We start from the raw sequence: 144179 nt of genomic DNA on the forward strand, positions 1-144179 counted from the left end.
GAGTCATTGTCTAGTTTAAGTGACTCCCTGTGTCCTCACAAAGCCAGGTTCTGAGTCACAAGGAATTTTAAGCAGTGAAGGATTCTTGTCAAGATATCATGCCACTTCCGCTTTTCCTTCTCAATCTGTGACTGAAATACTGCATCAATAACTCTTCTGTTACCAGTTAAATTTCTTTCCGTTTCTTTCCACCGTGTGAAGCATTCCCAATGATTCTTGGTATTTTCATGAACACTAATCCTTTCAGGTGCTTTCCACTGGTTGATTCCACTTTCCTGCTCTAATGAGGAATAGACCAGGAATGAGGAATCTGATTAGGAATAGAGAAGACAACAGATACAAAATGCAGACTTTTTAGAAGGGGAATAGACCAGCCACTTACTCACCACGACTATTTCCCAATTTCCTCTTGAACCAAGTTTTGTTGATTGAGCAGCTATTTGTTGGTAGGAAAGGCCCCTCACTATTCTGGAAGTACTTCGAACCCAGCTTTATTATTTCTGTTCTCAACGCATCAGGTAGAATTGCTTTTCCAGTATCCTTGTTGAACTTCAGAAGTCCAATGTCATGCTGTTCAATCAGTTTGGTATGACAGTTTGAGGCTCTTTGACAACATCCAGTTCACTAGGTTCAGTGTTGTCAGGGTCAATCTCGTCAGGTAAAATCTCTTCAATAAACTCAACATCACCACCACCACCATCGTCTTCCCCTCCTGTCATGTCCACGTTCTCTGTGGCAAACTCATTCTTAATCTCATCGTACTCGGGTTGATCTGACTTGACTTCCTCCTCGGCTTGTGACACACTTGTACTTGATCCACCTTCGGATTCTAACAAACTTGTAGCAGGTTGAACTACTTGTTTCAGGCTTTTCAAAGAAGGACATGAAGAACTTGCTCGACTTCTTGGCTTCCTCCACCTCCAACTTTTGTCTCTTCTGTCCTTTAGCTCCACTTTCCTTCTTTTTTTGTGAAGAAACGTTTCAGGGTCTTCTTGCACAATGCTCTGAAATGGAGCCACCCTAGCCCTTCTCACCCATGGTCATCAAAGACAGATCATACATCTGAAGAAAATTCTTTTTTCCTTATTTGAGGATGGCTTGTCTGACTTTAATAGAAACTGCTCAGTGGCGCCCAGTGCCGTACCTGCCATACCTTAGACATGCCACTGATGGTGGGAGGGGAAAGAGGCTAGTTGGATGGTGATGGGTGAAGCCAGGTGGTTGGGCAAAGTCAAGGGCTGGAGAAGAAAGAATCTGATAGGAGAGGAGAGTGGACCATTGGAAAAAGGGGAGAAGAAGGGGACCCGGGGGAAGTATTAGGCAGGTGAGAAGAAGTGAAAGGTCAGAGTGGGGAACAGAGGAAGGAGGGAGTGGGGAATTTGCTCATTGGAAGGAGAAATCGATATTCATGCCGTCGGTCTTGAGGGTACCCAGACGGAATTTAAGGTGGTTGCTTCTCCACCGTTATCTCAGTATCTCATTCTAAATCTAGATCTCATTCTAAATCTAGACCTCAATCCTGCACTGGCAAACCAGCGAAACACACACGAAATATGGAGGTATGCAGCCTTCCCCCAGCTGGTTTTCACCGGCATTTTGTGTGTGCATCGCTGAAGATCTCCAGTGTCAGCAGAAACTCTTGTGTTGATAAAACCAGTGAAATGGGGTGTTGGGTGGGCTTGACATAGAGGGGCATTAGGGAGTGAGCAATTGGCCTGTCAATCAGGTGTGGCAATGGGATGACAATGCAGCAGCCACAGATACAGGAGGGCATCAGACACGGGCATGGATGCTCCAAGGACAGCTATTTTACATGGTGGTTGTAAGTGAAGAATAGCAGATAGTGGAATTATCAGACACATCCATGAACTCTGGGGAAATGTAACTCCATAAAAAGCAGCCCTTTAAAGTGACAAAGTAATAAAGTCAGGAGAAAACGTGGAAGAAAAGAATTATAATCATTCTATTAATGAGGTTCAATGTAGCATGCTTGCCTGTTACAAGAACCCAGAGCTCTTGCTAAGTGAATTAGCGGCAATAGAGAAGGTGTACAGGAGTGAGATAGATCAGCTTGTTGAGTGCTGTTGCAGCACTCAGTGTCGGTAAGACCAAAGAACTGATTGTGGACTTCAGAAAGGGTGAGACCAGGGAGAACACACCAGTCCTCATCGAGGGATCAGAGGTGGAAAGAGTGAGCAATTTCAAGTTTCTGGCTGTCAACATTTCTAAGGATCTGTCTTGGGCCCAACCAGTGGAGAGCATTCTAACGGGCTGTATCACTGTCTGGTATGGGGGCACTACACAGTATCGTAATAAGCTACAGAAAGCTGTAAACTCAGTCAGCTCCATCACGGGCACTAGCCTCCCGGCAACCGCCTTCAAAGAGCGATGCCTCAAAGAGGCAGCATCCATCACTAGGGACCCCCGTCACACAGGCCATGCCCTCTTCTCAATGTTACCATCAGGGAGGAGGGACAGAAGCCTGAAGGCCCACACTCAATGTTTCAGGAACAGCTTCTTCCCCTCTGCCATTAGATTTCTGAACGTACAATGAACCCATGAACACTACCTCTGCATTTTTTTCTCTTTTTGCACTATTTATTGAATTTAACATTAGTTTTCTATAGATATATATATATATATATATATATATATATATATATATAAATGTTAAATTCAATTCATATATATATATATATATTACTTCTTACTATAATTTACAGTTTTTATCATAATGTATATAATGTGTTACATTGTACTGCTGCCATGTAACAACAAATTTCATGACATATGCCAGTGATGTTAAACCTGATTCTGATTCTGACTTCAATTCATTAAAACTGTTTACAAGATCTAGTATGAATTGGTTAACTGCACCTCAAAATGCAATTGTATACCAACATGCATCCCTTCCCCCTCATGGTATACTACACGCAGAGCCTCAAGGAAGAAAAATACACTCTACTTCTTTGTTTTGTCCAGTTTATGTTTTACTAATGTATGATCATGACAAATGAAGAAAGTCTAAATTTGAATCCGTAATGTGTGCTGAGTTAGCCATTCTCAATCAGGGCAGCAAAAAGGGGCTCCAATTTCCTACGGCCAGAGAGGAAAAAATAATGTCTGGGTTCCTGCTGCTGATCACTGTGCGGTGACCTTTGTCAGGAAGTGTATGTTTGTGAACATCTTCTGTTCCCTGGAGTCAAAAGGCAAACTGACACCTGTTGTTCAAGTTTAGCATGAAAAATGGAAAATAAACCTGTATCCCCAGGTTACAGAATAACACTGAGGTAGAAAACTAGTTGTTTGAAGTGAGATACTTCGTGAAAGTCAAAAACACACACCGACATTGACATGAAATAAGTGCTGACGTCCAGAGAAACGAATCCCACACACTTTGTGCACTTCATTGAAAAGTATTACCACAGGATATTGTAATTAATGTTGAATGCCTGTTTATGATAGATACTGGCTGGAGAGCACCTTATAGACACAATATACACAACCCTGGCGACGCTGTGACTGAAGCTCAGTTATGAGCCTACTGATGTTTTGCAAATGCTGAATCCTTTAGGCCATTTGATGCCAAGATTTTGCTCTTTCTCCCTCACGTAGAAGCTGCTGGCGGGTACCAATGGCCTCCTTCCTGATGAGGCAATTCCTTCTGTTTGCCCCTGGGCAGTAACAACTACATGTTATTTTGATGGACAAAGTTAATCCCATCTGAGGGCGGTATGGTAGTGTAGCAGTTAGTGGAATTATTTACCGATTGGGGTCTGATTCCTGCCGCTGAGGGTATGGAGTTTGTATTTACCCCCCCCCCCCCCCCGTGTGGGTTTCCTCCGGATGCTCTGGCTTCCTGCCACGTTCCAAAAGCGTAGAGTTGGGTTTAGGGTTAGTGAATTGTAGACATGCTCTGTTGGCACTGAAAGCGTGGCAGGCTGCTCAGCGCAATACTCGGACTCTGTTGGTCGTTGGCACTCGCTGTTATGTTTCAATCTGCCTCATTTCGATTGTTACCCTCTTTGCTACAAGATCTTCTTAAATCACTGCAGCAGACTGCTGGAAAGTCTGCCAACTTGCTCCTCCACAAAACAGCTGCAACAAAATAATTTCATTTACTTTCATTTTTTAAAGAAATTTTTTTATTTCTTTAACGAAAAATAGAATCTCAGCACTCACCTAAGCATCTCTAGGCTGGGGAAAAATGCAGCCATTTGATGTACTTCTGCTGCAAAGTACAAATCGAGAAGGCACTTTTGATTTTCCAAGCCTTTTCATGTGAGCAGGCAGCTGTTGACTGAACTCACACACTATTAACTGCTCTCCTTGACAGTGCTGTGAGAGGGATAGTGTTAAACTGCAGCAGTATCTAAACAGGCTGAGAGGAAAGGGCATGCACCTGGCTGAAGAAGGTTTTGAAAAAGTGCGAGTTGGTGCATCTTGGCAGGTAGGATGGGGAGTGGCATAGCATATTGTTCTAAATGGAGCACCCAGGGATTTGGGTATAAAGTAACACTATTACAGTGGCAGTGACCTGGGTTCAATTCCCACCACTAACTGTGAGGAGTTTGTATGTTCTCCCTGTAACCACGTGGGTTTCCTCCGGGTGCTCCGGTTTGCTTCCACATCCCAAAGGTGTACGAGCTAGTAGGTTGATTGGTTACGTGGGTGCAGTTGGGTGGCTGGTTGAGTTGGAATGGCCTGCTACGGTGTAGTATTTCTAAATGAATTATCGCATCATCATTATGTGCCATGTTATATGACATGGGTGATCATGTAAGTGACCTTGTGATCTGCACCAGCTGCTCATCCAACCATACATCACCTGCTCCCATGGCTTCACGTGACCCTGATCAGGAGGCGGGGACAGGGTGGAGGGGGTTGCTAAGCAGGGGCTACACCTTGCCCAAATGTGACTTGCCGGCTAGTGAAGGAAAGGAGCACCTTACATCCCCCTTTGGTAGAGATGTATCTCCACCCCACTATGTAAATAACTAACTAAATAAATAAACAGAGAAGTTACGCCGAATCTTTATGAACCTCCTCTGGAATTTTGTTTTCACCTCTAGTTAGAAAAGGAAGAATGTGGAGGCATCAGAGAGGGCCTGAGAAAGATTCATGAAAATACCCTGCAGCGACGAGCCAGAGTCACAAGGATATATTGGGGAGGCTGGGTTTGTCTTTCAGACAAGAGAAAGCTGGCAGGCAGATCTTACTGAACTGAGTGGATAGCATTGGGTGGAGAGATCAGGAATAGAGGCTATGAGTACAAAATAAAGGGGTGGACAATTAATTTATGGCATGAAAAGGTTTGGAAGGCTGCAGAGGAGGGTCCAGGTGACAGAACTAGTGAATTGTTCAGGCAATGAACCAGTGCAGATAACAAGACTGAATGGTCTCCTTCAGTGATGTAGCCTTTCTGTGATTCTATGATCCTATGACTTCAGAATAAACTTAGTCTTCGATGACTACTACGAAAATGGGCTAATGGGACACGATCGGACTTGCCTCTGATTGTGTCTATTTCTTGCACTAAGGACTTGCTTAAGCACAGGCGTTTTCCCCTCTCTTCTTCAATATCTTGCATAGATTGTGTATAATTTATATTCTGTGAGTTGTCTGTGCCTGTGATGTCACTGCAAAACAAGTTTCCATTGTACCCCTATCTCACTGTACTTGAAAATAAACTTGATTTGACAAACGGCCTGATCTGCTTCGTAAATAAAAACTCAGTTGTGTACTGGTTGTGTTTATTTTGATACTGCAACACAAGTGTGTAGCATCTCTTGCAGTTTGAAAGGCGACTGACATGTATTGGATTTAAAAATTTAATCGATGGACATTTATTTTCCATCCCACCTCTTAAGAGGCAGAACCAAAATGACATGGTGAGGTGGGTGCGAGCGAGCAGGGGACAGTGCAAGCACTGTTCTGTTGCAGCTGCACAAGTTGGAGATGCTACGCTGATCTGCATCACACTGTCAATGGATAAAAGAGCAAGGGCTTCATGTCAAATCAGATGGTTCTCCACTTTCCATTCAATCATCCTTATCAAAGGGCTTAGCTTTCACTCTGGAGTCTGTTTAATTCTGATAGGACACCACAAGAAGAAAGTACCTCCACTTTAGGGACATAGACTTCCTTAGCAAATTAACCCTTGTTTGGTTCTGAGACCTTTAGAAAGTATTTATTTCCTTGCCATTTTAAAAACAATGCAAGATATTTTCTTTTTCTGTTTGTTCACAGGATCATGGATATACTTAGACTTGCATTGTGGAACTAACGGAGGAAGGTGATTGTCTGTGTGAGGAAGACTGTGGCCCTGTGAGCTTTTATGACCTAACGAGACAACTTAGCATTTCAAGAAGTAACAGCACAGATCACACAGCTGAGGAGGGACGTGTATATAAAGCAGACAATCCTCTACTAAGATGTTAAACTGTGTTAAGTTTTTTAACAGTTTAAATTTTTCCTTACCTTTTGAAAAAATGTCATCACAACGATTGAATAAATTATTGATTACAAAATGTATTAAATAGTTTTCAACTCTCAAAAATCCAACGTGGTCAACTTTTCTTGTTGAATCATTCACTTGTTTTGTGCTGTGGTGTATGACACGGGCGATCATGGTCTTTCCATGACCAAAATTGTGGTCTCTCGGCAAGTTTTTCTACAGACATGGTTTGCCGTTGCTGCCTTCTGGGCAGTGTCTTTACAAGACGGGTGACTCCGGCCATTATCAATAATCTTCAGAGATTGTCTGCCTGGTGTCAGTGGTCACATAACCGGGACTTGTGATCTGCACCGGCTGATTGATCAACCATCCACCACCGGCTCCCGTGGCTTCATGTGACCCCTGATCGGGGGATGGGGGGGGGGAAGCGCCTTACACCTCCTTTGATGGAGACGTATCTCCACCCTGACACACTTGATGAATACTACAACTAAAATCACTGCAGTTGACTGTACAAGTTACAATTGCAAGGACAAAAGTTGTTTCAGGGGCTAATCTTGACCTTTTTTAACATGGGAATATTTTTTGAACTTCATGTTGAGACCAAGACATTGATGAGGTAATACTGTGACCATTCTCTCAATGAAAATCAACACCTGAGTAGGAACAAGTTAACTTAAAGCTGCAGATTCTTTCCACAGAAGATTCTGGAAATGACTGCTGAAGCTGAGGAAATGTTTTCTGAGCCTCAAGGGTGTGAACGCATCCCCGTACAAAAAGAACAAGCTTGTGTATGCTCCTGTCCAATGTAGCAATCAAATAACACAAAGATGTTTCTCCACTACCCTGTCCGGCTTAGCACCACCTTCTGTTTATAAATATGAATAGGCTTGTACTTTTATTTTTGTAAAGTCTATATCTTTGGGTGGCGGGTTGGAGATACGTCTCAACCCAAGGAGGTGTAAGGTGCTCCTTCCCTCCGCTAGCCTGCAGGTCACCCTTGGGCAAGGTGTAGCACCTGCTTAGCTTCCCCCCCTCCGGATCAGGGTCACGTGATACCATGGGTGCAGGTGGTGGGTGGCTGTATAAGCAGCCGGTGCATATCACGTCTTGGTTGTGCAACCACTGACACCAGGCAGAGAGTCTCTGAAGAGTATTGATAGCAGTCGGGGCCACGAGTCTTGTAAAAGACGCTGCCCAGGGGAAGGCAATGGCAAACTATTTCTGTAGAAGAATTTGCTGAGAACAATCATGATCATGGACAGATGGAAGACCATGATTGGCCACATCATACGACATGGCATATAATAATGATGTCATACAACATTGCACATAATGATGCTGATATAGCAGTAGCCATTTCCTGCAAACAAAGGACAGCTATCGCTTTTAGATTTAGGGGAAAAATCAGTGATGAAAGTTCAGAATTGGAAGATCTTGCCTCCTACATAATGGGAACATGATCCGTTCGCTTCCACGGAGTGAAAGTCAGAAGTGTGTGTAAAATAACAAGGTGTACAAGGAGCATCCCATCGGTGACTTCTGGGTTGTCCACTGCCACTGAAAATGAAAAGCAGGATTTCCCATCCCAATACGGAAACAAGATATGCTTAATTAATATGTCATAAATAAAGGAGATAGGTTGTTGGGATTCTAGCTTGACATGGAGACAAAGGCTGTTGCATGCAACATGAGGATTTAAAGTTACAACCCACAACTGATAAACATCACCTTTGAACTTAACGGCTTGATTCAGTCTCAAAAGACTTTGTTGTCTTTGAGTCTCGGTGCTATCTTGGTGATAGACTGGCTGTGCTGTTTATCTTTCAGTTACATTCCAAGGACAGAAAAAGGGAAGGGAAGATTTTGAATTACTGTATAACGTTTTAAATCTGTTTCATTGTTTTAGATACTTTATCATTCACAGTCGGCTGGTGGAAGTAGTGTATTATACCCTCACAGAAACGCAAGCCACAGAAATCTTACTTTCTTGATTCGCTCCTCGTGCTTTAGGAGCGGAATCAAACTGAACTTCCATATCTACATCCTGTAGTAAAGTACAGTTCTGTTTCAACTTCTTGCCATACTGAGCTATTCTCAAGATTATTTTATTTCAGGATGAATTATTACTTTCCTGTTTTTCTGTTTGCCACCCTCAGTGACTATATCATATCTGATAGTCATGGTCTGCAAAACACATTTGTTAATAACCAGCAAAAGGCAAATTTATAAATATTTTTAATGAACTTTAGGATACGGTACCAATGCAGATCCCTTGACACGAGGATCATCCACATGCAGGTTTGCTATTCCTCTTTCTATTTCTATATATATATTTATCTATTTACTACGTTGTAACTTAAAGTAATGCTATGCCTGCACTGTACTGCTGCCACAAATTTCCTGACTTATGTCAGTGACAGTAAATGTGATTAAGCTTATCTACAAATCATTAGAGTATCAATTATCCTTTTAATCTTTTTCATTGATTTAAAAGAATAAGGATAAATACAAATCAGAGGAGAGGTTACCTCAAATACAAGTATCAATTGTCAGAGGTTCTGTGAAAAGATAGGAAATGAATTGTTGGGGAATTTCAAGTGGGGTATTTAAAAATAACAGATTGGCATAAACTGGTAAGAAAAGAAAGTGTTCCTGAAGCGTCTCTTCTGCATCAGTGAGACTCGTTGTAAATTGGGCAATCGGTTCATCAAGCACCTCCTCTCCATCTGCCAAAAGCGGAACTTCCTAGTGGCCAAACATTTTAATTCCTATTCCCATTCCCATTCCGACATGTCAGTCCATGGCCTCCTCAGGGTGGAGGAGCAACACCTTATATTCCGTCTGGGTAGCCTCCAACCTGATGGCATGAATATCGATTTCTCCTTCCGGTTAAAAAAAACTCCCACCCTTCCTCTATTCCTCACTCTGATCTTTCACCTCTTCTGACCTGCCTATTACCTCCCCCAGGTCCTCCCTCCTTCCCCGTTTCCTATGCTCCACTCTCCCCTCCTATCAGATTCCTTCTTCTTCAAGCCATGACATTTCCACCCACCTTGCTTCACCTATCACCTTCCAGCTAACCTCCTTACCTACCCCTCACCTTTTTATTCTGGCATCACTCCCCTTCCTTCTCAGTCCTGAAGAAGGGTCTCAGCCCAAAACATCAACTGTTTATTAATTTCCTGCTGAGTTCCTCCAGCCATTTGTGTGTGTCGCTAAGAAAATACATTACTTGGTTTAGTCACTTGCTTCATGGCCTACCTCACTCTTATCTCTATTTTTACTGGTATTATGCACAAAAGCAACAGTTAGAATAAGTGGCCCAATAAGGCAGCTTGCCTAGGGGCCTAAGTGAGTATTAAACCCTCAGATCAGAAAGTATCCTTGTCAAAATTGAAATGAAGGGTTAGAGGTTTCTATATTTTGATGAAAGAAAACTTCCCATGTCCCTAATTTTACTCCCCTTCCCTCTAATCTTCTTACCCATTAAGTTAAACATGTAACTTCTGTTCTTAATCCCTCTTCCAGGGGAAATGATCCTTCTTGCTCATTCTTGGGATCCACAAAAAACACGAAGCTATCCAACCATACCTCATAGTGGAAGATTTCCAGTCAAGCTGCATCCTTATAAATCTCCTCTGAAACCTCTCCAGTGCAATCACATCTGCCCTGTGATAGATTGTCCAGAACTGTACAGCAGACTCAAGATGTGGCTCAGTCAGTGTAACCTCACTCCTCCAAACTGAATTCTACTCATCACTTTGCTGCCCAACCAACTCAACTGAAAGTATCCTCCTCCATGCCAACTCCAGGATCAAATTTTGTATTTTTGGCAAACTTCATCGTGCAACTTACATTAAAGTCCAAATTAGGGACTGGATACGAGATCAACCTGAAACAACTTCCAAACACTACAGATCCTGCCAAAGAGTGAATTTTGGATCCAATTTTCCATTCAGGTGTTCTGGTGAACTGAAACACTGAAACTGATTCTCTCTCTTGCTTACCTGTTGAGTATTTTCAATTTGTGCGGCTTTGTTTCACATTTCTAACATCTGGAATATTTTATTACAAATACCAGTCTCTCAGTCTCCCTTAGATCCAGCTTACTTTTGATTTTTGTGCCTATTTGCTTTGATTAAAACTACACAAATGAGAAGTGTATTGTTTATTTATTGAGATACGGCCCGGAATAGGCCCTTCGAGCCACGTCGCCCAGCAATCTCCCAACTTAACTCTAGCCTAATCACGGGACAACTTACAATGCCCAATGAACCTACCGACCATCACTTCTTTGGACTGTGGGAGGAAACTGGAGCACCCGGAGGAAACCCACACGGTCACAGGGAGAACGAACGAATTCCTTACAGGCAGCAACGGGAACGGAAGCCGGGTCGCTGGCACTGAAAGGCGTTGTGCTCACAGCTAAGCTTTGACGCTGGCCCAGCAACCCTCCTTGTTACTTCTCCCACAAAAATTCTCAGATACGTCCTTCCCTTAACAGAGATTCCGATTACTTATTGCTGTGGATTTCAGCATCTGCTGTCTCTTCTGCCTTCCCTTAACAAATTCCTGTGATCGTCCTTGAAAAATCCGTGCCTTTCTAATTGAAGTTTTATCTTATTATTAGAATAGATCCTAATAATTTGCTCACCATCTAAGTCAAACCAATTGGCTTATAATTAATTGTTTTACCCCTTTCTTTTTTAAAAATAACAGTCTAATGTTGCCATGTTCAAGTTTGCTGATGACACTACTGTCGTAGGCTGAATCACAGGTGGGGATGGATCAACATTTAGGAGGAAGATTGAAAGTCTGGCGGAGTGGTGTCAGAACAACAACTTCCTACTCAGTGTCAGGAAGATCAAGGAGCTGATTTTGGCTTCTGGAAGAGGGACCCAAAGGTCCATGATCCCCCTCGCTGGGGGATCAGAGGTGGAGAGGGTCAGCAACTTTAAATCCCTCAGTGTTATTATTTTGGAGGACCGGTCCTGGGCCCAGCAGATAAGCACAATTGTGAAGAAACATGGCAGCACCTGTACTTCCTTGGGAGTTTGCAAAGATTTGGCATGAGATCTAAAACTTTGACAAACTTCTATAGATGTGTTGTGGAGAGTACACTGACTGGCTGCATCACAACCTGGAATGGAAACACCAATGTCCTTGAATGGAAAATCCTACAAGAATAGTAGATACGGTCAATGTTTCCTTTAAATTGTAATGACTAGAGTGGGTAAAAATCTTGTGCTGTGCAAGTTTTTTGCCCAGTGACAACAATATATGTGCACTGAATTTTATATACAGAGGTATTCATATTAACAGGTAGCAAAACTGTCAATAAGAACATTGATCTCCTTTGGGTTTGATTGTTTTCACTGTTGTTCATCAGCACTCTCATAAAGCTTACCTAGCAGGCCTGTAGCGGGTAATGTAGGATTTCCTCTCCAGTGCTTTTGCACACCGTCCATATGTAATTTGTTTGCTAGCTGACATTTTAAAATGACAAGTTTCCAAATGTCACTTCACTTCTTCCCACTTGCAAACTCTCCAGCAACCTTTGCATGGCAACAATGCACGCAGCTAACACCAGTTTCTGTATTGTATGTAAATATTAACGTAGCTGCATGTTCCTGACCTCATGAGCTTTCAGTGCAGCAGTTTCTACTGTTTCATTAAGCCTTTGCTCTAAATAAGCTTCATGCCCTTTGCTTCCTTGGAATTTGATGTAGTGAATCAATAATTTCTTCAATAAAAATAGTATAAATAAACCAGTTCTAAAATCTGCAGACAAATTATCACAAACTCCACGTTGTCAACACAGTCCACATCATAAACCGGAAAAGGAAATGTGATTATGTACGAACATGAAATGGTAGAGGGTGACAACCTTTCGTGCGCAGTTTAAATTCCTTTGTGCGCCAGTGGCAAAGGATGTGTGTGTGTGCACACACACACACACACACCTTAGAGTGAACAGTGGATATGGCCCAGTCCATCATGGGTAAAGCCCTCCCCACCATTGAGCACATCTACATGAAACACTGTCATAAAAAAGCAGCATCCATTTTCAGGGACCCCCACCCAGGACACGCTCTCTTCTTGCTGCCACCATCCGGAAGAAGGTACTCACACCACCAGGTTCAGGAACAGTTACTACCCCTGATCCATCAGGCTGTTGAACCAAAGGGGATAACTTCACTTGCCTCATCATTGAAATGTTCCCAAAGCCAATTGGACTCACTTTCAAGGACTCTTCATCTCATGTTCTCAATATTCACGGCTTATTTATTTATTTATCTATCTATCTATCTATCTATCTATCTATCTATCTATCTATCTATTTATCTGTCTGTCCTTTCATTCATCCATCCATTTATCTATCTGTTTGTTTGTTTGTTTATTTATTTATTATTCCTTTCTTTTTGCATTTGCACTGTTTGTTGTCTTCTGCACACTGGTTGAATGCCCACATTCGTTGGCCTTTCATTGATTCTGTTATGGTTATCATTCTCTAGATTTGTTGAGTATACCTACAGGAAAATGAATCTCGGGGTTGTACATGATGACATAGATGTACTTCGATAATAAATTAACTTTGAACTTTAATGAATCCTTGTGACTGCCCTTGATTAATAAGATTGCTCTTATTAGAACAGTGTCCATATCAGAATTTCTCAACTGGGGTTCTGCGAGACATCATGATTTAAAAAAAAACATTGTTTTTTGAACTCTGCACATGTGCGATTCTAGAGCTGTTTTACAAGCATTTAATGGACTTGCCCAACTTGTGCTGTGACATTAGCCTCTCCTTCCTGAATTACCTCCCCTTGTGCACCGCCAACTGACTTATGGGAGCAAATAAACTAACAGTGTAGCAGAAAATTGGAGAGACAGTTTCATTCTAAAGTTGGTCCAGCGTGGTGATTTTTGAAGAGGAGGTGTGAGTTGGAAGAGGAGGATTCTAGCTCCAGGCCTATGGACAATTCTGATAAGGTTAATGAGAAGAATTACACTCTCCTGAGTCATTTCACTGCACTAGTGCAACAACGGACACAAAGGCCGTCTTTACAATGAAAGCTACTGTTCAATGGGCTTTACATGGACTGGTGATACAAGTGATCCTGTTCCATTGTGCCTCGTCTGTGGCAAGCAACTTACTAATGCAGCAATAGCTCCAATGGAATTGAAAAGACACTTAACTAGAAATCATAGGCATATGACACTTAAAAGAAGTGCTGATTATTTTAAATGACTGTTGGAAGCTGAAAACAAACAGATTAAATCTTTTGAAAATAAAGTCACAGTCAGTAAAAGGAATTAGGAAGCAAGTTATTTAATAGCTTTAAGACCAGTTCACTAGAGAATGTTTAAAAAAAACTGTATGAAACCTGGACAAAGAGCACACCAATCTCCTGCTACATACAGAAATCTGGTGGCTTAGCAGAGCAAGAATTGTTAACAGGCTGTTTGAGCTGAAAGGTGACTTACAGGAGTACTTTCAAGAAAATAGTAGCCCAGATTTTTCTGAATGCTTTGAAGATGAAGAATGGCTGCAGAAACTAGTTTACTTAGCAGACACTTTACATCATATGAACCAGTTGAACAAGACTCTGCAAGGCCCTGGAGAGAATGATTTGACTTCAAGTGACAAGATTCTTGGATTTAAAAGGAAACTGAATCTTTAGAAAAATCATGTTGTAAAAGGAAATCTTGAAATGTTTCCACTGCTGCTTGGCTTGAGAGTGAGGAAGGATATCAGAAAGTCTCTAGTCTTATTGAAAATCATCTGGAAGAACTGCAGAACAAAATCGATCAGTATTTTCCTGCCTTTCGACACAAGTGTATGACTTGGTGAGGGACCCTTTCTCTGAATCTTCTGCTCAGCCTGAGAAGAGGAGGAACTTTGTGAGCTGCAGACTGATCATGCACTCAAGTTGAGATTTACTGACCTGCGCCTGGGCAGATTGTGGATTTCTGTGAAAGAAGAGTATCCTGCCATTCATAGGAAAACAATAAACATTTCACTACAGTTTTCAACTTCTTACATGTGTGAGCAAGCTTTTTTTTGTTTAACAAGCATCAAGAGCAAGGATAGAAATCATCTAATTTTCGTTGAAGGTGAAATCTGTGTGTGCTTATCTCAAGTTTGACTCAGAATTGAGAAAGTTATTATGTTTGCTTTTTGAGTATTTAAAATTTATGAAAGGGAAAGAAAGGTTTATTTAAAAAAAGTTAAGCTAAGCTTAACTATCTGTGTTTTTTTCCAAGAAAGGTTGGCTAAAAGTTCATTCTCTACTCAAAAGAGCATTGACAATGATTTTGGATTATTACATCTACAACTTACTGATCTTGCATAATGTACTGTGAGCTGTAATATAATAATTTTTATGCAAGGGTTCTTTGTGACCTGAAAACTATTTGAAGAGCTCCTCCAGGACAAAAAGGTTGAGAAAGGCTGGTCTATATTAATAGAATTATCTTGAAATCAAACTAACTGGCTTATAATTATTTGTTACATCCCTTTCTCCTTTTTTTCAAGCAACAATCCAATGTTGCCAATGCCCAGTCGACTGTGTTTAGGGAGGATTGGAAAACGATATGTTTTTCTCAACAGCTTTAGTTTCCCACTTATTTACTCTGTAATCTTGCAGAATATGTTGCGGTCTGAAGTCTCACAGACACAGAGCACTGAAGAGGCAGCCAGGCAGCTGATGGGTTGTTTATCTGGGTATCCAATCTCACTTTGAAATGTTAAATGATGGTCTACATGCACACAGAAAGCCACTTTATCAGTTCTATGGAATTATTTATCACGGTTTTGTGTTACGTACTGTGATCAAAGACTTATTTGCTGTTGAAACAACTCCAGACAGTGATGCTGAGATACATCCTAGGATGTGCTGGGACACATCATCAGTGATGTAACCTGCGTCGTTAGGTGTTTCTGGTCTTTCAACATCAGACGTTCTTACCCAGGTGACCCAGCCAGGTTGACCGGGACCCGGCTTGTGTCCCAGTAGCATCAGTCCACGGGTCACACCACTTGATCCACAGCCATCTGGAGGCTCGCTCAGCAGTCCTGGTGGCTCTTTTCTTTCTATAATGCCAAGGAGAGAGTAGATTTTTAATCTATAAACCTATAAGGCTAATCAACAATACAAAAGGATAAATTTTCAGAATCAGAATCAGTTTTAATATTACTGGCACGTGTCATGATTTCTTTTTGTTTAGCAGTACACTGCAGTACATAATTATGTAGTGCAAAAAGAGAACAAAAAGTACTGAGGAAGTGTTCATTGTCCGTAATCTGATGGCAGAGGGGAAGAAGCTGTTCCTAAAACATTGAGTGTGTGTCTTCAGGCTCCTGTACCTCCTCCCTGATGGTCAAAGTGAGAAGAGAGCATGTTCTGGGTACTGGGTGATGGGGGGTCCTTAATGATGGGTGCCTCCTTTCCAAGGCACCACCTTTTGAAGGTCTCCTGAATGGTGGGAGGTTAGTGCCCATGATGGAGCTGGCTGTGTTTACAACTTTCAGCAGCTTTTCCCAATCCTGTGGAACACCCCCCCCCCCCCCCACCCCGTCCCCATTCCACAGCATGAAGCCACCGGTGAGAATGCACTGCACAGCACGCCTTTAGAAATTTGCCAGTGTCTTTGGTGACATACCAAATCTTCTCAAACTCCTAATGAAATATAGCCACTGTCATGCCTTCTTTGAATTTGTATCAAAATGTTGGAGTCAGGATAGATCTTCAGATGTTGACACTCAGTTGAAACTTGAAACTGCTCACCCTTTCCTCTGCTGATCCCTCGATGAGGACTGGTGCATGTTCCCTCATCTTCCCCTTCCTGAAGTCCACAATCAATTCCTTGGTCTTATTGATGTTGAGTGCAAGGTTTTTGCTACAACACCACTCAACCAGCTGATCTATCTCACCTCTGTATGCCTCTCATCATCATCTGAAATTCTGCCAATAATAGTTGTATCATCAGCAAAACTATAGATGGTGCTTGAGCTGTGTTTAGCCACACAGTCATGGGTGTAGAGAGAATAGAGCAGTGGGCTAAACACACATCCTTGAGGTGTGCAGCTGTTGTTTGTCAATGAGGGGGAGATGTTATTCCCAATCCACACAGACTGTTGTCTCCCGGTGAGGAAGTCAAGGATCTATTTTCAGATGGAGGTACAGAGGCCAGGTTATGGAGTTTTTTGATTAGAACTGAGGACATAATTGTGTTGAACACTGATCTGCGGTCAATAAGCAGCAGCCAGACATAATTATTACAATTGTCAGGGTATCCAGCCTGTGTGGAGAGCCAGTGAGATTGCATCTGCAGTAGACCTAGGCAAATTGCAGCGGGTCCTGGTCTTTGCTTAGACAAACCTCTCAAAGCACTTTGTCGCGGTAGATGTGAGTGCCACTAGGGGATAGTCATTGAGGCAGCTCACCCTGCTCTTCTTGGAAACTGCTATGATTGGTACCCTTTCAAAGCAGGTGGGAACTTCCAAATGCAAAAGTGAGAGATTGAAAATGCCTTTGAACACTCCCGACAGTTGGTTGACACAGGTTTTCAATGCCCTACCCTTGATGCTTGCAAGGGTTCACCCTCTTGAAGGATGTTTTGACGTTGACCTCTGAGACAGACATTACAGGGTCACGGATGCTGCAGGGATTTGCTCAGGTGTCATTTTAATCTCCCTTTCAAAAGGCATTGAGTTCACCTGAGAGTGAACCATCACGGCCATTCATGATGTTAGGTTTCGTCTTGTGGGAAGTAATGGCCTGTAAGCACTGCCAGAGTTAACATGCATCTGATTCTGTCTCTAACTTCAACCAAAATTGATCTTTTGCTCTCAAAATAGTCTTCCGTAAGTCACACCCAGACTTCTTGTATAGTTTTGAATCTCCGGTCTTGAGCACCACAGATCTAGGCTTCAGCAGACTATGAATGTCCTGATTCATCCACGGCTTTTAGTTTGGGTGTGTTCCCAAAGGCACACAGGGCTCGGTAAATCAGGGACAACTGTGGTGTACTCATTCAGGTTTGAAGATGAATCTTCGTTGGGCTGGAAGGGTCTGTTACTGTGCAGAATTTCTATCTGTGATGTCATATGACTTGAGCAATCATGGATTTCCTGACCATGATTGTTCTTGGCAAATTTGAGATCACATAACTCTTTACAGCAGCTTTTTTAGTTATGCTATTTGAGTTGCTTTGCAATATTGCCTTTTGCTGAAATGCATCAATTCTTTGGCTTCTTTTCTGCAAGGTACAAACTCTTGATAATCAGGAGGACACACCACAGACCCTTGTTACTCCAAACCATCAGAAGAAAGTAAATTAACATCACAGTGTACCTGATGTGTAACTGAATAATCATGCAAAGAGAACGTTAACATTCAGTAAGTGAAGGTTATTGCACATTTCATCAGGATCAGGTTTAATATCACCGGTGTATGTCATGAAATTTGTTGACTTCAAGGCAGCAGTATATTGCAGTGCATAATAATAGAGTGAAAAAAACTGTGAATTGCAGTGAGTACATATAGTTAAATTAAATACCTAGTGCAAAAATAGAAATAAAAAGTAGTAAGGGTTCAATGTCCATTCAGTAATCAGGTGGCAGAGGGGAAGAAGCTGTTCCTGAATGAATGAGTGTGTGCCCCCAGGCTCCTGTATCTCCTACCTGATGGTAACAATGAGAACAAGGCATGACCTGGGTGATGGAGTTTTTTAATGACGGATGCCGCCTTTTTAAGGCATTGCTCCTTGAAGATGTTCTGGATTCTATGAAGTCTTGCTCTCATGATGGAGTTGACAAAGTTTACAATTCTCAGCAGATTTCTTTGATCCTGCAGTAGACCCCCCCCCCACCACCATACTAGATGGTGGTGCAGCCAGTTGGAATGCTCTCCACAGTGTGTCTGTAGAAATTCTTGAATGCTTTTGGTGACATATCAAATCTGCTCAAACTCCTAATGAAATATAGCCCCTGATCTGCTCTCTTTGTAGCTTCATCACTATTTTGACCTAGATCCCAATTACAAATGAATGAGCTCTTTACTGCATTTTGAGGAAAGAATACTAGCTACTCTTGCTAACTATTGTGAAAGAAAATCTTCTTCAAACTATTAAAAACCAGCGAGTCTTCACATCATTCCTCATTTGTTTAAAGCTATGTGTAACATTTTCCAAAGAAAGTTAATGATGCAGAGGCTGCTGTCAGAACTATATGGTCCACATAAATCAAATGTATTCATTGTTGATTCTCTACAGGTTTCTTTGATTCTGCAGTAGACACCTCCCCCCCCCCATACTAGATGATGATGCAGCCAAGTCTGCAGTTTATCTGTAGAAATTTTCGAGTGTTTTTGGTGACATACCGAATCTTCTCAAACTCCTAGTGAAATATAGCTGCTGTCATGTTTTCTTTGTAGCTGCATCACAATTTTGACCTAAATCTTAATTACAAATGAATGAGCTCTCAGAGATATCATTGCTCTTTACTACATTTGGGGGAAAGAATACTGGTTACTCTTACTAACTATTGCAAAAAGAAATTCTTCTTCAAAATGTTACATCATTTCTCATTTGTATAAAGCTATGTGTAACACTTTCCAAAGAAAGGTAATGATGCAGAGGCTGCTGTCAGAAATATATGGTCCACATAAACAGATGCATTTATTCACAAACAAGAGAAAATCTGCAGATGCTGGAAATCCAAGCAATGCACACAAAATGCTGGAGAGCTCAGCCGGCCAGGCAGCATCTATGGAAAACAGTAAACAGTCAATGTTTCAGGCCGAGACCCTTCAGCAGGAATGGAGAAAAAAAAATGAGTAAATTTAAGAGGTGGGGTGAGGGGAGGGGAGAGAGAAACACAAGGTGGTCGGTGAAACCAGGAGGGAGGAGGGGTGAAGCAAAGAGCTGGAAGTTGATCAGTGAAAGAGATACAAAGCTGGGGAAGGGGAGTCTGATAGGAGAGGACAGAAAGCCATGGAAGAAAGAAAAGAAGGGAGGAGCACCAGAGGGAGGCGATAGGCAGGCCTTCTGCCTATACTGAGATAAGATGAGAGAGGGAAAGGGGATGGGGAATGGTGAAGGGGGGGGCATTACTGGAAGTTTGAGAAATCGATGTTCATGCCATCAGGTTGGAGGTTACCCAGATGAAATATAAGGTGTGGTTCCTTCAACCTGAGTGTGACCTCATCAAGACAGTAGAGAAGGCCATGTAATGACATATCGGAATGGGAATGGGAAGTGGAATTAAAATGGATGGCCACTGGGAGATCCCGCTATTACTGGCGGACAGAGTGTAAATGCTCGGTGAAGCGGTCTCCCAATCTGAGTTGTGTTTCACTGATATACAGGAAGCCACATTGCGAGCACCAGACACAGTTAATGACCCCAACAGACTCACAGGTGAAGTGTTGCCTCACCTGGAAGGACTGTTGGGGGCCCTGAATGGTAGTGAGGGAGGAGGTGTAGGGGCAGGTGTAGCACTTGTTTCACTTGCAAGGATAAGTGCCAGGAGGGAGATTCAGTGGGAAGGAACAATTGGACAAGGGAGTGATCCCTGTGGAAAGCAGAGTGGGAGGGAGGGGGAGGTAAAGATGAGCTTGGTGATGGGGTCCTGTTGGAGATGGCAAAAGTTGTGGAGAATTATGTGCTGGACACGGAGGATGGTGGGGTGGGAGATGAGCTGGATGCAGAAGATGGGGGGAGTGGTGAGCTAGGTGCAGAGAATGGAGGGGTGGTAAGTGATGCTGGACATGGAGGCTTGTGCATTTTCACCCATGTGATTATGTATCACCCTGGACGTACTAGGATATTTCCTCTGCCCATCTTACCAACTAATAAACATCATCCTGAGCCTATGACTATAGTCACTGTCAAAAACACCACCAGATTTGGTACCTCACAGAATATTTTATTTATTGATTGATTGATATATTTATTGGGGTGTCGGGGTGGAGATACGTTTGTACCAAAGGAGGTGTATAGCATTCCTTCTCTCTTCTTGTCTTGGGAAAGGTGTAGCATCTGCTTAGCCCCCTGATCAGGGTCACATGAAGCCATGGGAGCAGGTGGTGGATGGTCGTATGAGCAGCTGGTGCAGATCACAAGTCCTGGTTATGTGACCACTGACACCAGGCAGACAATCTCTGAAGAGTATTGATAATGACTGGGGTCACCCATCTTGTAAAGACACTGCCCAGAAGAAGGCAATGGCAAACCACTTCTGTAGAAAAATTTGCCAAGAACAATGATGGACATGGAAAGATCATGATTACCTACATCCATACAACACAGCACATAACAAATAACTCACAGTGCTTAAGACATTATTGTCCAATTAGGATAAATGCCGGACTTCATTTCTAGTTTACGCTAACGTAAGCTAACATTAACAAAACTCTTAATTTTGTTAATAATAGAGCAGTCAGGTGATTGCAGTTGGTGATGTGGAAGAAAACCTAGAGGAGGCACCTTACTAACAGCTTTCCTGTGACTGTATAATGAAATCTATAATGTATAATGAAGTTTATGATTGTAGAGACTAAGGGACTGAATATAAAAATAACCTGACAGATTAAGTGATTAGACTAACATGAAGGAGTGGAGAGTAGCAGCTACCTCTAAGAACAGAATATAAAAAGATAAACATGCATATTTTGGAAGATTTTGGGTAAAAATGTAAAAGGACATCAGATTCCGATTCAGTTTATTGTCATTTAGGAACCACAAATGCAATGCAGTTAAAAAAATGAGACAACGTTCCTCCAGAGTGATATCACAAAAACACGTGACAAAACAGACTACACCAGAAAATCCACATAACGTTTGGCAATCCCCAATCCAGAGTCCGGAGATGATGCTGCATATTAATATCACACTACCATTTTAGCATGTGCCCCGGAAAGGAGCTCCAATTCCACCAGACAAAACAAGACCAAGAACTAAAGCTACAAGACCTGCACGAAACCACATAATTACAACAGAGCAAACAATAACAAAATTGATAAAAAAAAACAGACCATGGGCACAGTAAAAATAGTCCAAAGATGTTAGAAGACCATAAGTTCAAAAGAAACCACCACGCAGTTTCCACAAGTCCTCAGGGTCCCCGACAGACTCGCCATCCCACGCCAGCGGCAGAAGGGAGTACCCCCGCTATGGACTTCCAAGGTGCCGCCCGACTCAGACTTGCAGACACAGCACACACTGAAAGCTCCATCTAACCCAGCTTCGCAGACACAGCACACACTGAAAGTGACCCGACCGCAGCGGACTCCGAGTCCATCGAACCTCCGAGCCTCCGACCATCCCCTCCGGCACAGCTTCTCCGAGCATCATCCTCTGCTGAGCGTATTAAGATGCCTCTGTCAATGGTCATCGGCAACGTGACCCCGAGGACTGGGGGCCTGTTCTTCCCAGCAGTGGCCCAGACCTCACAGTAGCAGTAGCAATGAAGCAGGTCTTCCTGAAGATTTCCACGGTTCCTCCGTGCTCCCACATCTGTTTTTCATCAGATTAGGATTGTGCACGGCACCCCACTTCACAAATAACAGATAATCAGCTCCGGAGTGGCCGCTGCAAGCTGCGTCGCGCCGCCATCTTGGAAAGGTAGATCAAAAACTTTTCATAAACTGCATTGATATTCATTAAATTCTAATCTGGGGTTACATTGTTAACACTTATTACTCACAGTCTTTACTTCAGTGTAGGCTGCTAATCTGTCCTCTCCAAGTTCCCGCCCAATGCCAGAAGCTTTGTATCCACCAAATGGAGCCTGAGCTCCAATCACATTATAGCAGTTTATCCTGTAGCAGGGAGACGTGGTTAATAGAGGTACAAATTAAGAAATCAGCTTTAAAACAAAAATATTTTATTGCCAATTGGTGCTTTTCTAATGAACAAAACTTCGTTGGCCTGTGTCAGAAGTACAAATATATTGAAATAGTTTCTGAGGAAACTTGGAATGAAAGTTTTAAATTGGTTAACACTTCATTGCTATGTGCCCGTCATTCCCTTTTACAAATTAAAGTGGTTCATAGGGCTCACATTTCTTTTATTCAGATATATCTCCTTTCTGTGATAGATGTAGTAATGGAGAAGCTTCATTAATTCACATGTTTTGGACATGTCCGAGCCTTGAAAGATACTGGAAGTAAGTATTCCAAACTTGCTCGGTACTTTTCAAGGTAAATTTTAAGCCTAACCCTTTGACCACATTATTTGGTATTGGAGGAAAAGACTTTATTTTGGAGACAGCTGATTTGCATATTTTGGCTTTTACTTCGCTTAAAGCTAGGAGGGCGCTCTTGCTTAAATGGAAGGATGCCGTTCCGCCTACTCGTGCTCAATGGTTACAGGATGTTATGTCATACTTAAATTTAGAGAAGATCCGATGTTTAGTTTTTGAGTCTAGCCAAGACTTTTATACATCATGAGGACCATTCGAGTTATTTTCAAAACCTTAGATTTGTTGAAAAAGTACAGATGGTGGCTAATAATATATTTTATTATATGAAAACTTTTTTTCCTTTTTTTCTTGCTTTTCCTAACAGCTCTGACTTTGGTAGTGGGTTTAGATTCTTTTTCTGTATAACAAAATTATTATATTTCAATATTACGATTTAATTTAATTTTTATGAATACAGGGTTTTGTGATTGTAACTAGTTTTAATACAATGTATTTGGTACTATTTTATTTTTTTCTTCTGACTTATATATCTTGTATTCCTCTATGCAGAAACTAATAAAAACATTGAAAGAAAAATAAACACGATTATTCATATTATGCGGATTTTCCCATACCAGATAATTAATTACTTATGTAATATTACTCCGTAGCAATTGCAGAAAAGTAGTGAATTTTCCAATACAAACAGCTGTACATAAAATTTTGGTAAGAGCAAATATATTCTCTCTTAAAAGAAAGCCAGACAGGTAACACAAAATTGATTGGTTTTCAAGAAGACTGCAAACTAAATAATACTTTGTTATAAGACAAGGAAATTGAGAGGTACTTAACTCAGTAGGAAGATTAGAAAGGTAGAGTATTTCATAAATGGTGTGAGGCTTACTTACAAGGCATACAGAGCAGGAAGTAAGTCTTCCTACAACCATACAGTGTTTGTTGAGATTGCAACCTAAAGTTTCATGCACAATTTGATTCACTGCCTCAAAGTCTGTGGGAAGGCTGTCTGGGGGAAGATGACTCCTAGGGCTGTATACTCCTTATATACTTCGATAATAAACGTACTTTGAACTTTCAAGGCAGATACATCTGCCTTTGAGGTGATGCACTGAAAATACACTGGACTGGTTCCTGGCATGACAACGTAATGATTGACTGGAATTGGCCATACTGTCTGAAAATTAGAAGGTCAGGTGATCTGATTGACACTCACAAGTTTAATAGAGTGGCGATGATGAGGATGTTTTCTGTTCTGGGAGCACCAAGTAGTAGACAACTTGCAAGATGAGGAAGAACAACTTCTCTGGAATTCTCTCTGCAGAAGACCGTGGGTCAGTAAGTATATTTAAAGCTATGGTAGACAGACTTTTATAAAACAGGAGTCCACAGGTATGGGTTAGAAAAATGAAACTGAGGTCATAGGTTAGACCAACAATGCTGTTACTGAATGGATTGGTGTGGTGAACTATGTGCCTGTCGGGACACGCCCCCTGCTGACTGCTCCTGTGGCTCCTCCCACAGGCCCCTGTATAAAGGCGATCTGAGGCCTGACGCTCGGCCTCAGTCTCCAGGACATAGTATGATAGACACTCACTCCTGGTTCCTTCTTCCAGTCAATAAAAGCCGATATCTCGCCTTATGTCTCAGTGTGAGTTATTGATGATGCACATGGTCACATGGTCTTATCCTGCACCATCATTCCCATAACCAACAAGAACTAGGCAATGGCACTTCTGTCTCACAGAATCCAAGTTGAAATGAGAAGCAGACACAGATATCAGAACAGACTCAGTCAATGTGTGTGTGTCTTTTGCTACTAGCACACAAAGGAATTTAAACTGCGAACAAAAGGTTGTCACCCTCTACCTCGTTGGCATGGTAACTGTATTTCACAATCGTACACAGTCACATTTCCTTTTCTGGTTTCTGATGAAGGGTTGACAACGTGACGTTTGTGATGATTTGTCTCCAGATTTCAGAATTGGCTTAATTATACTGTTTTTATTGAAGAAATTATTGTTGTCACATGTTGTCACTGAACAAAAAATTGAAAAGCACAAGATTTTTGTGCACACTGGTCATTACAAATTAGAGGGAACACTGAACTGTACTCAGTAGTCATGTACCTCAATAGCTTTTTAAAACTCATGGCCACAATTGAGTAAAATAGACACTAATCTAAGGAACAGCTGCTCTTGATGGTATTTTACAGTCAGCTGTTCTAGGTTACCTTGGCATTTAGGAAAATAATGTTTTTCTTCTGAATATTGTGTATCTAACTGTGCCCACAATGCTGCTGCAAGTATGTTTTTCATTGACCTGTGCATGCATGTACTGCTGCACATGACAATAAATTCAATTTGATTTTAGAAAAGGGAAAAAATCCAAAAGAAGTCAAGAGTGGGATGTCTCGGGCTTACGCAGGGAAACTCACCAGACAGTTCCTGCACGTAAACCATGAGAGACGTAATTGGCCTTATTGAGATCATTGGTGAAAACTGCTGCTGCAAGTCCATATTTGGTATCGTTTGCTCGTCAGTTACCTCCTTCAACGTCTTAAACTTCAGAATCTGCATCACTGGTCCAAATATCTTTAAGTAAACAAAAAAACTTACATTAATTGAATTAATAACTCACTTTTATAGATTTTATAATGTTTATTGCAAGGTGATGAACCGAGAGCTTGGATACATACATGGAATTATGATGTAGTGGCCATTACGGAGACTTGGCTGGCACCAGGGCAGGAATAGATTCTCAATATTCCTGGATTTCAGTGCTTTAAAAGGGACAGAGAGGGGGGGAAAGGGGAGGAGGGGTGGCATTACTGGTCAGGGATACTATTACAGCTACAGAAAGGGTGAGTAATGTAGCAGGATCCTCCTTTGAGTCAGTATGGGTGGAAGTCAGGAACAGAAAGGGAGCAGTTACTCTACTGGGGGTATTCTATAGGCCCCCTAGTAGCAGCAGAGATACCGAGGAGCAGATTGGGACGCAGATTTTGGAAAGGTGCAAAAATAACAGAGTTGTTATCATGCAAACACAAGGAAATCTGCAGATGCTGGAAATTCAAACAACAACACACACAAAATGCTGGTGGAACACAGCAGGCTAGGCAGCATCTATAGAGAGAAGCGCTGTCGATGTTTCTGGCCAAGTCCCTTCGTCACGACTAACCGAAAGGAAAGATAGTAAGAGATTTGAAAGCAGTGGGGGGAGGGGGAAATGCAAAATGATAGGAGAAGACCGGAGGGGGTGGGATGAAGCTAAGAGCTGGAAAGGTGATTGGCGAAAGTGATACAGAGCTGGAAAAGGGAAAGGATCATGGGACGAGAGGCCTCAGGAGAAAGAAAGGGGGGGAGCACCAGAGGGAGATGGAGAACAGGCAAACAACTAAATATGTCAGGGATGGGGTAAGAAGGGGAGGAGGGGCATTAAAGGAAGTTAGAGAAGTCAATGTTTATGCCATCAGGTTGGAGGCTACCCAGCCGGTATATAAGGTGTTGTTCCTCCAACCTGAGTTTGGATTCATTTTGACAATAGAGGAGGCCATGGATAGACATATCAGAATGGGAATGGGACGTGGAATTAAAATGAGTGGCCACTGGGAGATCCTGCTTTTTCTGGCGGACCGAGCGTAGGTGTTCAGCGAAACGGTCTCCCAGTCTGCATCGGGTCTCACCAATATATAAAAGGCCACACCGGGAGCACCGGACGCAGTATACCACACCAGCCGACTCACAGGTGAAGTGGCGCCTCACCTGGAAGGACTGTCTGGGGCCCTGAATGGTGGTGAGGGAGGAAGTGTAAGGGCAGGTGTAGCACTTGTTCCGTTTACAAGGATAAGTGCCAGGAGGGAGATCGGTGGGAAGGGATGGGGGGACACGAGTGGACAAGGGAGTCGCGTAGGGAGCGATCCCTGCGGAAAGCAGAAAGGGGGGGGAGGGAAAAATGTGTTTGGTAGTGGTGTCCCGTTGGAGGTGGCTGAAGTTACGGAGAATTATACGTTGGACCTGGAGGCTGGTGGGGTGGTAGGTAAGGTCAAGGGGGACCCTATCCCGAGTGGGATGGCAGGTGGATGGGGTGAGGGCAGATGTGTGAGAATTGGGAGAGATGCATTTGAGAGCAGAGTTGATGGTGGACGAAGGGAAGCCCCTTTGTTTAAAAGAGGAAGACATCTCCTTCGTCCTGGAATGAAAAGCCTCATCCTGAGAGCAGATGCAGTGGAGACGGAGGAATTGTGAGAAGGGGATAGCATTTTTGCAAGAGACAGGGTGGGAAGAGGAATAGTCCAGGTAGCTGTGAGAGTCTGTAGGCTTATAGTAGATATCAGTAGATAGGCTGTCTCCAGAGATGGAGACAGAAAGATCAAGAAAGGGAACCAGGAAATAGACCAGGTAAATTTGAGGGCAGGGTGAAAGTTGGAGGCAAAGTTAATGAAGTCAATGAGCTCAGCATGTGTGCAGGAGGCAGCGCCAAAGCAGTTGTCGATGTAGCAAAAGAAAAGAGGGGGACGGATACCCGTATAGACTTGGAACATGGACTGTTCCACAAAGCCAACAAAAAGGCAGGTATAACTGGGACCCATACGGGTGCCCATGGCTACACCCTTGGTTTGGAGGATGTGGGAGGAGCCAAAGGAGAAATTATTGAGAGTAAGAACCAATTCCGCTAGACGGAGGAGAGTGGTGGTAGAGGGAAATTGGTTAGGTCTGGAATCCAAAAAAAACCGAAGAGCTTCGAGACCATCTTGGTGGGGGAATGGAGGTATATAGAGACTGGACGTTCATGGTGAAAATAAGACGGTGGGGGCCAGGGAACTTAAAATCATTGAAAAAATTCAAAGCATGAGAAGTGTCACGAACATAGGTGGGAAGAAATTGAACAAGGGGTGTTAAGACAGTGTCAAGATATGCAGAAATGAGTTCAGTGGGGCAGGAGTGAGCTGAGACAATAAGCAAGCTGAGTTGTTATCATGGGTGACTTTAACTTCCCTAATACTGATTGGCACCTGATTAGTTCCAAGGGTTTGGATGGGGCAGAGTTTGTTAAGTGTGTCCAGGACAGATTCCTGTCCCAGTATGTTGACAGGCCGACTAGGGGGAATGCCATACTAGATCTAGTATTATGTAACGAACCGGGTCAGGTCACAGATCTGTCAGTTGGTGAGCATCTGGGGGACAGTGATCACTGCTCCCTGGCCTTTAGCATTATCCTGGAAAAGGATAGAATCAAAGAGGACAGGAAAATTTTTAATTGGGGAGGGGCAAATTATGAGGCTATAAGGCTAGAACTTGCGGGTGTGAATTGGGATGATGTTTTTGCAGGGAAACGTACTATGGACATGTGGTCGTTGTTTAAGGATCTCTTGCAGGATGTTAGGGATAAATTTGTCCCAGTGAGGAAGATAAAGAATGGTAGGGTGAAGGAACCATGGGTGACAACTGAGGTGGAAAATCTAGTCAGGTGGAAGAAGGCAGCATACATGAGGTTTAGGAAGCAAGGATCAGATGGGTCTATTGAGGAATATAGGGTAGCAAGAAAGGACCTTAAGAAGGGGCTGAGAAGAGCAAGAAGGGGTCATGAGAAGGCCTTGGCGAGTAGGGTAAAGGAAAACCCCAAGGCATTCTTCAATTATGTGAAGAACAAAAGGATGACAGGAGTGAAGCTAGGACCGATTAGAGATAAAGGTGGGAAGATGTGCCTGGAGGCTATGGAAGTGAGCGAGGTCCTCAATGAATACTTCTCTTCGGTATTCACCAATGAGAGGGAACTAGATGACGATGAGGACAATATGAGTGAGGTTGATGTTCTGGAGCATGTTGATATTAAGGGAGAGGAGGTGTTGGAATTGTTAAAATACATTAGGACGGATAAGTCCCCAGGGCCTGATGGAATATTCCCCAGGCTGCTCCACGAGGTGGGGGAAGAGATTGCTGAGCCTCTGGCTAGGATCTTCATGTCCTTGTCGTCCACAGGAATGGTACTGGAGGATTGGAGGGAGGTGAATATTGTGCCTTTGTTCAAAAAAGGTAGTAGGGATAGTCCAGGTAATTATAGACCGGTGAGCCGTACGTCTGTGGTGGGACAGCTGCTGGAAAAGATTCTTAGAGATAGAATCTATGGGAATTTAGAGAATCATGGTCTGATCAGGGACAGTCAGCATGGCTTTGTGAAGGGCAGATCATGTCTAACAAGCCTGATAGAGTTCTTTGAGGTGGTGACCAGGCATATAGATGAGGGTAGTGCAGTGGATGTGATCTACATGGATTTTAGTAAGGCATTTGACAAGGTTCCACACGGTAGGCTTATTCAGAAAGTCAGAAGGCATGGGATCCAGGGAAGTTTGGCCAGGTGGATTCAGAATTGGCTTGCCCGCAGAAGGCAGAGGGTCGTGGTGGAGGGAGTACATTCAGATTGGAGGGTTGTAACTAGTGGTGTCCCACAAGGTTCGGTTCTGGGACCTCTACTTTTCATGATTTTTATTAACGACCTAGATGTGGGTGTAGAAGGTTGGGTTGGCAAGTTTGCAGACGACACAAAGGTTGGTGGTGTTGTAGATAGTGTAGAGGATTGTCGATGATTGCAGAGAGACATTGATAGGATGTAGAAGTGGGCTGAGAAATGGCAGATGGAGTTCAGCCCGGAGAAGTGTGAGGTGGTACACTCTGGAAGGACAAACTCCAAGGCAGAGTACAAAGTGAATGGCAGGATACTTGGTAGTGTGGAGGAGCAGAGGGATCTGGGGGTACATGTCCACAGATTCCTGAAAGTTGCCTCACAGGTAGATAGGGTAGTTAAGAAAGCTTATGGGGTGTTAGCTTTCATAAGTTGAGGGATAGAGTTTAAGAGTCGCGATGTAATGATGCAGCTCTATAAAACTCTGGTTAGGCCACATTTGGAGTACTGGGTCCTGTTCTGGTCACCTCACTATAGGAAGGATGTGGAAGCATTGGAAAGGGTACAGAGGAGATTTACCAGGATGCTGCCTGGTTTAGAGAGTATGGATTATGAACAGAGATTAAAGGAGCTAGGACTTTACTCTCTGGAGAGAAGGAGGATGAGAGGAGACATGATAGAGGTGTACAAGATATTAAGAGGAATAGACAGAGTGGACAGCCAGCACCTCTTCCCCAGGGCACCACTGCTCAGTACAAGAGGACATGGCTTTAAGGTAAGGGGAGGAAAGTTCAAGGGGGATATTAGAGGAAGGTTTTTCACTCAGAGAGTGGTTGGTGCATGGAATGCACTGCCTGAGTCAGTGGTGGAAGCAGACACACTAGTGAAATTTAAGAGACGACTAGACAAGTATATGGAGGAATTTAAGGTGGGGGGGTTCTATGGGAGGCAGGGTTTGAAGGTCGGTACAACATTGTGGGCAAAAGGGCCTGTACTGTACTGTGCTGTACTATTCTATGTTCTATGTTCTTTGTTATCTGTTGTTCTTTTTTTGGGCTTCTTCTGTTTTTCATGGATGGCTGCAAAGACTAATTTTAGTTGTATACTGTATATGTTCTCTGATAGTAAAAGGAATCATTTTAACCATTCGAATAGATCCTTCTGCCCCTTCAAACTGCGCCACCCAGAAGTCCCCCGATTTAACCCTAGGCTAATCACAGGACAATTTACAATGACCAATTAACCTTTCTTTGGACTGTGGGAGGAAATCGCAGCATCCAGAGGAAACCCCCGTGGTCACAGGGAGAATGTAGAAATTCACTTGCAAATTCAGATGGCAAGAGGTAGCTGGTAATTCCAGCAATAAAGGTATCTCAGAATCAGAATGTGTGACATATGTGTGAACTTCGTTATTCTGTGGCAACGGTACAGTGCAAGACTTTAAATCTTAGTATAAGTTACAAGAAAGAATAAATAGTGCCAAGGAGGAGAGTGAGGTGTTGATCATGGACCGGTCAGAAATCAATGGCAGAGGAGAAGAAGCTGTTCCTAAAACCTGGGGGTCTTTTGACTCCTGTACCTTTCCTCTAATGGTAGTAATGAGAAGAGGGCTTGTCCTGGTTGATGAGGGTCCTTAATGATGGATCCTGCCTTCTTGAGGCATGAAGCTTTTAAATATTGTTTCTTTCAGATTAAGCATTCTGCCAATTTGCAAATGGATGACCTTCAAAGTTCAAAGTAAATTTTGAGTCTGTCCTGTGCACCTCCATCACTGTGTGGTTTGGAGCCGCCACCAAGCAGGATAGAACCAGACTACAGCGCACAGTGAGGACTGCCGAGCGCATCATTGGAGCCTCCCTGCCCTCTATTGTGGACCTGTACTCTTCCAGGTTGAAGAAGAGGGCGGGGAACATCATAAAGGACTCCTCCCATCCTGCGCACAGACTGTTTGAACTGCTTCCGTCTGGTAGGCGCTTCAGATCCCTCCAGACTAAGACTAATAGGCACTGGAGAAGTTTTTTCCTTACTGCGGTCTCTTTGCTGAACAGTTAACTGCCGGTTAACTATTACTTGGATTGCACTACCTGTATGTATAATCTATATTTTCATTTATATTTATCATCTGTTATGAGCAGAGAGACATCTGCCGGAAGTAAATTCCGTGTATGTGTACAGGTACTTGGCGATTAAAGTCTGATTCTGATTCTGATTCTGATTATCAAAATACATATATGTCACCATGCAGGCATACTCAGCAAATCTATAGAATAGTAACTATAACATGATCAATGAAAGATCAGGTGGAATGCAGTAGACAACAAGATGTGCAGATGCAAATATACATAGCAATAAATAACGAGAACGTGAGATAATGAGATCAAGTGTCCTTAAAGTGAGATCCTTGGCTGTGGGAACATCTCAATAATGGGGAAAGTGAGATGGCAGCAGTGAGAAAAGTCATATTTTGACACAAATTATTCCACTGATTTTCCTCCTCATTAATACCACACATCCCTCAATTATGGCTTCATCACTAACACACCTAAGGACAATGATTCACACGACAGCATGGCTGAGGTTGGTGTAAACACCTGTGTGAACTAGGTATGCAGGGCAGTGACTGGAGGTGGCCTATACTGAGGTATGAACTTCTTCGAGGTTTCAGAAGGGTTAACATCAGAAAGTTTACTGGTATATAATCTTTTCACAGCATAAAGCATTTTGTGGTCACACTCATTTTATAAAAAATGAAAATAAAGGACAACATAACATAAAGGAAAACAGTTGGATAATAGTGCTGAAGATGAGGGAGCTGGTTTACAAACAGAGGCAATGTGTAGTGAGGAGAGGCTGTCAATAGGGCAAAATTATAGTCATCAGGATGAGTTGTAATGTAAAAGGCAGATAAAATCGAAAAGGGTGAATACAGGACTGAAGGTGATATATTTGAATGCATGTAGGATATGTAATAAGGTTGGTGAACTTGCAGCACAGTTACAGACTGGCAGGTAGGTTGTTGTAGGCATCACGGAATCATGGCTGAAAGAAGCTTATAGCGGGGAGCTTCATGTCCAGGGATACCCATTGTATCAAAAGGACAGGTAGGAATGTAGAGGTAGTGGTGTTGCTTTGTTGGCAAAAACTGAAATCAACTCATTAGAAAGAGGTGACATAGGGTCAGAAGGTATTGAATCACTGTGGATAGAGCTAAGGAACTGCAAGGGTAAAAAGACCCTGATGGGAGCTATATACAGACCTCAAAACAGCAGTAAAGATGTGGTCTACCAATTATAATGGGAGCTAGAAAATGCATGCCAAAAGGGCAATGTTACAATAATAATGGGGGATTCAACTATACAGATAGATTGGGAAAATCAGGCTGGTGCTGCATTCCATGAGGGGGAATTTCGAGAGCGCCTACATGTTGGCTTTTTAGAGTAGCTTGTGTTTGAGTCCACTAGGGGATCAACTATTCTGGACTGGGTGTTGTGCAATGAACCAGAATTGATTAGTGAGCTTAAGGTAAAAGGTTGAATATTGTATACATTCTCTGATATTAAATGGAACCATTGAACCTTTAGGGCAAGTGATCATAATATGCTGAAATTCACCCTGAAATTTCAGAAGGAGAAGCTATGGTCAGGTGTAGTGTATTACAGTGGAGTAAATGGAATCACAGAGGCATGAGAGAGGAGCTGGCCAGAATTGTTTAGAAAAGAATATTTGGCAGGGATGATGGCAGAGCAGTAATGGCTGAAATTTCTGGAAGTAATTCAGAAGGCACAGGTATATCCCAAAGAGGAAGAAGTATTCTAACGGCAAGATGACACACCGTAGCTAACAACAGAAGTTAAAGGCAAAAAGAAGTCATATAATAGTGCAAACATTAGTGGGAAGATGGAGGATTGGGAAGCTTTTAAAATCCAACAGAAGGCAACTAAAAAGTCATGAAGAAGGTAAAGATGGAATACAAAAGGAAGCTAGCCAACAATATTAAAAAGGATACTAAAAGTTTCTTCAGGTATGTGAAGTGTAAAAGAAAGGCAAGAGTGGATATTGGAGAGGTAGTAATGGGGCACAAGGAAATAGTGGACAAACAGTCCTCACTGTAGAAGATATTAGCTATATGCTGGAAGTTCCAGGTGTCAGGGGGCATGAAGTCCATGAATTTACCATTACTAAAGAGAAGGTTTTTGGGAAACGGAAAGGTCTGAAGGTAGATAGGTCACTTGGACCAGATGGTGTACACTCCAAGGTTCTGAAAGAGGTGGCTGAAGAGATTGTGAGGCATTAGTAATGATCTTTCAAGAATCACTAGATTCTGGAATGGTTCCAGAAGACTGGAAAATTGCAAATGTCACTGCGCTCTTCAAGAAGGGAGAGGCAGAAGAAAGGAAACTATAGGCCAGTTAGTCTGACCTCAGTGGTTGGGAAGATGTTGGAGTCGCTTATTAAGGATGAGGCCTCAGTGTACTTGGAGGCACAATTGGCGTGGTTTCCTCAAGGAAAAATCTTTCCTGACAAATCTGTTGGAATTCTTTGAAGAAATAACAAGCAGGATAGACAAAAGAGAATTGGTGGATGTTGTGTACTTGGATTTTCAGAAGGCCTTTGACAAGGTGCCACACATGAGGCTGTTTAACAAACTATGAGCCCAAGGTATTATAGGAAAGATTCTAGCATGGATACAGCAGTGGCTGATTGGCAGGAGGCAAAGAGTGGGAATAAAGGGAGGCTTTTCTGGTTGGCTGCCAGTGGCTAGTGGTGTTCCACAGGGGTCTGTACTGGGAACACTTCTTTTTACTTAATATGTCAGTGATTTGGATGATGGAATTGATGGCTTTCTTGCAAAATTTGCAGACAAAATGAGGTTAGGTGGAGGGGAAGGTAGTTTTGAGGAAGTAGAGAGGCTTCAGATAGACTTAGATTATAGGAATGGGCAAAGAAATGGCAGATGAAGTACAGTATTGGGAAGTGTATGGTCATGCACTTTGGTAGAAGAAATAAAAGGCTTGACTGCAAAGGGACTTGGGAGTCCTTGCGCAGGATTCCCCAAAGGTTAATTTGCAGGTTGAGTGTTTGGTGAGGAAGGCAAATGCACTGTCAGCATTCATTTCAAGAGGACTTGAAAATAAAAGCAAGGACGTAATGTTGAGATTTTATAAAGCACTGGTGAAGCCTTACTTGGAGTATTGTGAGGAGTTTTGAAACTGGAGAGGGTTCAAAGGAACTTCACGGAAATAATTCTGGGTTTGAATGGCTCGTCTTATGAAGAACGTTTGATGGCTCTAGGCCTGTAATCACTAGAATTCAGAAGAATGAGGGGTGACCTCAGGGAACCCTATCAAATAGTGCAAGACCTTGACAGTTGGATGTGAGAGGAAGTTTCCTATGGTGAGAGAATCTAAGACCAGAGGACACAGTCTCAGAATAGAGGGACACTGTTTTGGAACAGAGATGAGAAGGAATTTCTTTAGCCAGAGAGTGTTGAATGTGTGGAATTCATCACCACAGGCAGCTTTATGTACATGTAAGGCAGAGGTTTATAGATTCATGGCATGAAGGGATTTAGGGAGAAGGCAGGAGATTGGGGCTGAGACAAAAAATGGATCAAACATGATGAAATGACAGAGCAGACTCGATGGGACAAATGGCCTAACTCTGCTCCTATATCTGATGGTGTTATGGTCTTATAACAAATTGTTGAAACTAGTTGATTTCCCTTTAAAAAAGAGTCTTTGCTGGAAACATCGACAGTCTATTCATTTCCATAGACGTTGCCTGACCTGCTGAGTTCCTCCAGCATGTTGTGTGAGTTACTTTGGATTTCCAGCATCTGCAGAATCCCTTGTGTTACCTGTGGTCCTTGCTCATTCCTGGCGTCAAATGGATTTCCCACAGTACGAAGTTTTGCTCTTTCCACACTCTTCTCTACAAATTCATCGTACACAGATTCTTGAACGTAAGTGCGTGATCCAGCACAGCAGCATTGCCCTTGGTTGAAGAACAGAGCTGCATGGGCCTCCTCAACTGCGTAGTTCACTGGAGAATGGACTAAAATCAGTTTGAATATTTTTAAATAAGCATTTGCTAGGAGGGAAGAAAACTGAAAACAATTGTCATTTTCCACTGAAAGAACGAAACATAGAACAAGTAAGATATTAGTTCTCAGAATCTAGCAAGACCTTTTCCAAGATCAATTACCTTCTAATTTTCCTTCACAATGCTAACACCTTACAAAAGTGGGGAATAAATACCGCTTTTTATAATAGATCTTTACTTAGGACCACTTTGAATTAATAATATTAGGAGCTCAGAAATTTTTAGAAGAGAAAGCAAAGAGAAATTTTCATCTTTATTTTTCATTTGAAAAATACAACATTAAATATTTTAAAATGTATTTGCACACAAAGTTTTGTTAACATGTCAGATTGATCACTTTTTATTTCAAAGGCCACGAAACACTGTTTCTGCCTTCACAGAAGCTGCTGGCCAGCTAAATATTGAGCATTTTTCCCTATATAACAGACTTACTGTTACAGCTTTTACCCTGACAAAGTTTATTGTAAACTTGCTTGGCTTTAACACTAAAAAAAAAGCAGAATGAGACTGAACGTGGATTTTTCTCCCTCCTTCCTACACACTGATCCAATGTAATCACTAATGTGAAATTGTTCAATTTGCAAGTTAAGTAGCAATTCTTACCATCAGCATCAGAAAATATAATGTTAGGACTTTTCCCTCCCAGCTCTAATGTCACCTTTTTCAAATTACTTTTTCCTGCAGCCTGTTGGATCAGATGGTCAACCTACAAGAGATCACAAAAAAAGATTTAAACTTCTGCCAAAAGGAGATTAAAAAAAAAGTATAATAATTGTTCAAGAAACTATTACATATTGAGCCATACAAGACTACAGTTATCGCTTTCTTTCCTTCTGTATTTATAAATGTTCTAAATTACCTCAGGATTGTATCAGCTTCTGAACTTGTGTAATACTTGAAATCTCTTAACATTAATATACAAAAAGCATTTGAATAGAAATACACAGACAGATTATATTGTATCAGTATATCATGTTATTTTGATAACAATGCATTCACTTGGTTGTCAACAGTTCAGTTTAAACCCTGTTAATTCTGGTGACTGAAGCAGCATACCAGCACGATGAGAGGATTAACCATAGTCAACCTGACGGCTACAATTCTAGAAACATTTTGTGTTTCTAGAGCTCACTGAAGTTACTGGAATCACCAGGAGATAGTTGGCAGGTGAAGAAACTATCTTGATTCAAGGCTTTGGCACAAACTGATTGTAATTTATCTGTTGTTGGTGCGTGTACTCCTTTAAAAAGTGTAGATGAGTTTCAAGTAGCACAGGCTAATTTTAAAGTGGTACTGGCTTTTGATATTTGAAGCTCCGAGATGAGATGGCAAGTACTAACAAATGTACTGTTCATGTTGGCTGCACAGATTAATGTTAATTAGCTTGTAGAGCAGAGGTACTACCAGCATGGCTTAACTCTGCATCAACACCCTGTGCCCATCTGGACAATTTCAGGATGTTTTGCATTTTCCTTTCAGTGTTTTACAGCATGGCTGGCTCAGAATCAGAATCAAGTTTAATATCACCAGCATATATTGTGAAGGTTATTGTTATGCAGTGGCAGTACAGTACATAATAATAAAAAAAACTAAATTACAGTACTGTATTTATGTACAGTACACACTTAAAAAAAGTTAAATTAAATCGTGCAAAAAGGTAATGAGGTAGTGTTCATGTGTTCAATGTCCATTCAGAATTCTGATAACAGAGAGGAAAAAGCTGTTCCTGAATCACTGAGTGTGTGCCTTCAGGCCTTTGTACCTCCTCCCTGATGCTAGCAATGAGAAGAGTGGGTGATGGGGGTCCTTAATGATGGATACCAACTTTTTGAGTCATTCCTCCTTGACGATGTCCTGGATATTATGGAGGCTAGTGTCGATGATGGAGCATACTGGGTTTACAACTTATTTACAGCTAAATTTCGATCCTGTGCGGTAGTACATAGCTTCCTACCCACCATACCAGACACTGATGCAGCCAGTTAGAATTCTCCCAGAGGTACATCTGTAGAAATTTGCAAGCATCTCATGTGACACAACAAATCTCCACAAACTCTTAATGAAATATAGCTACTGTCGTACCTTCTTTGTAATTGCTTCAATATGTTGGGCCCAAGGTAGACTCTCAGAGATGTTGACACTTGAAATTGCTCACCCTTTCTACTTCTGATCCCTTGATGAGGATTGTTTAAGCAGTTAATTATAAACCATTTATCTTTCTACAAGTATTGACTGCAGAAATTTGTTTGCTAAGAAAGGTGACAAGAATAAGAACTGAATTTTATGGAAACCAGCAAAAGATAAGTTTTGAGAGAAAATGTAAAGAGAATTTGAAAGAAATTTATGGAAGACTAAACAACTTTCAAGGGTATGTCAAAAAGAAAGTGGGTAAAAGTGCGCCTTAAGAATGAAGATAGGAGACATTACGGAGAAATAAGGAAATGGTCAAGATATTAAAAATATTCAGTCAGGATCTTAAAATGACAGTAAGATTCAAGCGGCATATTTCTTATCTGTTTCAAAATTTATTGCTTATTCGTTTATTATTATTGTTTCCTCTTTTTGTATTTGCACAATTTGCTGTCCTCTACACTCCGGTTGAATGCCTTAGTTGGGTGGTCTTTCTTTGATTCTGTTACTATTAGTTACTATTCTATGGATTTGTTGAGTATGTCCACAAGAAAATGAATCTCAGGGTTGTATATGGTGATATATATATACTTTGATGATAAAGTTTACTTTGAATCATTTCTAAAATTCTATGTTAATCTTATAGCGTTTCTAAACTGACCTCTGTGGATCCTGTACCAAAAATTCTGCAGGTTGCTCGGGATTGGAAAATGGACATGGGCTTGGAAAAAAAGATTGTGTTTCCCCCAGACATTGCAGCTACAACACTCTGGCCAGACATGGTCCTGTGGTCCACAACAGCCAAGCTGGCATATGTTGTGGAATAGACAGTACCATGGGAAGTGTGTTGGCACATGGCCAAGTGGTTATGGTGTTCGTCTAGTGATCTGAAGGTTGCTAGTTTGAGCCTTGGCTGAAGCTGCGTGTGTCCTTGAGCAAGGCACTTAACCACACATTGCTCTGCGACAACACCGGTGCCAAGCTGTATGGGTCCTAATGCCCTTCCCTTGGACAACATTGGTGGCGTGGAGAGGGGAGACTTGCAGCTTGGGCAACTGCCGGTCTTCCATACAACCCTGCCCAGGCTTGCGCCCTGGAAACTTTCCGAGATGCAAGTCCATGGTCTATCGAAACGAACGGAGGCCTACACATACATACACACACCATGAGAAGATGGTGTTGAGAAAGCTTATGAGAGGAAAAAGTCCAAGTACTCTGAACTGTCAACTGAAGCTGCCCAGAACAGCTGGAAGACCAAGATTTTCCCTGCAGAAGTGGGATGCAGGGGATTCGTGGCTACATCTATGACCAGTCTATTGAAGAAGATGGGCGTGAGGGGTTATTCACTCCAACAATCAATCAGGTATGGAACTGAGAGGGGTGTATCTGGGACACCAGTTAGCACCGTTGAGCCCTCTGGATATGTCATGGACTTATTAACGAAATGTCAAAGAAGGAGGGTGCCCACCTGATGACCCCAATGAGGTACCTACCTTCCTTGTCACCACTCCAAGTCCACTGCCAACAAACCAACGTCGAGAGTGCTGACTTATCAACGAGATTGAAACGTGAAGTCCTATTAGCTCTATTGTAAAAGCAACTTTATCTACATCCATATGGGAGGCAATAGCTGCTCCTGCAGTTGGTCGAAAACCAGGAATGATATTGACTACTCCTGGTGGACATCCAGCCTGTAATGAAGAGAAAAGGTGACACAGACATTAAGAGTAAATAACAATTATTTTATTAATGAACCAATCATAAATAACAGCAAACACTGATATCCCTTACTTTATTTGCTTCATTAAAATTCAGGAAACTCTGTAACTGTGGACTCACTTTGAATGGTTATGATCAATACTCAACAAGCCTCTGATGACCTTTCTGAATATTTCAAGGCAAGAGGGAAGACTTCCTGTAACACCGGTGTTGCGCTCGTGTGACTGGTCGCCACACTCTACATGAGAAAAATCAAATTACATAGCATGACACTAGGTGCTTTTAGGCCAATAGAAGCTCTAGATAGCGTAAGGAGGCAGGTAACAGAAAACACAAACTTCTGGAGACAAGTTTTATTTATATAAAAAAAAGATATAATAAGTCTTTACATGAGTAAGAACACTTCAAAATTCCAATATTCTGTTTAGATTCCAAATCTCAGATATCAACAAAAACCAAATTCCTGTTCAGTTAGAATCAGTGATGTTCATTAGAATAACCTTTGTTACTCCAAATTCTCTAACTAATGAGATCTAGTGTTATTCCCTAGTTGAAGGTTTGCAGACAAACCTTTCCCTTTTATTTATCCCAAATTAGAAAAGTAATTGAATTCCTATTCTTAAGTATTATGGTTAACTTCAGTTTCAGTTCAAGTCAGTATTTCTACAAATTCTACAATTATATATCTATACTACACGTATTTTCTCCTTTCACAACAATTCTCCAACATCACAACTGTTAAACAAAGTAAATCCCATTCGGTAACTTAGCAAAGTCTTTGTACAAATAATCAGTTCTTGCAGAAAATCAAATTCAGATCATTAGACCATAAGACATAGGAGCAGAATTAGACCATCTGGCCCACTGAGTTTTCTCTGCTGCTCAATCACGACTGATCCTTTTTCTTCTCCTCCTCAACCCCAGTTCCCGGCCTTCTCCCCGTAACCTTTGATGCCGTGTCCAATCAAGAACCTATCAATCTCTGCCTTAAATACACCCAACAACCTGGCAACAAATTCCACACATTCACCACTCTTTGGCTAAAGAAATTTCACCGCTTCTCTGTTTTGTAAGGGTGCCCCTCTATCCTGAGGCTGTGCCCTCTTGTCCTAGACTCCCCCACCATGGGAAACAACCTTTCCACATCTACTCTATCTAGGCCTTTCAACATTTGGAAGGTTTCAATGAGATCTCCCCCCTCATCCTTCTGAATTCCAATGAGTACAGACCCAGAGCCATCAAATGTTCTTCATATGATAACCCTTTCATTCCTGGAATCATCCTTGTGAACGTCCTCTGGACCCTCTCCAATGCCAGCACATCTTTTCTAAGATGAGGGGCTCAGAACTGTTCACAATATTCAAGGTGAGGCCTCACCAGTGCCTTATAAAGCCTCAGCATCACATCCCTGCTCTTGGATTCTAGACCTACTGTAATGAATACTAACATGGCTCTTGCCTTCCTCACCACTGACTCGACCTGAAAGTTAATCTTTAGGGCGTTCTGCACAAGGTCCTTGGCAGCCCTGATTTTTGGATTTTCTCCCTGTTTAGAAAATAGTCCGCACATTTATTTCTACTACCAAAGTGCATGACCGTGCATTTTCCAACAATGTATTTCATTTGCAACTTTCTTGCCCATTCTCCTAATCTGTCTTAGTCCTGCATCCTACCTGTTTCCTCAACACTACCTGCCCCTCCACCAATCTTCATATCATCTGCAAACTTGGCAACAAAGCCATCTATTCCATCATCTAAATCATTTATATACAGCATAAAAATAATTGGTCCCAACACTGACCCCTGCGGAACACGGCTAGTCACCGGCAGCCAATCAGAAAAGGATCCTTTTATTCCCACTCACTGCCTCCTACCAATCGGCCATTGCTCTAACCATGTTAGTAACTTCCCTGTAATATCATGGGCTCTGAACTTGGTAAGCAGCCTCATGTGTGGCACCTTGTCAAAGGCCTTCTGAAAGTCCAAATATACAACATCCACTGCATCTGCTTTATCTATCTTACTTGTAATCTCCTCAAAGAATTCCAACAGGTTCATCAGCCAGGGTTTTCCCTGAAGAAAACCATGCTAACTTTGTACTATCTTGTCCTGTGTCACCAAGTACTCCATCACCTCATCCTTAATGATTGACTCTAAGATTTTTCCAACCACTGAGGTCAGGCTAACTGATCTATAATTTCCTTTCTGCTGCCTTCCTCCTTTCTTAAAAAGTGGAGTGATATTTGCAATTTCCCAGTCCTCTGGCACCATGTCAGAGTCCAATGATTTTTGAAAGATCATTTCTAATGCCAACACAATCTCTAACGCTACCTCTTTCAGAATTTTTGCTTTGTTGTATGCCCTTTCTTTTGCTTTACTATAGCTTTGACTTCACTTGTCAGCCATAGTTACGCTCTTTTAATTTTGAGTATCTCTTCATTTTTGGAACACAAATGTCCTGCACCTTCCTCATTTTTCCCAGAAACTCACACTATTGCTGCTCTGCTGACATCCCTACCAGCAGCTCCTTCCAATTTACTTTGGCCGATTCCTCTCAAGTCAAGTCAAATCACTTTTTATTGTCATTTCAACCATAACTGCATGTACAGTACACAGTAAAAATGAGACGTTTTTCAGGACCATGGTGCTACATGAAACAATACAAAAACTACACCGAACTACGTAAAACAACACAAAAACTACACTACACTGCAGACCTACCCAGGACTGCATAAAGTGCACAGAACAGTGCAGGAATTACAATAAATAATAAACAAGACAATAGGTGCAGTAGAGGGCAGTAGGTTGGTGTCATACCACTGTAAATTCTCTTACTCCACTGAAATACTGTTACATCAGATTTTACTTTCTCCCTATCAAATTTCAAGTTGAATGCAATCATCCTATCCCTCCGATATAATGCGTAACCTTGGACATTCAGCTCCCAACTACAACCATCCTTCAGAGATGGCCACAACATGGGAGATCCTGCTTTCTCTGTCTCCCAATGGCCACACATTTTAATTCCACGTCCCATTCCCATTCTGATATGTCTATCCATGGTCTCCTCTACTGTCAAGATGAAGCCACACTCAGGTTAGAGGAACAACACCTTATATACCGGCTGGGTAGCCTCCAACCTGATGGCATGAAGATTGATTTCTCTAACTTCCGTTAATGCCCCTCCTCTCCTTCTTATCCCATCCCTGATTTATTTATTTCCCCCCTCACTTTTTCTCTCTCTGCCCATCACTGTGCCTGTTCTCCATCTCCCTCTGGTGCTCCCCTCCCCCTTTCTTTCTCCTTAGGCCTCCTGTCCCATGACCCTTTCCCTTCTCTAGCTTTGTATCCCTTTTGCCAATCACCTTTTCAACTTCGCTCCACCCCCTCCAGTCTTCTCCTATTATTTTGCATTTCCCCCTCCCCCTCCTACATTCAAATCTCTTACTATCTTTCCTTTCAGTTAGTCCTGATGAAGGGTCTCAGCCCAAAACGTTCACAGTGCTTCTTTGTTCACAGTTCACAGATGCTGCCTGGCCTGCTGTGTTCCACCAGCATTTTGTGTGTAAGTAAATAAATAAATAAATAAATAAGTAGTTTGCTGCGATTGTTATGAGTGATGGACATAGCTGATGGAAATGGGGTGCAGAGTTAACCATTCCCAACCCCCCTCCTGAGAACTACGAACTATTACTGTTGCTATGCTGCTCATGAGAGAGAGAGATAAAGTCCAGGCAAGAACATCTGCTACAGATAAGAGGGGGAGAGAGACTGTTGATTTACTGTATTTTGACTCTTCCTGGATTATTTACCTTCCACTACAAGGACTTTATGTTGCTCATTAACATTCCTCAGGAGATAGCAGGAGTGGCCTGATTTGATGGACACGGTCATTCAGAGTTGATGGATAGCTGAGGCCCTGTGAGTGGGGATAAAAGATAGGTCTGGAGAGACACCCTTCAGACACACCAGTGGACACTGACTGAGTGTTGGGAACCCACAGAAAGGTGGGGGCTTCGGAGACCGAACCAGGAGATCGGTCAGTAAAGCTCACAGTGTTACAGCAGGGCCGGTGGGGACTTGTGTGTGTGTCCACTCATGCCAGAGTGATGAGTCCACCACAGAAGAATGGTCTAGCTGAAGACCAGAGGGGTCATAACTGAATGGCCACAACAACACGACGGATTAAGAAAGTCGCAAAAGGTTTGCCTGCTGCAACTGTCACTGTTACATCTCGCTCGCTCTCTGTCTCCAACGATTTCAACACCACAACCATAACTACTTCAGCATTTATGAACTTAACTCTATACTTTCCTATGACAATTCATTTACCCCTAGACATCGATAGAGCTTGTTTATTATTGATTATTATTATTCCTACACTTTTAGGTTTATTACTGCTAACTTGTTTTATATGTATATTTGCATTTTTGATATTGTATTGTGTAGTTTACTGATAAACACCTTTAGTTTGGTACCACCAGACTCCAATGGATTCTTCTTTCTCTGCTAGTCAGACACCCGGTTACGGGATATGTAACAAATTGGGGGCTCATCCAGGATTTGATTACCTAATGGGGGGGGGGGCAGTGAAAAGGGATAAAAGTAAAAGTTCCTTATCTGATCTGGTTGTATGGATAACCAGACAGGAAATCAGCAGAGATGGAAATTGACAAATTTTTAAAAGACCCGACTTCGGGGGCATTAGAGGATGCCAGGAAGGCGGAATTGGTGAGCGTTGCAAAACGATTAAATCTGTCGGCGGTGAAATCGTCGATGAGCAAGTTGGATATACAAAGAGCAATAGCTGTGCATTACATCGGATGTATTGGACCTGTTCCCTGAGAAAAAACCAGTCGAGGGTGAGCTTCAGATACAGATAGAAAGATTAAGGTTGGCTGCGGAGAAGGAGGAAAAGGAGCATGAGCTCCAGATACTCCAGATAAAGGAGACAGAAGCTGCAAGGCAGGGGGAGGACAGAGAGAAAGAGAGGCAGTTTGCGCTGGAAATGGAGAGGTTAAAGGCATCGCAGGGAAGAGACCAGGTTGCAAACCCAAATGATTGGTTCAAGATTGGTCGGGAGATCCAGTTGGTACCTCCATTCGAGGAGATGGATGTCGATAAGTTCTTCCTTCATTTTGAGAAAGTGGCTGTGAATCAGAACTGACCTAAGGAGAAATGGGCTGTTCTGTTACAGAGCGTACTTAGGGGGAAGGCCCAGCAAGCGTATTTGGCATTGTCTATGGATGAGTCTAAGGATTACGAAGAAGTAAAAAGGGCTGTATTGAGGAGTTATGAGTTGGTGCCAGAGGCACACTGGCAGAAGTTCTGGAACTTGAGAAAGCCGTGGAAACACACGTATTTAGAGTTTGTCCGTGAGATGCAAATGTATTGTGAGTGTTGGTGCGCCTCAAAAGAGGTCATTGGAGATTATGATAAACTATTACAGTTAGTACTGATGGAGCAGTTCAAAGGTTGTATCCCTGAGAGTATGAAGACGTACTTGGATGAGAAGGAGACAGTGACTCTGTCTGCGACTGCCAAATTAGCAGACGAGTATGCCTTAGCCCACAAGACAAAGTTTTCCTTAAATAAGAGCTACCAGGGGGTCAGTAGGATTGGCAGAGGAAGCCCACCGGCCAAGGCAGAGAATAAGCCGGGAGCTAGTGGAAAAGGTAAGGAGGAGGAAGAACAGGCTAGCAGGAAGGTTCCCAACTGTACGTGTTATAATTGTGGGAAAGCTGGTCATATAGCATCTAAGTGCTTTGCTCTGAAGAAGGAGACAGGAAGAGGGAAAACGGCAGTCCCGACTGGTTGCATTGAGTCGGTCAACAGATTGATGAGGAAGGCAAAGTTAGATAGAACACAAGAGGGGCATGAGAAGTTTATCTTGGAAGGGACAGTGTCTATGAAGGAGGGAGAAACCCCAGTTCCAGTGCGGATCTGGAGAGATACTGGGGCTGATCAGTCATTGATTCTAAGGAAGGTGTTAGACTTTGGTCCTGAGACTGAGACTGGGGAGGTTGTGTTAAAAGGTAGCAGAAAAGGGACTGAGGCTGTAACCTTGCACAGGATATTTCTGAAATGTGACCTGGTATCTGGACCAGTCAAAATAGGGGTGCAGTCGAAACTACCGATGGATGGCATGGACATCCTACTTGGTAACGATCTGGCAGGTGGTGACATGTATTCAGCAATGAAATTAACAAGTAAGCCTGTAAGTGCTGAGGACCCGCCCATAGATTCCAAGATTTATCCTGCATGCGCAATCACTCTCAGCATGTCTAGAAAGGCGGCTGAGAAAGGAGACAGTTTAAATGAGTCCAGGGTTGATTTAGCGGAGGAATTTTTGCTGAGTTTGTATGAAAAGGGGTTACCGGGGGAGAAGGAAAAGGATAGTGGGGTTAAGTAAAGTAAGGGAGACAAAGCAGATTTAGTGTTGTCAAGGAACGAGATTTTGAACCTGCTTCATAAGATACCCTTAGGTGGACACTTAGGAGTGAGGAAGAAGGTTATGGAGGCACAGAGTAAAGATAAGAAACAGATAAGGCAGTTAGAAGGTCCAGGGTTGGACATGAATGATCTGTCTGGCTTGACAGAGCTGTTTTCAGTTGAAGAAGTTAAGTGTGTTCCCGATGATATGAGAGCAGTCTTAGATGAAAAGGATGCCGCTACCTTGAGGGAGTCTGCTGGGTTAGCAGATGAAGTTGTCTTAACCCACAAGGTTGAGTTTACTCCGAAGGGGAGTTGCCCAGAGAGTAACTGGGAGGATCAGGGGAACTTTGAAAAGGGCACTGGTATTGAAAGCCTAGAAGAGGCAGTTGTCCAGTTTGCTTGTGTTCAGGATGTGAAGGATGTGGAGTCACAGGGTACTGAACATAGTTTGGAAGCTCAGAAGAAGTCTGAGGTATCTGATTTAGTTGAAAAGGAATGCAGTTCTTTTGGGTCAGATGGACTTGGTTCAGTGAAGAAAGGGTTAACATTGGCATCGGTAGAAAGTGAGAATTCTCAGTCACTTGTGTTAAAAGTTAGTAATGAGATGAAAGCTGGTGATGTGAATATTATTGAAGGGAAAGGGAAAAGTATTGTTCCTAAACTTTTGAATAAAGAAAATTTAAAGTCGAGTTTGGTGTCAGAACTGTTGACAAAAGTGAAGGGACCATTAACTAAACAGTGGCTTGTTAACAAGGTGCCTGTGAATCAATTACAGTTTGTTTTGGAATTTAAGGATAAACAACTTGGTGATGTTGTTCAAAGATGTGATTTGGAGAGGCAGAACTTAAAGTGTTGTTTTGACCAAGAGGGATCGCCTGTAGATGTTAAACGAGAAACTAATAGAATTAAAGATCCTGAAGATGAAATTAATGACCTGCTTAAAATTAATGAGTGGTTTGGAAGTTCAGCAAATGGGCTTAGTTTGGAAAACATTGATGATAAGCTAACTCCTATGAAAGGAGTCTGTGAAGGCCTATTCCACACTGGTGAGCAAGCTAACCACGTGAGGGTTAAGTGGAAAAGAGGCAAGAGTTGACCAAATGCCACTTTGAATAACAGGATCTGGTTCTGCGGGCATTTGACTTTTTTTTTGAACAAAGCATGTGAATAATAAAGACAACATCATGGAAGATTGAATGTTAAGTTTAAAAGTAAAATAGAGATTAGTATTTGCACAAACTTCTGTAATGTACCACTGTATAATCACACATGTATTGGTTCACACTTTGTAATATACACCTAAGCTAAGAACACAACCCCCTTGGTATTTTTGGCTAACACGAAAAATAAAAATAGGAGGTTATTAAGATGGAGTCTATTGTTACAGGAATTCAATATTAAAATACAACATGTAAAGGGGAGTGACAATATAATTGCTGATTGTTTATCTAGATGTTAATTTGAAAGTGTATCTGTATTATTCTTGTAGTTAAGACCACTTCTGTATTTTGTTAAACTCTGTAATTCAGTAATATGCTTTATTAGTTAATTTTCACTCTGGTGAAAATTCCCAGAAGGATGGGAATGTTATGAGTGATGGACAGACCTGATGGAAATGGGGTGCAGAGTTAACCATTCCCAACCCCCCTCCTGAGAACTACGAACTATTACTGTTGCTATGCTGCTCATGAGAGAGAGAGATAAAGTCCAGGCAAGAACATCTGCTACAGATAAGAGGGGGAGAGAGACTGTTGATTTACTGTATTTTGACTCTTCCTGGATTATTTACCTTCCACTACAAGGACTTTTTTTTGCTCGTTAACATTCCTCATGAGATAGCAGGAGTGGCCTGATTTGATGGACACGGTCATTCAGACTTGATGGATAGATGAAACCCTGTGAGTGGGGATAAAAGACAGGTCTGGAGAGACACCCTTCAGACACACCAGTGGACACTGACTGAGTGTTGGGAACCCACAGAAAGGTGGGGGCTTCGGAGACCGAACCAGGAGATCGGTCAGTAAAGCTCACAGTGTTACAGCAGGGCCGGTGGGGACTTGTGTGTGTGTCCACTCATGCCAGAGTGACAAGTCCACCACAGAAGAACAGTCTAGCTGAAGACCAGAGGGGTCATAACTGAATGGCCACACCGACACGACGGATTAAGAAAGCCACAAAAGGTTTGCCTGCTGCAACTGTCACTGTTACATCTCGCTCGCTCTCTCTCTCCAACAATTTCAACACCACAACCATAACTACTTCAGCATTTATGAACTGAACTCTATACTTTCCTATGACAATTCATTTACTCCTAGACATCGATAGAGCTTGTTTATTATTATTATTATTATTCCTACACTTTTAGGTTTATTACTGATAACTTGTTTTATATGTATATTTGCATTTTTGATATTGTATTGTATAGTTTACTAATAAACACCTTTAGCTTGGTACCACAAGACGCTAATGGATTCTTCTTTCTCTGCTGGTCAGACATCCAGTTACGGGGTACGTAACAATATATATAGAATAGATTGAAAATAAGTAGCGTGAAAACAGAAATAATATATTTTAAAAAGTGAGTTAGTGTTTATGGGTTCAATGCCCATTTAGGAATTGTCTGGTAGAGGGGAAGAAGTTGTTACTGAATATGGAAACTAAAGCAAAGAACTTCATGAAAAGAGAAAGATAAGATGGCAATTTTTGGAACAGCCAGGCACTTTTATATTTAGGGTAAGGCAAATTTCTGAGATAAGCAAAGGGGCCAATTAAAAGATACATAGCCACAGCATGTGCTGTATCATGTGCTAATACCCAGCCAATGATAAACCTTTGCTATACCACTATTCCACCAATAGGTGGAGACAGACACCACATATCATGAAAATATACTGTTATGTATCCCGTAACTGGATAACTCACCAGCAAAGATAGAGAGGTCTGTTGGAGTCTGATAGCACTATTTTCGAACGTTTTATTCATAAAGGGGGCACGAAATTAAGGTTAAACCAAACATTCAGAACATATACATCGGCCAAACTCAATCTAAAGCGCGGGTATAGCAATAATCATCATTAAGAAATAATCTCGACTGTTGTCTAGGGGATAATATATGGTCCGTTGGAAATATAAAAGTCACTCAGAAGTCTGCAGCCTTCAGTCTTTTTGGGGAATCGCTGGGTTTCATGTGTTTCAGAGAGAGTGAGGAGAAAACGGGAAAATTTGCCCAGGTCTTTGACGAAGCAACACCATTGAATCAGGGGAGCGTTGTTTCCCTGTTATTAGTTCGAAGTCCTTCTCGGTATTATCAGCCACCTGCTCCCCAGGCAAAAGGAGATGCGGAACGCACGTGGCTTTGTATGGCTTCCCGCTAGCACGGGAGCGCTGAGCGATGGTGGCCTTCTGGTGCGTCGCTGGGGTACTGCCTCCTGCAGTCCCCTTTTATCTTGACTTGCAGAGTTGTAGATGTCCATCAAAGTAGGGTGATGCAATCCCCACCCCCACATTGCCCGAGGGTGTCCATATCCATGGTAGCTGTCACGTAGCAGGGACATGCACGTCACACAGGTGTCTCTAAGAGCAATGGCCAAAACCGTTGCATTGTCTCTCATTTCCTGGGTCTGAGACCCGAATTAATAGTGCTCTTGCAATTCTCCGGAAGGAGGGGGCTGCTCCCGCCCCTTCGGCCCCTCAGAGCTGTGGTACATTCATAACAATACGAGTTTAAAAAATTCAAATTGTATGTGAGTAAAAACAACCAATTTAGTCTTGTTATAAACCTTTTTAAAAACATAAAAATCAATTCCAACACACAGAAGAGAAAAGAAGTTAATTTGTTGTGACAGAGAAGGAGGGAGTGAAAGAAATGGATAGAACAAAGGAGATATCTGTGAAAGGGCAGCACTATGGTTGCCATCTTCAGTCTGATACACTTACTGCTTCTGAAGATACTGTCTGACTTGTTGAGTGTCTTGTTTCCAGCATTTGCTGTTTTGCTTTAAGCTTGCCAATGATAATGCTTTTGAAAGTCAAGAATAGATAGTCAGAGATTGCTGGGGATTCTCTTTGCCCAGTATTGTAGGTTGAAGATGGTAGTTTTCAGCTTTATTTCAAAGTTGCCTTGAACATAGTGCACTTTGCCATGGGTTACTTTATCTGCAAATGGAGTTTGGCAATCATCCCCACATCTATCCTTAAGTCAGGAGGAAATTTATTAATGAGCAGTAGAATATGGCTGGGCTGGGAGCAGGACCCTGAGAAACAGCTTTGCTAAAGCTTCTTGATTTGCCCCATTCTGAGAGTATATGTCACCTGCTACCCAAGATGCAAAGATGCTCCAAGCTACCTCACACAACATCCTTTTAATTCATTGTCAGCATTTTGGGAGAAACTGCTCATATTGGGTTTCTAGACCTGGATCTCTCTTCCAATGGAGTCATCCACTATTAAATAGCACTTACTGATGACAAGCTCAGTTCCGATTTCAGTTCAGAAGCACTCCAGATTTCATTCCAGCCTGTGACCAAAGATACAGATAATTTTTGAATTTGAGGCGAGGTGCACAAGGCATACACAGCACATTTATGACAGCAAGCAGAAAGAAGATATCAGTAAAATGCAATCACAGAAAACAATTATTATCCAAGTCCCTGAGTTCATGAATGTTGCAGCAGTCTGTCTTCTGATGGTTACCACTGAGGAGCAGAACCAACTCCAGCTTGGATGTCAAGGCACACCACCTCCTGTGGAGCATAATGACTTTGTTGCCTCTCCTGGTCGGCTGTAAACAGGCCTCACTGTGGCCTAAGGCCTCATTTTGTTACAGTCAAGGGCAACTAAAATAAAAACTGTTTGCTGTTCTCTGTCATACCTCCACCTCTCCATGCTCTTAAATGCTCTTCAAAGCCACTGTCCAACATTTGGTTTTCTGTAGTAATAATTTCCACAACTCAGTGTCAAACTTTCCAAATCTTTGTTTGATAAAAAGATCTGTTAAGGAACAATTCATAATGTTAGAGGTGCTAAATACACACAAGTTATTATTGACTGAAGTTGAGTTACTGATCTCACCAACTCTGTCACAAGGATCCACGTTCCCACCTCACTGAAAACTGATGGACTCTACTCATCTCAGTTCATTTATGATTTCATTGCTCCAATCACTCTTTAAATATCTGCATCTTTCAGGACTTCTCAAAACCACTGCTGCCCATGTTCTAAGTTGTACCAGCCCATTCTCCCATTGTGCAACTTGTTCTATTTTTTTCTTTCCCATGTTGGGTGCTTGATGTTTTCTTTGTACAGGTTCCTTTTTTTTCACTGCTGTCTGTGGGAAGACAAATCTCAGGGTTGTATACTGCATACACACTTTGATAAAAGATGTACTTTGAACTTTTGTTGATCCACATTAACTCCAAATTATGCAAAGGCTTAAATTTTTAAAACTCTCATGTCTTTGCAAATTCTTAAATAGCCTCAAAGCCCCACTCTCTGACCAAGACATGCTAAATTTTCCTTATGTGATGCAGCTACAAAATATTTTAGTGAACATTTATGTGTGAAAATGCAATATTGTTGAAGGTTTCAGTTATGTATTCAAGTAAAAAAACTGGTCTAATTCAATTCATAGCATTTCACACAAGGTGCTGGAGGAGCTCAGCAGACCAGGTTCTATGGATGGGAAGGAATAGTCGATGTTTCCGGCCAAGACCCTTCAACAGGACTTGCGTCTAATTCAATTCCCACTTGGGTAGTTTACACATATTAACAAAATGATTTCACTCTTCATGTCCGGGCTGAGAAATTTAATAGATTAAAGTAGAAAGAGCATGAGCTCACTGCAAATCCAACCTCTTTTGCAGTATATTTGATGATTAATGATTTAATCTATCTTTGATAAATCAGTAACAGTAGTCAAATTTTAAACTAAGCAGTTTAAAACTACAAGTGCTTTAAAATTGTTTTCCAGTTATAGTTTAGCTACTGCGAAGAGCATGTAATATTAATAAAGATGCAGAATGTGCTGTATGTAGTTGCCAGCATAGAGACATTTACAGGAAAGCTATGCAAATTCTTAAATATCAATTTATGGGACATGGCATCACAGGAAAGACGAGTGCCTCTTACCCATCCTTAACGTCTTTGAAAAGACTGTGGCAAGTTGCCTTCTTCAACAGCTGCTTCTCTTTAGGTGACGTCATTCCCGTGGAGTTTGGGGCAGGGTATTACAGGATTGAGGCCCACATGATAAAGAAATAGCAATATATCTCCAAGTCAGATGGTCTGGGATTTGGAGGAACCCACCAAGTGATGGTGTTTCAATATATCTGCAGCCAAGATTCTTCTTCGTGGTAGAGATGAAAGGTTAGGGGTTGTTGTTCAGAGTAACTAAGATTAGTAATTGGCAGCAGATTAGATCTGTAGAAAGTGACAGTAGAAGCAAAAGGTGAATTGATGAGCATGTAGGACAAAATAAGCTGCAGAGCTGCAGGGACATTATCCTGATGGGATTGTTCTGCCAGTACTAATATTGCCCTGTCAGTACTAGATAGTATCCTCACATCAACCATTACTGTCTAGTTTGGAGCAGCATCCTCTCACAATGAATGAAAACTACGGTGAACCGTCAGGTCAGCAGAAAAGGTCACTGGCTGCAGTGACCTTGTAGTTGTCCTTGTAGTTTCTCTCCCCCGATATAACCGTACCTATGTTTAAGTGTTAGAGTTTCCTTTTCTGTTGCAAGTTTTTAAGAAGTAATTATTACGTTAACACTTGATGTGCACCCTATCAAACCCCTGGCCCCCCTTTTTCCCACCCCTACCTTCAGTGAAAAGGTCCACTATCACTGCAGGAGTTGTATGTGTCCAGGATAAAGAAGCGAGCAGGAAAAAATAATAGCTGACACTACCCACTCGGAAAACCACTTTTTCCAAGAGCTCCTTTATGGAAAGCACTATAGGACTTTCAAACTGAAGACCTGGGTAAACCGAGTGGCTGGTGTGTTCACTGAGATCTTTAACCTCTCACTTTGACAGTGCTCCACTCCTGACTTCATTGTTCATGCTGGCATCAATAGTCATCATGGCAGTTCCATTGCAACCGCAAGGTTCCCTCAGACACTAATCACCTCTTTCTCACTGTCCACAAACCTGAACAGTCATCTGAGATAAAGCAGCAATTCACAAGCATTTAATTCAGTGCTGATTGTGCAGTCCTCCCTCATTATCAGCATCATGTTGTATGATGTGGGCGATCATGGTCTTTCTGTGACTATGACTGTTCTTGGCAAATTTTTCTACAGAAGTGGTTTGTCTTTGCCTTCTTCTGGGCAGTGTCCTTACAAGAGGGGTGACCCCAGCGTTATCAGTACTCTTCAGAGATTGTCTGCCTGGCGTCAGTGGTCACGTAACCAGGATTTCTGAGGTGCACCGGCTGCACAATCCTCTCTACATTGGGAAAATAATGTTTTGCAGAGCTCCTCCAGTCACCTTGCACTTTATTTTTGATTACACTTCAGCCTTCTCTCTTGCTCCAATACCGTCCTAGGCAAGGAAGTGGAATTGTACCTCATTACCCACCTGAGCACAGTGCAGTCCTCCAAACTTATTACCTAGGTAATCATCCTTGTAGTTTCTCTCCCCCGATGTAACCGTACCTATGTTTAAGTGTTAGAGTTTCCTTTCCTGTTGCAAGTTTTTAAGAAGTAATTATTACGTTAACAACTTGATGTGCACCCTATCAAACCCCTGGCCCCCCCCCCTTTTTCCCACCCCTACCTTCAGTGAAAAACATATTTCGTTTTATAGCTTTTCTGGTTCTGATGAAAAGTCCTTGACTCAAAACATTGACTGTTTCCTCATAGATTGCACTCATCTTGCGAATGCTTTAGGCATCCTGTGATTTAGCTTCATATTTCCAAGATTGGCATTTTTCTTTTTGCTTTTGGGATGTATTTGTGCATCCAGTGGAAAGAGAATTCTGGTCTGTGGATGAAGAGTAATCTGGTGACAGCAACGTCGATGCCAGTGGTGTTGGTTGTGCGGAGCTGAGATATCATTGCTAAATACCTGGCTTGATTATCTGACAGAGCGTTAATATTGTTACATGCTTGGTGCCACTCTTTTTATTGTTACATTCTTCTTCTCACGTGTTGGGTGTTCAGTCTTTTCTTTGTTTCATGGCTGCTTGCAGGAGGACAGATCTCGGAGCTGTATTTTAAATTGAATTTACTATATTGAGATACAGTGTGGAACAGGCCCTTCCGGAACTTAAGAGTCCCCCAATTTCCTCCTAGCCTAATCACGGGACAATTTTCAATGACCCATTATCAACCAAGCAGTAGCTCTTTGGACTGGGGGGGGAAACCGGAACATGTGGAGGAGACCCACACATTCACAGGTTTCTGTATGCATACTTGGATAATAAATGTACTTTGAATCTATCAGCATGGAGGACATTTATAATGGAACTAATGAGGAAGAAAGAAAAAGAAGATTATGCTGATGTTGTGGGTAAAACAAGCACCATGATGGATGAATCGTTCAAAAGGCCTCTTATTTGCTGTCCATTTATGCAATTATAATATTACTAAACAAATTCAGTTCTCTTGGTCTTCCTCTATATAGAGATATAAAGAAAACAAATAAAAAAATCATTCCCCACAAACGAAAGCTACTCTCAAAAATCAGATGGTATTGGTGAATTCAGGAAGCTACACAAAACCAAGACAGGTTAATGCACCTGAAGTGACATTAAAGTAGCATTAGATGTATGGACAAAGCTTTTAAACGTGACAGCATAAAGAATACAACGTGGGTCAACAAAATGTACAAGTTCCTATGCAAAGTACTTACAGCTAAGTATACTTTATCACGTTCAATGAGGTCAGCTAAGCGGTGTAAAAGCAGCCCTCTGTGTGACGCATCCATTAATCGCCACGGTGATCCAAATTTAAATGCATCTTTCGCTGCCTTCACTGCTTTATCCACGTCAGCCTGTGGGCAGATTAATCACAACGTCTGACAATATTCAATACAAGTACAGAGCATGGTAACGTAGTGGTTAGCTCAGCACTTTAGCGTACCAGTGACCTACCGCCGCCTGAACGGAGTTTGTATTTTCTCCCTATGATTGCATGGGTTTCCTCCGGGTGCTCTGGTTTCCTCCCATGCACCAAAGGCGTACCAGTTGTTAGGCTCATTGTTCGTTGTAAATTGTCCTGTGATTGGTATAAAGTTCCATCAGAGGGTTGCAGGATGGAGCAGCTCGAAGGCCAGAAGGGCCTATTCCACACTGTAGCTTAACAAAGACATTAATAAATAAATGGAAAATAATTTTCTAACAATAGAGGCACACACAGTTATGTTAATTCTGTTCTCGCCACTCCTAAGGCCTCTTAACACTGAGATCCATCAAGCCTCACCCACCGTATCACCGCTAATCCTTGGGGAAATTCCCTCCTCATCCTTTTCCTCAATTCTCTTAGAAACCAAGACTCATCATCACCCCTTTCTCAAAAGTTATTAGGGATGGACTGAGTCTGTTGGTTCTGCCTGCAGAACTCATATCATCAGCATCATCAGCATCAGCCTTATGTACCGTGTCGTATGATGTGGGTGATCATGGTCTTTCCATGATCATGATTGTTTTTGGCAAATTTTTCTACAGAAGTATTTTGCCATTGCCTTCTTCTGGGCAGATGATCTCAGCCGTTATCAATATTCTTCAGAGATTATCTGTCTGGCGTCAGTGGTCACATAACCAGGACTTGTGATCTGCACCAGCTGCTCATACAACCATCCGCCACCGGCTCCCATGGCTTCATGTGACCCTGATCGGGGGTGGGGGGGGTAAGCAGGTGCTACACCTTGCCTGAGGGTGATCTGTGGATTAGTGGATGGAAGGAGCGCCTTACACCTCCTTTGGTAAAGACGCATCTCCACCCCGCCACTCGAACACTCATATATAGCGCTTAAATAAATAAAAATGTTCAGACCTTTTTGCAGAATCTTTCATATAGATTGGGAATAGTTAAGGCAACATAAACCTAATATGTTAATATTGCCTAAAAAGGGACTTAGTATGATTATTTAATCATACTCTATTCAGATTCAGATTCAGATTGTTTATTGTCATTTAAGAACCACAAATGCAATGCAGTTAAAAAAATGAGACAACATGCCTCCAGAATGATATCAACAAAGCACATGACAAAATAGACTACACCAGAAAATCCACATAACATTTGGCAATTCCCAATCCAGAGTCCGGAGAGGCTGCAGCGTATTAATATTGCGTTACCGTCTTAGCGTGTTCCCCAGAAAGAAGCTCCAAATCCACCAGACAAACAAGACCAAAAACTAAAGCTACAAGACCTGCACAAAACCACATAGTTACAACAGTGCAAATGATACCATAATTTGATAAAACAAAGACCATGGGGATGGTAAAAATAGTCCAAAGATGTTAAAAAGACTATAAATTCGAAAGAAACCACCACACAGTTTCCACAAGTCCTCAGGGCCCTGATAGTCCCGTCATCCCACACGGGCAGCAGAAGGGAATACCCCCTGCTATGGACTTCCACGGCGCCGCCCAACTCAGCCTCGCAGACACAGCACACACTGAAAGCGCCCGACCGCAGCGGACTCCGAGTCCATCGAACCTCCGAGCCTCTGACCATCCCCTCCAGCACAGCTTCTCCAAGCATCATCCTCTGCCGAGCGTATTAAGACGCTCCCGCCAACGGCCACCGGCAATACAACCCCGAGGACTGGGGGCCTGTTCTTCCCAGCAGAGACCCGGACCTCACAGTAGCAGCAGCAATGAAGAGGGCCTTCCTGGAGATTTCCAAATCTTCCTCCATGCTCCGTGCTCCCATGTCCATTTTTCATTAGATTAGGATTGCGCACGGCACCCCTGCTTAACAAATAACATATCAGCTCTGGATTCAGCCTAGAATATGGACATCTTGCTAATATTATACAAGCCAACTTGGACAAGGACAAATTGAATTGGAATCAGTGCTGTGGAGTTTTTCCGGTGATTTCATCGTTGAGAATGGCAGCTTAAGTCACTAGCTCCTCTGGAAAAATGCGTATTAAACCCCATTAACCCATCAAATATAATATTTTATGAAAAATATTTGAACTGAAAAGAGGGGCAAGAATGGGGAAAAAGAACGGAAATAAAAAAAGCGACAGTGCGGAGCCTGGGTCCGAGAGGAGTGCAGCGAGCGGCTCTCCGACCCGACCGCGTGCGAGCGAGGCGGCCGCCGGGCCTCATTCAGTCGAAGCGACGAATGTCTTCGAAATCCTGAAAGAAATAATGGAGGACCAGAAAGATATAAAGCAGCAGCTCCGTGATATTAAGGCAGAGCTCGCCAGCGTTAATCAAAAAATAGCAGTGGCAGAGACTCGAATTGAGAAGGTGGAAGATCGCGTTCAAAACGTGGAATGGATACTGAGCAAGACAATAAAAATAGTACATCACCAAGAAGATAAACTGCTTGACCCGGAGGGAAGATTACGGCAGAAAAATATCAGAATCTACAACGTTCCCTAAGGAGCGGAGGGTTCGTCTATGATGGAGTTTGTCGGAAAGTTATGGAGCTGGAAATCGAGAGAAGTCGATTTCTAGTCCTAAAATCTACCCAGGATAGAAAGCCACGCTCAATAATAATAAAATTCCTTCGGTACAGCACCAAGGCGGAGATTCTACGAAGGGCCTGGGGTAAGAAGAGAGTGTTTTTAGATGATAAATTAATATATTTTGACCAAGATTACCCCCCCCCCGCAGTCCTCCAGAAATGCAAAGAATACTCTGAAGTAAAGCGAGTACTAGAGCAAAGTAAGATTAGATTTCAAACTCCGTACCCTGCTAAACTTCGAGTGTTTTATGACAACGGGACGCGGTTATACCAGACAGTGGAAGAGGCGACTACAGACATGAAGACCAGAGGGTTGCCCATCAGCATGACCAAAACGAAGGAAAGCCTGACTGAGGAATTGTCCTATTCCGCTGGGGAAATAGTGCGAGATTCGAGAAGGCAGGAGACGGGAGGAAGCCGAGAGAAGTATATCAGGAAGAGACTGGGAGTTTCCCGAAGACAGTCCTCAGACCCCTTCAGAAGAGCCATAAGGTTTGGCTAACTTTAAAAATGTTGAGAAACTAAACAGAAACAAAAGTACACAGTGATAAACCTATCTCAATTAACACTGATTATAATGTGGATTTTATATTACTTAGTTGTTATTCTTTATTCTCTCACTTACTCCTTTCTCCCCACCAAAATGAGAATATATTTGTGTGTATGTATGTAATGTGTGTGTGTGTGTGTGTGTGTGTGTGTGTATGTATATATTTGTGTGTGGGTGTATATATATATATTTTTTTGTGTGTGTATATATATATATATATATAGGAGGAGTACACACGGAAACCTTTTCTGTGTAATGGATATGTTCACTGACTTTTATGAATACTGCAATGGGGGCCCTGTGGTGAACTATGTGCCTGTCTGGACACGCCCCCTTCTGACTGCTCCTGTGGCTCCTCCCACAGGCCCCTGTATAAAGGCGATTCAGGTCTAATCCTCTGCCTCATTCTCCAGGATGTAATATGATGGTCACTCACTGCTGGTTACTTCTTCAGTCAATAAAAGCCGATATCTCACCTTACGTCTCAGAGTGAGTTATTGATGGTGCATCAATTTTATTGACTGAAAGTTTTAAAACATGGAAACCGTTTTGCGTCCGGACCGGTTGGAATTGGACCCTCAAGACCCTGACGCAGTTCTCGCTTTTGAACACTGGCTTGCATGCTTCCAATCACACTTGGCGGAGCTTCGTGTGACTGACCCTGCCGTTATGTACAGAATTCTCCTCTCGAGGGTCACCCCAAAAGTTTATTCCATTATCCGGGACCTGCCGACCTACGAAGGGGCACTGGACACCCTCAAAAGACAGTACCTGCGGCCGGTGAACACCGTCTACGCAAGACATCGTTTAGCTACCTGGCAACAGCGGCCTGGAGAATCGAGCGCTGAGTTTCTCCGAGCACTACAGACACTCGTCCGAGCTTGTGACTGCAAGACGCTCACGGCAGAACAACATGCAGAGCTGCTGGTGCAAGACGCCGTTGTGACGGGACTGAGGTCAGTGTACTTGCGCCAGCGACTGCTGGAACACTCAGATCTTACCTTACGCTCGGCGATCGAGACGGCCAACGCTCTGGAAGCTGCGCTGCACTACGCCAACGCTGTCCAGTCGCGCGATTCCCTGCCGGTTCCGTGGACGCCTCAGACCCCGCCACCACCGGCTCCCGCGAGCGAAATCGCCGCTGCCAGTCGCGATTCCACGAGCTCCCCGAACCCGACCACAGCGGCAGCCCGTCAGAAGCCTGTGCTTTGTTATTTCTGCGGCCATAAAAAACACTCCCGAAAACGCTGTCCAGCGCGAGGAGCGACCTGCTCCAGCTGCGGAAAGCGGGGCCATTTCGCCGAGGTCTGTAAGTCTAAACTGCGAGCGGAGTGCAGCGCTGTGGGTGAAACGTGGGGGCCGCCATCTTGCATGCCCGGATGTGGGCAGCCATCTTTGTCGGCGTCAGCACGCCCCGCCCCCGACCCTCCGATGCTTACCGGGTCTCTGGCCACTGTAACTCTCGACCAAAGCGCCCCACACCCGCTTGCAAGGTCCATGATGGACATCCGGGTGGAGGGGCACCGGACTAGATGCCTGTTTGACACGGGCAGCACTGGGAGTTTTATTCACCCGGACACAGTGCAACGCTGCGGACTCGCAACGCGGCCGGTAAGTCGGAGGTTCCATTTGGCTTCTGGGTCGCAGTCCACAGACATCCGGGCGGGTTGTGTAGCAACATTGGTGGTGCAAGGCACAGAATATCGGGACTTTGAGCTCCTGGTCATGCCTAATCTGTGCGCACCTGTGCTATTGGGGCTGGACTTCCAGAGCCATCTCGAAAGTGTGACTATGGCATATGACGGGCCCTTCCCACCACTCACTGTCCGGAATCCTCAGTTCTGTGGGACTTCATCACTACTGACCACACACACACAGCGACACACACATCCCATCCAACACGACAGCTGCGCTACCGACACCACTTGCAGTCTCTCCGCTCTCGAGGTCCCTCCCCCGCCGCTGTTCGCCAACCTGACCCCGACTGTATACCGGTGCAGTGGTTGCTCAGGGAGGGGATCATTGAGCCAAGCACAAGCCCTTGGAGAGCCCAGGTGGTCGGATGGTGGCCCCACCCCCCCCCCTCACGAACTCCTATTCTCTTTTCCCAGGAAGTCTGTCACTGGGACCGCTCTACCAGTTTGGCTGATGTCCCCGGGGCCAGTGCTGCTCCGGAAACATGTGAGGAGCAATAAATACTCGCCGCTGGTCGAGAGGGTTCACTTTCTGCATGCGAACCCCCAGTAGGCCTACGTGGTCTTACCTGATGGGCGGGAGGACACTGTCTCCATCCTCGACCTGGCGCCCGCAGGTGCAGCAGACCTCTACCCTGAACACTCTCCGGTCACTATGAACCCTGTACCCGAGGTGACACCGCGCTCACCAGGCCCTACATGGACTCCTCATGACACTTATATACCAGGTGCCTCGCACATGCATGTGCTGGAACCAGCACAACCTCCGTCTCCTGTGCAATCTCCAATGTTGCTGGCATCGGTGCAATCACAGTCGGTGCTACGTAGATCGCAGCGACAGATTCGACCACCTGATAGACTTGACCTGTAAGAAACCTCGCCACATGGGGACTCTTTCAAACAAAGGGGGGGTGAATGTGGTGAACTATGTGCCTGTTGGGACACGCCCCTGCTGACTGCTCCTGTGGCTCCTCCCACAGGCTCCTGTATAAAGGCGATTCAGGTCTAATCCTCTGCCTCATTCTCCAGGATGTAATATGATGGTCATTCACTGCTGGTTCCTTCTTCAGTCAATAAAAGCCAATATCTCGCCTTACGTCTCAGAGTGAGTTATTGATGGTGCATCAGGCCCTCAACTCACAAGTAGGAGGGGTTATCCCCCACAGCTAGACATTTCCTCTAGCTCAGCACAGGGTCATCTACTGGAGACCACAGCCTTGGAATCACACGTTCGTTGCCATTTTTGTTGTTATTTGCATTTCTTGGTTCTTACTTGTTCAGGGAGTAGATCGATTAAGTTTTATTCTAATTTCAATGGTACATTGACAGATAAATACAGATGGCTAAGGACAAGGTAAAATTCATTTCTTTTAATGTCAATGGGCTATTAAATCCAATCAAACGTAAGAGAATTTTATCCAAAATGAAAAAAGAACACGCCCATGTGGTATATTTACAGGAATCTCATTTAAGTGATAATGAGCATAAAAAACTAAAGCGAATGGGCTTCACTAATCTGTTTTTCTCCTCATATAAATCAGGACATAAGAGAGGAGTTGCTATTCTTATCTCAAGTAAGGTAAATTTTGGAAAAGTATTCAAAATGGGAGATAAAGAGGGCAGATATATTCTGGTAAGGGGGAATATAGATGGCAATTCAGTTACTCTATTGAATATATACGCACCCCTGGGAAGTGATATTGGTTTCTTCCAGAAAATTACTGATATTATGGTAACGGAAACAGAAGGTCTCCTGATATGTGGGGGAGACTTAAATTTACAATTACAACCAAACTTAGACTCTTCCAATAGAAAAACCTATGAAACAAAATTTTTACAATAGAAAGTTAATACACTTTTTGAGGATGTTGGTTTAATTGATATATGGAGGGACCTTTTCCCTGACAGAAGGGATTACACTCATTATTCTGCTCCACATTCTGTATATACAAGAATAGACTATTTCATGACATTTGGAAAAGACAAAGACAAAATAAACACCTGTGGAATTGGGACAATAGATGTAAGTGACCATGCACCTATATATTTATCTGTTGATTTTGACCTACAACCAAAGAATACTATTTGGAAACTAAATTCAAGTCTACTCAATGATCCATACTTTAAGGAACAAATTAAAAAAGAAATTGGTCTCTACTTAGAATTTAATGATAATGGAGAGGCTTCACCTCCCATTTTATGGGATACTCTGAAGGCGGTCTTAAGAGGGAAACTTATAGTGATATCTTCATATAAGAAAAAAATAAGGAATAAAACATTAGAGGAATTACAAAATAGGCTGAAGGAACTAGAGAAAAAACACAAATTGAATTTGGCACAGGATACATCAGGAAAAATTAAAAGAATTAGGGATGAAATAAATAATTTGTCTACGCAAGAAATCAAGAAAAACTTAATGTTTCTGAAACAGAGACATTATGAAAGTGGATCAAAATCTATGAAAATACTGGCGTGGAAACTGAAAAAAAAAATAGCAGAAAATACAATTCATAGAATTAGGGACCCAAGAACGAAAATGATAAAAAATAAGCTAAGTGAAATTCGAGAAGCTTTTGAAGTGTTTTACAAAACTCTATATTCCAAAGTTCCAGGGGGAAGCATAACCCAAATTGACACCTTCTTGAATTCTCTAGAGCTACCCACGTTAAGTGAAGAACAAAATAGAACGATGACTGCTGATATAACTGAAGTTGAATTAAAAGCTGCAATTAATAGGCTTAAATTAAGCAAGTCACCAGGATCAGATGGGTATATGGCAGAGTGGTACGAAGAATTTAAAAATGAGTTAATTCCTGTTTTTCTCCCCACACTGAACTGGGCTCTAAAAAAGGCACAAATGCCATCCAGTTGGAAGGAAGCGATAATCTCAGCTATACCGAAAGAAGGCAAGGATAAAATGGAATGCAGGTCATTTAGACCAATATCCGTTCTTAATGTAGATTATACATTATTTACCTCCATCATGGCCAAACGATTAGAGGAGTTTCTACCCTTACTGATATGTAATGATCAGACAGGTTTTATACGACAATGCCAGGCTCAAGACAATATACAAAGGACACTCCACATTATGGATCATATACAAAAAAATAAAATCGAAGCAATAGTGATAAGCGTGGATGCTGAAAAGGCATTTGATTCGGTTGATTGGAATTTCCTTTACAGAGTTTTACATAGATTTGGTTTCCAAGACACAATTATTAAAACTATACAGACATTATATGACAATCCTACTGCTAGGATTAAAATCAATGGATATTTATCAAATAGTCTTACCCTAGAAAGGGGCACGAGACAGGGTTGTGCATGGTCACCACTACTCTTCGCGCTGTATCTGGAACCATTAGCTCAATACATCAGACAGAATGAAGATATCAGGGGAATTACTATTAAAGGAACAGAGCATAAATTGGCTTGTTATGCAGATGACATCTTGATCTATCTAGGGCAACCAACATACTCTTTGCCTAAATTGATGCAATCCTTTGAACAATATGGTCAACTATCAGGATACAAGATCAACATAGATAAAACCCAATTACTTTCATATTACTATAGCCCACCAAGAGAAATTGAAAGTCGATACCCCTGGACATGGCACACAGAGTCTTTCAAATATTTGGGCATCATTATACCAAAGGATTTGGCAAAATTATCAGAATGTAATTATCAGCCTTTATATAAAAAAATTAAGGAAGATGTGGCAAGATGGAACCTGATCCCTTTTCTCAGTCTCAGTTCAAGGATTGAGTCTATTAAAATGAATATACTGCCCAGACTGTTCTATCTCTTTCAGACCCTACCAATAGAGATTAATCAAAATCAATTCAATGAATGGAACAAAATGCTATCAAGGTATATTTGGCAGGGTAAAAGGCCTAGAGTTCATCTCAAAACTTTGCAATTAGCAAAGGAAAAGTGGGGATGGGGCTTGCCTTCTCTTAGAGATTATTATTTTGCAGCACAGTTGAGAGCTGTGATATGTTGGTGCAACCCATCATATGACGCTCAATGGAAAAATATTGAGGAGCGGGTACTTCCCATCCCCATACAAGCAATTTTGGCTGATAACAATCTGCAAAGATACATAAATACTATTGATAACCCATGGGTGAAATTGACTCTTAAAATATGGAAAACTACTATAAAAGAATATAATCTAGAGGGGGATATTGCAATTCTTAAATGTTGTGCATTTGACTCGGATTTTACACCAAATAAATTGGATGCTGGATTTAAGGACTGGACAGCTAAAGGAATAACAGTTCTTTGCAACATAATGAAAGAAGGAACACTGTTCAGTTTTGAAATGCTTAAAGAGAAACACTTATTAGAAAAACAAGATTTTTATCGGTATTTACAGATGTGACAATATGTTAATAAGATGCTTAAAAATGTAACCAAGGCAAGTACATGCTTGATAGAGCTCTTTAGAAAAGCATATAATTCAGAAAATGGTAGCAGAATCATTTCAAGCATGTATAAGGGGTTGTCAACTCTTAAAACACATTCGACTTCATACATTAAAACAAAATGGGAGAAGGAACGAGGGATAATTATATCTGAGGAAGAATGGACAACAATATGGAGGTTTCAATGGAAGTATGCCAGTTCACAGAAATGGAGGGAGTTTGGATGGAAAAACTTGATAAGATATTTTATTACACCCTCTCAGAAATCCCATTATGATAGGAACCTCCCTGTTTGCTGGAGAAATTGTGGAAATCAAAATGCAAATCATTATCATATTTTTTGGGACTGCCCTGTTATCAAAAACTATTGGAGGGGGACACACAATGCCCTACAAGACACCTTTAAATGTGAAGTACCCTTAGAAAGTAAGACCATATATTTTGGATATATACCTCAAGAATGGTTGAAAAAAGATAAATATTTAATGAATATATTGTTGGTGGCTGATAAAAAGACTCTTACTAGGAAATGGTTATCACAGGAGAGCCCAACTTTAAATACATGGATGGAAACTACAATGGACATTTACAAAATGGAGAAGATAACAGCATCTGTTAACCATAAGCTGGAACAATTTGATTCATACTGGGAAAAATGGTTTAACTACGTAATGCCTCATAGGCCTGATTTTATTCTCACAAATCAATGAATCTGTTGTAAAAAAGATCACTCCCTACTTGTACATAGTTTTTTCCTTTTGCTTGTTTTTTCTTTCCACTCTTTTCTGTAAGTGTATACCTCAGATAAATACTTTGTGGAGATTTGTGATATATATGATTATATGATATATATGTACAATGTCTGAAATACATCTTATGGAAATGTTTGTTTGATGATGAACTTCAATAAAAAAATAAATTACATAGGAATCAGTGCTGTGAACCTTTTAGAAAACTGGTTCTTGGAGCATGGGAATTCTCCAATGAATAATGATTGGATAACTTAGCTTTTATCCACTTAAGTTTAAAAGAATGAGAGGCTAGATTAGATCTCTTCTCAGAGATTCTGGAAGGAATAAACAAAGCAGATGCCAAGAAGCTGTTTCCTCCATTTAGAAGGGCAGAACCTAGGGTAGAACATAAGGGATCGACATTTAGGATAGAAGACCCCTTCACCAGAGAGTTATACATCTTTGGAACTGTCAGCAACAGAGGAATGTCAATGACCACAATTGAGTTTGGTTGGGAATGACCAGAACTTTGGATAATTCCAGAATCAGAGACTGAGCAACAAGGGGGATATGAGACACAAGATCAACCGCCATTCTACCCAGTGTGGAATAGATTTGTAAGGACACAATGATCACGTGATCCTCACCTTCATACTTCTTTTTTTGAATGGGATCTTAATGACTTTTGATGATCCAAACACAACTATTTCACTGCTTGCTTGACTCTGCCTATGTTCCCAAAGTCCCATTGCCATTCAATAACGAATTCCAACAGTTACCCAATAACTGATGGCAAGCTTAGACCTGTAGTTTCCCCTCAGCAACTGTGGAGAGAGAAACAATTAACATTTTGACAGAACAAGGAGAAGTTAGAAAACAAGCATGCTTTTAAGTTGCAGAGAACAAAGGGAACTTCAGTGTTCAGCAGAACATCTGCAGATTTATCTCAATAATGGAACAGAGAGAGAATGATAATGGTTCCTTAATTGCATCTGGAGCCATAAATAGAAAATGAATGATGACCACAGATTAAAGTTCCTAATTCTCAACTAACAGCTTCACTGTACAGCCTGACTGTTTTGTAACCGACTTGGGTCTCCCAGTAACTTTATACACCGTATTGATGTGAGCAGCAAATCACCTGGCTCAGACTGGGTGACAAATGGCTGTGCTGATTTGTAGGGGCTGACATCTACAGCTCCTGCATGAACGTCGAGGTCAGTGGATACAACAAACAGTAGGAACCCCAGTCCAGGTGAACATTGTATTCATTCCTGTTCAAATCAACATCTCAATTCAATGCTGCCTCAAACTTCTAAATGACAGGAAGGGAAGAAAAGCAGTGTTCATAGCACTACCAGCTTCTAGATATTATCAGGGTATATTCCCAGCAAAGCTTCCCAAGTCGTTGCATTGTCAAATGATAAGCTATTGGTCGTTTGGGCTTGGTAATACCCCAAGCCGTCCTGCAGGTTCCCCTGTGTTTCTGATACTTTACTTATACAATGTAAGGTATCAGAGGGAATTTGTTGGATCCAACCTGTATTAATTATTTTTTCATAACTTTGTACTTTCTGAACAGAATTCAATATGCAGGAAGCATTCAGTTTAACTCAAGGGTTCCCAATCTGGGGTCCACATGTCCCTCTGTTAGGGTCCATAGCATGAAAATGGTTGGGAACCTCTGGTTTAAATGAAAATGTTAAATATGTATAAAAACAAATTACCTTATCTCCTTCAGCAACTTGACAGATGATTTCTCCTGTGGAGGGATTGATGGTTGGGAACGTTTTCTTACTGACTGCATCATGCCACTCATTGTTAATAAAGATCTGCAATAGAGGAAAGAAAGGATATAGACCTCTTGTTGAGCATGGGATACAGAAACCAAACAGCACAAAACTTGGAAGAGTTTCCTAAATTTATCATTTCTTTCTCCAGTATAGTCTATGGTAGATAAAGAACAAATTTGACATTTGGTATGCGATCAAACATTACTGTGAATGCCAAATTTATGACAGTTCAGTTGCTCCAAAACTACTTTTATAACTCACACAGTTTAAAATAAAGCATAGAATGCAGAGAAGAACTTCCTTGTGAATCTTTGAATATACTGAGAAACCTGTACTCAAAAATTTCTTCAGGACATTGAGATGCAGCCAATTGAAAAAGGTAGAGTTGGTGTTCGATTATTTTACACCTTTTTAACCTATACTAAACAAATTATGTAAGCATCAGCTGAATAATTAAATAACTCTTCAGAACCAGACAGATGCTACAACTTTTTAGTGTGTTCTTGTGCACTGAAGACACGTGTAGAAAAAGACAAAATTGTGCTGTTTCTCCAGTAAAGAGTTAAATATTCTAACCAAATGCATGTTTATATGGAGGTGACAGGCTTTGATTTATCTTCAAATTCCTTTAGCTAAGTTATACAAACTTCTTGGTGGAAACAAAATTCCAACAATGGATTTAGAATTATATTGTATCAGGTCATTGTTTTTTTTTAGTCAAAAATACACTTTTGACTCTTTGAACAACGAGCAAAAGCAAAGAGTTTGGCAATTTCAAAGTTCAAAAGTTCACAGTAAATTTATGCCTAAAGTACATATATGTCACCATATAGATTCCTGAGATTCATTTCCTTGTAGGCATATTCAATAAATCCATAGAATAATAACCATAACAGAATCGTTGAAAGACCGCACCAACTTGGGTGTTCAACCAGCATGCAAAAGACAATAAACTGTGCAAATACAAAAATGAAAAAAACAACAATAATAATAATAATAAATAAATAAGCAATAAATATTCAAATACAATTTTGGATGCCAAGATCAAGACTAGATGAGTTATGACCTTACCAAATTGAGTTTTATTTACATCTACTTCATTTATGCTGTAAAAAAACATTAATTTTCGTGGCATTTACATCCCCATGACAATAAACAAGAACTTGAATATATTAAAATTATCTAGAACTGAAGGGGTGTATGAACCACAATTTTGTTGTCTGGATGACAAGAAGAGCACTTCCAATGTTTCTCTCTCATGCACAATGCTAACCAATAAATCAAAGTGTTGTGTTTTTAATATTTCAGTAATATTTGAGTAATATTGTAAATATGTCTTCTTAAGCAGAGTACATAATTCATTATGGGTTTTCTGTAAAAAAATACTGTGAATGGAAAACATCAGCATGCCACAACATCGTAAGTAGAGTAAAAATGATTTATCCTCAGCTCTTCTGTCAATTAGTCTTTGGAGTTACAAATTGTAACAGTGGCGATAGGTGTTTTTAAAATTAGCCCAAGATGACTACCTTCCTGTTGAAGTGCAGCATGTTCTTTCTTCGCACAGGGAGGGAGGGAGAAAGAGAGAGAGAGAGAGAGAGAGAGAGAGAGAGAGAAAGAGATTTGAATCTTTTTAAAAGCGCACCACTTTTTTTTCTTATGAAGTGCAGCAAGACATTGGAGTTAAAAGGAAGGCTGATACTGGATGAGATTCTTGGGTTCAGAAACATTGAGTACCATGTGATAATAATAGTAAATTAAAATGCCTGGCTACATCTGAAATATAGATGTGTTGAATTGCACAACAGATAACTGGTTGTTATATACCAAGCAAGTTGCACAGTGTTTTGATGCAAATGAAATAGCCAATGAGAAACAAGTGCCAGTTTTGTTGACTGCAATAGCTGGAATATGGTTTGCTTAGAATGCACAAGAAAGAGAAAAAGATGAAAAGTCAGGTTGCAGTTTCAAAAAGCGCACTAATCTGAAGAACGTTGACGAAAAATTCAATTACGATGACAGGGCACATGAATGCTATCTTTTCTTTATCAGATTCACTCATTGGTATTTGATAATTAGATCCAACTCACTGAACCATTTGCTTCCACTTAAGCAGGCCGGAGCATCCTCAATCTGTTGAACTGTTATATGGTCTGGGATTGTGTATCTGTTCAATATTCTATAATCAACACACATTTATATTTTCCCATTCTTTTCCTCACAACTACTAAAGACAAAGCATAGGGACTCCTCAACTAAGTGATAATTCCAGTTTCCTTAAGTTTCAGCAGGATCTGCCAAATATCTTCAACCTCTGCTGGTGCTAACCCACGAGACTTCTCTCAGAAAGGTGTGTCTTCTGTCACTTTCATTATGTGATGAGTACTCTTGGAGCAACTAACATCAAACTCATCAGCATAAAAGACATCTTCTTGTTCCAATATCCTATCAGTTAGTCTCTTTTTCCATTCCTCTGGAATTAGAGTGTTATCAAAGTTGAATGACTTTGATGTCAACTTTCCCAATACAGGAGACAGTTTTTCTTTCTTTTACTCCACTGGAAAGCTAGAAACTACCACCACAGGAAAGAACTGCATGATCTGCCGCCTCATTTGAGGGTGGTATCTCCTTCTGAGATGTTCCTGACAATCACTTTTATCCTTTTAGAATAGACAGCTGATGATTTCTGCAGTTCAGGTAAGAGTGGCTCTTCTTCCTAATTGTCAGGAGCATCCACAAGAACGACTGGTGTGCTGGGCACTCCTGAAAATGTAGGTGTTCCAGTCACTCTAACTACTGCACCAGGACATAAAGTGACTGTTTTAGAGTGAGTATACCACACTGTTCCTCTTTCATTCTAAATGTCCTGCAAAGAAATTTACAGATTCTCAAAAGCACCTCTGAATGCAGGGTGAATAGACAAGGTTTTCAGAAAGTTCTCTCTCCTTCTCTCGTTACATGATCCCATGGGCCTTATCACAAGGATGGAAGCTTTACCTTTTTATGACCTGAACCAGGCAGACCAACACAAGTGTATCAATAGTCTCGGCTACTCCAACATCTGCTTCTGAAAACTCTAGTTTCAACACCAATAATCACCGTCACTAAGCCCCAAATTTCAAGAGCACTGATAGTAGTTAGTGGCAAGTGCATTAAATACCTGTTGTAAATGAGTCTGTAGAGTAAAGTAACTTGAGAATCTGTGTCAAGTACAGCTCTGGCATAAATGTCTTCAATTTGTATGGAGATATTGGAGCCTAGCCCTGCTGAGCCTTCAGGAATTGTGTTTTGCACTTTAGTACTTCTGTTGATACACTGATTGGAACGTACTGTATATGCTCCTGGACATCAGGCTGTTCCTTTACTGGGTCCCTCTGTAGTCTCCCATCCTCTCTCTCTGTTTGATTAACCACTGATTTACTTTTCAAAGATTTTCCCGTCCCTCACAATCTCACTTGAAATGTCCATCCTATCCACATTTGTGACAGAAAGTCTCACACCTATCCTCAGCCAAGAGAACCCCTTTGCAGTGGCGTTCCTCTGCTTTGTGATTTTCACAAGGTGGTCTGATTCTCCAATGAACGTGGCACACTCAGCTGTAACAATAGCAGACATCAGCTGAGTCATCTCAGCTCAAATGTTTTTCACCTCATTTCTCAAAAGCTCTACTTTTGTGGCATCAAGGGTCACTTTAGCAACAGATGCCACAACTGAAGACATTACTCAGCTTATGGAATAGTCTCGTCCTCTCAAGCAAATTTTCCTTTTCTCTAACTTCTCTTAGTAGCTCAGTAAAAGATAGTGAATCAGGCATCTTGTGGGCCATTCAAATATGTAGAGCAACCATGTCATGTGACAGTGCACCCTTCACAACTTGCCCCACTCTCAAGCGATTTATCTTGGACAGTTGAATGCCCCTTTTTGCAACACAAACAATGCAGCAGTTTGTCCAGCGTGAAAATGTAGGCAGAGAGCCTCTTGGATTGTGTCTGAACTTCACCATGAGATCAGCTGAACTTTAAGTACAGCCAAGAGTGTTTTCCAGAGCCTGCATAATTAACTGTCGAGGCTGAAGGATTTTCTGCCTTTAGGAACTTCTTTATATCAGTGGCAGGACCTGTTAAACTCTCTACAAGTCTGCTTCTTTATATTGTCCGAGTACTGCCATTCATCTAGTAAATGAGATGACTGCTCAACCCAGGCCTCATGTTCTTCTTCCCCATCAGGTTGGGCTTGACCCCAGAGAACATTCTCACCGTGGATCTCAAGTGATATGCTATGGCATTCATCGACCAGTGATGTGGTAGCAGACACCAGCTCAGAATCCAGATCAATAGATGAAGACTTGGTAGATTTTTAACATCAGTCAGAGTATTTGCTTCATTTCGCAGAAAAGAAAGCGACTTAAACTGCAAATCTTCACCCTCAGCAGCATCTGGAATTGTATTCTGTGCAACTCTAAAGACATGAACTGGCCACAACGCTGCCTCACCAAGTATTCCTATCACATCAGCCAGAGTAGGTTCAGTCATATCACCGAAAGTCTGAACAAGCACAAAATATTTGCTCAGTACACATACATTGTGAGTGGTTAACCCCTTTTTATTACACCAAACCTTAATCCCTAAGGCATCCATATCACCTTCACTGGTGTAACACCAGCTTGAAGATAAATAAATGGGCTATCCAATCACTATACAGTATACAGCATTCATACAGGGTTAATCACCCAATCCCAGATGAGCCCCCAATAATGTAACCCTCTCACTGTAAGCTCATAATGAGTTACCTATTATCATGAATACAAACTAACAGCAACATAACTCTACAATACATGGGAATAATGATGAAAAGACCATTACCAGTTAATAAATGAGTCTAGGATGAAAATAATTCAGGTAAACACATAAAATACATAAAATACAGAGTGAATCTGCAGATGCTGGAAATAAATGAAAACACAAAATGCTGGTAGAACTCAGCAGGCCAGACAGCATCTATGGGAGGAGGTAGTGATGATGTTTCGGGCCGAAACCCCACTCCTGATGAAGGGTTTTGGCCCGAAACGTCGTCACTACCTCCTCCCATAGATGCTGTTTGGCCTGCTGAGTTCTGCCAGAATTTTGTGTTTTTATTTTTTTTAGATAAAGTACATAAATGTTTGAATGTTCCTTTTAAGGGAAAAAAGACCCTGTATGAATACTGACAGACACCCATACAAATTTAGTGTTTTCTAGGAAGCAATAATTCAGCTCACACCAGTTTAAGCTTAGATTTAAATTGCATTGACAAGATATTTTAAACTATAACAAAGTAAAGGGCCCATTGTATGTGCGTGTAGATATATAAATAACACACACAAACTACTGGAGGAACTCAGAAGGCCAGGCAGCATCTGTGGAAAGGAGTGAGCAGTTGGTGTATTGGGCTGAGACCCTTTCACAGGATTCAGGAATGGTCTTGGCCTGAAACATCGACTATTTACTCTTTTTCATAGATTTTGCCTGGCTTGCTGAGTTCATCCAGCTGTTTATGTATGTTGCTTGGATTTCCAGCATCTACAGATTTTTTTTTTGCTTATAATTGGACCATCACATATACAGTATATCAGTTTACAGTACGCACAAAATTGTTGGAGATCATTGTCACATAATCAATCCAGTTTGCTTCAGTTTGTTTACTCATGCCACCAAAATGGCTCTGCACTGAAAAACCATATTCTTCTGCCATGTTGGTTGTCTATTTTGTAACTCTTTCTCAAAACTTCTTCGATCCTGTGCACTCTCAAATGGCTACCCCCATCATCCTTTTCTTTCTCCTGGGCATCTTATTGGCCAAAATGTTAGCAAGACAAATTCTATTGGCTGATACAACAAGCCTAACTTATTAATCTACGGAATTTTTATTTTAAAGAGCAAAATGAAATACTCACTTGAAACTATGAATTATTGAGTGCATAATGTAACTAAAGGAACAGTTTTTAATATAGATTTACATTTTGAAGAAATCTACAGAAAATAAAATGCCCAATAGCATAACTGAACTAATAAAATTAAGCATTGTCCTAAAGCAGGGTATTAGATGGGTGGAGCTAAAGATGGCAGCCAGTTCACCAGCAAAATAGTTAAATTCTTCCTTTTCTAATGTCCCAATTTTCCTTTTCAGTGTAGCTGGATCTTTGATCTACAGCAGCGCTCAAAACTGTGCTTCTGCACAACGGCATGTTCCTGTTCTTTGAGCTCATTAATCAGCCATGTTTCTGTATGTCTGGGTCTGGCCTAAAGTCTCACAGCGAGAGTGTCTGTCAGAAGGCTCTGCACCCAGTAATCAATCAATCTCTCTCGCTATCAATAGTGAGGGAGAGTTTGCTGCCGATTCTCGAGTCAGAGAACTCAAAATGAAAAGTCATGTTTCAGATTGACTGCAATAGCAAAGTAGCAACTGTGGTCTCCTCTGTCGCTGTGGAAGGAGTGGTGTGAGAGAGAGAGCCTGTGGGATGTCAAAAACGTTGGAGTGCGCATTTAGTTTCTGATGGTCTCTCTTTGAGTGCTTTAATGTTGCTTGCACGTTAAGTGGTGGGAATGCTGGTGGGAATGCTAGAATAATTGCAGGATGGGGAGGGAAGGGTTGATGATACCTACTGCTGCTTGTACATGGGGGAAGGGTAGGGGGCTTTGGGTTCTTACTTATTTCCGTCATTCGTTCTTTGGGGTTTTTCTTCTGTTTCTTGGATGTCGCAGAGAGTAAGAATTCCAGGTTGTATATTGTCCAGATTCTCTGATATTAAAAAGAGCTATTCAACTATTACAATTAGAGGAAAGTCTGAACAGCCCCAAGTGACATTTTAACTTGGTGTGAGCTTGCAGCATGTAAGGTGCCTGTACAAATTAAACACTGCAAGTTTGTTAAATGTTTGCTAATAGCAGCAGGATTCTTTCTTGGCCTCAAGGCACCAGTGGCATGAGAACGAAGAGCCTGTCTGCCTCTGTGAGTGTCACTATGCTTTTGGGTTGAACCCCTATTTATTGTGGCACCTTTCGCCTGGTTCTTGGGATTTCACCCAGATCGAGGAGTCATGATTACCAGTGCCCAGACCCAGGATGATTTCACGAGACAGAATTCGGAGTTCCCCTGACAAAAGCAATTAAGTGGAGACTATGAATTGTGAGCCCTGAAATTTTTGTGGAAATCTTTGTAACTTACTAAATAGTATTCTGTGTAGTTTGGTTGTGCTTTCAGGTTTATGATAATAAATTAGGCTCAAATTCCTTGGTTGTGCTTGTAAACTTATCACCACCCCTCCTAGGCACTCGAATCATTTGGGTCTTATCAACCCAGCGCATTACATTTTGGCACTGTGCGCAGGGTCCAGGAAAAAATGGTGGTGGACAAGCAAGTTGAGAGATACTGTAGCCGAGACTTTTTAGGTCCTTCGACGGATGGATAATTCTGAGGGTTTTGGATCACTGGCTAATGCTCTGTGTAAATGGGGTCTTCCCAGATGATGAGAGAAGGTGATGTTAAGCTTCTGTGTGCGATATCACAATGCCTTAAGCACATAGGTAGCTTTTCCCTCTAAGAGGGACTATTTTTCTCAAGTAGGGTGGATTTTTATGACTGCGTTGTGACAGATAAATACTGAGAAAGCCCAGCTGTCTGAGGAAACTTCATGACCACAGCGCGAGTTAGCTTATTTGAGTTCTCAGAACACTATTTTAAACAAAATGCCATGCGCAGCACAAGAACACACGGAGCACTCTGAAGTTAAACAAGTTGCCATGGCTATGGCATCAGATACCAGGGACAGGGGTTTCTGCTATGATAATGCCTTGGATGGGGGCTGGACCCAATTTAATTGAGGCGTGCCCCCTCAGACACGTAAATGATAAAAGAGGAACTCTGGAATGCTGATGAACAAAATCAAGCTGTGGTGGCTGTCCCTATCACCACTGAGGCCACTATTGGTAACTACACCATCAGTGAATTACAGTTAAATCAGTTTGCCCCTCCACTGGCCACAGATGTTCCAGATGTGGTGACCCAAACAGAGGACTTTTCTAATGGGACTGGCAGTTATCATGCCACCATTGATTTGGCTAATGCTTTCTTCATTCCTATTGCTAAGCATTCCCCAGATCAGTTTGCATTTACATGAAAGGGCCTTTAGTGCACCTTTACAACACACACAAAATGCTGGAGGAACTCAGCAGGTCAGGCAGCATCCAGGAAAAGAAGCCCTTTTCCATAGATCCTGCCTGGCCTGCTGAGTACCTCCACCATTTTGTGTGTGTTGCTTGGATTTCCAGCAGCTGTACATTTTCTCGTTTGTGATTAGATCAGTACACCTTTATGTGGTTTCCACAGGAATATGTATAAGGTCTTTGCCACGGTGTATTGGCACGGGATCTGCATGAGTGAGTCTTATCCCACAGCATTAAAGTAGGTCACTGTATAGATGATGAGTCATTGTGGGGATCCTCTGAACAAGAAGTTTCTGAAACCCTTAGTACTTTGATTGATCACATGCAATCGAAGGAATGCGGAATTACCCCAGATAAAATACAGGGCCCAGCTACCACCGTTCGTTTTCTGGAAATACAATAGATTAAGGGTGATAGTATAATTCTGGATAATGTCAGAAATTGGATCTTAGACATAGCACTCCCATGACAAAACAAGGTGCCCAACACTTTGTTGGCCTGTTGGGATCTAGTGACATCATATATACCATTTGACTCTGCTCCTTCGACCCTTGTACACTGCGACCAGAAAGAAATTTAGTTTTGTTTGGATCCCCGAGCAACAATCAGCTTTTGAGGATGCAAAGGAGGCTGTCAGTGTGGCCTTACCCCTGTCTCCTCATCGAGAAGGCCTCCCATTTGAACTATAAGTTTCTGTTGAAGATTATGTGGCAGAGTATGCAGAAAGGAAAATGTCTCTGGGTTTCTCATCCTGATGCTGCCACCGGATTCACTGTGTTTGAGAAGCAGCTTCTTGCCTGCTTCTGGTCTTTAGAAGACACCGAACCACAGGCGGCGACTTCTCTCATCTCCCTCCAGCCCAACTTTCCTATTATGGGATGGGTACTCTCTGACACACTCACCCATAAGGCGTGGCCTGCACAACGGAGTTCAGTTGTCCTGTGGAGGTGGTACATTTCTGAAGGAGCATCAAAGGGGCCGGACAGAATCAGTAAAATACATGCACTGACTGCTGAGTCCTCTCAGCCACACCTGAAGTTACTCGGGTTGAAGTCTCGACTGTTGCGTGTGGCGTTCCACACCTGGTTCACCGACAGCTCCGCAATATGGAAGAATGGTTGTCGTCGTTGGAAGGTTGCTGCCTCGAAGCCTCTCACCCAACAAGCTCTGAAGAAGGAAGGAAGGCTCTGATGGGTCGAGTCACTATGCAGGACTTGTAGCAGTGCATACTGTCATTATGCACGAAACCGAAAAAGCTCGTAATAATGCCGATTCTCTGGCGTTGTTAATGGACTTGCTGTCTGGTTGCTCTGATGAAACCAGCAGTCTTATACTGTTATGGGACATCCTCTATGGGGAACAAAGTCACTGAAGGACGTTTGGAACCGATCATTGCATGCTATCATTTCAGTTCACCATGTCAACGCCCATTTGAAAGACAATTTGCTAAAGACAAGATCAAAGAGCATTGCTGAAAAACTGGCTCGTGTTGACACAGTGACTTCTAACCCCCAGCCTCAAGTACTGCTATTGCCACTTGTTCAGTGGGTCCAAGAATATTCTCACCATGTGGAGCGGGCTAGGAAACAGGGATTATTCCTTCCCACTTCCCCCAGTGGCTCACACAGCGGCTGGGAATTGCAGTCTATGACTAGAAATTAAGGACTGACAGCTTTTAAAAAATCCACTAGCTGCTTTTAGAATTGGTTGTGCCCCTGCTCATGTTTGGCAAGTAGATTGTGCTGGTGCCCTTCCTTTACAGAAGTGATTCTAGTACCTCCCCACAATGATAGACATGCATTCTAGTCCTTTGATGCCATTCCCTACCGTTAAAGCTAATGCCATTCAGGATTAGAGCATCTCGTTTCTGTGTGTGACGACCTCCTTGAAATTCTATCTAAAAATCTTTCACACTTTATGGTTCCAGGGTACGAGAGTGGGTTGTCTCCCATGGTGTGAGTGAGTCTTTCATGTCCCTATTATCCCCAGGCCAGTGGTCTGATTGCACAAATGAATATACATTTTGGTCCAAGACCAATGGCATTCTTCTCTTCTACAAGAAGTAATTTCTTCAAGAAGATATAACGACTTGAAATTCAATCACACCAGCGCATATTCTGGATTCTTCAACATTAGCTTACAGCTTCACTGACATGTCAGTCTATGGCCTCCTCTATTACCACGATGAGGCCACGTCCAGGTTGGTGGAGCAACATCAGGGTAGTCCGACTGCATGAAAATCCATTTCTCAAACTTCTGGTAATGAACCCCACCTTCACCATTCCCCAATCCCCCCCTCTCTCCCACCATATTTCATCACCGCTCTCTGGTGCTCCTCCCACATTCCACTCTTCCATGGTCTTCTGTCCTCTCCAATCTGATTCCCACTCCTCCAGCCCTTTATCTCTTTCACCAATCAACTTCCCAACTCTTCACTTCATCCCTCCTCCTCTCCAGTTTCACCCATCACCTACCACCATGCACCTCTTCCTCCCCTCCCTCATATCTTCTTACTCTGACTTCTCCTCGTCCTTTCCAGTCCTGATGAATGATCTTGGCCTGAAGCATCGACTTTTCACTCTTTTTTATAGATGCTGCCTGGTCTGCCGCATTTGGCCAACATTTTGTGTGTTTGCTTTTAATTTATAGAGTTCAAAAAAAAGTTTGTCACAATATATTATCAGCACGTTGTATTCATTTCATAACATTTCACCCAAGTTTTAACTCGTCACACTGATTTTTAAACGAGTACAAACAATATTCCCTACTGCTATGCACAGGACTGCCCGCCATTACCTTGTTGAAGTGAATATCGGGGTGGGTAGTCGGAGCTGGAATCGCCGCAGCAGCGGAGTATCGCATCACTCGCGAGATCCTGAACAAGCGACTAACTACCGATTGCAGCATTCTCCGTGTTCGTCCAGAATCAACCTCCCAGGCAGAAAAAAACTCTTATTCAAATTCAATTAACTTGTCCTAAAAATTGTGCCCAGTTGTATCATTGCACAAATAGCACATTTTCTTAGAATAATTTCGTGTCAGAGCATTAATGGGTTTCTAGATGTGTTTACTCTGAATGGCTTCTATCCTGATTTACAAATAAAACCATGCAAAATGACACTATTGCTCAAACCAAGCCCACACGAATTGATGCTTTGAACTGCTTTTATTGAAAGATTGCAATGAAGTTTATATTGAATTGTCTTGGGAAAACAAGGCGTGTCCAGCCTTCTTTGGTTACTCTGAACTTCATCCACGCAGGCTTATTGACACAGATTGCCGAAGAAGAAATTTGCAAGGTTGGTTTGTACAATTGGTTGTTTGACAGAACATTAGGGCCTCCATTGCTGTGACATTTACAGTTTGGCTGTTGCAACACACATGATGCACCATCAATAACTCACACTGAGACGTAAGGCGAGATATCGGCTTTTATTGACTGGAAGAAGGAACCAGGAGTGAGTGTCCATCATACCATGTCCTGGAGACTGAGGCCGAGCGTCAGGCCTCAGATCGCCTTTATACAGGGGCCTGTGGGAGGAGCCACAGGAGCAGTCAGCAGTGGGCGTGTCCCGACAGGCACATAGTTCACCACATTCACCCCCCCTTTGTTTGAAAGAGTCCCCATGTGGCGACGTTTCTTACAAGTCAAGTCTAGCAGGTGGTCGAATCTGTCGCTGCGATCTCCGTAGCACCGGCTGTGATCGCATGGATGCAGGCGACATTGGTGATTGCACAGGGGACGGAGGTTGCACTTGTTCCTGCCCACTAGGCGCCGGTGATCCCTCACGCATGTGCGAGGCGCCTGGTATAAATGCGTACGAAACGCCCGGTATACAAGTGTCGTGAGGAGTCTGTGTAGGGCCTGGTGAGTACGGTGTCACCTCTGGTGCAGGGTTCATAGTTACCGGAGAGCCTTCTGGGTAGTGGTCTGCTGCACCTGCGGGTGCCAGGTCGCGGATGGAGACCGTGTCCTCCCGCCTATCAGGTAAGACCACGTAAGCATACTGGGGGTTCGCATGTAGAAGGTGAACCCTCTCTACCAGCGGGGAGTATTTATTGCTCCTCACATGTTTCCGGAGCAGCACTGGGCCTGGGTACGTCAGCCAAGCCGGTAGGGTGGTCCCAGTGGCAGACTTCCTGGGAAAAGAGAATAGGCGTTCGTGAGGGGTGGCATTGGTGGACGTACATAACAGAGAGCAGATAGAGTGCAGTGCCTCAGGGAGGACCTCCTGCCAGCGAGAGACCGACAACCCTTTTGACTTAAGGGCTAAAAGTGTGGCCTTCCACACTGTGGCATTCTCCCGCTCCACCTGGCCATTACCCCGGGGATTATAACTCGTGGTCCGACTGGTAGCAATGCCCCTAGCTAGCAAGTACTGGCGCAGCTCCTCACTCATAAAGGAGGACCCTCTATCGCTGTGGATATAGCAGGGATACCCGAACAGAGTGAAGAGCTGGCGCAGGGCTTTTATGACGGACGTGGCAGTGGTGTCGGGGCAGGGGATGGCAAAGGGGAACTGTGAGTACTCGTCGATAACACTGAGAAAATAGACATTGCGGTCAGTGGAGGGAAGGGGGCCCTTAAAGTCAACACTCAGTCGTTCAAAAGGGCGGGTGGCCTTGACAAGTTGTGCCGTGTCAGGACGGTAGAAGTGCGGTTTGCACTCAGCACAAATTTGGCAGTCCCTGGTCATCGTCCTGATGTCCTCCAGGGAGTATGGCAGGTTCCGAGCTTTCACAAAATGGTAAAATCGGGTGACCCCCGGATGGCAAAGTTGTGCATGAAGGGTGTTCAGCTGGTCGAGCTGTGTGCTAGCACATGTTCCCCGGGATAGGGCATCAGGGGGCTCATTGAGTCTGCCAGGCCGGTACAGGATATCATAGGTGTAGGTGGAGAGTTCTATTCTCCACCGCAAAATCTTATAATTTTTGATTTTGCCCCGCTGTTGGTTGCTGAACAGGAACGCAACCGAGCGCTGGTCGGTCAGCAAGGTGAACCTTTTGCCAACAAGATAGTGCCTCCAGTGTCTAACAGCCTCCACTATGGCCTGGGCTTCTTTCTCCACCGCGGAGTGCCGAATTTCGGAGCCTTGGAGGGTGCGAGAAAAGAATGCTACTGGCCTGCCTTCCTGATTGAGGGTAGCAGCCAGAGCAAAATCGGAGGCATCACACTCCACTTGGAAGGGAGCGGTCTCGTCCACGGCATGCATCGTAGCTTTGGCAATGTCCTCTTTAATGCAGCTGAAGGCCGCGCGGGCCTCAGTAGAGAGGGGAAACGAGGTAGACTTGACCAGGGGGCGTGCCTTGTCTGCGTAATGGGGGACCCATTGGGCGTAATAGGAAAAAAAACCCAGGCACCGTCTGAGGGCCTTGAGAGTGGTGGGAAGAGGGAATTCTAACAGGGGGCGCATACGTTCGGGATCAGGGCCAATAACCCCGTTTTCCACGACATACCCAAGTATAGCAAGGCAGGTGGTTCCAAACACACACTTGTCCCTGTTATAAGTAAGGTTCAGAGCTGCAGCCACTTGGAGAAATCGTTGGAGGTTGGCGTCGTGATCTGGCCTGTCGTGACCACAGATGGTGATGTTATCCAGATAGGGAAATGTGGCCTTCAGTTGGTACTGGTCCACCATCCGGTCCATTTCCCTCTGGAAGACAGAGACACCATTCGTGACACCGAAAGGGACGCGCAGGATAGAGCCTGCCACCCGCCTCGAAGGCGGTGTAGGGGCGGTCCTCTGGGCAGATGGGGAGCTGGTGATAAGCGGATTTCAGATCTATTGTCGAGTACACCTTGTTCTGAGCAATCTGGTTGACCATATCCGCGATGCAGGGTAGGGGGTACGCGTCAAGCTGCGTGAACCTATTGATGGTTTGACTATAGTCCACCACCATCCTATTTTTCTGCCCAGTCCGAACAACAACCACCTGGGCCCTCCAAGGGCTTGAGCTTGGCACAATGATCCCCTCCCTGAGCAGCCGCTGCACTTCCGACTGAATGAAGGCCCTGTCCCCCGCGCTGTACCGCCTGCTTTTAGTTGCCACAGGCTTACAGTCAGGGGTCAGGTTGGCGAACAGCGGTGGGGGAGGGACCTTGAGAGTGGAGAGGCTGCAAGTGGTGTCGGTAGCGCAGCTGTCGGCCTGGTTCTGGATGGGATGTGTGTGCCCGTGTGTGTGTGTGGTCAGTAGCGGGGTATGTGAAGAAGTCCCACAAAACTGAGGATTCCTGACAGTGAGTGGTGGGAGGGGCCCGTCATATACCATAGTCACACTTTCGAGATGGCTCTGGAAGTCCAGCCCCAATAGCACAGGTGCGCACAGATTAGGCATGACCAGGAGCTCAAAGTTCCGATATTCTGTGCCTTGCACCACCAATGTTGCTACACAACCCACCCGGATGTCTGTGGACTGCGACCCAGAAGCCAAATGGAACCTCCGACTTACCGGCCGCGTTGCGAGTCCGCAGCGTTGCACTGTGTCCGGGTGAATAAAACTCCCAGTGCTGCCCGTGTCAAACAGGCATCTAGTCCGGTGCCCCTCCACCCGGATGTCCATCATGGACCTTGCAAGCTGGTGTGGGGCGCTTTGGTCGAGAGTCACAGTGGCCAGAGACCCGGTAAGCATCGGAGGGCCGGGGGCGGGGCGTGCTGACGTCGACAAAGATGGCCGCCCACATCCGGGCATGCAAGATGGCGGCCCCCACGTTTCACCCGCAGCGCTGCACTCCACTCGAGGTTGAGACTTACAGACCTTGGCGAAGAGGCCCCGCTTTCCGCAGCTGGAGCAGGTCGCTTCTCGCGCTGGACAGCGTTGTCGAGGGTGTTTTTTCTGGCCGCAGAAATAACAAAGCATGGGCATCTGACGGGCCACAGCCGTGGTCAGGGTCGGGGAGCTCGTGGAATCGCGATTGGCGGCGGCGTTGGCAAATTCGCTCCCGGGAGCCGGCGGCAGCGGCGGGGCCTGAGGTGTCCACGGAACCAGCGGGGAATCGCGCGACTGGACAGCGTCAGCATTATGCAAAGCAGCTTCTAGAGCGTTGGCTGTCTCCATCGCCGAGCTTAAGGTAAGGTCGGCATTTTCCAGCAGCCGCTGGCGCATGTACACTGACCTCAGTCCCGTCACAAAGGCGTCTCGCACCAGCAGCTCCGCATGCTGTTCTGCCGTGAGCGTCTTGCAGTCGCAAGCTCGGACGAGTGTCTGTAGTGCTCGGAGAAACTCAGCGCATGATTCGCCAGGCCGCTGTTGCCGGGTAGCTAAATGATGTCTTGCGTAGACGGTGTTCACCGGCCGCAGGTACTGTCTTTTGAGGGCGTCCAGTGCCCCATCGTAGGTTGGCAGGTCCCGGATAATGGAGTAAACTTTGGGGGTGACCCTCGAGAGTAGGATTCTGTGCATAACGGCGGGTTCAGTTGCACGAACCTCCTCCAAGTACGATTGGAAGCATGCAAGCCAGTGTTCAAAAGCGAGAGCTGCGTCAGGGTCTTGAGGGTCCAAATCCAACCTTTCCGGACGCAAAACGGTTTCCATGTTGTAAAACTTCCAGTCAATAAAATTGATGCACCATCAATAACTCACACTGAGACGTAAGGCGAGATATCGGCTTTTATTGACTGGAAGAAGGAACCAGGAGTGAGTGTCCATCATACCATGTCCTGGAGACTGAGGCCGAGCGTCAGGCCTCAGATCGCCTTTATACAGGGGCCTGTGGGAGGAGCCACAGGAGCAGTCAGCAGGGGGCGTGTCCAGACAGGCACATAGTTCACCACAAACACAAATGAGTCATGTGGCAGTGGGATAAGGACAGATGATATCAGTGGTTTGTGCTGTGATCAGAGGGTCATGAGAGGGCTCTGGTATGGAGAAAGGCCATTCAGTTCATTGACCAGCATTTCACTAATCTTCAAAGTTCAAAGTGCAGTTCTTATCTAATTAATTAATCTTTCATCTAAATTAATCTTCTGATCTTATTCTACCCACATTCTCATCAACCACTCCTGGATTTTACCATTCCTTCATCATCATTATGTGCCCTGTCCTATGACATAGGTGATCGAAGTCCTGTGACCTTGATTGTTCTTGGCAAATTTTTCTTCAGTAGTGCTGAGTTTCTCCAATATTTTGTGTGTGGTGCTTGGATTTCATGCATATGGAGATTGTCTCATGTTTGTAAATGTTTGTACAGTATCTTCAGAAATGATATCAAAAAATTAATGTTATTGCTGTTAATTATTCAAGTAGCTATAAATATATATTGTAATAACATAAGGTATAGGAGCATAATTTGGCCATTTTGCCTATCGGGTCTGCTCCTCCATTTCACCATGCTGGTCCATTTCCCTCTCAACTCCAATCTCCTGCCTTCGTGCCCTGACTAGTAAAGAACCTACCAGCCTCTGTCTTAAATACACCCAGTGACTAGAGGTAATGAGTAAATTTATTCTTAAATAACGTAAACTCAACAATGACATTTTCTAATTTCAATTCTACTCTAGGTTCCCCATTATCAGTCTTCCTGTTCAATTTCAATGACTATCTTTCCTGAAGCTTTGATGACTTCACCTCCAAGCCTTCTCTCTCTGGATTGTGGATGTAACTCCTCTGTAATTGCTTCTGGCCTCTCTTATCATAATGCAGGTACAAAAATACAATGGTGGAGATTGCAGCATGATGGAGGAACCCAGCATTTTGTGCGTATTGCTTGGATTTCCAGAATCTGCAGGTTTATTAATCACCTGCCTGCACACTCACTAGGTTTCCCCCGTCGTCCATGAACTGTCAAAGAAGAGAAAAGGTAACACCTGGGAAAAGGAGCCTACATAGGCTAGGTGTTCCTTGTGGTCATGATGTGATCTCCACCTGACCGATGTGGGGTCCGCCACATCTGCAATGGTTGGTCTCTAGTGTTGTTGTTACTTGAACCCCCAGAATCATCCATTTTGATTCTTTTTCTTATCAGGTCAATCTATGATGTTTTAATTTCATTGGCTCGAGGTCATCTGACCAACGTGAGTCAGGTTCCCATTGGATGTAACCCAGGGCAACAAGCAGTGTTGTTCTATGACCTTCCCTTCAGCCTTGTGCCTGAGGTGACTTCTCTTGTTCTGTCCAACTGAGAATGTTCAGATCAGTCTAACCAGGTCACACAAAACCTGGACCTAGACAACCAGAACACAGGCTGTTCCTTCTTCAAACCTGCCAATATTCCAAGATTCAGAGTACATTTAAATCGTTGTTGTTACTGTAGAAATTAAAACACAAATTAACTTTTAGTAAAGCTTTTTAATACACAAAACAACAAATAAAATCAGAAGGCCTTCTGAGCGAGCTTGAACGAACCACTCGTACAGGGAGCCATCGAGGCTGACATCTTTGGCTGTCTTCAAGCTTTTGGCTTTTAGTCCTGCTTCTTCTTCAACTTTGCAAAGTGACGCCCCTAACTTTTTTCGGGAGGTTTCCAGCCACGAAGTGTTGATACTGGTATCCCAAGGTCTCATGCAACTTGAATTTAACTTTTAGTCTTGATCGCGTTAAGTGCGTGAAGCTTATCTTTCACAGAAAAAGAATTTCTTTTTCTAGCAGTTTGTTCCATTTTGAGCAAAACAAAGGTCCAATGACTCACACAAAATGCCGGTGGAATGAGCAGGCCAGGCAGCTCCTGGTTGAGACCCTTCATCAGGACTAACGGAAAAAAGAGATAGTAAGAGATTTGAAAGTGGGAGGGGGAGGGGGAGACTCAAAATGATAGGAGAAGACAAGAGGGGGAGGGATGAAGCCAAGAGCTGGGAAGTTGATTGGCAAAAGGGAAACAAGGCTGGAGAAGGAGGAATATGGATTGACATGGACATGGATGATCATGGAGTTCATTGACTCATCGCGTTATATGCGAATTTGCGTTAAATCTGAGCGCATAAAATCGGGGTTTCACTGTATGTATGCTTTGAACCCTGAGACTTGTTTTCCCCACAGACAGCCACAAAATAAAGGAAAATCTGGATGCCATTCAAAGAAAAACAACAAACCGTGCCACACACAATTTTAAAAAAATCATGCAAATGGCAACAAGAAAGAGCGAAAAACACAGAATATAAAACACATAATTGAAAGAATCCAGGCATATTCAGTTCAGCTCAGTGGTTATCTGCAGGCTGCCCGGATTCAAAATTGCCCAAATTTGCAACAAAAAAAGAGGTGACCAGAAACCAGAAACACATCATTATGTGAATACGGAGTCCAATCCACAATCCTCGTCAATTAAACTTTGCTCCAGGACCATCCTCCAACTTCATTGAGGGAGAGGGAGATCATTCAAATGCAAGGACCTTCCCTTGGGAGCAGTGAGCAAGAGGGAAAGTGAGACCACCACACACAGTCACCTTCCTCCAGCAGCAGCAGGCAAGAGGCTAGTAGACAGTGAGCACTTGTTCACCTTCTGCTCTTGCCTTGATCTTTGTCGGTGCTTTAGTTGGCAGATTGGTGAGAAATGGAGTCAATCGTGAGCTCAGGCCCTGTCTCCAGGCTTCTTGGCCTCCAGGTTGCCTGCTTCACATGGAATCCTCTTGGAGACAGCAAAGTCCTAGATCACTCAATTGGCCCAAAACACACCACCAGAATGTAGATCACAGGCACTGAACAGTGGCAGAACCACATTTGAAAGAACAAGAAGATGTGAAAGAAGTAGCTTTGTGAACCATCTGGAGGACATCGTCCTTGGTAGCATTGTTCACTGGTGCCATCTCCTTCTAGAAGCTTTACCTAGTATACAGCTTCTTATCTGAGAATAGCCTCTGTTTTAGCAGATCATTAACTGAAACTCCTTGTGACCACATTCAACTGCTCTGACATTTGGCCCATTGAATCAACATTATTTAATCATAGCTGATTCATTACCCCTCTCAACCCTATAACCCTGATATTTTTATTGCTCAAGAGCCTATCAAACTCCTACCTGGGTGTCATTGTACACCAGTCATTGAAGGTGGGCATGCAGGTACAGCAGGCGGTGAAGAAGGCAAATGGTATGTTGGCATTCATAGCAAAAGGATTTGAGTACAGGAGCAGGGAGGTTCTACTGCAGTTGTACAAGGCCTTGGTGAGACCGCACCTGGAATATTGTGTGCAGTTTTGGTCCCTAATCTGAGGAAAGACATTCTTGCCATAGAGGGAGTACAAAGAAGGTTCACCAGATTGATTCCTGGGATGGCAGAACTTTCATATGAAGAAAGACTGGATTGACTAGGCTTATACTCACTGGAATTTAGAAGATTGAGGGGGGATCTTATTGAAACGTATAAAATTCTAAAGAGATTGGACAGGCTAGATGCAGGAAGATTGTTTCCGATGTTGGGGAAGTCCAGAATGAGGGGTCACAGTTTAAGGATAAAGGAGAAGCCTTTTAGGACCGAGATGAGGAAAAACTTCCTCACACAGAAAGTGGAATTCTCTGCCACAGGAAACAGTTGAGGCCGGTTCATTGGCTATAGTTAAGAGGAAGTTGGATATGGCCCTTGTGGCTAAAGGAATCGGGGGTATGGAGAGAAAGCAGGTACAGGGTTCTGAGTTGGATGATCAGCCATGATCATACTGAATGGTGGTGCAGGCTCGAAGGGCCGAACGGCCTACTCCTGCACCTATATTCTATGTTTCTAAACTCAGCTCTAAATATACTCATTGACTGTGGCAATGAATTCCACAGGTTCCCACCCTCTGGTTAAAGAAATTCCTCCTAATATTCCTCCTCTCATGTCTAGTCTATCCAGGCCATTCAATATTCTGTAGGTTTCAATGAGATCCCCACTGATTCTTCTAAACTCCAGTGAGTACAGACCCAGAATCATCAAACACTCCTCATCTGTTAAATCTCCTCTGGACCATCTCCAATGCCAATGGGGGTTGGTAAAGGTACGTTTAGTGATAGGATCCTTTTGAAGATGGTGGAAGTTGCAGAGAATTGTGTTGGGTGCAGAGCCTCATGGATGGCAGGTGAGGACAAGAGGAACTTTATCCCTGTTAAGTCAGTGGGAAGATGAGGAGAGCACAGATATCTGGGAAATGGAGGAGATACAGATAAGGGCAGTATCTATGGTGAAGGAAGGAAAAACCATTCTTTGAAGAAGGGGGATATCTCTGATGTCCTGGAAAGAAAATCATCATCCTGGGAACAGATGCAGCAGAGATAAAGGAACTGAGAAAAGGGAAACGCATCTTTATAGGAGACAGGGTAGGAAGAGATATAGTTAAGATAGCCGTGGGAATCAGTAGGTTTATAAAAGGTATCGGTACACAGTTTGTCTCCTGACTTGGAGATAGAGAGATCAAGAAAGGGGAGAGAGGTGTCAGAAATGGGCAGTGAATTTAAGAGAAGGGTGAAAGCTGGAGGCAAAGTTGATGAAATTGACAAGCTCAGCATGGGTGCATGAAACAGCACCAATGGAGTCATCAATTAGCGCAGGAGGAGTTGGGGAGCATTTCCAGGGTTGGCTTGAAACATGGACTGCTCTACATAGCCAACGAAAAGACAGACATAGCTGGGGCCCATGTGGGTGACCATGCATACCCGTTGAGTTTGGAGAAAGCAGGAGAGGCCAAAGGAGAATTTGTTGAGTGTGAAGACAAGTTCAGCCAGATAGAGGAGGGTGGTGGTGGAGGGGAACTGGTTGGGTTTTTTGTTGAGAAAGGAGTGAAGAGCTTTAAAATCTTCTTGATGGGGAATAGAAGCGTTAAGTGATGTGGCATCTATGGTGAAAATGAAGTGGTCAGGGCCTGGAGATTAAAAGTTGTTGAAGAGATTGAGAGCATGTTAAGTGTTGTGGATGTAGGTGGGAAGGGACTGAACCGGGGGATAGAATGGAGTCAAGGTATGTGGACGTGAGGTCAGTGGGCAGAGACAATGAACCAACCTGTATAATCAGGTTTGTGGATCTTGGGTAGCAGGTGGAAATGAGTGTAAGAGAATTATGACATTGGTGTCATTGGATGGGTGATCCCAAGAGCTGATGCAGTTACTGATGGTGTGGGAGACAGTGGCAAGGAATAATAAGAAGTGCTGGCTGATAATTGCTGTCTGGCTTCAGCAAGGTAGAGGTCAGACCATCAGACTACAACAGCACCCACTTTGTCTGCGGGCTTGACGGTGAGACTGGGCTGGGTGCAAAGAGAGCGGACAGCAGTGCGTTCAGAAAGGATGAAGTTCGAGGAGTGCTGACATTGAACTGGTTGATGCCTCATGGGCAATTAGAGACTAAATGACCCACAGCAGGTAGAGGACCAGAGCAGGATGTCCAAGAAGGAAGTAGATGTCCAGAATCAGGTTTAACATGACCAGCATATGTCATGAAATTTGTTAACTACGGCAGCAGTACAATACAATACATGATAAATAGGTATAGAGAAAAAATGGTAGTTTTGTTGTAACATGGTATCCTGGCTAGTATCAGTGGTACTGAAATTCTGTGAAGATTCAACTAATCTATACAATAACCTTTAGACAGGCAAAATCACAGAGAAATTGTGCAAATACCTGTGTTTTAAATCAGTTCTCCTGGTCTTCTATTAAGATTTTGACAGAGTATCAGCAAGGCATCTTTGGAGTTGATTCAGGGAGGGTATTTTGTTAGACTCAGAATCAGAATCAGGTTTAATATCACCAGCAAATGTTGTGAAATTTATTGATTTTGCAGCAGCAGTATATTGCAATACATAATAAAAACTGTGAATTACAGTAAATATATACATACATATCTTAATAAAATAGTTAAATTAAATTAAAAAGCTAATGAGATAGTGTTGATGGTTTCAATGTCCACTCAGAAATCAGATGTAGAGGAGTTAAAGCTGTTCCTGAATCATCGAGTTTATGCCTTCAGGCTTCTGTACCTCCTCCCTGTTGGTAGCAATGAGAAGAGGGCATGTCCTGGGTGATGGGGGTCACCCAAGTGATAAGTTCAGAATAAAAAATGTAGCAGAAAGAAAACTTCTTGTCTTGTGTCTGTCCTGACATTTTAATTGTCTCCAGTGTTTATCAGCTGCCCTTGTCCTGCCTTTCAACAGGAAGCAACCTTTAACTTTGAACATAAAATCCTGTCCTTGAAAAAGAGTTCTTTCTCCTGATTTGTGTGATTCATTTCTGTTGTTTCCTAATGACCCCCTTATCTTTCCTTTCCATGTACTCCCTGTCAGTAAACTGTTTGTCATTGCTTTCATCTCTTAATGTGGCTGAATTTTCTTCACTGGTGTAGCAAATCTTCTGTGACTTCAAATTCTATCATTCTACTGATCACTGCTCATCCAGGCCAACAAATCATGTGAAGGACGTGCACTGGGGTGTAGACATTATTCAGCATAATCTTGATATCATCTGACTATAGGAGTACACTGGCTGTCGGAGTGGAGATACATTCTACCAAACGAGGTGTAATGGGCTCTTTCCCTCTGCTGTCCTGACGGTCAGCCTTGGATAATGTGTAGCACCTGCTTACCACCCCGATCAGGGTTACGTAAAGTCATGGGAGCCGGTGGTGGATGGTCATGTGAGTAGTCGGTGCAGATCACAAGTCCTGGTTATGTGACCACTGACACCAGGCAGACAATCTCCAAAGAGTATAGGAAATTTTTTTCCTTAATTTTATGCCATCATCCTTGGATGGTGCAGAGAAATTATTTCAAACATGGTCAGAGCCATATTGTATCCACTTTCAGATACAGTGTTTATGCCTGGAAAACAAATTCTTCCAGCCCCTTCAACTATGACAATATCATAATTGAGATAAATGACTAACGTGATTTTGTTGCATAATCTTTGGAAGTCAGTATCATGTAGAAGTTTTGCTTAAGAATTAACTTTATGGAATGGAGACTATGATATATGGAAAATGCATTATATTATGTACAGTAATATGTTTTCAAAGTTCAAAGTAAATTTATTATCAAAGTGCATATATGTCACCATATACAACCCTGAGATTCATTTTCTTGGGGGCATACTCCATAAATTTATAGAACAATAATCATAACAGAATCAATGAAAGACCGCATCAACTTGGGCATTCAACCAGTATGCAAAACACAACAAACTACAAATATAAAAACAAAAGCAATAGTAATAAGAAATAAATAAGCAATAAATATTGAGAACATGAGATGAAGGGTCCTTGAAAATTAGCCTGTTGGTTGTAGGAACATTTCAATGATGGGGCAAGTCAAGTTAAGTGAAGTTATTCCCTTTGGTTCAACAGCCTGATGGATCAGGGGTAGTAACTGTTCCTGATCCTGGTAGTGTGAGTCCTGAGGCCCTTGTACCTTCTTCCTTCTGGCATAAGTGAGAAGAGAGCATGATTTGGGTGGTGGGGGACCCTGATAATGGACTCTGTTTTTCAGCTACAGTGTTTCATGTAGATGTGCTCAGAGGTGGGGAGGGCTTTACCTATGATGGAGTGGGCCGTATCCACTACTTTCTGTAGGATTTTCTATTCAAGGGCATTGATGTTTCCATAGCAGGCTGTGATGCAGCCAGTCAATATACTCTTCACTATACAGCTATAGAAGTTTGTCAAAGTTTTACATGTCTTGACAAATCTCTGCAAATTCCTTTGTAAGTAGTGGCCCTGCTGTGCTTTGTTCATAATTTTAACAAAATGAAATAGAGTCTCTTTGGGTATTAATGAGAGTAACAGCCAAAGTCTGTATAATATGCTGCTCCGTCACCACAAAATTATTAGAATTTCACTGTATCAACATCACTGCCCACTACTACCTGTAAGTCACGTTTAAGCCCTTTATAAGTGCTTTTGCGTGGAAGAAGTGGTATCTGGGCTGCCCAAGCAGAGACCACCAGAGAAATAACATATGTTTGAAGTTAACTTATGTACATAAAGCTAAGTACAAAACTGCAATTTCCAGAGGCTACTGTTATACTCCCAACAGGCAGTAAAATGTAAAGTTGCATCTGCTAAATCTAAATGTATCTAAATCTCATCTAATCTCAAGTTGAAAAGATGCCTTTAGAATTATTTTTTGGCCTAATGTGCAGGTCGTCAGGTTACACAGTACACCCTTCTCAATGGTGAAGTTAGTGACTTTACCCAGTACCGGTTAGATTTTAGGAAATAGGTGAGGCTGTCAATACTCCTTGATGCCCAGCAAATCTTGCTGAAAGTGCACACATTGAGTAGCTCACAGACATTTTCTGTCTGGACTTGGCTGTGAAGGATGGCCACAGGAATGGGATACAGTTGAATGGTTGGTTCCCATGGAATTAAGCCTAATAACATTCAACAGCCTCAGCAGAAGGAAGAAACAAAAGATCTGTATTGTAATGGATCTCTCTAAAGGATTGTCTCTTAGTAAGATGTTCTGATTTTATTGGGCTTCTCTCCCTGCTGTGAGTTGCTGCATCTGCAATGCCAGACCCCAAAATCACAATAAATTCACCAGCTATAAGCGGCTCCTTCCTGTTCGGAGACTGTAATCAATTAGCCGTCTGGAAGGAAACTGCTGTTAGCCCTCCTTAGCGTCAGGTCAAAAGAGAGGGAAGCATGAATGGGATGTACTGAGATCTTATCTGATTCCTTTGTGTACACTTGTGAAGCAAGCTGAGAATATTTAATTAAGGCTCTTTGGTCCTGATATCTCTGAAAGTATAGCTGGAAAAGGCACACCCCATTATTCAAGTGATCCAGAACTGCAACAAATTGGTCATTTGGGCAAATTATTTCCAATTTTAAGCGATTTCTTGTCATGATTCTGGAACAAGCATTCTTGCATCCTGAGAGGAGTTATAAGGGCACCACTGTAGTGTAGCAGTTAGCGCAATTCTATTACATCCCAGGGCGTAGGGGTTCAGAGTTCAATTCCTGCGCTGTCTGTAAGAAGTCTCTGTATGTCTTCCTCCAGCAAACCCCCTCCCCCGGTGGAATGTGTGGGTTTCCCTGGGTGCTCCAGTTTTCTCCCACACTCCAAAGCTGTACTGGGTAGGTGAATTGGTCATTGTAAATTGTCCCGTGATTAGGTTCGGGTTAAATCAGGGTTGCTGAGGCAGTGTGGCTCAAAGGGTTCGAAGGGCCTAGTCTGTGCTGCATTACTAAATAAAGAAAGACTAAGCTTTTTTACAAATTATGTGCTCTCCATCCACTGTTCCATTCGTTATGTACGACCTTATATTCCGTTTGGGTAGCCTCCAACCTGACAGCATGAACATTGATTTCTCAAATGTCCAGTAATGCCCCCGCCCCCTCCCACCTTCACCATTTCCCACCCCCTTGTCCCTCTCTCTTGTTATCTCCTTGCCCGCCCATCGCCTCCTTCTGGTGTCCCTCCCCATTCCCCTTTTTTCTTTCTTCCATGACCTTCTGTCTCTTACACCAATCAACATCCCAGTCTTTACCTCATCCTTCCCCCTTCAAGTTTCATCCATCACCCGGTGTTTCTCTCTCCCCTCCCGCCCACCTTTTAAATCTACTCCTCAGTTTTTTTTCCAGTCCTGCTTCAGCTCCAATTCACGGACTGTACTTTTTTCCATAGATGCTGCCTGACTTGCAGAGTTCCTCCAGCATTTTGCGTGTGTGTGTATATATATATGTAAAAATTACTCAAACACAACTGAAATATTAAATACACAAAAAAACCTTCTGCTGATTTTCTCTATTTCCTGCTTAAGATGATAAAATCGATGTATTTTGTATTCTTAACCTACAATAAGATCCATCATTTTAGTGGCACATGGATGATAGAGTTAGATTGATCTTGAAGTAGCTTAAAGGGTCAGCAGAACATCATGGGGCTGAAGGGCCTTTGCTGTGCTGTGCTCAACTGTTGAATGATGGAATCACTTCCCCACCTACAGTAAACATATTGCCTGAGCAATTCCTATTAGACCAGGACCACGACATAAATGGGGTGGCATGGTAGCCTAGTGGTTAGCACAATTCTCACTGCGTCCTGTAAGGAATTTGTATGTTCACCCCGTGACTGCGTGGGTTTCCTCCATATGCTCTGGTTTCCTCCCACAGTCCAAAGACGTACTAGTTGGTTAGTTAATTTTGTCATTGTAAATTGTCCCATTATTAGGCTATCAGTAATTTGGGGGTTTCTGGGTGTTCCACTCTGCATTTCAATAAATAACAAAATTTAAATTTCCTTAGTTCACAGCGAAAGTAATGTCCTAATCAGATTTGGGAACTGGACCATGATAATGTCACAGAGCAGAAAAAAACTGTAATTTCCATCTACCCTTGATACACCTGAATTGTGGAGTGCTCAATGCTGACACTGAATAATTAAGTTTAAAAAGCATTTAATCTGGCAGTAATACAATTTGTCCTATTGCCTTTAATTAGAAAAAAATCAAATGTTGTTCAAGTCATTCAGGTCCAGAAATTTAATGCTGGCTATAAAATCATAATTGCTTTCAATGTCAGCAAGGTCAAGCAGCTGATTGCTGACCAGAGGTCCACGAGCCAGTCTTCGAAGGAGGATCAGATGTGCAGAGGGTCAGCGACTTTAAATTCCTTCAGTGTTATTATTTTGGAGGACCTGTCCTGGGCCCAGCTCATAAGTGCAATTACAGCGGAAGCATTTTGAGAAGATTCAGCAGGACATCTAAAACTTTAACAAAGTTCTATAGATGTGTTGTGGAGACTGCATTGACTGGCTGCATCATGGGCTGGAATGGAAATAGTAATGACCCTGAATAGAAAATCCTACAAAAAGTAATGAATACAGTCTAGTCCATCATGTGTAAAGCCCGACCACACTATTGTCCACATCTACATGGACTGTTGTCGCAGGAAAGCAGCATCCATCGTCAAGCACCCCCACAATCCAGGCCATGTTCTCTTCTTGCTGCTGCCACGGTAAAGAATATACAGGAGCCTTGGGACTCACACCGGTAGGTTCAGGAACAGTTATTACCCCTCAAATAGCATGCTTTTGAAACAAAGGGGATAACTTCACTCAACTTTACTTGCCCCATCATTGAAATGTTCCCATAACCTATGGACTCATTTTCAAGGACGCTTCATCTCATGCTCTCAATACTTGTTGCATATTCATTTATTATTATTATTATTATTATTTCTTTTTTTGTATTTGCATTTTGTTGCCTCTTTCCCACTGGTTGTACGCCCAAGTTGGTGCAGCGACCACACCATGGTTTTTATTCTATTATGGACTTATTGAGGATATCCACAAGAAAGTGAATCTCAGGGCTATATATAGTGATATATATGTACTTCGATAATAAATTTACTTCAAACTTTGAACCAGATGGACATTTGCCTTCTGCCAGTCCATACTATGGAAAACAAAATTGACATAGAAATTGTGCTTAGAGTGTTTCCTGGCGTCTGGGTTAACACTGCAGACCCAAATCATATGCTTCAACATATGGATGAAAACTCATTGCCAATTTCTGAAAAGTTCTCATTATTTTTTCATCGTTTGCCTCTAACATTCCTAATCCACTTTATTCTGTGATGATGCAATGGTGGATCTAGACCAGGGGTCCCCAACCTATTTTATGTCATGGACCTATGCCATTAAGTAAGGGGGTCTCTGGACCCCAGGTTTGGAAGCTCTGAGTAAGACTGGGACTTTGTACATTTCTACAATTTCTTGCAGTCATGTGGCAGGCTGTTAGTCACGGCAAAAAGAGAACTAATGTGATCAACCACCGACTCACCTGTTAAATATGGCCAAAGAAGAGGACATGGCCCTTCAGACACTGCCAGAGAACCATCAGTGCTTTCTCAGAGGTCAATGCCCCCGTGATTCAGGGTCTGATTATCTTCAGCCAGCTCCAGACTCCTGAAACACTTTATTTATTTAGAGGTAACAGGTCCTCTGGTTGGATTGTCACCTTGTCGTGGTGGAGAAGCTTGTGTGGTCCTGAGATCCCGAGGGTGATGCCGTCTGGAGCTATGCTCCTGGTAGGGTCACCCATCGTGGTAAGGTCAAGGGTGAGGTCCCTGACAAAGAACAATCCAAACAAGACCTCAACGGTGGAACAGGTGGACGAAGTTACTTTAAACTCAACGGCTGTGAAGGCTGCCGTTCAGCTCCAATCACCATGGTTTCCATGCCATTGGGATCATTTGGTTGATTTGTGAAGTATCGTGTGCTTCTTGGAGTGCAACATCAAGTACACGTTTAACAAATACATGCACAGGCATCTTTGCTCTGTGGAAACAGAACGAAAACCATCATCCTCGACCTCCAGGGCTCGGCACAATGACAAACAGATCCTTCCAGCCCAACAAGCCCAATTATACCCATGTGACCAATTAACCTATTAACCCAATGTGGGAGGAGACTGTCACACCAGGAGGAAGCTCAATGGTCAGGTGGAGAACGTACAAACTCCTTATAGACAGTGACGGAATTGAACCCGGGTCACTGGCAGCGTAACATTGTTACGCTAACCACTACCCTACCTTGCCACCTAAAAATCCATCACTGCAGGTTTACTGGAGAACAGAGAAACATTTTAGGAGTATTTTCCAATCTTCCTGGAGAAAATGTTACCTTCACACCAACTCATGGGATCTTGGATTTGTGAAGCATGAAACAGTTGCCAGAGCATCTGGGTTGGCACCGAGAGTTCAGGTTTTTATGATGGGAGAATATAGAGGCCTGATAGGACTTTTCAACTGACCGGAAATGAGTTACACTTGATCCCATAGAAATGAGTAAGAAAAAGACTCTCCAGCACAAAGCGAGGCAGAGGTGTATTGGTCAGCAAGACTATATCATCTGCATATTCCAGGTCAGTGAATACCTGGTGCCTAAGAATACTCCAGACTCCAGACTCATCTCTGAAATGTAACCTGTAAGGTTTGGTCTACTCAAGTACAGATGGTGATAGAAACTTGGGCTTCACGTTGAACCATCCTGAGGACTCGCCTGCCACTGTTGTGAAATTCAATCTAATTCACAGCCTTTTATAGTTGTGAGGAGCGGCCAAATGACCCCGACTGTCTTGGTACTCTAGGGATAACCAGACAGGGCATCCTGAAACACCGTTTAATTTGTATAAGAGTGATCAGTGTGGTTTGAAACCTTTCAGCTCTTATCGAAAGAAGACGTAATATTGGCAGAGGGAAGAATTATTTTATTTACTGCAAGGGCAAAATGAACAGACTGGAATCAGACAAAGGCAAGGGAAAATAAGATAGCAAAAGCAACTTCAAACCTAGGCAGCAGATTTCATGCTGTTTCTACTGGCAGGGCCATGGAGTGACTAATCAACCATTCAAAGATTCGAAGTACATTTGTTATCAAAGTATATATGCAGTGTACAACCCTGAGGTTCGACTTCCCACAGACAGCCACAAAACAAAACCACAAAAGCCTTTCAAAGAAGGAAACATCAACCCACACAAAAATGAGTGAGAAACATAGAATATAAACCACAAAATTGAAAGAGTCCAGTCATATTTCAGTCCAGCTCAGCATTCATTATCTGCAGGCTGCCCTGATTCAAAATCGCCCAAAAGAGCAACAAAAACCAGATATACATCATGATGTGAGCTACAGAGTCCAGCCCGCAAACCGCATCGGTTAAACCTTGCCCCAGACCCAGAAACCCAGCACCATCCTCCCCGACAGCATCAAGGGAGAGAGAGAGAGAGAGAGAGACCGTTCACAGGCAGGGACCTTGCTTTGGGAGCAGCGAGCGAAAAGGGGGAGCGAGAGACCATCACACACAGAAACATTGCTCTGGCAGCGGCGAGCAAGAGGCTGGTAGTTGGCACTGAACAGCCACTCGCCTTCCTCACTCACCCCGATGATTTCGTTCTTCTCCTGGACTCCTTGGGCTCGAGTCCACATGAAACCTTACTGCACTTTCTTAGAGACAGCAAGGCACGAGGCCGCTCAGTCAGGCCGAAAACACGCCATCAGCGGCAGCACCACTTATCAACCATGAATCTCTTGCCACAAAGCAACATATTCAGCACCCCTGAATTTTCAAAGTGAATTCCACAAAGCATTAGGTCCAGCATTAACAGCCTATTGCCTGTACTAAGAGTCCACCAGCAGGGTCTGACAAAAAAATCCCCTGCCAAAACATGGGACAGATGTGTTTTAGATATCTGCGGTGCAATAGCAAAAACAAGCTTTCTAGTCCCAGAAAGCTAAAAAAGTTTTCTGGGAGTAAAAAGCTTTGAAAATACTTGTATAAATCCATCTTTTTTTAACAAATGCCTGATAATCTGTATTAATATTTCCAAAGAAGCAAAGTTCAACTTATCACCAATAATTTCCAAAATATTTAGTAAGTGAAGTATAGAAAATGCATCAGCAAGGTTTAAGAATATGTTAAGTGCACGTCACTAAGTAGCGGAAAATGCTGTCTTGGCCCTAAAGTCCTCTCCGTTAGTTAATGAGAGAAAAATATGTTTGATTTGAAGATTACAAGACCTTATCACAATAAAACACTCTTATGTGATATTTATAGATCAGCTATCATGATTGTACTGAACAAACGCAGGAAATCATTTACAAGCGGATTTCTGACTGTGCATTGGATTGATCTTGTGCTGTTTTAAAAAGGTTGAAATAATCCTACAAAAATCAGTCACTTTCTTAGCTCTCTCCACTCCACCACCTTCTTACAACTTTGTTCTCGCTTCTTTGGTTCTGTTGAGGGCTTATTGACCTGTTGCTTTCTCCACAGATGCTGTACGTCCTGTTGAGTATTCCGTGTACCGTCTGATCTTATTTCAGGTTTCCTGTTTCAGCAGGGTTTTATTTGCTTTGCATCATTGTTTCTGTAGTGCTTGCAAGCACAGTGGCATTTTGACAGTGTATAAAATCTGATACCATTTGAGTAGTATAGCACAAGCTCAAGTGAAATTGTCAGATAAATACGTAATAGTTGAGTTTAAATCTTTGAAAAGAAATGCCATAATTTTGAAGCAGGGCAGCCTGCTGATAAGGAATACTGAGCTGAACTGAAATATGCCTAGACTCCTTTTGTTCTCAGTTTTATATTCTGTGTTTTCACTCATCATTTAGTTGTTGTTTGCATGTACTTTTGCACGTGGGGGGTGGGGTGGAATTCTGATGATTTTCTTTGACCAAGTTCCAGGGTCTGCTTTGTTTCGTGGCTGTCTGTGGGAAGATGAATCTTAGGGTTGTATACTGCACACCTACTTTGATAATAAATGTACTTTGAATCCTTTGAATTAAGATATTGGGAGATACTGGCATCTTTTGAGGAATGGTAGGCAGGAATTATTTGGGTCCATCAGCCATTAGCCCATACGACCATTAGACATAGGAGCAGAACTAGGCCATTCAGCCCATCGAGTCTGCTCCACCATTCCATCATGGCTGATCCCAGATCCCTCTCGACCCCATACTCCTGCCTTCTTGCCATATCCTTTGATGCTCTGACTGAACAGGAAACATCAACTTCCTCCTTAAATATACGCACAGACCTGGCCTCCACCACAGTCTGTGGCAGAGCATTCCACAGAATCACTACTCACTGGTCAAAAAAAATCCTCCTTACCTCTGCTCTAAAGGGTCACCTCTTAATTTTCAGGCTATGCCCTCTAGTCTGGATACCCCCACCACAGGAAACATTCTCTTCACATCCATCCTACTAGTCCTTTCAACATTCAGTAAATTTCAATGAGATCACCATGTATTTTTCAAAATTCCAATGAATACAGGCCCAAAGTTGCCAAACACTCCTCATATGTTAACCCCTTCATTTCCAGAATCATCCACATTAAACTCCTCTGGACTCTCTCCAATGACAACACATCCTTTCTGAGATATGGAGCCCAAAACTGTTGACAATACTCCCAGTGCAACCTGACTAGTGCCTCAGCATTACCTCCTTGCTTTCATATTCTATTCCCCTTGAAATGAATGCCAACATTACATTTGCCTTCTTTTCCACAGACTCAACCTGTAAATTAACCTTCTGGGAGTGTTGCACAAGGACTCCTAAGTCCCTCTGCCCCTCTGATGTTTGACTCTCCCCATTTGGATAATAGTCCACACTATTGTTCCTTTTACCAAACTGCATTTTCATACATTTCCCAACACTGTATTCCAGCTGCCACATTTTGCCCATTCTTTTAATTTGTCTAAGTCTTGCTGCAATCGCATTGCTTCCCCAGCACTACCTACCCCTCCACCTATCTTCATATCATCCACAAACTTTGCCACAAAGCCAACAATTCCATTATCTAAATCATTGACAAACAATGTGAAAAGCAGCGGTCCCAATACTGACCCTGAGTAACACTGCTAGTCACTGGTAGCCAACCAGGAAAGGCCTCTTTTGTTTCCATTCACTGCTTCCTGCCTGTCAGCTATTCCTCTATCCATGGCAGTATCTTTCCTGTAACGCCATAGGATTTTATCTTGTTAAGCAGCCTCATGTGTGGCACCTTATCAAAAGCCTTCTGCAAATCCAAGTAAATGACATGGACCGTCTGTCCTTTGCCCACCCTGCTTGTTACTTCCTTGAAGAACTCAAACAGATTTGTCAGGCAAGATTTCCCTTTACAGAAACTATGCTGACTTCAACTTATTTTATCATTAGTCTCCAAGTACCTTGAAACCTCATTCTTATTTATAGACTCTAACACTGTTCCAACCTCTGAGGTTAGGCTAACTGGACTATAATTTTCTTTCTTTTGCCTTCCTCCCTTCTTAAAGAGTGGCGTGACATTTGCAATCTTCCAGTCCTCCAGGACTATGCCGGAATCAAGTGATTCTTTAAAGATCATGACCAATGCATTTGTTATCTCTTCAGCAACTCCTCTCAGGACTCTGGGATGCAGTCCATCTGGTCCAGGTGACTTATCCACCTTAGGACCTTTCAGTTTGCCTGGCATGTTTTCCTTTGTAATAGCAATGACACTCACTCCTGCTCCCTGACACTTACAGACCTCTGGAACACTGCTAGTGTCTTCCACAGGGAAGGCAGATGCAGAGTACCCATTAAGTCCATTTGTCATTTCTTTGTGCCCCACAACAAACTCACCAGCATCACTTTCCAGTGGTCCAATATCAACTCTCACCTCCCTTTTGCTCCTTAGATAACTGAAAAACTTTTGGTATCCTGCTTTATATCATTGGCTAGTCTGCCTTCATTTTCATCTTTTCACTTCTTATTACTTTTTTAGTTGCCTCTTGTTGGTCTTTAAAAGCTTCCAAATCATCCAACTTCCCACTCACTTTTGCCATCTTATATGCCCTTTCCTTGGCTTCTATGCAATACTTAACTTCCATGGTTGCCTACCCCTGCCATTTGAGAACTTCTCCCTCTGTGGAACATACCTACCCTGTGCCTTGCGAACTGTTTCCAGAAACTTCACCCATCTCTGCTCTGCCAGAAATCCCACCAGTATCTTCCTCCAATGCACCTGGGCAAACTCCTCTCTCATGCCTCTGTAATTCCCTTTATTCCATTGCGATACTGATACATGTAGGTTATACTTCTCCCTCTCAAATTGTAGTATGAATTCAATCATATTATGATCACTGCCTCCTAAAGGTTCCTTTACATTAAGCTCCTTAATAAGATCTGGGTAATTGCACAACACCCAATCTAAGATGGCCTTTCCTTGAGCAGGCTCAAGCACAAGCTGCTCTTAGACGTTCTCGTGGACGTTCAACAAATTTCCTCTCTTGCAATCTGACACAAGCAATATACATTCTGCTACTGGCCTAATCATGAACTGTCATGGACTATACAGTTGAGTAGAAAAACTAGATTACACCTAGTAATGACCAAGGAATACTACTATGCTTCTAGCCAAGGTTGTGCATGGCTTGGAGGAGAACGTGCTGGTGTTGATGGATCCCTTGCATCAGCTGCCATTGCCCGGTCTTGCTGATATAGTTAAAGTATTTTGTTTTTACTGATTTAAGTAGATCAGCATGTGTCATGCCAGCAATGCAATACTGCAGCTGCATTGCATCAGGTTTCCTGCTACAACTTTCATCTGGCTGCAGAGCCCCTAGTTGTGCCTTGTAGCTGGTGGAAAAGTTTTGGGGAGTTACAAGGTAAATCACTGACTGCTGTACACCTATCCTCTGACCTGCCTTTGAAGCCACAGTGATACAGTGAAGTTGCTGTTCAACGGAGAACCCGAGCATGTTGATGGTGGAGGACACAGAGGAAGTTTAGAGTTGGCACTCTTGAATATCAAGGGTAGATGCTTAAACACTATCTGTGCAGATGATCAAAATGAAAGACAAATTTGCTACTTATCGAAACCAATCGAAATGTTCAAAGTCCAAAGTAAATTTATTATAAAAGTTCATATCTGTTGTCATTTGAGATTCATTTTCTTGCAGATATTCACAGTAGATATAAAGAAATACAACTGATTCATTGAAAAACTGCACCAAAGGTGGGCAGCCAGTGTGCAAAAGACATCAAATTGTGCAAATACAAAAAGGAAATCAAAATATTGAGATGATGAGCTGCAGAGTCCTGGGAAGTGAGTGCACAGGTTGTGGAATCAGTTCAGTGCTGGGGAAGTGACGTTATCCACACTGGTTCAGGAGCCTGATGGTTGTAGGGTAATAACTGTTCCTGAACCTGCTGGCGTGGGACTTAAAAGCTCCTGTACCTCCTTCCCGATATCAGCAGCAAGAAAAGAGCATGGTCTGGATGGTGGTGATCCTTGATGAAGAATGTTCTTTCCTGCAACAGGGCTCCTTCTAGATGTGCCCACTGGTGGGGAGGGCTTTACCTGTTGTGCTATATCCATTACTTTTTGTAGGCTTTTCCATTCAACGGCATTGTAAGCTGTGATGCAACCGTACAGTTCACTATCCACTTGGCATCTACTGCATAGGAATTAATCAAGGTTTTAGATGACATTCCAAATTTTTGCAAACTTCTAAGAAAGTAGAGGTGTTGTCATGCCTTCTTTGCAATGGTACTGATGTACTGGACCCAGAACAGATCCTCTGAAATTATCACACCAAGGAATTTGAAGTTGCTGACCCTCTCCACCTCTGAAGCACCCCCCCCCCCGCCCCGATGAGGACTGGCTCGTGGACCTCTGGTTTTCTCCTCCTGTAGTCGATAATCAGCTCTTGGGACTTGCTGATATTGAGTGAGGTGTTGTCGTGGCACCACTCAGCCAGATTTTCAATCTCCCTCCTGTATGTTGATTCATCACCACCTTTGATTCGGCCTGAAACAGTGGTGTCGTCAGCAAATTTAAGTATGGAATTAGAGCTGTGCATAGCCTCACTGTCACAAGTGTAAAGAGAGTAGAACAGGAGGCTAAGCAGACGCTCTTGTTCAGGTCTTGCTGGATACAGACAAGGCTGATTCATTTCCTAAAAAGTTATGAAAATAATTGAACATTGTATAATTTCTCAATGAGTTCTTCTGATATCATGATTGGGATTAAGATTATTGAGCTCCGACAAACACAATAATTGTTATTCTTTTGTGCACCCAATGGAGATTTCGGATGGCAAGGTGGAGTAGTGGTTAGCACAACACTTTTCAGTACAGGTGACCCTAGTTCAATTCCTGTCACTGCCTGTAAGGAGCTTGTACATTCTCCCCGTGACCGCATTGGTTTCTGCCCACAGTCCAAAGATTCACTGGCTGGTAGGTTAATTGGTCATTGTAAATTGCCCCGCGATTAGGCTAGGGTTAAGTCAGAGGTTGCTGGGTGGTGAGGGTCAAAGGGCCAAAAGGGCCTATTCTCAACAAAGAAATAAATAAATAGATTTTCCTCATGATCTGTATTGATTTCAGAGTTGTTCGCTGCCAAACTCAGTCAAGATGTGTCATTCTTTCTTTGTCTCTGGGGTTCAGGTTTTTTTTTCTATTTTGCAGGGAAGGGCTGGGTCTGTAAGGAGATCTAAAGAATATCAAACCTCATTAGTTAATGGATTGGTGTGGAGTAACTGCAACTTTGTAGCACTCCCAAAGATGTGCTCCGTCATTTTACTAATAAATGATAAAGAACGATGGGATGATAACTACATCAAACAACAAATGCAAACAATAAATGCATGAAAAGCAGAACGGTCAGGATAAGAAGCAGTTTCTTCCCGCCAGGCCATTAGGTTTCTGAACTCCCTGCGGCATCGTATTCAAAATGTCACTGGTTAATCTGTTCCAGTATAATGTTTAATATTAACGCACTTTAGAGTGTTATTTATGTGTGATTCATCTGTAGGTTTTATCCTTACCTTCATAAATTACTGTGTGTTATGTGTACTACTGCGCTTGACACCCTGGTTCAGAGAAACATTGTCTCATTTCTATATTCATTATATAGCTATACACAGGCCTATAAAAAGTTATCCCCCCCCCAAGGCATTTTCATGTTTTATTGTTATACAGCATTGAATCGCAGTGGATTTAATTTGGCTATTTTTGACACTGTTCAACTGAAAAAGACTCTTTCCTGTCGAAGTCAAAGCAGATCTCTACAAAGTGATCTAAATTAGTTACAAATATAAAACACGTAATAATTGATTGCATAAGTATTCAACCCTCTAATATGACACACTAAATCATCACTGGTGCAGCCAGTTGGGTTTAGAAGTCATGTAATTAGTTAAATGAGGATCACCTGTGTGCAGTCGAGGTGTTTCAATTGATTGTAGTGAAATACACCTGGATCTGGAAGGTCCAACAGCTGGTGAGTCAGTGTCCTGGCAAAAACTACACCATGCAGACAAAAGAATATTCCAAGCAACTCTGCAAAAATGATCATTGAAAAGCACAAGTCAGAAGATGGATATAAGAAAATTTCCAAGTCACTGAATATCCCTTGGAGTATAGTTAAGTTAATCATCAAGAAATTGAAAGAATATGGGCAGCTGTAAATCTGCCTAGAGCAGACTGTCCTCAAAAACTCAGTGACTGCACGAGAAGGGGTCTAGTGAGAGAGGGCAACAAGAGACCTATGACAACTCTGGAGGAGTTACAAGCTTCAGCGGCTGAGACGGGTGCGACTGTGCAAACAACAACTATTGTCCAGGTGCTTCACCAGTCGCAGAGTTATGGGAGAATGGCAAAGAGAAAGCCACTGTTGAAAAAACTCACACAAAATCTCGGCTAGATTTTGCCAGAAGGTATTCAGGAGACTTTGAAGTCAGCTGGAAGAAGTTTCTATGGTCTGATGAAACTAAAATTGAGCTTTTTGGCCATCAGACTAAATGCTATGTTTGGTATAAGCCAAACGCTGTACATCATCAAAATCACACCATCCCTACTGTGAAGTATGGTGGTGGCTGCATCATGCTGTGGAGATGATTCACTGCTCAAGACTTGTGAAGGTAGAGGGTAAAATGAATGCAGTAAAATACTAATGCAGTTTGCAAGAGAACTGTGACTTGGGAGAAGATTTGTTTTCCAGCAAGAGAATGACCCCAAGCATAAAGCCAAAACTACACAAAGTTAAGAACAACAAAGTTAATGTCCTGGAGTGACCAAGTCAGAGACCTGGAATCCAGATTCAATCCAATTGAAAAGTTGTGGCTGGACTTGAAAAGGACTGTTCACTCACAATCCCCATGCAATCTGACAGAACTTGAGCAGTTTTATAAAGTTTTTCTTTTTTTTGTAATTTATTTTTTATTGAAGTTCATTGTCAAACAAACATTTCCATAAGATGTATTTCAGACATTGTACATATATATCATATAATCATATATATCACAAATCTCCGCAAAGTATCTATCTGAGGTATACACTCATAGAAAAGAGTGGAAAGAAAAAACAAGCAAAAGGAAAAAACTATGTACAAGTAGGGAGTGATCTTTTTTTTTTACAACAGATTCATTGATTTGTGAGAATAAAATCAGGCCTATGAGGCATTATGTAGTTAAACCATTTTTCCCAGTATGAATCAAATTGTTCCAAATTGGACTGGATTTAACAGCCCATTGACATTAAAAGAAATGAATTTTACCTTGTCCTTAGCCATCTGTATTTATCTGTTAATGTACCATTCAAATTAGAATAAAACTTAATCGATCTACTCCCTGAACAAATAAGAACCAAGAAACGCAAATAACAAAAATGGCAATGAACTTGTGATTCCAAGGCTGAGGTCTCTAGTAGATGACCCTGCGTTGAGCTAGAGGAAATGAGGAAATGTCTAGCTGTGGGGGATAACACCTCCTACTTGTGAGTTGAAGCCTGAGGGCCCCCATTGTAGTATTCATAAAAGTCAGTGAACAAATCCATTACACAGAAAAGATTTCCCTGTGTACGCCTCCTATATATACACACAAACACACACATACATACATATGTACACACATACATACATACATACACATATATATATTCTCATTTTGGTGGGGAAAAAGGAGTAAGTGAGAGAATAAAGAATAACAACTAAGTAATATAAAATCCACATTATAATAAGTATTTCTCGAGACAGGTATATCACCGTGTACTTTTGCTTCTGTTTAGCTTCTCAACATTTTTAAAGTTAGCCAAACCTTATGGCTCTTCTGAAGGGGGTGAGGACTGTCTTCGGGAAACTCCCAGTCTCTTCCTGATATATTTCTCTTGGCCTGCTCCCGTCTCCTGCCTTCTCGATTCTCACACTATTTCCCAAGCGGAGCAGGATAATTCCTCAGTCAGGCTTTCCCTCATTTTGGTGACGCTAACGGGCAACCCTCTAGCCTTCATGTCTGTAGTCGCCTCTTCCACCATCTGGTACAATCGCGTCCCGTTATCATAAAACACTCAAAGTTTAGCAGGGTATGGAGTTTGAAATCTAATCTTATTTTGTTTTAGTACCCGCTTTACTTCAGAGTATTCTTTGCATTTCTGCAGGACCATAGGGGGTAACCTTGGTCGAAATATATTAATTTATTGTCATAAAACACTTCTTCTTACCCCAGGCCCTTTGCAGAATTTGCGCCTTGGTGCTGTACCGCTGGAATTTAATTATTATTGAGTTTGGCTTTCTAACCTGGGTAGGTTTCGGAACGAATGCACAGTGGGCTCTCTCGACTTCCAGCTCCATAACCGAGGGAAGATCCAGCGCGTCCCGCAGTAACTTTTCGACAAACTCCGTCATAGACAAGCCCTCCACTCCTTAGGGAACGTTGTAGATTCTGATATTTTTCCGCCGTGATTTTCTCTCCAGGTCAAGCAGTTTACCTTCTTGGTGATGTATTATTTTTAATGTCTTGCTCAGTATCCATTCCACGTTTTGAACACGATCTTCCACCTTCTCAATTCGAGTCTCTGCCACCGCTATTTTTTGATCGACGCTGGCGAGCTCTGCCTTAATATCATGGAGCTGCTGCTTTATATCTTTCTGGACCTCCATTATTTCTTTCAGGATTTCGAAGATATTCACCCCTTTGCCTGAACGAGGCCCGGCAGCCGCCTCGCTCGCACGCGGTCAGGTCGGAGAGCCGCTCGCTGCACTCCTCTCGGACGCAGGCTCCGCAGTGTCACTTTTTCAATTTCCATTTCTTCTGCCCATTCTTGCCCCTCTTTTCAGTTCAAATATTTTTCAAAAAATATTATATTTGATGGGATAACGGGGCTTAATACGCATTTTTCCGGAGAAGCTAGTGACTTAAGCTGCCAATCTAGACGATGACGTCTCTGGAACCTCGACAACAAATTTTTTCAGAAGTGTTGCTTCCTCAGAATTTTTTTTGTTTATAATAGACTGCTTGAAGATGACACAAATATAATTTCAGACTACTTGTACCATGTAGGAATTTGGAAAAACAACAAATTAACTTTTATTAAATATAATGTGTTTAATTGCATAATGGTGCTGATGCTTTGCAATAGTTCAACTAAGTTAAAATATTTTGTTAATGATTTTCATTTGTACTCAGTGTCTGAGGCTTCTCGCTTAAGTGTCCAACAATAATTCGCCAGCATAGATGAATTCCAGTTGCCCTGGTATCTTTTCTCCATGACTGCAATGTCCTGATGAATCCTTTCACCATGCTGCACCAAGATTTCCAGGGAAGAAGTCTAAACAGGAATGCATAAAATGAATCTTTAGTGTAATGTTGCATTTCAGGTTTTATATGCTTGAAGCATGCCTTCAACCAGCTGCATGTAGTTTGGTGCTCTGTAGATGCCGAGAAAAATTTCAACAACTTCCTTGAATGCCTTCCATGTGATTTTCTCCGGTTCCACTAGAAATTCTTCAAATTGCCTGTCATTGATGACCTGTTTGATTTGTGGACCAACAAAAATGCTTTCCTTAATCTTGGCATCAGTTATTCTGAGAAGCATCTGTCTCAAATATTAAAATTCTTCATAGAAATTTTTGTGCCTGGTGATAGCAAATTCCATCCTTACATCCTGAACCCAATAATTATTACTAAAACCTATCTTGCCGTGCAGCAGCTGCACTGCCTAAGCATGCCTGGACAAGATAGGAAACTTTCCAGCTTACATTGTAGGTAATATTTTAATTGACGAATTATGAATTGAAATAATAAACATAAATTTATTAAAAATGGTGCATAATAGGGAAATTTCATGGTGATTTTCATGATCAGTAGCCCAAAATTCATAAGATAGACCTAAAGGTATTCAGGAAGCAAAACCTTTGTTGATCATAATTCTCATAAATTTAGACCAATTTGTAGAAATTTGTTTTCACTTTGACACAAAAGAGTCTTTTTTATTGATCAGTGTCAAAAAAGTCAAATTAAATCCACTGAGATTTAATATTGCAAAACACTAAAACATGAAAACCTCCAAGGGGATGAATACATTTTATAAGCACTGTATGTTATATACATGTATATGAGAATCAGGTTTATTAAAAGTGAGGTAGAGTCCAAGGGTTCAATATCAATTTAGGAATCAGATGGCAGAGGGGAAGCAGCTGTCCCTGAATTGCTGAGTGTGTGCCTTCAGGCTTCTGTACCTCCTACCTGATGGTAACAGTGAGAAAAGGGCATGCCCTGTGTGCTGGATATCCTTAATAATGGACACTGCCTTTCTGAGACACCGCTCCCTAAAGATGTCCTGGGTACTTTGTAGGCTAGTGCCCAAGATGGAACTGACTAGATTCACAGCCTGCTGCAGCTTTCAGTCCTGTGCAGTAGCCCCTCCATACCAGACAGTGTTGTAGCCTGTCAAGCTTAAATGATAATAAACTTGGCTTGACTTGAAAACTAAAATTGGATATCTTTTTAAAAAGAAGTCATTTAGCTGAGATATCGAAGTCTGGAATGCAGTGAGTTGGAAGAACGATGGGCTGTTTCACATTCCTGGGATTTCCCCTGAAAGCTGGCTGAATTACAGCCTCTTATGGAAAAACCAATACCCTTGAATGGAAAATGCTCCAAAAAGTCATCCTGGATACGGTTCAGTCCATCATGGGTAAAAACCCTCCCACCATTGAGCACATCTACATGAAGTGCTGTCACATCTATTATCAGGTACTCCCCACCACCCAGGCCACGCTCTCTTCTCTCTGCTGCCATCAGGAAGAAGGTACAGGAGCCTCAGATTTGCACCGCTAGGTTCAAGAACAGTTTTCCCTCTCAACCATCAGACTCTTGAACCAAAGGGGATAATTTCACTCAACCTCACTTGCCCCATCATTGAAATGTTCCTACAACCAATTGGCTCACTTTCAAGGACTTTTCATCTCATCTTCTTGATATTTATTGTTATTTATGATTATTATTATTATTCTTTCTTTTTCTATTTGTACAGTTTGTTGTCTTTTGCACACTGGTTGAACACCCAAGTTGGTGCGGTCATTCATTGAGTCTGTTACAGTTACTATTTGATAGACTCACTGAGTCTGCCCGCAAGAAAATGTATCTTGCCATTGTATATGGTGACGTGTATGTACTTTGATAATAAATTTGTTTTGAACTTTGAAAATTTAGAGAAACAAAGTAAATGGCTAAGATCAGGGAATCCTGATTCTCTAGAGTTTCTCTCAATTTTATGTCAAAATCTCAGTGGGAAACTTAGAATGCCCTTTAAAAATTCTTAATATTGCCTTCTCTGAGGGATCCAGTGTTCGGTGGGTTAACATTCCCTTTTATTAAGATACTGATATTTTAATGCCTAGGTTACATAATAAGAAGCTGGATTTTTATCTGATGCAACCTGTCCCTGTCTCACTGTGCCTCCAGATCTGATTCAAGCAAAGAGGATATCCTGTTGTGAGGCTCACACAGAGAAATCAGTTTCCTACCTCGAAGCTAAGGTAAAGAAAACAGTGGACCAAGAGGAAAAGGGAAAGAAGGGTTTGAATCTAGGGGGAAGGATCAAGGACAAGAATAAAAACATAACAAGAAGGATTTTAAATACTCAGCACAATACGAAGCAAATTTGCTGGCACTGAACAGCAATCTCAGTCCTTTCTGTGTGAAAAACATTACTGAGAAGGAGGACAGAGTATCCTGAGGAAATTGACTTTATTTATATTTTGTCACCTCTTTAAGTGCACAAATTGTTTAGCTAACACTTGAGTAATGTGTAAGCAGGATGTCCAGTCCACCCATTGCTAGAATGGCAACCTTTAATGTGAGTAAGCCTCAGCCATAAATTGGGGTAGAAAGAGCAGGAATATGTTATTTAGTGGTTCATTGAGGTCATTGTAACTAGGGCTGGTAGTGGTGATAACTCCCACTAACTATTAAATCAGTGGCTCTTAACCTGGTGTCCACGGCCCTCCTCGGGGGGGGGGGGGGTTGTTCTGTGGATAAATTGCAGGGGGAATCTGCGAACTGGGGTATGAAAATATTATGTCTTTAGTTTTACTAACCTCTAACTAAAATTTAGCATTTCCTTCAATGGTGAATGCAGTATTAGCAGTACCTGTGAATTTGTCACCAATAGAAATCACAGATATTTTCATAGTGCATTACAGTTGTTACAAAATGTATAGTCTTGTTATATAATGTATTGGTAAAGAAGCACATATATCACTACCACAAAGTTGTTTTTAAAATATTTTAATAACTGTATTTCAATATTGATTTATTTTGTAATCCTGTGTATTTTATTTTGCATATTTAAATATATAATTCTGAGAAGGGTCCATAGGCTGACAAAGGAGTCCATGGCATAATAAAGGATAAGAACCCCTACTATTGGGCGAATAATATTCGTAACTTAATATATTGGAAATTAGATTTGGATTCACCATTGTGCCCACAGTGGGTAAATATAGAATGCAATGATGCACAGGGATATTCTCTATTCTCTGTTCTTGGTTCTTCTCTTCCTGCTGATTTAGTTAAATTCAATAAACAGATATCCAACCCTATTATCAAACATACATTACGAATTTGGTTTCAATTTCGTAAGTTTTTTACTCTGAAAAACTTTGTTCTTGATAGCCCTATCTTACTTAACTTCTTTTTTAAACCTTCTTTGACAGATCAAGCTTTTAGCATATGGAAAAGGAAAGGTATAAAATGTTTTCGTGATCTTTTTTTTGAAGGTAGTTTGATGTCTTTCGACCAACTTTCCAACAAATTTAAGTTACCTAAATCTAACTTTTTTAGATATCTACAAATCAGAAATGTTTTACATAAAGTTCTACCATCCTTCCCCAATTCAACTTCAATAGATTTTTCAGATTTGATTTTTACCTTAAATCCTTGTCAGAAGGGATTAGTGGCTTTTATTTATAATATGATTATGAAGATACAACCAGAAATATCAGGTAGAATTAAACAAGAATGGGAAAAAGAACAACAGAAAGTTGAACAGAAAACAGAAAAATGGGAAAATTTTTTACAAATGGTTAATTCTTCTTCTATATGTGCTAAACATGCTTTAATACAATTTAAAATTGTACATAGAGCTCATATGTCTAAAGATAAGCTTGCTCGATTCTATTCTCATATTAACCCTCAATGTGACAGATGTCATTCAGATGTGGCCTCATTGACCCATATGTTTTGGTCATGTCCCACTTTACATAACTATTGGAAGGACATATTTGCTATCATTTCCTCAATTTGGAATATCGATTTACAACCTCATTTTATTACTGCAATTTTTGGTATACCAAATGAGGATGGTAATCAGTTTTCCCCTTCAATTAGACGAATGATTGCTTTTGTAACATTAATGGCCAGAAGGTCTATATTACAAAATTGGAAAGAAGTAAATCCTCCTACCACGTTTCAGTGGTTCTCTCAAACTATTTCTTATCTGAGCTTAGAAAAAATTAGAAGCACTATTTTTGACTCATCAATTAAATTTGAAGAAACTTGGGGACCGTTCATTTGACATTTTCATATGAATTAATCTGGCCTCTTCCAGACCTTCTCTCTGCTTATTCTTGTTCAGGTATGGAGTTCCGGAGTTCTTTGACACTATCATATACATATAAACTGTTATTATTGCCCATGTTAGTTTAGTTTAGTGTTTTTTTTTCAATATATATTTTTTTCTTGTTTTTTTAAAAAAAAATTTTCTTTTGATGATTATTCTTACTTTTTTTTCATGTATAATTATTATAGGCTTGATTGATTAATGTACTATTTTTTGTTGATATTTTAATAGGATATTGTTATCTTATTATTAATTCAATTTCAAGTCTAGTGCACTTATAACCTATTCATTATTATGTTATGTTTTTTTTTATATATGAAATTCAATAAAAAGATTGAAAAAGAAAGAAAGAAAGAAAGAAAGAAAGAACCCCTGTATTAAATGCATCTTAAATAGCCTCTGACAACCAAGTTCAGCTCCTGACCTTCATGCGTGGCTTAGCTACTAAATCCTGTGAAACTATGTTTACTGACAGGAGAAGGGGCAAAGGCAGGTTACTGGCACTTTGGAACCAGTTGCTTCAGGCCGCTGGGGCTCGTCAACCATGGTTGGCAGCTCATCTAGGAGAAGGAAACATCCGATCTCAATCCTCCACTGCCTTACCCCTATACGCACACATGGGGAAGGCTTCAGGGGTAAACCCCAAGGACAAACCTGGAGCTGAACTTCCTGCCATTGGTCCAAGTATGCTTTGTAAAAGCAGCTACCTGGTATCATCATGTCCTTTTCATGAATATCTCAAGGATGTAACAATATCAGTCATTAATGACATCATACAATTATGTTTGCTACACAGAGTGGCCACTTGTTCATAGCCATTCAGTCCTTGTAGTTCACTCAGTGATATAACATAAAATGCCTGCTATTTATAAACAAAGCATAATGCCTCAGAGTGGTGATCTTTGATCATTGTTGCTTTGATCATTTTTGGCCCTAATTTCTCACTCTACTGCCTGCAGAGTCAAGACTAGTTATGAATTCATCTTAGATGGAAAAATAATCCTGCTCCTTCTACTTTCATATCTAATGTTTACCAGTGATTGTTGCTTCTGCCAGTGAAAATTCTTCAAACTGGCTAAATGATAAAAATTCTCCTTACTGCTTCTTTCTAAATGAACGTCTCAATTTTGGCTTGGAATGTTGTTGTCGCTCACTTCAATTGTTTGCATGGTTTTAAATTTTTTTCTTTAATTGGGTTATTTTGGGTTTCTTGATTTGTCACTGCCTATGAGCAATCAAATCTCAAAGGTTGTATAATTAGTGAATTATGAATATTTTGTGTTAATAAAATTGCAGAACTATGACGTCTGCATTCAAGATTGTCTATGGCTCTTCAGTACCAGAGTGTAAAGGAAAACGTAAGAATTGTTACTGCAGATCCGATGTAGCATGATAAGCATAAAGAACACAACAAAGCAAAATTTTACATATATATAAAACATAATATACAAGTAACTGTTATATACAGAGGATGATTTGTGTGTATAAAATGGCACCAGGTGATGATAATGTCTTGGTGGTGGGGCTGGGTTAATTGGTGGAGGTGTTGAGCAGCCTGATGGCTTGGGGGAAGGAACTGTTTTTGAGTCTGGTGGTCCTGACGTGGATGCTGTGTAGCCTCTTCCCTGATGGGAATGAGATTAAAAACAGGGTGGCTGGGATCCTTCATGATATTTCTGGCATCTTTCTGCATGTATGCCCTTGATGGTTGGTCAGCTGTTTTAACTACCTGTTATAGAGCCCTTCTGTCCGCTGCAGTTCGGTTTCTATACCGCACAGTGATGCTACATGCTCGGAGGCTTTCAGCTACACATTTGTAGAAGGTGAAGAGTATTGATATGCACGTCATATCCACTTGTAACTGAAAAATACCATAATTATAGGAGTAGCTAATCCCCAATAATGGCAGAACTGAAGGGACAAGTAGATGCCCAGTTAGCCAATGGCAAACAATAAGATGGCACTGATAAGTGGTGATTCTTTTCATGCGGCTCCAATGGGAATCTTCAAATATTCCCATTAAGGACTATAACAGCTGAAATCCACAGACACATCCCTGCTTACTTCAGTAAGCAACATTGTTTTAAGACTTTTTAAAAACCTATCAATACACAAACCTAGTGATGTCGACGGACCCCAGACCACAGACTGGGGTCGCTAGTGCAGTTCCCCTCTAAGAAAGCAGAAGCGTGGAAGCCAGGCCAGACTGCAGGTATGATGGAAACACAAAGGCTTTAGACCTGCATTCCTGACTATCCTGCAGTTGAACGTAGTCTCTGGAAAATAAAATTGAAGACCTCACAGCAAGATTGTTGGAGCAGAGGGACATCAGGGACTGCTGTGTACTTCACTTTAAGGAAAGATGGCTCCTACCTGCCATCACTGCAGCTCCACAATTCTTCACAAAGACGGACAGTTCAGTCTTTTAAAGGTAGAGGAGTGGCGTATACACTCTGATTAACCTGTCGTGGTGCACAGACATGGTGGTTCGGTCTTGGTCCTGATCACCCGCAGTCAAGTGTTGCCCATTTTATCTGCTGAGCAGCGTATATTTCACCTCAGGATAACGTCAGACAGACTCTGCAGGAGCTGTGCACTGTAATCAACAGTCACAAAACAGCAGGCCCTGATGCTTTCGCCACCATCTTATGGGATTCCAACTGGGACAGCTTGAAAAAGTCTCTGATCAACAATCACCAACATATCACTTGTGGAAGCAGAGGGGCCAACACACTTGACCACTGTTGTACCACCATCAAGAATGCTTACTGTGCCATCCCACGCCCTCCTGGAAGTCCAATCACCTGACTGTACATATACTCTCAGCATATAGGCAAAGACCGCAGCACCGGTGGTAAGGACCAGGAAGATATGGTCAGCAGAGGTGGAGGAATGCTTACTGGGCTGTGGACTGGATGGTATTCAGGGACTTGCCTTCAAATCTGAATGAATAGGCCACAGCTGTCCCACTGTGGATGATTATGGGCCTTCAAGAAAATACTGGACATACCCTAACCAAAAGCCATGGTTGAACCAGGAGATTTGTAGTCTGCTGAGCGCCAGATCTGTGGCATTCAAACCAGTGATCCAGAACTATATGAGAAGTCTAGGTACAACCCATGGAATGTCATTTTAAGGGCAAAAAAAATCTGTTTGAAGTTACAGATGGAATCATATGCACATCAGCTCTGGCAGAGTTTGCAGGCCATTACTTTCTACAGGGCTATGAATGACGGTCATGCTTCACTCCCAGATGAGCTCCACACCTTTTATGCACACTTTGAAAGGGAGGATAAATCTACACCTGTCCAGATCCCTGCAGCATCCTGTGACCCTGTGACTTCTGTCTAGGAGGACAAGATCAGAACATCTTTCAAGAGGGTGAACCCTCACAAGGCATCAGACCCTGATGATGTACCTGGTAGGGCTCTGAAAACCTGTGCCAACCAACTTGCCGGAGTGTTCAAGAACATCCTCAATCTCTCTCTGCTGCAGTCACAGGTTTCTACCTGCTTCAAAAGGGTGACAATCATACCAGTGCCCAGGGTGAGCTGCCTCCACGACTATCCCCCAGTGGGACTCACATCCACTGTGATGATATGCTTTGAGAGTCGGCCAAAATCAACTCTTGCCTAAGCAAGGATCTGGACCCCACAATTTGCCTGTGTCTACAGCAGATGCAATCTCACTGGCTCTGCACTCAGCCTTGGATCACCTGGAGAATAGTAAATCTTGTGCAAGACTGCTATTTATTGACTATAGCTCTGCATTCAACACAATCATACTCTCAGCTTTAATCAACAAGCTCCAAAACCTGGGCCTCAGTAACTCCCTTTGCCATCCTTGATTTCCATACCTGGAGACTGCAGTCGGTGCAGATCCGAAATAACACCTCCACCTCACTGACAATCAACACTGGTGCACTCAAGGATGCATGCTTAGCCCACTACTCTACTCTCTCTACACCGATGAGTATGTGGCTAAGGACAGCTCTAATGCCATCTATAAACTTGCTGATGATGCAACAATTGTTGGCAGAATTTTAGATGGTGGTGAGAGAGATCAGCGGGTTGAGTGGTGTAACAGCAACAACCTTGTACTCAATGTCAGTAAGACCAAGGAATTGATTGTGGACTTCAGGAAGAGGAAGTTGAGAAAACACACACTAGTACTCATTGAGGGATCAGCAGTGGAAAGTATGAGCTGTTTCAAGTTCCTGCATGTCAACATCTCAGAAGATTTATGTTGGATCCAACATACTGATGCAATTACAAAGAAGGCAGCTATATGTCATCAGGAGTTTGAGGAGATTTGGTATGTCACCAAAGACACTCACAAATTTCTACAGGTACCATGGAAAGCATTCTAACTGGTGGCTTCACACGTGGTATTGAGGGGCCATTGCACAGGATTGGAAAGAGCAGCAGAAACTTCTAAATTCAGTCAGCTCCATCATGGCACTAGCCTCCCAGCATCTACAACACCTTCAAAAGGGGATGTCTCAAAAAGGTGGCATCCATCCTTAAGGACCCCCACCACCCAGGACATGCCCTCTTCTCACTGTGACCATCAAGGAGGAGGTACAGGAGCCTGAAGATACACTCAAAGTTTCAGGAACAGCTTCCTACTCTCTGTCTTCAGATTTCTGAATGGACATCAAACCCATGAACACTACCTCATTATCTTTTCGGCTCTTTTTGCACAACTTAAAATATATATGTACTCTTTATTGTAATTTATAGCTTAAAAATAATGAATTACAATGTACTGCTGCCACAAAGCAAACTTCATGACATATGCCAGTGATATTAAACTTGATTCTGAAAATTTAGCCTTTTGTATTGTTGAATAGCCTTATAGGTTTATAGATTAAAAATCTACTCTCTCCTTGGCATTATAGAAAGAAAAGAGCCACCAGGACTGCTGAGCGAGCCTCCAGATGGCTGTGGATCAAGTGGTGTGACCCGTGGACTGATGCAACTGGGACACAAGCCGGGTCCCGGTCAACCCTGGCTGGGTCGCCTGGGTAAGAACGTCTGATGTTGAAAGACCAGAAACACCTAACGACGCAGGTTACATCACTGATGATGTGTCCCAGCACATCCTAGGATGTATCTCAGCATCACTGTTTGGAGTTGTTTCAACAGCAAATAAGTCTTTGATCACAGTACGTAACACAAAACCGTGATAAATAATTCCATAGAACCGATAAAGTGGCTTTCTGTGGCATGTAGACCATCATTTAACATTTCAAAGTGAGATTGGATACCCAGATAAACAACCCATCAGCTGCCTGGCTGCCTCTTCAGTGCTCTGTGTCTGTGAGACTTCAGACAGCAACATATTTTGCAAGAGTACAGAGTAAATAAGTGGGAAAATAAAGCTGTTGAGAAAAACTTATCTTTTTCCAATTCTCCCTAAACACAGGCGAATGGGCATTGGCAACATTGGGTTGTTGCCTGAAAAAAGGAGAAAGGGATGTAACAAATAATTATAAGCCAGTTAGTTTGATTTAGATGGTGAGCAAATTATGATCTATTCTAATAATATATACACTTTTCTAATATAAGATAAAACATAAGAAAGGCACAGATTGATCAAGGGGCAAATTAAAGTTATCCCATTTGGTTCAATAGCCTGATGGCTGAGAGGTAATAACTGTTCCTGAACCTGGTGGTGTGAGTCCTGAGGCTCCTGTATCTTCTTCCTGACGGCAGTAGCAGGGAGGTGATGGGTGCTGCTTTCCACCGTCAGTGTTTCATGTAGATGAGCTCAACAATGGGGAGGATTTTACCCATGATACAGTGTGCTGTATCCACTACTTTTTGTAGGATTTTCCATTTAAGGCTGTAGGATTGGTGTTCTCATACCAGGCTGTGATGCAACCAGTCAATATACTCTCCACTACACCTATAGAAGTTTGTCAACATTTTAGATGTCATCCTGAATCTTTACAAACTCCCAAGGAAGTAGAGCATTGTGCTTTCTTCATAATTGCCCTTGCGTGTTGGGCTCAGGACAGGTCTTCCAAAATAGTAACACCGAGGGATTTAAAGTTGCTGACCCTCTCTCCTCTGATCCTCAGATGAGGACTGGCTCATGGACCTTGGATTACTTCTCCTGGTCAATAATTGGCACCTAGGTCTTACTGACATTGACTTTGAGGTTGTTGTTGTGGCACCACTCAGCCAGATTTTCAACCTCCCTCCTACAAGCTGATTCATCGGCATCTTTGATTTGGCCAGTGACGGTGGTGTCGCCTGCGAAGCTGAAATATGGCAATATTCAAACATTAAAACCTTGTTGTTTTTAAAAAGAAGAAAGGGATAAAACAATTAATTATAAGCCAATTAGTCTGACTTAGATGGTGAGATAATTTGACTCCACTTCACTTGCCCCGTCATTGTAATGTTCTCACAACCAATGAACTCACTCTTAAGGACTCTTCACCTCATATTCTCAATATTTAGTGCTGTTTATCTATATTTGCATTTGCCAAGTTTGTTATCACCTGCACTCTGGTTGAATGCCCTAGTTTATTTGATTCAATTATAGAAACTGTTCTAGAGATTTGTTGAATATGCCCACAAGAAAATGAATCTGTGAGTTGACAATGGTGACATAAATGTACTTTGATAATAGATTTATTTTGAACTTTGAGCAAATTATTAGAATCCATTCTAATTATAATATAAATTTTAACTTAGAATGGCACAGACTAATCAAGAAGGATCACAAGGATTTGTTAAGGGAAAGCAGAAGAGAAAGCAGATGCTGAAATCCGCTGCAGTAAATAATTGTAATCCTTGTTAAGAGAAGGTCTGTTAAGGGAGTAACAATTATATTTGTGGGGGAAGTAACAGAGGATTGATGGGGCAGAGTGGCAGTGTAGTGGTTAGCACAATGTTTTACTGTGCCAGCAGCCCGGGTTCAATTCCTGCCGCTGTCCGCAAAGAGTTTGTATGTTCTTCCTGTGACCATCTGGGTGCTCCAGTTTCCTCCCACAAACCAAAGACGTGATGGTCAGTAGGTTCATTGGGCATTGTAAATTGACCCGTGATTAGGCTAGAGTTAAGTTGGGAGATTGCTGGGCGACGTGGGTCGAAGGGCCTATTCCGGGCCGTATCTCAATAAATAAACAATACACTTCTCATCTGTGTAGTTTTATCAAAGCAAAAATCAAAAGCAAGCTGGAGATTGAGAGATTGGTATTTGTAATAAACTGTTCCAGATGTTAGAAATGTGAAACAAAGCCGCACAAATTGAAAATACTCAACAGGTAAGCAAGAGAGAGAATCAGTTTCAGTGTTTCAGTTCACCAGAACACCTGAATGGAAAATTGGATCCAAAATTCACTCTTTGGCAGGATCTGTAGTGTTTGGAAGTTGTTTCAGGTTGATCTCGTATCCAGTCCCTAATTTGGACTTTAATGTAAGTTGCACGATGAAGTTTGCCAAAAATACAAAATTTGATCCTGGAGTTGGCATGGAGGAGGATACTTTCAGTTGAGTTGGTTGGGCAGCAAAGTGATGAGTAGAATTCAGTTTGGAGGAGTGAGGTTACACTGACTGAGCCACATCTTGAGTCTGCTGTACAGTTCTGGACAATCTATCACAGGGCAGATGTGATTGCACTGGAGAGGTTTCAGTGGAGATTTACGAGGATGGTGCTTGACTGGAAATCTTCCACTATGAGGTATGGTTGGATTGCTTCGTGTTTTTTGTGGATCCCAAGAGCAAGCAAGAAGGATCATTTCCCCTTGGTCTAAGGGTTAAGAACAGAAGTTACAGGTTCAGAGTGATGGGTGAAAAGATTAGAGGGAAGGACAGCAAAGTTAGGGACCTGGAAAGTTTTCTTTCATCAATATATAGAAACCTCTATCCTTTCATTTCAATTTTGACAAGGATACTTGCTGATCTGAAGGTTCAATATTCAAGAAGCACGCCTGGGCTCCTAGGCAAACTGCGTTGTTGGGCCACTTATTCTAATTGTTGTTTCTGTGCATAATATCAGTAAAATAGAGATATGAATGAAGTAGATCATGAGCCAGGTGACTAAACTAAATAATGTCTTTTCTTACGAGCTTATTCCAATCTGCTTTTTCAACGCCAAGTCCAGAATCTCAAACAATTCATAAGAGCACAAGATATAGGTTAAGAATTGGGCCATTTGGCCCCTTGAGTCTTCTCTGCCATTTCATCATGGCTGATCCATTTTCCCTCTCAGCCCCAATCTCCTGCCTTCCTCCTGTATCCCTTCATGCCCTGACCAATCATGAATTTATCAACTTCTGCCTAAAATATACACAAAGACTTAGCCTCCACAGCTGCCTGTGACAACTAATTCTACAGATTCACCACTCTCTGGCTAAAGAAATTCCTCGTCATCTCCATTCTAAAAGGATGCCCCTCTATTCTGAGGCTGTGACCTTTAGTCTTGGACTCCCCCACCATAGGCAACGTCCTCTCCACATCCACTCTATCAATGCCTTTCACCATTCAACAGGTTTCAATTAGGTCACCTTTTGAATTCTAGTGAATACAGGACCAGAGCCATCAAACGCTCTTTTTATGGCAAGCTGTTCAATCCTGGAATCATTTTCATGAAACTCCTTTGAACCCTCTCCAGTTTCACACACCCTTTCTAAGATAAGTGTCCAAAGTTGCTCACAATACTCCAAGTGAGGCCTCAACAGCGTCTTATAAAGTCTCAACATTATATCCTTGCTTTAATATTCTAGTCCTCTTGAAATTAATGCTACATCACATTTGACTTCCTCACAACAAACTCAACCTGCAAATTAATCTTCAGGGAACCCTGCACAAGGACTCCCAAATCCCTTTGTGTCTCAAATTTTTGTATTTTCTTTCTAGTTAGAACATAGTCATCCCTTTCATTTCTTCTACCAAAGTGAAATGACCATACACTTCCAGACACTGTATTCCACCTGCTACTTTTTGGCTATTCTCCGAATCTGTCCAAGTCCTTCTGCAACCTACTTCCTCAAAACTGTGATGAGGGTCCTTGACAAGGATAGTTTAGACCCAGGTGCTGGGGTATCTGAACCAAGGTTTGAAACACGATATCAATCTGGATCTGAGCACAAAACAAACGGTAGTCAATAGGCTTATGATTGAGCACTGAACCGCAGTTCTGGTGTTCCTTAAATACTGATTCTTGGTGCCCAAAACATGACTGTCAATTAGCAGGACCATCCTGGACCCTTAAAAGGGCTGTGCAGGCGATCCATACTCCAGTGTTTTAGAGCATCTAAATCCCAGACACTGGCACAATTGGGAGCGTCTCATAACAGGAAACCCTCCCCTATGGCTGACTCCTGACTCCTGATGGCCCTGGCTGCCCTGAGAGGTGGTGATGGTAGTCGTGGATGAGAGCCAAATTCAAGATGTCATTTTCAACCTCTCCTCAAGTCTGAATCCTTCCCAGTCCACAAAGTACAGCCGAACACCCTGAAGAATAGCGAATCCAAATGTCTTCTCACTGTGAAGACCTGTTCTTCCTCGATAAACATGGGTGATGGTGGAGTCGACGGTGGTGGGGCAGACAGCTTTAATTTAGCCATATGGAAAGTGAGGATGATTTTTAGGGTCTTGGGGAACTGCAAGGTGTAATCCACACAGTTTTCTTTCCTCTGGATTTCAAAGGGTCCAATGAACTTGGGCAGCCGGACTCATTGCCTAGGCTGCAAAGGAGGTCCCTGTCTTCTCCTTTAGTTCACTTTGGGATGAGATTTTCAGCTGCAGGGACCCCAACCTCAGTCTCTTGTTCCAGAAAGAAAGACAGAGATTAACCAAACTGGCACTCAAACAGTGACATCCAGTGTAGTAATTGCTGTGAGGTGTTGTGAGCGACCTCTGCCCACATCAAATGGTCACACCACTCATCAGGTCTTTCCAAGCTCACTATTCGTTCTAGCTCCTGGTTGGTCGGCTCCGTCTGGCCATCGAACTGTGGGTGAAACCCAGAGGAAAGACTTGCTGTTGCCCCTATTAGTTTGCAGAACACCCAAAAGAAATGTGATGTGAATTGTGGAAGAAAATCTGAGACAATGTCCACTTGGAATCCACAGACCCTAAAGACCTGGTCTAGGACAATTTTAGCCATCTCCTCCACAGACGATAGCTTCTCCAATGCAATGAACTTGCAGGCTTTCGAAAACAGATCAACAATAACCATGATGACAGTCTTCCCCTTGGTTGGTGGAAGACCTGTGACAAAATCTATGGACAGAGATGCCCAAGGTATTCCTGGAACAGGTAAGGAGTGAAGGAGCCCTTGAGGTCACATAGGGGGCTCCTTGTTCCAGGCACACACTTGGCATGCCTGCATGTACTGCCAAACCTCTTACGTCACTCTGAGCCACCAATACCTCCTCCTGATAAACTTGAGGGTGCTGACAATTCCTGTGTACACAGCCATTCCATATTATTGTCCCCACGGAGGACCTGGGATCAGACGGAACTTGGGACAAACAGCCAACTTGGAGGATAGCCCTTAGGAATCTCCCCTTGCTTTGGGCTTTGTGAACTAGAGCGTTGATTCCCCAACACATTGGCACCGCCACCCCAACCTGGGGCTGTTCCTCTCAGTCCAGTTCGTCAAACTGATGGGACAGGGCATCTGGCTTCTGGTTCTTTGAGCCCTGTCGAAAGGTCAGGATGAATGAAAGTACCTGGCCTGTCTGGAAGTCAGCCTCTTGGCCTCGTGAATATAAGCCAGGTTCTTGTGGTCAGTCCAAACAATAAAAGGGTTCTTGGCCCCCTCGAGCCAGTGACACTATTCCTCCAAGGCTAAGTAAACTGCAAGAAGCTCCCAATTCACAATGTCATAGTTCCTCTCTGCTGGGGATAGCTGCCCTGAGAAGAATGCACAAGGGTACAGTTTACTATCCGAAGGTGGTCGTTGGGACAAGATGGCACCCACCCCAATGACTCAGGTGTCCACTTTCACAATGAAGGGAAGGTCTGGGTGAGGAGAAATCAAGATAGCTGTCCTGGACTTAAGCTTTGCAAAAGCAGCCTCCGCTTTCATCGTCCAAACAAAAGGGGCCATGGATTTCTTAGTTGCACTGTCAGCAGAGTTGCTGCCGAGCTGACGTCCCTGACGAACGACACAAGGAGGACTATGTGTTAGGGAAGTCCTAGGCAGCTTCTAGAGTAGGTTTCATGGTCGGCACAATATTGTGGGCCTGAAATGTGATGTAGATTTTCTGTGTTTCCAGAAGTTAGCAAACTCCAGGAATTGCTGGACTAGTTTGATATTGGATGGTGGTGGCCAGTCTATGACTGCCTGGGTCTTGGAAGGGCCCACCTTGGGATTGCCATTGGAGATGATGAAACCCAAAAATGAAGCAGTCGTTACATGAAATTTGAACTTTTCTAACTTGACATAAAGTCCATGGTCTAGAGGCCTCTTTAAAATGTCCCTGACAGGAGTGAAGTGCTCTTCCATGGACTTCCAGAAGATTAGGATATCTTCCTGGTAGACAAAGGCATACTTATGGAGAGCATCCCGGAGCATTTCATTTATAAAGGCCTGGAAAATGGCTGGAGCGTTCACAGAGCTGAAGTGCATGGCCAGGTACGCGTAATGCCCTGGTGGTGTATTGAATGCAGTCTTCCACTAATCGCCTTCCCTAATGCGGACCAGATTGTATGAACTCAGTAGGTCTAGTTATGTGAATACCCTCGCTCCTTGGAGCATCTCAAAGGCTGTATTCATGAGTGGAAGGGGGTAGCAATTCTTGCCCCTTATGTGTTTAATCCCCTGTAATCAATGCACAGCAGCAGACTCCCATCCTCCTTTTGTATGAAGGAGACACCTGCACCGGTGGGTGAGGCCGAATGAAGCCCGTGGCAAGAGCTTCCTTTATATACTCCTCCATTGCACTTCCCTCAGGACCTGAGAGTGTGTACAAGTGATCCCGCAGGGGACAAGTACCAGGCAGCAGGTCTATAGCACAGTCCTAGGCTCGGTGAGGTGGAAGAATCAAGACCTTTCCCTTGTTGATGACCTTCTCCAAATCCTTGTAGATGGAAGGGTTTGGATGTTGCTATCTCTTCCAGACCTTCCTTCAAGGATGACTCCTGAGGAGACGGGGGTGGTTCGACAGACCCTCCCTGAGCTCAGAAAGTTCATTTGTAGAAACTGTGGACCAATCAGAGAGCAAGTCCCTGTCTGCATCCACACGCATTGGCAGCAAGGTTCTACAGAGGGTTCTTGCACTGCCAGGATTGGCGTAAAGAAGCCTTTCCTTTCCTCAAGATGTGGCAACAGGACTCCTTGGGCTTAGCTGCAAGTTTTCCGGACTGCTCAGGCATCTCCTGAACCAGAGATTCCCTCTCTCTGGTTCTCATGGGATCCCGACTAGACAGTGTTGGGATTCACACAGTCCCATTGGCCAGAACCAGCCTGCTGCTCTTGAGGACCAGACTAGGTCTCCAGGAGGTCTCAGATTTCCTCACAGGGTTGCCACCTTATCGGTCTGCGGTCACAGGAGAGCCTGCATGTTGGAACACCATGCCACAAACAAACACAGCCATGATTCTCCCCTCCCTCCAGTCCATGAACGGGTTATGCTGAGATAGCCAAGGGTACCCAAGGATCTAAAAAAGCCTCCACCTGCCTCAGGTCCCTACCCCAGGTGAACCCCCTTCAGCACTGTGGTGAACTATGTGCCTGTCTGGACACGCCCCCTGCTGACTGCTCCTGTGGCTCCTCCCACAGGCCCCTGTATAAAGGCGATCTGAGGCCTGACGCTCGGCCTCAGTCTCCAGGACATAGTATGATGGACACTCACTCCTGGTTCCTTCTTCCAGTCAATAAAAGCCGATATCTCACCTTACATCTCAGTGTGAGTTATTGATGGTGCATCAATTTTATTGACTGGAAGTTTTACAACATGGAAACCGTTTTGCGTCCAGAAAGATTGGATTTGGACCCTCAAGACCCTGACGCAGCTCTCGCTTTTGAACACTGGCTTGCATGCTTCCAATCGTACTTGGAGGAGGTTCGTGCAACTGAACCCGCCGTTATGCACAGAATCCTACTCTCGAGGGTCACCCCCAAAGTTTACTCCATTATCCGGGACCTGTCGACCTACGATGGGGCACTGGACGCCCTCAAAAGACAGTACCTGCGGCCGGTGAACACCGGCTACGCAAGACATCGTTTAGCTACCCGGCAACAGCGGCCTGGCGAATCGTGCGCTGAGTTTCTCCGAGCACTACAGACACTCGTCCGACCTTGTGACTGCAAGACGCTCACGGCAGAACAGCATGCGGAGCTGCTGGTGCGAGACGCTTTTGTGACGGGACTGAGGTCAGTGTACATGCGCCAGCGGCTGCTGGAAAATGCCGACCTTACCTTAAGCTCGGCGATGGAGACGGCCAACGCTCTAGAAGCTGCTTTGCATAATGCTGACGCTGTCCAGTCGCGTGATTCCCTGCTGGTTCCGTGGACACCTCAGACCCCGCCACCGCCGGCTCCCGGGAGCGAGTTCGCCAACGCCGCTGCCAGTCGCGATTCCACGAGCTCCCCGACCCAGACCACGGCTGTGGCCCATCAGAAGCCCGTGTGTTATTTCTGCAGCCATAAAAAACACCCTCGACAACGCTGTCCAGCGCGAGAAGCGACCTGCTCCAGCTGCGGAAAGCAGGGCCACTTCGCCAAGGTCTGTAAGTCTCAACCTCGAGCGGAGTGCAGCGCTGCGGGTGAAACGTGGGGGCCGCCATCTTGCATGCCTGGATGTGGGCGGCCATCTTTGTCGACGTCAGCACGCCCCGCCCCCGACCCTCGGATGCTGACCGGGTACCCCAGATGTGAGCGGCCATCTTTGTCGGCGTCAGCATGCCCCGCCCCCGACCCTCCGATGCTTACCGGGTACCCCGGATGTGGGCGGCCATCTTTGTCGACGTCAGCATGCCCCGCCCCCGACCCACCGGTGTTTACCGGGTACCCCGACGGCGATTCAACTCTGGCCACTGTAACTCTCGACCAAAGCGCCCCACACCAGCTTGCAAGGTCCATGATGGACATCCGGGTGGAGGGGCACTGGACTAGATGCCTGTTTGACACGGGCAGCACTGGGAGTTTTATTCACCCGGACACAGTGCAACGCTGCGGACTCACAACGCGGCCGGTAAGTCGGAGGTTCCATTTGGCTTCTGGGTCGCAGTCCACAGACATCCGGGCGGGTTGTGTAGCGACATTGGTGGTGCAAGGCACAGAATATCGGAACTTTGAGCTCCTGGTCATGCCTAATCTGTGCGCACCTGTGCTATTGGGGCTGGACTTCCAGAGCCATCTCGAAAGTGTGACTATGGTGTATGACGGGCCCCTCCCACCACTCACTGTCAGGAATCTTCAGTTTTGTGGGACTTCTTCACATACCCCGCTACTGCCCACACACACACACGGGCACACACATCCCATCCAGAACCATGCCGACAGCTGCGCTACCGACACCACTTGCAGCCTCTCCACTCTCAAGGTCCCTCCCCCACCGCTGTTCGCCAACCTGACCCCTGACTGTAAGCCTGTGGCAACTAAAAGCAGGCGGTACAGCGCGGGGGACAGGGCCTTCATTCAGTCGGAGGTGAAGCGGCTGCTCAGGGAGGGGATCATTGAGCCAAGCTCAAGCCCTTGGAGGGCCCAGGTGGTTGTTGTTCAGACTGGGCAGAAAAATAGGATGGTGGTGGACTATAGTCAAACCATCAATAGGTTTACGCAGCTTGACGCGTACCCCCTACCCCGCATCGCGGATATGGTCAACCAGATTGCTCAGTACAAGGTGTACTTGACAATAGATCTGAAATCCGCTTATCACCAGCTCCCCATCTGCCCAGAGGACCGCCCCTACACCGCCTTCGAGGCGGGCGGCAGGCTCTATCACTTCCTGCGCGTCCCTTTCGGTGTCATGAATGGTGTCTCTGTCTTCCAGAGGGAAATGGACCGGATGGTGGACCAGTACCAACTGCAGGCCACATTTCCCTATCTGGATAACATCACCATCTGTGGTCACGACAGGCCAGATCACGACGCCAACCTCCAATGATTTCTCCAAGTGGCCGCAGCTCTGAACCTTACTTATAACAGGGACAAGTGTGTGTTTGGAACCACCCGCCTTGCTATACTTGGGTATGTCGTGGAAAACGGGGTTATTGGCCCTGATTGGCGCCCCGTGTTAGAACTCCCTCTTCCCACCACTCTCAAGGCCCTCAGACGGTGCCTGGGTTTTTTTTCCTATTACGCCCAATGGGTCCCCCATTACGCAGACAAGGCACGCCCCCTGGTCAAGTCTACCTCGTTTCCCCTCTCTGCTGAGGCCCGCGCGGCCTTCAGCTGCATTAAAGAGGACATTACCAAAGCTACGATGCATGCCGTGGACGAGACCGCTCCCTTCCAAGTGGAGTGTGATGCCTCCGATTTTGCTCTGGCTGCTACCCTCAATCAGGAAGGCAGACCAGTAGCATTCTTTTCTCGCACCCTCCAAGGCTCCGAAATTCAGCACTCCGCGGTGGAGAAAGAAGCCCAGGCCATAGTGGAGGCTGTTAGGCACTGGAGGCACTATCTTGCTGGCAAAAGGTTCACCGTGCTGACCGACCAGCGCTCAGTTGCGTTCCTGTTCAGCAACCAACAGCGGGGCAAAATGAAAAATGATAAGATTTTGCGGTGGAGAATAGAACTCTCCACCTACAACTATGATATCCTGTACCGGCCTGGCAGTCTCAATGAGCCCCCTGATGCCCTATCCCAGGGAACATGTGCTAGCACACAGCTCGACCAGCTGTACACCCTTCATGCACAACTTTGCCATCCGGGGGTCACCCGATTTTACCATTTTGTGAAAGCTCGGAACCTGCCATACTCCCTGGAGGACATCAGGACGATGACCAGGGACTGCCAAATTTGCGCTGAGTGCAAACCGCACTTCTACCGTCCTGACACGGCACAACTTGTCAAGGCCACCCGCCCTTTTGAACGACTGAGTGTTGACTTTAAGGGCCCCCTTCCCTCCACTGACCGCAATGTCTATTTTCTCAGTGTTATCGACGAGTACTCACGGTTCCCCTTTGCCATCCCCTGCCCCGACACCACTGCCACGTCCGTCGTAAAAGCCCTGCGCCAGCTCTTCACTCTGTTCGGGTATCCCTGCTATATCCACAGCGATAGAGGGTCCTCCTTTATGAGTGAGGAGCTGCGCCAGTACTTGCTAGCTAGGGGCATTGCTACCAGTCGGACCACGAGTTATAATCCCCGGGGTAATGGCCAGGTGGAGCGGGAGAATGCCACAGTGTGGAAGGCCACACTTTTAGCCCTTAAGTCAAAAGGGTTGCCGGTCTCTCGATGGCAGGAGGTCCTCCCTGAGGCACTGCACTCTATCCGCTCTCTGTTATGTACATCCACTAATGCCACCCCTCACGAACGCCTATTCTCTTTTCCCAGGAAGTCTGTCACTGGGACCACCCTACCAGTTTGGCTGACGTCCCCGGGGCCAGTGCTGCTCCGGAAACATGTGAGGAGCAATAAATACTCCCTGCTGGTAGAGAGGGTTCACCTTCTACATGCGAACCCCCAGTATGCTTACATGGTCTTACCTGATGGGTGGAAGGACACGGTCTCCATCCGCGACCTGGCACCCACAGGTGCAGCAGACCACTACCCAGAAGGCTCTCCGGTAACTATGAACCCTGCACCAGAGGTGACACCGTACTCACCAGGCCCTACACAGACTCCTCACGACACTTGTATACCGGGCGTTTCGTACACATTTATACCAGGCGCCTCGCACATGCGTGAGGGATCACCGGCGCCTAGTGGGCAGGAACAAGCGCAACCTCCGTCCCCTGTGCAATCACCAATGTCGCCGGCATCCATGCGATCACAGCCGGTGCTACGTAGATCGCAGCGACAGATTCGACCACCTGATAGACTTGACTTGTAAGAAACTTCGCCACATGTGGACTCTTTCAAACAAAGGGGGGGTGAATGTGGTGAACTATGTGCCTGTCTGGACACACCCCCTGCTGAATGCTCCTGTGGCTCCTCCCACAGGCCCCTGTATAAAGGCGATCTGAGGCCTGACGCTCGGCCTTAAGCACAAGAGCAGAATCAGTAGGATTGGACTTAATGGCTGCTGCTGTCACAGTCCTCCCCACACTGGGGAGTCTTAGCTGTTCTCCAGGTGGCTACAGCTTCAGACATTCAGACATAAGTCGGGGGAAATTTGTGGCAGCAGTACCATGCAGGCATAACGTTATTTTAAGTTACAATATAAATCAATAATTAAATAGATAGATCTGGGTGGCAGGGAAGGAATACGTCTCCAGCCTGCAGGTCACACTTGGGCAGGGTGTAGCACCTGCTTAGCCCCCCACCTCCGATCAGGGTCACGTGAAGCCATGGGAGCAGGTGGTGGATGGTCGTATGAGCAGCTGGTGCACATCACAAGTCCTGGTTATGCGACCACTGACACCAGGCAGAGAATCTCTGAAGAGTATTGATTATGGCTGCGATCACTCGTCTTGTAAAGACACTGCCCAGAAGAAGGCAATGGCAAACCACTTCTGTAGAAAAATTTGCCGAGAACAATCATGGTCATGGAAAGACCATGATCGCCCATGTCATACAACATGGCAGATAATAAACAAATGAAATAGAGAGATAGATAATGCAAAGGGGGAAGAGTGAATGAGAATGTGGAAGGTCCTATTGACAAGATTTTGCATTAGTACCATACTCTGAAGTTCATCAAAAATATCTATAAATTTGCCTTTTGTTGGTTATTAACTATATGTGCTTTGCAGACCCAGGAACGATAAAGGTATTCACACAGATAGTTCCTTTACATTACTATCAGATGGACTATGATAATTGCGAGCAGCAAGCAGAATATCAGGAAAGTAATAATTCATCCTAAAATAAAATAATCTTGAGAATAGTGCAGTATGGCAAGAAATTGAAACAAAACTGTATTTTACGGCAGATACACTGGCTGCATGCAGAGTAGATATAGAAGTTCCATTCAATCCAGAATCAGGTTTAATATCACTGACATACATCGTGAAATCTGTTGTTATGCATCAGCTGTAAAATACAATACATAATAATTTTAATGAGAAATTACAACAAGATATTTAAATTAATTAAGTCCTGTGAAAGAGTAGTGAGCTAGTGTTCATGGGTTCAATGTTCATTCAGTGATCTGATGGCAGAGGGGAAGAAGCTGTTCCTGAGTCAGAGTGTGTGCCTTCAGCCTGATGATAGCAATGGAAGAGCATATGTCCTGCTTGCTGGGAGTCCTTAATGATGGATGCTGCCTTTCTGAGGCATTGCTCCCAAAGCACGAGGAGCGAATCAAGAAAGTAAGATTTCTGTGGCTTGCATTTCTGTGAGGGTATAATACACTACTTCCACCAGCCGACTGTGAATGATAAAGTATCTAAAACAATGAAACACTTTTAAAACGTTATACAGTAATTCAAAATCTTCCCTTCCCTTTTTCTGTCCTTGGAATGTAACTGAAAGATAAACAGCACAGCCAGTCTATCACCAAGATAGCACCGAGACTCAAAGACAACAAAGTCTTTTGAGACTGAATCAAGCCGTTAAGTTCAAAGGTGATGTTTATCAGTTGTGGGTTGTAACTTTAAATCCTCATGTTGCATGCAACAGCCTTTGTCTCCATGTCAAGCTAGAATCCCAACAACCTATCTCCTTTATTTATGACATATTAATTAAGCATATCGTGTTTCCGTATTGGGATGGGAAATCCTGCTTTTCATTTTCAGTGGCAGTGGACAACCCAGAAGTCACCGATGGGATGCTCCTTGTACACCTTGTCATTTTACACACACTTCTGACTTTCACTCCATGGAAGCGAACGGATCATGTTCCAATTATGTAGGAGGCAAGATCTTCCAATTCTGAACTTTCATCACCGATTTTTCCCCTAAATCTAAAAGCGATAGCTGTCCTCTGTGTATCTGCAGGAAATAGCCACCGATATATCATCATCATTATGTGCCATGTCATATGACATCATCATTATGTGCCATGTTGTATGATGTGGGCGATCATGGTCTTCCATCTGTCCATGATCGTGATTGTTCCGGCAAATATTTCCACAGAAGTGCTTTGCCATTGCCTTCTTCTGGACAGTGTCTTTACAAGATGGATGACCCCGGCCATTATCAATACTCTTCAGAGATTGTCTACCTGATGTCAGTGGTCACGTAACCTGGACTTGTGATATGCACCAGCTGCACATATGACCATCCACCATCTGTCCTCATGAGAAAAACAGAAAATTCCAATAGTGGGAAAAGATTGAGACAGATCTACATTTTATCACATACTTGTTTAACCTATACTTCAAGTAATCCAGCGTGGTAAAACACACCAAACACACACAAAATCCGAGCAGTAATAAGCAATTAAACACCGAATAATTCATTTTAAATAGTTTTAAATGATGATCTTGCACACATTTGAATGTATTATCATTATATTTGAATATTCCCGATATGATCTCCCAGTACTCTACATTCAGTTCACTTAAAATGGTGTTTGATACGTTTCTGGCAAGAGTTTTGTGCACCTGCTTCCTGACTGGTAAATCGGGATCTCTGTCGGCTGACCAGCATCTCAAAAATGAATGCATGTGGCTAAATTTCCAGGTTAATTACACTCACATCACGTACACTCAGTGGCCACTTAATCAGGTAGACCTGTACACCTACTCATTAATTCAAATATCTAATTCGCAAATCATGTGACAGCAACTCCATGCATAAAAGCATGTAGGCGTGGTCAAGAGGTTCAGTTGTTGTTCAGACTAACATCAGGAAGGAGCTAAGTGTGATCTAAGTGACTTTGACCCTAGATTGATTGTTTGATTGATTGATTGTTGGTGCCAGACAAGGTGGTTTGAGTATCTCAGAAACCGCCCAGAAGAAGGTGATGGCCGTTAGCATTTACAGAGAATGATGCGATAAACAAAAAAAAAATCCAGTGAGCGGCAGTTATGTGTGCAAAAACACCTTGTTAATGAGAGGTGGGACTGGTTCAAGGTGATAGGAAGATGACAATACCTCAAATTACCACATGTTACAACAGTGGTGTGCAGAAGAGCAATACTCTGAATGCACAACAGATTGAACCTTGAAGAGTATGGGCTAGAGAAGCAGAAGATCACAAACATACTTCTACAGGAGCAGAAAACCACAGATATGTATTTTCCCTCTCGATCAAAGCTGTGGAAGGGCTACTCCCCGATTGTACCAACAGAGGGTGTGCTGGGCTACCTTTCAAGCTCCACGACTTGCTGAAGATCCTAACACTGCAGAGACTTGGCACATTGTGCTCAGTAAAACTGCCCATCACTCTGCAATCTTAAAATACTGTCTTTAAATTCCCTCCATTCCAAGTAGTGATGTAATGTTAATGGGTTCAATGTCCATTCAGAAATTGGATGACAGAGGGGAAGAGGCTATTCTTGAATCATCGAGTTTATGCCTTCAGGCTCCTGTACCTCCTCCCTGTTGGTAGCAATGAGAAGAGGGCATGTCCTGGGTGATGGGGGTCACCCAAGTGATAAGTTCAGAATAAAAAATGTAGCAGAAAGAAAAATTTAGAGAAAATAGTGATAGTTTTGTTGTAACGTGGTATCCTGGCTAGTATCAGTGGTACTGAAATTCTGTGAAGATTCAACTAATCTCTACAATAACCTTTAGACAGGCAAAATCACAGAGAAATTGTGCAAATACCTGTGTTTTAAATCAGTTCTCCTGGTCTTCTATTAAGATTTTGACAGAGTATCAGCAAGGCATCTTTGGAGTTGATTCAGGGAGGGTATTTTGTTAGATTCAGAATCAGAATCAGGTTTAATATCACCAGCAAATGTTGTGAAATTTATTGATTTTGCAGCAGCAGTATATTGCAATACATAATAAAAACTGTGAATTACAGTAAATATATACATACATATCTTAATAAAATAGTTAAATTAAATTAAAAAGCTAATGAGATAGTGTTGATGGTTTCAATGTCCACTCAGAAATCAGATGTAGAGGAGTTAAAGCTGTTCCTGAATCATCGAGTTTATGCCTTCAGGCTTCTGTACCTCCTCCCTGTTGGTAGCAATGAGAAGAGGGCATGTCCTGGGTGATGGGGGTCACCCAAGTGATAAGTTCAGAATAAAAAATGTAGCAGAAAGAAAACTTCTTGTCTTGTGTCTGTCCTGACATTTTAATTGTCTCCAGTGTTTATCAGCTGCCCTTGTCCTGCCTTTCAACAGGAAGCAACCTTTAACTTTGAACATAAAATCCTGTCCTTGAAAAAGAGTTCTTTCTCCTGATTTGTGTGATTCATTTCTGTTGTTTCCTAATGACCCCCTTATCTTTCCTTTCCATGTACTCCCTGTCAGTAAACTGTTTGTCATTGCTTTCATCTCTTAATGTGGCTGAATTTTCTTCACTGGTGTAGCAAATCTTCTGTGACTTCAAATTCTATCATTCTACTGATCACTGCTCATCCAGGCCAACAAATCATGTGAAGGACGTGCACTGGGGTGTAGACATTATTCAGCATAATCTTGATATCATCTGACTATAGGAGTACATTATATATTGGTGGTGTGGTGGAGATACATCTCTGCCAAAGGAGAATTGTGACCCAATATATCAATGCAGCTGCAAAGAAAGCACAACAGTGGATATATTGCATTACGGATCTGGTGCGTATTCTAAAGCAAATTTCTACAGATGTACCATGGAGGAGAGTATTCTAGCTGGTTGCATCACCATCTGGTATGGGGGGGGGGGGGAGGTGTTGAGAGGCTACTGTACAGGATCAAAGTAAGCTGCAAAGCGTTGTAAACTTAGTCAGCTCTGTCCTGGGCTCTCACCTCTATAGTGTCCAGGACATCTTCAAAGAGCAATGCCTCAGAAAGGCAGTGTCAATCAGTAAGGACCTCATCACCCAGGCCATGCTCTCTTCTCAGGAAGGAGTATAGAAGCCTGAAGGTACACACTCAGTAATTCTGAAACAGCTTCTACTCCTCTGCCATCCGATTTCTGAACGGACATTGAACCTGAGAACACTAACTCATAACTTTTTTTGTCCTACTTATTTAACTATTTAATACTTACTGTATTTCACGGGTTTTATTACTGTACTGCTGCCACAAAAACAAGAAATTTCACAACATGCATTATGCCAGTGATATTAAACCTGATTCTGACTCTGAATATAATGCAATACCCTCCCTGAAACAACTCCAAAGATGTTTTGGTGATGCTCTGTCATGACGTTATTAAGAGACCGGGAGAGCTGATGTAAAACACAGGTTGCGAGGTCGCCATCAGTCAGGGTCAACCATGGGTGTTGCGCCCTAGCTGTCTAGGTACACGAGCCTGGGCAGCACAATACGAAGAGCAAGCTGTTGCCCATGTGGGAAGCTCCCCCTCTCCGTGCATCTGATGAATCCAAGGGAACAGCATGGACCGATACAGTTTGGCACCAGCAGCATCGCAGGAGTCGCCAGTCACCATTGAACTCAGTGTGGGTCTGCCTTAGGGACTCCAGCTCCGGATTTCACCGACAATAACCTGTAGAAATCAGACGGATGGCACAGTGAAAACTGATTAGGAGGGAGTTGTCCGATCATCATCAATTTCAAACTGCTCAGGACAACATGGAATCTCTGGTGAAGCCAGTGAGGCTTTTCTATAAATCTGACATCTCTCTACAAGAAAGCCTTAGCATTGCTCTGGTCAAAAGCAAAATTTAAGAGGTAAATTGTGATAATTCTCCTATTAAAACAGTTTGCTGAATTATCTATATTCATAAGTGAAGAATAGTCATTTTGGGTGAGATTTCAAGAAGGGAGCAAACACGAGGAAATCTGCAGATGCTGGAAATTCAAACAACAACAAAGGGTCTCAGCCCGAAACATCGACAGTGCTTCTCCCTATGGATGCTGCCTGGCCTGCTGTGTTCCACCAGCATTTTGTGTGGGTTGTTATTTCAAGAAGGGAGTTGATTTTGTGATCGAAACATAGAAACGTAGAAAACTCACAGCACAATACAGGCCCTTCGGCCCACAAAGCTGTGCCAAACATGTCCCTACCTTAGAAATTACCTAGGGTTACCCATAGCCCTCTATTTTTCTAAGCTCCAGGTGCCTGTCCAGGAGTCTCTTAAAAGACCCTATCATATCTGCCTCCACCACCGTCACCAGCAGCTCATTCCACGCACTCACCACTCTATGTCTCAGCATAAACCAGAATAAAGGGAACTGAAAGACAGCATTTTAAGTTTGCAGAGTGATCCTATAAAAAGTAGTGGATACAGACTAGTGCAGTGTGGGTAAAGCTCTCCCCACCATTGAGCGCATCTACATGAAATGCCATAACGGGGAAGCGGCACCCATCATCAGAGATCCTCTCCACCCATTTCATGCTCCTTTCTCACTGCTGCCGTCAGGAAAAGGGTACGGGAGCCTCAGGACCCACACCACCAGGTTGAGGGTCAGTTACTACTCCTCACAAACATCAAGCTCTTGAAACAAAGATGATAATTTCAGTCAATTTCACTTGCCCATCTTTGAAATGTATCCACAATGGCTTGCACTCAAGGACTTTTCATCTCATGTTCTCAATATTTATTGTTTATTTATTTATATTATTATTTTTTATTTTTGTATTTGCACAGTTTGTTGTCTTCTGCACACTGGTTGTACACCCAAGCTTGGCAGTCTTTCATTGATTCTGAATTGAATTGAATTGACTTTATTACTTACATTCTTCACATACATGAGGGGTAAAAATCTTTATGTTATGTCTCCATCTAAAGGTACAATGTGCAATTTACAGTAATTTTTAATAAATAGTATGTACAACAATATAACATAGAAGTACAGTTGTATCAGCATGAATTAATCAGTCGGATGGCCTGGTGGAAGAAGCTGTTTTGGAGCCTGTTGGTCCTGGATTTTATTCTGCAGTACCATTTCCCGGATGGTAGCAACTGGAACAGTTTGTGGTTGGGAGTGACTTGGGTGCCCGATGATCTTTCAGGCCCTTTTTACAAAGACAGATGTGTAAATGTCCTGAATAGTGGGAAGATCACATCTACAGATGCGCTGGGCTGTCCGCACCACTCTCTGCAGGGTCCTGTGATTGAGGGAAGTACATTTCTCATACCAGGCAGTGATGCAGCCAGTCAGGATGCTCTGAATTGTGCTTCTGTAGAATGTTCTTAGAACTTGGGGGCCCACACCAAACTTCTTCAACCATCTGTGGTGAAAGAGGTACTGTTGTGCCTTTTTCACCACACAGCTGTGTCCAGTGTGGGTGGTAGCATGCTGCAGATGTAATTCTGTTATAAATATTATTCTATAGATTTGTTGAGAATGCCCACAGGTAAATGAAACTCAGCATTGTATATTGTGACATACATATATTCTGATAATAAAATTTACTTTGGACTCTGATAGGCGATTTTGCACCAAGTCTCTGCAGGGCCATGACGGAGCTCGAAATATAGCCCTGCATTGCCCTCCGGTGTTACTATTAGGGAGTAGCTCTTCCACAGCTCTGACAGCGAAGGAAAATGCACCTTCATGGATTTCTGCTGCTGACGTATTACCACTTCAAGGTCTGATATGCTGTGCATTCAGAGTTGCTTTTCTACACACCACTATTGTAACGCCTGGTTATTTGAGTTACTGACTCTTTCCTGTCATCTTGAAGTGGTCTGGCCATTCTCCTCTGATCTTCCTCATTAACAAGGTGTTTTCTCCCACAGGACAGTTACTCAGAGTTTTTTTACATACCATTCTCTATAAACTCTAAGGACCATGATGTAGTCAGCAGTTTCTGCGATGTTCAAACCATCCTGTCTGGCACCAATGATCAAGGTGGCTAAGATCACATTTCTTCTCCTTCCTGATGTTGGTCTGAACAACAACTGAACCTCTTGACCATGTCTGCATGCTTTCATGCCTGGAGTTGCTGTCACATGATTTGCAAATTAGATATTTGAATTAATGAGTAGGTGTACAGGTCTGCCTGATTAAGTGGCCACTGAGTGTACGTGATGTGAGTGTAATTAACCTGGAAATTTAGCCACATGCATTCATTTTTGAGATCCTTGTCAGCCTACAAAGATCCAGATTTGCCAGTCAGGAAGCAAGAACCCAAAATGCTTACCAGAAATGTATCAAACACTATTTTAAGTGAACTGAATGTACCTATAGGGTACTGGGAGATCACATCAGGAATATTCAAATATAATGACATTGTAGCAGTGTGCTACACGCAGCGCTGCAATAACGACACGGAGTCGGTGAGCTGCAGTTACAAAAGGGGTTTATTCAAACTTCGCAGCCTCGCTTTAAAGCCTTCCTGATCCCGCCCTCCCCAGGCGGGAATGCTGTAGGGGGCACGTATTCACAGTCCCATCAGTTAGTCTTTTATCAATTATGGTATTGTCTGCACTGTTGTAACTAAATGTTAACTATAACTATGTGGTTTTGTGTAGGTTTTCGGTTTGTTGGGTGGTAGACCCACCAATGCTTACCGGTTACCAAGATGGCAGTTCAATTCTGGCCACCGTAACCCTCGATCAAAGCGCCCCACACCAGCTTGAAAGGTCAATGATGGACATCCTGGTGGAGGGGCACAGGACTAGCTGCCTGTTTGACACGGGCAGCACTGGGAGTTTTATTGACCCGGACACAGTGCAACGCTGTGGACTCGTGACGCGGCCGGTAAGTCAGAGGATCAATTTGGCTTCTGGGTCGCATTCCACAGACATCCGGGTGGGTTGTGTAGCGACATTGATGGTGCAGGGCACAGAATATCGGAACTTTGCGCTACTGGTCATGCCTCACCTGTGTGCACCTGCACCTGTGGGGCTGGACTTCCAGAGCCATCTCGAAAGTGTGACTATGGCATATGATGGGCCCCTCCCACCACTCACTGTCCGGAATCCTCAGTTTTGTGGGACTTCGCCATATACCCCATTACTGCGCGCACACACACACACACACACACACACACACACACACACACACACACACACACACACACACACACACACACACACACACACACACACACACACACACACACACACACACACCATACCACACGTCCCGCCCAGCGCCATACCAACAGCCATGCTACCGACACCACTTGTAGCCTCTCCACCCTCAAGATCCCTCCCCCACCGCTGTTCGCCAACCTGACCCCCGACTGTAAACCTGTGGCAACCAAAAGCAGGAGGTACAGCGTGGGGGACAGGGCCTTCATTCAGTCAGAGATGCAGCGGCTGCTCAGGGAGGGGATCATTGTGCCAAGCACAAGCCCTTGGTGGTCCCAGGTGGTTGTTGTTCGGACTGGGCAGAAAGACAGGATGGTCGTGGACTATAGTCAAACCATCAATAGGTTCACGCAGCTTGACGCGTACCCCCTACATCACATCGCGGATATGGTCAACCAGATAGCTCAGTACAAGGTGTACTCGACAATAGATCTGAAATCCGCTTATCACCAGCTCCCCATCCGCCCAGAGGACCGCCCCTACACCGCCTTCGAGGCGGGTGGCAGGCTCTATCACTTCCTGTGCGTCCCCTTCGGTGTCACGAATGGTGTCTCTGTCTTCCAGAGGGAAATGGACCGGATAGTGGACCAGTACCAACTGAAGGCCACATTTCCCTATCTGGATAACATCACCATCTGTGGTCGCGACTGGCCAGATCACGACGCCAACCTCCAAAGATTATTCCAAGTGGCCGAAGCTCTGAACCTTACTTATAACAGGGACAAGTGTGTGTTCGGAACCACACGACTCGCTATCCTTGGGTATGTCGTGGAAAACGGGGTCATTGGCCCTGATCCCGACCGTATGTACCCCCTGTTAGAACTCCCTCTTCCAACCACTCTCAAAGCCCTCAGACGGTGCCTGGGTTTTTTTTCCTATTACGCCCAATGGGTCCCCCATTACGCAGACAAGGCCCGCCCCCTGGTCAAGTCTACCACTTTTCCCCTCTCTGCTGAGGCCTGCGCGGCCTTCAGCTGCATTAAAGGGGACATTGCCAATGCTACGATGCATGCGGTGGACGAGACCATTCCCTTCCAAGTAGAGAGTGACGCCTCCGATTTCGCGCTGGCTGCTACCCTCAATCAGGAAGGCAGGCCAGTAGCATTCTTTTCTCGTACCCTCCAAGGCTCTGAAATTCGGCACTCCACGGTGGAGAAAGAAGCCCAGGCCATAGTGGAAGCTATTAGGCACTGGAGGCACTATCTCGCTGGCAAAAGGTTCACCTTGCTGACTGACCAGCGCTCGGTTGCATTCATGTTCAGCAACCAACAGCGGGGCAAAATCAAAAATGATAAGATTTTGCGGTGGAGAATAGAACTCTCCACCTGCAACTATGATATCCTGTACCGGCCTGGCAGACTCAATGAGCCCCCTCATGCCCTATCCCGGGGAACGTGTGCTAGCACACAGCTCGACCAGCTATACACCCTTCATGCACAACTTTGCCATCTGAGGTCACCCGATTTTACCATTTCATGAAAGCTCGGAACCTGCCATACTCCCTGGAGGACATCAGGACGATGACCAGGGACTGCCAAGTCTGCGCTGAGTGCAAACCGCACTTCTACCGTCCTGAAACGGCGCAACTTGTCAAGGCCACCCGCCCTTTTAAGCGACTGAGTGTTGACTTTAAGGGCCCCCTTCCCTCCACTGACCACAATGTCTATTTTCTCAATATTATCGACGAGTACTCACGGTTCCCCTTTGCCATTCCCTGCCCCGACACCACTGCCACTTCCGTCATAAAAGCCCTGCGCCAGCTCTTCACTCTGTTCGGATATCCCTGCTATATCCACGGTGATAGAGGGTCCTCCTTTATGAGTGAGGAGCTGCGCCAGTACCTGCTAGCTAGGGGCATTGCTACTAGTCGGACCACGAGTTATAATCCCCGGGGAAATGGACAGGCTCTCAATGGCAGGAGCTCCTTCCTGAGGCACTCCACTCTATCCGCTCCCTGTTATGTACATCCACCGATGCCACCCCTCACGAACGCCTATTCTCTTTTCCCAGTAAGTCTGTCACTGGAACCACCTTACCAGTTTGGCAGACGTCCCCAGGGCCAGTGCTGCTCCGGAAACATGTGAGGAGTAATAAATACCCCCCGCTGGTCGAGAGGGTTCACCTTCTACATGCGAACCCCCAGTATTGCTACATGGTCTTACCTGATGGGCGGGAGGACACGGTCTCCGTCCGCAACCTGGTGCCCGCAGGAGCAGCAGACCACTACCCCGAACACTCCCAGGTAACTATGAACCCTGTACCCGAGGTGACACCGCACACACTAGGCCCTGCACAGACTCCTCACGACACTCATATACCGGGCGTTTCGTACGCGTATATACCAGGCGCCTCGCACATGCGTGAGGGATCACTCACGCTTAGTGGGCTGACACCTCCAGTTAGGCCGGAACCAGCACATCCTCCATCTCCGGTGCAATCACCACCGGCACCTGTGCAATCACCACCACCGGCATCTGTGCAATCACAGCCGGTGCTACGTAGATCGCTGCAACAGATTCGACCACCTGATAGACTTAACCTGTAAGAAACTTCGCCACATGTGGACTCTTTTTAAAACAAAGGGGGGGTGAATGTGGTGAACTACATATACCTGTCTGGACACACCCCCTGCTGACTGCTCCTGTGGCTCCTCCCACAGACCCCTGTATAAAGGCGATCGAGGCCTGAGCCCGGCCTCTCAGTCTCCAGGATGTAGTATGGTGGTCACTCACTGCTTGTTCCTTCTTCCAGTCAATAAAAGCCAATATCTCGCCTTTACGTCTCAGAGTGAGTTATTGATGGTGCATCAGGTAGTAAATTGGATTAGGCATTAGCTTTGTGGGAGAAGCCACAGGGTGGTAGTAGATTGCCTGTCTGACTGGAGCCATGTGACTAGTGGTGTGCTGCAGAGATCAGTGCTGGGTCCATTGTTGTTTGTCATCTATCTCAATGATCTTGATGATAATGTGGTTAACTGGATCAGCAAATTTGTAGATGACTCCGAGATTGGGGGGTGTAGTGGGGGGGGCCACAGTAAGGGAGACTTTCAAAGTTTGCAGAGGGATCTGCATCAGCTGAAAAATTGGCTGTTCGAATTTAATGCAGACTGGTGTGAGATTTTGCTCTTCAGTAGGACCAACCAGGGTAGGTCTTACACAGTGAACAATAGGACACTGAGGAGTGTGGTAGACAAAGGAATCTGGGAATACCGGTCTATAATTTGTTGAAAGTAATGTCACAGGTACATAGGGTCATAAAGAAAGCTTTTGGCCCAGAGCCCTTCAAGAATGAATGAACAGAGATAGGATGTTATGTTGAAGTTGTACAAGATGTTGGTGAGGCCTAATTTGGAGTATTGAGTGCAGTTTTCGTCACCTACCTACAGGAAAGATGTAAACAAGGTTGAAAGAGTACAGAGAAAATATACAAGGATGTTGCTGGGTCTGGAGGACCTGAGTTATAAGGAAAGATTGAACGAATAGGTTAGGATTTTATTCCTTGGAATGTAGAAGATTGAGAGGAGATCTGATAGAGGTATACAAAATTATGAGGGGTATAGATATGGTAAATGCAAGCAGGCTCTTTCCACATAAAATGTGCAGTGGTGGCTGAAAATTAAGAGGATCATGAACTTTATCTGCCATACACACTTATAGCCCGCCAAAGACATATATACAGGAAGGTTCTGGAAAAAGGCCAGCAATATCATGAGGGATCCCACCACCCTGCTCATGGACTCTTTGTCCCACTCCCCTCAGGGAAGAGGCTTCGCAGCATCCACATCGGGGCCAGCAGACTCAAAAACAGTTACTTCCCCCAAGCAGTAAGGCCGATCAACACCCACACCCAATAACCCACCCCACCACCACTACTTTACCATTTCCCGTCAGAGACACCTTATGTACAGACACTCCTTTACCGAGTGTCACTTTATAGACGGAAAATCAGTCTGTGAGTAAATCTTAAGTGTTTTAAAATTAATTCTGTCTTTACTGTGTGCTTAATGCTGCAATGGATCCAGAGTGACAATCATTTTGTTTTCCTTTACAGTCATCTACTGAAGAAGGATAATAAATAATTCTGAATTTTGAATGTTTTAGGAAGTTTTTGTGGTGCTTTGGCGCCACATGCAGTAAAAACAACAATGTTCAACAATATAAAAAATGATATAAAATAAGGTTGAGGTTGAGAAATGGAATAAAATGTACATAAACACACAAATACCAGTGTGTATTTATCAAGTTCAAGTTTATTGTCATCTGACTGTACGTATCTACAACCAAACAAAACAATGTTCTATCCACAGAACATTGCGCACCCACAAAATATACACTGTATCACATGCAGCACGTAAACCAAAATATTACCATAATTAAGATATAAAGTCCCTCATGCACCCATTGGGACAAAGCACCTGCATCAATGTTCCAGCTCCCCAGCCGGTACTTCAGGCTGAAATCTTTGTCAGCCTGACTCATGGGGATCTGGTAATATCCACTCCTCAAGTCCAGCACACTGAACCACTTCGCACCACTCAGGCAGGCCAGTATATCTTCAATTCTCGGGACAGTGTACTGGTCAGGGATGGTACGCCTGTTCAGAGACCTATAGCCCATACACATCTGTACATTCACATTCTTCTTTTAGGTCACTACTTTTGAGGATGCATAGGGGCTTTGGGACTCGTGATGATCCCAGCTTCCTTTCTCCTTTACCATAGCATTGGAGAGGGATAGGTACAGACAAGTTAGGATAGTGTTTAATTAAGTAAGGGGAAATATGAGGCAATCAGGCAGGAACTTGGAAGCATAAATTGGGAAAAGATGTTCTCAGAGAACATGTATGGAAGAAATGTGGCAAATGTTCTGGGGATATTTGTATGGAGTTCTGCATAGGTACATTGCAATGAGACAGGGAAAGGATGGTAGGGTATAGGAATCATGGTGTACAAAGGATGTTGTAAATCTAGTCAAGAAGAAAAGAAGAGCTTACAAGAGGTTCAAAAAGCTAGGTAATGATAGAGAGTTAGAAGATTATAAGCCTAGCAGGAAGGAGCTCATGAAAGAAATTAGGAAAGCCAGGAGGGGCCATGAGAAAGCCACAGTGGACAGGATTAGGGAACACCCCAAGGCATTCTACAAGAATGTGAAGAGCAAGAGGATAAGACATGAGAGAATAGGACCAATCAAGTGTGACAGTGGAAAACTGTGTATGGAACCAGAGGAGATAGCAGAGGTACTTAATGAGTACTTTGCTTCAGTATTCACTACGGAAAAGGATCTTGGCGATTGCAAGGATAGCTTAACAGCAGGCTGAAAAGTTTGAGCATGTAGATATTAAGAAAGAGGATGTGCTGGAGCTTTTGGAAAGCATCATGTTGGATAAGTTACCGGGACTGAATGAGATGTAACCCAGGCTACTGTGGGAGGCGAGGTAGGAGGTTGCTGAGCCTCTGGCCATGATCTTTGCATCATCAATGGAGATGGGAGAGGTTCCAGAGGATTGGAGGGTTGCAGATGTTGTTCCCTTATTCAAGAAAGGGAGTAGAGATAGCCCAGGAAATTATAGACCAGTGGGTCTTAACTCAATGGTTGGTAAGTTGATGGAGAAGATCCTGAGAGGCAGGATTTATGATCATTTGGAGAGGCATAATATGATTAGGAATAGTCAGCATGGCTTTGTCAATGGCAGGTCGTGCCTTACGAGCCTGATTGAATTTTTTGAGGATGTGACTAAACACATTGATGAAGATAGAGCACTACATGGAGTGTATCTGGATTTCAGCAAGGCATTTGATAAGGTACCCCTTGCTAGGCCTTATTAAGAAAGACAGGAGGCATGGGAACCAAGGGGACCTTCCTTTGTGGATCTAGAACTGGCATGCCTTCAGAAGACAAAGAGTGGTTGTAGATGGGTCATATACTGCATGGAGGTCAGTCACCAGTGGAGTGCCTCAGGGATCTGTTCTAGGACCCCTACTCTTCATGATTTTTATAAATGACCTGGATGAAGAAGTGGAGGGATAGGTTCATAAATTTGCTGATGACACAAAGGTTGGAGGTGTTGTGGATAGCATGGAGGACTGTCAGAAGTTACAGCAAAACATTTGGTAGGATGCAAAACTGGGCTGAGAAGTGGCATATGGAGTTCAACCTAGATAACTGTGAAGTGGTTCATTTTGGTAGGTCAAATATGATGGCAGAATATAGTATTAATGGTAATGGAGCCTCACCTCACCTGGAGTCCTGCCTTCACTGCTGTCAAGTTCAACCACCGGAGCAAGATAAAGAACTGTCTTTTGTTGTTTTGAACTGTCTCTGTGTCTACATCTTTGCTAGGTAGGTCTGGCCATTTGATGCTACCTAGTGTTGGGAATTGTCTGTGTCCATGCCTTCACTATGTAGGTCCGGTTGTCTGCCACTACCTTGTGGTTGGAACCGTCTCATTGTATTCTGCATTCTGTGTATGAGTCCCGGCGCTACATCCTGTTTCCAACAAGGGGTCCCAGCTCTGTGTTCCATGTTCCCGTCTCTTCCTCGACCAAAGCTCTGCTTTCCTGTCTCTTCCTCAACCAAGTCAAGGCTTTGGGGTCTTGTCCGGTCCTAGCCACGTCCAAGAACCTTGTCCTGTCCAAGCCACGGCTTTGTGTTCTCGTCTTGTCCATGTGCCTTGCCCAGCCCAGGAGTACCTTGCCCAGCCGGGTGCTGGGGTTCCCTCGTCCTGTGCTGGGGCTCACTTGTCCCGTCCAGGAGTCTCACATCCAGTCTTGTTGCCTCTCCTCGTCCTGTGGCCACCTCTTGTCCTCGCCTGGATCCGGAGTCCAAGCCCCAGGATCTGGGTCCTTGTCCAGTCTCTGGCTCAGAGTCCAAGCCCAGGGTCCTAGTTCCCAGTTCCATGTCCTGGTTCCGCTATCCTAGTCAAGTCCTAGCCCAGGCCCGGAACCCTTGTCTCGTCCAGGGCTTGTGTCATGTCCAGTGTCCTTTCTTCTCCACTTTCCTTGCTTCCTTCTCGTGCCTAGTCCTGTTCCTGGTGGTTCAGTGTCTGTGTCTTGCATTTGGGTCCACTCCTAACACCCCCTGTATGACAGCTGCACAGGTTGACTTTGTGGTTAAGAAAGCATATGGTGCATTGGCCTTCATCAGTCATGGGATTGAGTTTAGGAGTAGAGAAGTAATGTTGCAGCTATATAGGACTGTGTTGCCTTTATGGCATTTGTATAGTTTATAATATTTTCACTTTAGTAATTCCTTTGTTACCATTTTTTAGTTAAAGTTAAGATTGTTT

The 144179-nt window shown here is 43.3% G+C and overlaps 1 pseudogene; it reads right to left on the minus strand.

The window, feature by feature from the left end:
• Positions 1-22024: 22024 nt before the first annotated feature.
• On the minus strand, positions 22025-77434 carry LOC132403380 (aldehyde dehydrogenase, mitochondrial-like; annotated as a pseudogene).
• Between the last annotated feature and the right edge of the window lie 66745 nt (positions 77435-144179).

The sequence above is a fragment of the Hypanus sabinus genome, chromosome 13 (genome assembly GCF_030144855.1).
Source record: "Hypanus sabinus isolate sHypSab1 chromosome 13, sHypSab1.hap1, whole genome shotgun sequence".
NCBI lineage: Eukaryota > Metazoa > Chordata > Chondrichthyes > Myliobatiformes > Dasyatidae > Hypanus > Hypanus sabinus.